Here is a 144179-nt window from a genome sequence, read left to right on the forward strand (position 1 = left end):
GGCATGTTTATCTTGTACATGGAGCATTTTCAGACTAACACAAACAACACTCAGGTGCAACATATGATACATGCAGTAGTATATAATACAGCACAGGTAAAACTCTTATAACTTTCTGCCATAGTCAGAAGTTTCTGTTGTGTCCTGGTGAAGTTATAGCTGTTATCAGCTATAGGCTCCACTGCCCCTGTGGTTTCTGATAGTATTGCTCACTGTCACAAAACTGACACAGAATGGAGGCTTTAGACCTCAGACAAGGTCGATGTTGGGTGTTTTCGTACCCCGAGCCAACAGGGGGCCAAAACTCTAAGACCTGGTATACTTGTATACAATAAATGATCTGTTTGGTTATATTTTGTGAAGACTACCTGCTAGTTCTAAGTTGGGCTCAGTGACAGCTTTGCCCATACTGAAGGAACAAAGTACTAAATCAAACATGCAGAATTGAGGCTATCAAGGACTTACTTTGATAATGTGGCTCTGCCCTAATTTCTGAATTCACTTCAAAATTTTAAATGCGTTTCTACTGTCAATCAGTATTTTCACAGTTGTGACAAAGATGGGAGGTGAAATATATATATAAAAAAAAAAAACCCACACACAAGGTTTTCCTACAAGTGAACTGTCTAAGTATGTTGTACAGTTGGTATCCATTTTAAGATGTAAAGTTGTTTGGCAGTGAAATGACAATTCCAGGCAGTCAAGGTTAAAAATTTTTATTTATCCAAATTCCAGACGAAGCAACATTCCCAAAAGTCTATTCTATAACTCAGGAAGATTAAACTGATGTATAAAAGAGCTAGGCATGTACGCGACATAAAAACACGATTGTCTCTGGTTGTAAAAGCTCAAAGTATTTAAAATGTAAATCCAATCATCCCATCAGTGATACATTTTAAAAGTTGAAGTTGTGCGACATCAAAGCTTTGAAAAACAGCTGCACAACGAATTCCAAAAAAAGACAAAACCCTAAAATATTTTCTAAGTGTAACAAACATTTAAACTGATTACATTGTTGAATGATAACAAAACACACTAAGAATAACACCACCTTTCTGTTTATTTCATTTTATCTTATATCGTCACATGCACACTCTCACTGAAAGTGGCGGCGTATGTCATCTGAGCGCCGGAGTCGAGGTTGTGTCAGACAAATCAAACTTTACAGCTCAGATAACTGGCTTTATGTTTTATTTTTTGGAAACTTACATGTCAATGACAATAATAATAATAATAAAGTTCCGATCTGGAACTACATGCCACTGCTTGAAGTCATTACAAACCCAAAACTTTTTTGTTTGTTTTGGTCCCCATTTAAAAACTAACTGTACAGTAGACGTTTTGGAATGTGAACAGAGCACTTTGATACGTGCGCAGCCCAAGTGACATTTCAGTTGGCAGATAATATCAGCTGAGATGAGCCTTTCACCAAAATATCAGTATTGGCATTATTTTTGCCAGTGTGAAAACTTATTTTACAGGCTACGCAACACAGAAATACTATGGCTGTTGGAAAAGGTGTCATTACATAGTTTGTCCAGCAGAGGGCACCTTGCCAGCATAGTTTTCATTTTCAAATCAGAGTGGTTTCTTTTTACAGCCATAACAGCCAAGTGGTCACCAAGTAGTAAGCTATACCGGCAGCTAAGTGGGGCCAAAATAGACAAGGTCTATTTTATGCAAAAGCTAAATAATGCAACTGCTACTCCAAGTAAAGACAGTAAGACCACAGTGAGACAACAGTGGTTGCTGGTGATTATTTATAATTAAGTTTGTGTTTAAACTGTAAAACGAATTTGCGTAAAATCAAATGTGTTATGTCCAAACAGTTCTTGCAACAACGAACAGCTTTCGTTCCTGCCCATTACAGAATACATGGCTTTTTCAAAATAAAAAAAAAATAAATTCCTTGCAGATGTAAAACAACCCCGGTTACTGATAATCACTAAAAATGATAACAGTCACAGGGGTCATTGTGCTCCATTACTGAGCAGCTTTGATGGTTTTTATTTTGTACTTTAGGTCTGTGAGGCAGTAAAGCTAAAATGAGCTGTTTTTATTACTTTTAAACATTATGACAGCTGAAAGATGAGATTTAAGCATTTTCATGTTGATGTACACGGACGACGTCTTCACAAAACATGCAGATTTGGTTATGTGCACGTGATTTAAGAGCCTTGACCTGTTCACTTCAACATTCAGAAATCTGAACTACAAGGCACTTTAAAATATGTGATTTCCCACAATGCACAGAGACACGCACATGTACACGCATAATAAAATCAAAGATAATCAGTGATTAAAGTCAACTGCAGCAGGATTCATCTGTCAGAGCTGAGGCCAGCAACGCAGAGCTAATGTCATGGCCGGAGATGGCGCTCTTCTCCATGTTGTCACCATCTCTTGGTAAAAGTTTAGATTAGGACAAAAGGAGACGGCGACCGTAACGTTTCAAACGATATGTAAGCAACAGCACCGTTGGCGCTGACTGACTTCTTCCAGACTTGCCAATCAAATCTATGACTCGGATGTGGGGTGACATTTACGTAAGATGAGCAAAAAAATAAAAATGCAGAGTGAAGAGATAAAATGAAATATCAGGTTTTACGTAATCAGTCATTTTGTTCAGGGCAAGAACAAAGTTTCTAAGAGTGTTTGCGTCAAATCTAGCAGATACAATTTTTTACATTGTTGCAGAGATGAGCTGTTACTGAGGCAACAAGCATCGTCAGCTCACTATGGTGACACATCACAAACTGTCACATGAGGTGCTGGGCCCTACAGCTCTGTGTCTGTGTATTTGTGGGGGTCGTAGTAGTTCCGTTTGGTCTGGTCAGCCAGCTGTTTGCGGTACTCTGCCTCATCGTTGTCGTCGTCGTGACCTCTTGGCTCGCCGTGTGGAGGCCTGGAGGAAGCCTGGGGCTCAGCACTGGAACTTGAACTGGTCAGAAGACACAGGTGCAGGGTTTATTTCCAGGCAGCAGCTTTTTGTAAGGGGAAGAATAAAATAAATCCCGTCACGTTAGTGTAACAGGTCATGCTCTCACCCTATTGGTTGAGGTCGATTGATATTGGGCTTTGGCAGTTTCACGGGGACGGCATAGATGTCCGGGTGCTTCTGGGCGATTTCCAGCTGAAGAGACCCAGTTATGCCAGAACAGATACATAAGAAAAAAAAGTGTTACTCCAAGCTCATTTATTTGCACAGCGTGCCTAATAAACCACAACAAAGAAATTCTGTATCCATAACAACAGTTCAAACAGCAGGATCATGCAAAAACTACTAAACCAATTTTCTTGAAAGCTGATCATAGCTAATATAAGAAAACACTTATTTTCTAATGTTCTTGAATAGCTTTAATATCAACAGATAAACTGCTGCACAAACTAGGAGCCTGACAGCCAAAAGGCTCCAGAGGAAATCTGCATCCTGCAACAGCAGAGAAGGAGAAGGCACATAAGGCTAAAGATGTTCAGCACAAGGGGCAGGTGCAGGACCATTTACAGCCTTGTACAGTAGTGTTCAGAATAATAGTAGTGCTATGTGACTAAAAAGATTAATCCAGGTTTTGAGTATATTTCTTATTGTTACATGGGAAACAAGCTACCAGTAGATTTAGTAGATTCTCACAAATCCAACAAGACCAAGCATTCATGATATGCACACTCTTAAGACTATGAAATTGGGCTATTAGTAAAAAAAGTAGAAAAGGGGGTGTTCACAATAACGGCAGCATCTGCTGTTGACGCTACAAACTCAAAACTATTATGTTCAAACTGCTTTTTTAGCAATCCTGTGAATCACTAAACTAGTATTTAGTTGTATAACCACAGTTTTTCATGATTTCTTCACATCTGCGAGGTATTAATTTTGTTGGTTTGGAACCAAGATTTTGCTGGTTTACTAGTGTGCTTGGGGTCATTGTCTTGTTGAAACACCCATTTCAAGGGCGTGTCCTCTTCAGCATAAGACAACATGACCTCTTCAAGTATTTTGACATATCCAAACTGATCCATGATACCTGGTATGCGATATATAGGCCCAACACCATAGTAGGAGAAACATGCCCATATCATGATGCTTGCACCACCATGCTTCACTGTCTTCACTGTGAACTGTGGCTTGAATTCAGAGTTTGGGGGTCGTCTCACAAACTCTCTGCGGCCCTTGGACCCAAAAAGAACAATTTTACTCTCATCAGTCCACAAACTATTCCTCCATTTCTCTTTAGGCCAGTTGATGTGTTCTTTGGCAAATTGTAACCTCTTCTGCACGTCTTTTATTTAACAGAGGGACTTTGCGGGGGATTCTTGCAAATAAATTAGCTTCACACAGGCGTCTTCTAACTGTCACAGCACTTACAAGTAACTCCAGACTGTCTTTGATCATCCTGGAGTTGATCAATGGGTGAGCCTTTGCCATTCTGGTTATTCTTCTATCCATTTTGATGGTTGTTTTCCATTTTCTTCCACACGTCTGTTTTTTTTTGTCCATTTTAAAGCATTGGAGATCATTGTAGATGAACAGCCTATACTTTTTTGCACCTGCATATAAGTTTTCCCCTCTCCAATCAACTTTTTAATCAAACTACGCTGTTCTTCTGAACAATGTCTTGAATGTCCCATTTTCCTCAGGCTTTCAAAGAGAAAAGCATGTTCAACAGGTGCTGGCTTCATCCTTAAATAGGGGACACCTACTATTATTGTGAACACCCCCTTTTCTACTTTTTTTTTTTTACTTTACTAATAGCCCAACTTCATAGCCTTAAGAGTGTGCATATCATGAATGCTTGGTCTTGTTGGATTTGTGAGAATCTACTGTAACTACTGGTACCTTGTTTCCCATGTAACAATAAGAAATATACTCAAACCCTGGATTAATCTTTTTAGTCACATAGCACTACTATTATTCTGAACACTACTGTACATCGGCCGCAAAACCTAGAAATCAGCTCCTCCAGTCACAGGGAGCCAGAACAGGTCTCATGTGATCGCAACTGAGCCTTACACAGCACTTTGAGCCAAAAATAACAGGCGCTTACTCGAGCTTTCTCTGCCTCCTGCAGCTCCAGAATCCTCTGAGCTTTGGCCAAGTGTTCCATCTTTTCAAAGGCTTTAATCTGAACAATATGGAAAATAAAAATTATAAAACATAATAACTCTTCATGGCATGACTTTAGAAATCATGTAAAGACATCGCACAGGGAAGATCTGTTTTATGGAAAAGCCCATTTAAGTCATGTAATGTTGCTTTTTATTCAAATCAAGCTGTCAAATGGCACAAAGTGAGTGTGAGAATGAAATAATGGAAGGAGAACGGCACTCTGATGGGTGACTATGGATCCAAATACAGATAAATTCAGATATTTCTGTTACCTGATCACTCAAAATCTATTTCATATCAGAAGCAAAACAAGTACAAAGGAAGAAAAAATAAAAATGAAATACTTTGAGTTGTACCAGAAAATGTGGATTCCTGAATGTTTCTTTAAAAGACAAAACGTTCATAAAAATACTTTGCTGTGAAATAAGTGTTTAGTTGTGACCTTTCCGATGAAGGAGCGACTGGCTGGGTCTTCCTCCTCCTTGGCAGGAGGCTCCGACGAAGAACTCGGGCGCACAGTGGGCTTTACAGCCACAGGGGGTGGAGCCGGTTTGGGCACCGCTGCCACATCACTGCTGATGGTGCTGCTGGAGTGCGAGTCAAAGCTCCGCGCCGAGTCGGTCCTAGCTTGAATCCGCAACTGTCGCAGCAACAAATGACAGAGGATGTTTTGTTTTTTTTTATTTGAAATCTTTGAAATATTAACATCACATTTTTATAACCCAAATCATAATAAACATGGTTAGCCATCAATTATCCACATTACTCTCCCCGTTGATAATGGCCTCAGAGTTCTAGAAAGACTAACCCTTAGAGCTTCAAACTATTCGTACGTGCTCGTATTATAGAATGACACTGTTGGTGACACTTCTGAAGGCATCGGTCATTGCTGCAGCGTTCAAAATCATTAGCTGTTAGCACACAAGTGAACCTGACATGATCAGATTTGCCTGCAATGTTGGAGAAGGAGGAGATGAAGAATTATCATCTCACCTTGGGAGGTTCAGGGACAAATGAAGGAGGAGGGCTGGGCTCTCTGTTCAGCATCTCTCTGCTGCCCGACTTCTTCATACGAGTGCGAGGTTCAGGGTGTGACTTCTGCACATGCACACACAAACAAGCTCAGAAAAGCAACACGGAAAGTTTTTTGTTGGTAAAAGCATCACCCAAAACATTTCTGCCCCCTAGTGGCTGTAAGTTGATGGATTAAAAAAATTGATCATTGCTTTTTGAGAATTCAATCAGGTACTTTAAAATAAAAAAATCATTTTTAGCCGTTTCTCGTGAGGCCTGACATTAAATCAGCCTCTCTAGGAGTAACGCTCAAACGGCAATATATATGTTCTAATAACCTCGTCTGGCAGCACGGGCTCTGAAGATCGACTGATGGCTGACACGGATTGTGGCTCATCCAACGGCTCGTCCAGTTCATTGTCGGTATAAGCTCCACCCTCATCTGCCGTATCATCGTAGTCGCTGGCCAACCTGCTGTCCATGCTCAGGTAGTCAGCGCTCATCGCAGACAGGTACGACATGCGGTCGTCATGGAGATCCAGGTCTTCCTCCGAACCGTCCAACTGAAGAGAAATGAAATGAGTCAAAGTAAGCAAAGTGTCAGAAAAAAAGAGAATGACAAGTTTTGCCGCAGATGAATGAGGCGTACCTTGCCCTCAGACACCCAGACGGCTCTGTCCTGCTGATCCCGGATTGAATCTTTCACGCTGCCGTACCATGCGTCGTTAGCCGAGTTCAGGTCAATCGTAGCTAAACACACACGCAGAAACATTAACACTCTGTCACTTCAAATACGCAATGTCTGTGTTATTCACACAGATCATCAACAGCGGTCCTGCCTCGCTCCGTTTCACAGTGTGGTGGCGACAGCAGCGGGCTGTCAGTCAGTGCTGCCACCTGGTGCTCATTTAAACATTTAACTCTCCGCTCCAATTATGCAACAAATCTGTTTGACAGATGAGTTTATCACATGAGCTTTCTTTATGACTGATCAGGTAGAACCTTCCACATAAACAATCTTCTCACGTCATCGTGCCAGTTTTCCTCCTGCCAACAGAGACAGTAGAAGGACGTACCCAGAGGATCGAGGGGGGTGGACCCCCACTCAGGGTAAAGGCCCACTTTTGAAAGCATTTGAGAATAATAATCACAAATACAAAAATAAGTAATAATATCAAAAACAATGAACTTATTTTCACAACTAAAAATCCGTTCAGTCAATATTACTCTGCAATGTCCTAATTTTACTACAATGCTGCACTAACTGGAATTGATGAGTCATAATGTATATGTTTAAAATAAATGAAAAACATTATAGAGCCAACGGATTGGAGCTGTTTCTTTCCCGGAATGTATGACAGAGTTGATATACTATCAAGCATTTATATTAGCTTGACTTTTAGCAGATATTCAAACATCCCTAATCAATACACAGTGCCAAACTTGACATTCTGGAAACAAAAATAAGAATACCAAGCTTATGAATTTTTAAAGTCAACGCTTGCTGATTTTTGGATTGCCAAATTTAAATTTTCTAAAAACTTTGTGGGTGAAAAAATGTTTTCATTTTATTCCCTAAAGCACCTTATGACTGTCGTGTATAAACAGGGGTGCACATAAGTGGTACTCATGGTGCTCGTGTGTGCGAAACAGCATTGATGCACAGCAGAGGGAAACACTTTTCCTACAACCTTGGCAAAAATTATGGAATCACCGGCCTCGGAGGATGTTCATTCAGTTGTTTAACTTTGTAGAAAAAAAGCAGATCACAGACATGACACAAAACTAGTCATTTCAAATGGCAACTTTCTGGCTTTAAGAAACACTATAAGAAATCAGGAAAAAAAATTGTGGCAGTCAGTAACGGTTACTTTTTTAGAGCAAGCAGAGGGGAAAAAATATGGACTCACTCAATTCTGAGGAAAAAATTATGGAATCATGAAAAACAAAAGAACGCTCCAACACATTAGTATTTTGTTGCACCACCTCTGGCTTTTATAACATCTTGCAGTCTCTGAGGCATGGACTTAATGAGTGACAAACAGTACTCTTCATCAATCTGGCTCCAACTTTCTCTGATTGCTGTTGCCAGATCAGCTTTGCAGGTTGGAGCCTTGTCATGGACCATTTTCTTCAACTTCCACCAAAGATTTTCAATTGGATTAAGATCTGGACTATTTGCAGGCCATGCCATTGACCCTATGTGTCTTTTTGCAAGGAATGTTTTCACAGTTTTTGCTCTATGGCAAGATGCATTATCATCTTGAAAAATGATATCATCCCCAAACATCCTTTCAATTGATGGGATAAGAAAAGTGTCCAAAATATCAACGTAAACTTGTGCATTTTACTGATGATGTAATGACAGCCATCTCCCCAGTGCCTTTACTTGACATGCAGCCCCATATCATCAATGACTGTGGAAATTTACGTTCTCTTCAGGCAGTCATCTTTATAAATCTCATTGGAACGGCACCATACAAAGTTCCAGCATCATCACCTTGCCCAACCCTTACCAAAAAGTAGTATATGCAAGTATGTTTCAAGTATACTTCTAGTTTACTTTTTATATACTTATCAGTACTATTTTTTGGTAAGGGAATGCAGATTCGAGATTCATCACTGAATATGACTTTCATCCAGTCATCCACAGTCCACGATTGCTTTTCCTTAGCCCATTGTAACCTTGTTTTTCTCCATTTAGGTGTTAATGATGACTTTCGTTTAGCTTTTCTGTATGTAAATCCCATTTCCTTTAGGCGGTTTCTTACAGTTCGGTCACAGACATTGACTCCAGTTTCCTCCCATTTGTTCCTCATTTGTTTTGTTGTGCATTTTCGATTTTTGAGACATATTGCTTTAAGTTTTCTGTCTTGATGCTTTGATGTCTTCCTTGGTCTACCAGTATGTTTGCCTTTAACAACCTTCCCATGTTGTTTGTATTTGGTCCAGAGTTTAGACACAGCTGACTGTGAACAACCAACACCTTTTGCAACATTGCGTGATGATTTACCCTCTTTTAAGAGTTTGATAATCCTCTCCTTTGTTTCAACTGACATCTCTCGTGTTGGAGCCATGATTCATGTCAGTCCACTTGGTGCAACCGCTCTCTAAGGTGTGATCACTCCTTTTTAGATGCAGAGTAATGAGCAGATCTGATTTGATGCAGGTGTTAGTTTTGGGGATGAAAATTTACAGGGTGATTCCATAATTTAGTCCTCAGAATTGAGTGAGTCCATATTTTTTTCCCTCTGCTTGGTCTAAAAAAGTAACCGTTACTGACTGCCACAATTTTTTTTTCTTGATTTCTTATAGTGTTTCTTAAAGCCAGAAAGTTGCCATTTGAAATGACTTTAGTTTTGTGTCATGTCTGTGATCTGCTTTTTTTCTACAAAATTAAACAACTGAATGAACATCCTCCGAGGCCGGTGATTCCATAATTATTGCCAGGGGTTGTACAATCAGTTGTTGCTTTCCTCTTATGAAGTGCTTCCCTTGTGTTTTCTGGTGTGCATCATTTATTATTAGCATGCACAAGCACCATGATTACCAGTTATGTGCATGCCTGTGTATAAATCATGAGTAGAACACTTATTGTTTCCTTTATATATGTACCGGTGAAAAGGTGTGCACAGGTCTTCCTCAGCCTGACTGCCTGCTCATACAGTTTGCGAGCACTGCGGCTGGATCCGGGCATCAGACGGTTCCTCATGGTCTTGACCCCTTGCTTGCTGTCTGGGTTCAGGAAAATAACGATGGGATACCACTGGGTGTAGTTTAACGTGTCCACAGCTTTTGGCGTGACATCCAACAGAGCATGTTGATCCTGAGGACATAACATGAATTTTAACACCTACATCAACAACACAAATTTACAGACAAGAATGTCGTATGTCAGTTTTATTCCAAATGTGTAAGAACTGATTTTATAACCGGGTCATAAACATTAATAAGTGCAAATAAATTGTAACAGACAAGTTTTTCAACAGTAAAAAATGAAAAAAAATATGCAGAAAATTTTTTTTCCCAAAATATAATGAATAAAGACTAATCTGACATTCTTATATCACAAACTTAATTAGAGAAATACTGTATTGGCCTGAATATAGAAGCGTGTTTTTCTCCTGACAATAAAAAGTAATTCCCTTTGGCTGCTCCCTTGTTTTCACTCATGTTTGTCACAGCAGATCCTAGGTGGATCTGTGTGTTGATTTGACACATTTTATACCAGATGCCCTTCTTGACGCAACTCCACATTACATGGAGAAATGTGGCAGGGGTGGGGTTTGAACAGGGAATTTTCTGCACAAAAACCAAGCGCACTAACCACTTGGCCACCTCTGCTTGGGAATACACCTGACAAATATAATTGTGGAGTAGACATTTACATTTTATATGCATTCACAACAGCAAGTGGTGATGAAAACCCTCAAAAAGAGTGTCTCCATCTTGCACTACTTTTTATTCGCAACCATCCACAAACACCAAGAACAAGTGAAAGTCATGGTGCTGAATGTTGCTTTTTCTACATTGTAATACCACAAATCCCTATCTACACAACTTTAACAACAGCACCACAAGAACCAGCATACAATAGTCACAAATAAGAATAAATCATAATTATTTGCATTTCTCCCAGAAGCTCTTGCAATTGTTTCCAAATCAGAAAAGAGGGGAAAAAAATCCAAACACTTGCTTGAGTGCTGTTGGTCACACAAATTAGTTGCCAAACTGCAAATTTAGTTCAACATGCAACCCATATTACTTTCACTACTTCAACTGCACAAGGAGAGAGTCAGCAGAATCACATCACGTTGTGTGCTGTGTACTTCAGCCTTTATCACCCTAAGAATTCTACAGCAGCCCCTCCTTATCAATAACAACATGTTAGGGTCCACCCACTCAGCAAGAGTGCAGAAAGCTTTTTTAAGAAAAGCATTTTCTTAAAAAAACTACTTGTGGGTGCTAGTAAACATTTTTTCCAAAAACGTGCCTTAAAAAGGGTTGTGGTGGGGGAGGTGGGTGTCTTAAAAACAGGGCAGTCTTATATTTAGGTCAATATCGTGAATAACCACATGAAACCAACAAACGTATGATTGGCTGTGACACAATAAAGATGCTTATTGGGTGCACTATGCATTATTTTATAGCACAACAGAAGAAGAATATCAGTGTGTAGACCAACACCTGGGGGAGGGGCATCAAAGTGATACAAATCCCCACTTCCCGACCAGAACCTTAAGAATAAAAATCAGGGCAAAAAAAGGGATACCGAGATGGGGAAATTTGGATTTTAACCTCAAGTTGAAGAGATAAGGTTTGAATCCAGGCAACCCTGTGCACAACCTATCATGTGACCAGCTTTTGGCCAGATAGTCCAAACCTGCCGAGTGTCGTACCTGCTCAATGATGTGTCGAATGGTGTTGAGTCTGACCACCCCTGAGGATTTCTCACTTCCTGCGTCCTTGGGCTCAGTTTCTGAAGACAAATTATTCACACTTCAGAAGACAACTGTGCACAAAACACCTTTTATTGGTATTGATTCAGAAACATTTTCTGGACCAATACTTGCACAGTGACCCACCTAGACCACCAAGATCTGACTGTAAAACACTGAACAGTAAGTACAGTTTGTAGTTTGTTTGTTTTTTTTTAAGACTAAAGGCTGATGATACTTGCAAGCACTTACTGGCAATGACAAACTCATTTGGCATGTCGCTGGCCAGTTTTTCATTGATGGCATCAGAAATGGGTCCAAATATCACCACAGGTCTCTTAAAACCAGCTGAAAATAAATACAAATTTAGTCACAAATATACAAGCGCTCTGAGCGTCTGATGCAGATGGAAAAGTGCTATAAAAATGCAGTCCATTGACAACAAAGACAAGATGGAATCTATTATTCAACTAAAAAAAAAAAAAGCTACTAACTAAAACTTCCTACACCAGGGATGGGCAACTTTAATGACAGAGACGGCCACATTTTTTTTCCCCAACTATACCGGGGGCCACACTATATCTCTGAATTTTCATCATACGCTGCTTCATATAAACATATTTTTATTATTACAAAAACAAAGTAACACATATATTGTAGCAATTAATAATGTTTGTTGTACTTGTTTTCACAATTTTTAACATTCAAAATGCATGTATTTTTATTTTTAAAAAAGTGCAATAACAATTAAGTGCAGAACTCTATCACAAAGTGCAACAACTATCATTTCTGTTTGCTATGGCTTTGAACTATTTTTTACACAGCCCTCCTACTCCACATGAAGTTTCAAGTAAGGTCCTGAAAAGACACTGCCTCACCTGCACCTGGCTCAGCAACATTTGTCGTAATGAGATACCTGTTGCCTCCCCTGCTGCTGCACAATATACTGAATGTCAATGTCAATTTCTGTGCTTCCAATTTGCATGAGCTGGAACAGAGTTTCATCTGTCAGCCTGTTTCTCTCTTTTGATTTAATGTGCTTCATTGTTGAAAAGCTGCTCTCGCAGATGTAGGTGCTCCCAAACATGCTGGCCATGGAAAGTGAAAAATCTCGAAGCAACGGGAAACGGGACTCGGGTAACAGTCTCCAGAATGAAATCCCCTTCTCATTTTTCTGTGACTGAAAGAAAGGGTCCGACTGTAGTTTGCACAGTTCCAGCTGCAACTCCATGGGTTGCTCACTGACAGCAACAGAGGGGGGCCATGAATAGCGCAACTCGTGGCTGCACGGCGTGGAAGTCTTGGAAACGCTCACTGAACTGCTGCAGCAGAGTTTCTATGTCGGCTCTGTACTTTGGGAATATTTTCTCACATTCAGGGACATCTCTGCACATCTCTTCGCAGGACGGAAAGTGTGACAGATTTGGAGACGCGGATGAGAAACAGTCTCTGAACAGTTCCAGTTTGCGCAGAAAGGCGCTCATGTGTGCGTACAGGTCCGACACAGTTTGGCATCTGCCCTGCAGCTGTATGTTAAGATGATTTAAATGTGAGGTGATATCACAAAGAAAAGACATGTCGCACAGAAAAGCTGTATCCCGGAGTCTGCAGCAATATGCACTCGTATCACAGCGAAGACAGTCCTCCAAAAACACGGAGTTCAGTGCGCAGGGCAAAAAACCTTTCCAAACACTTTCCGCAGCTCATCCATCTGATGTCAGTGTGCATCTGTAAATCCCCATAGGCAGCATTCACCTCTTCCAAAAAAAGCAACAAATTTTCTGTGATTGAGAGCCCTGTTACCCCCTCGAATAAGATTAGTAACTTTGGTCACTAAATCCACGACATGGCTGAAGTTAATTGTCTTTGCGCAGAGGGCCTCCTGTAAATTAAAAATAAATAATATTAAGTCTATGAAAATAGTCTTAATTAATTATAAATTCATTAAATAGAATTGAATCAATCATTGCCTACCTGATGTATGATACAGTGCAGTACGGGGCAGTCAACTCCGCTCTGATGGAGGAGCCCTGCAAATCTGGTGCGTCTTCCATGCATGGACGGTGTGCCGTCGGTCACATTGGCTGAAAGCTTGCTGAAGCCCCCATGCTCATTTACTACAGTTTTTACTGCGTTGAATATATCTGTGCCCTTTGTGGTATCATGCAAAGACACCAGTTTCAGTAATTCCTCATGCACTTCAAATGAACTGTCAATGGTTCTTGTGAAAACAAGGAGCTGGCTCACATCTGTCACATCTGTACTCTCATCCAGTGCCAGGGAGAAATATCTGCAGTCCTTAATGACGTCATTTAGCTTTTCCTCAACATGTCTTTGAATATCGAAAATTCGTCGTGTCACTGTGCGACGAGACAGAGACACTGTTTCAAAGTTTTTAGCCATGTTGTCATCTCCGAAAGATTTAGCCATCTCTCTTGCACAACACTTCACCATCTCGCCGTCGGATGCTTTAGCGAGCTCAAGGGTAACAGCATAAGACGCCTTGAGAGCTGACTCCTGTACAGTGGTAGTTCTGGTGAAAAGGCTCTGCTGTCGGTGAATTTTCCCTTTGAGGTCAGCAACCATAGCGGCTCTAGCAGCTCCGGTGTATTTTTCGCATTTGTCTTTGTGCGTGGTGTTGTAGTGGCGACTTAAATCGAAATCGAAATCCATTATGGAGCTGGTGGAAGAAGTGAAGGCTCTCCGGATCCAGAATGCCGAGAAAGACCGGCGTCTGGTGTACCTGGAGAACCGTGTTGCGGAGTTGGAACAGTACACAAGGATGAACGACGTTATTATTACAGGAATTCATATTAAACCTCGATCCTACGCACGGGCGGTGTCAGAAGACAGCGGAGGGGAGGCCAACGAGCAGGAGGCCAGCTCAGTGGAACAACAGGTGGCTGACTTCCTGCAATCTAAAGGTATTCAAATGGACTGTAATAACATTGAAGCATGCCACCCCCTGCCCAGGAGAGAGGATGGAGACAAGCGAGCAGTTATAATGAGGTTTGTCAACAGAAAACATAAAATGGCATTGTTAAAACAGGGACGGAAACTCAAAGGAACAAACGTATTCATCAATGAACATCTGACCAAAAGAAACGCAGACATCGCCAGGAAAGCTCGTTTCTTAAAAAAGCAGGGAAAAATTCAACAGACATGGACATCCAACTGCAAAACATTTATCAAATTGAATGGAACACCAGAACAAGCGAAGGTTATGGTAATCAGGAACATCGAGGATCTGGACAAATATGACCAATAAGGTATGAGGACACAAACACATCACAACACCATGACACAGACCAGAGGAACCTATTCATCTACTACCTATTCATCTACATCTGGAGACAAGAAGAATATAACTCAAAGGATTGCTGATCATGGAAAAGTAGAACTGAGAACATTTAAATACACAGACCACAATGTACTGGACTTGGAGCACGATATAGACCCGGACAATAATTTCTTCTCAAATATCAATGACAGTTGTTGCTATTATACAGATGAACAGTTTAATCAGATCATTAGAACGGATAACAAATTATCAATAATCCATTTCAACAGCAGAAGTCTATATGCAAACTTTAACAACATTAAAGAATATTTAAGTCAGTTTAAAAAAATATTTAACATAATTGCTATATCAGAAACATGGATCAATGAAGATAAAGGAATGGATTTTGAACTGGATGGATATGAATTTAATTGTGTAAACAGAAAGAATAAGAGTGGAGGAGGAGTGGCTGTGTATGTGGATAAGAACATGGATAATAAAATAGTAGACAATATGACAACTGTGATTGATAACTTATTAGAATGTATAACTATTGAAATATGTGAAGAAAAAAGCAAAAATGTATATGTAAATGTCAGCTGTATATATAGAGCACCAGGATCTTGTATTGAAACATTCACTGACTGTATGGGAAAAATGTTCTCAAAAACTAATCAAAAAACTGTGTTCATTTGTGGTGATTTAAATATTGATCTGCTCAATCCAAATAAGCATAAAATAACAGATGAATTTATCAGTATAATGTACAGTATGAGTTTATATCCAAAAATCACCAGGCCAAGCAGAATTACATCCCATAGTGCTACCTTAATTGATAATATATTCAGCAATGATATTGAGAATAACACTGTGAGTGGATTATTAATCAATGACATTAGTGATCATCTACCAGTTTTCATCGTTTATAATAGAAACCATCGGCGGAATCAGCCAGAGGAGAAAATAAAATACAGGCGAGTGCGGACAGAGGAAAACATGAACACACTAAAGAAGGATTTACAGGAGCAAAACTGGGAAAAGGTATACAGTGAAAGTGATGTTGATAGTGCATATGAAACTTTTTTACAAATATTTACATCATTATATGATAAAAATTGTCCAATTAAACAAGACTACAGAAAACAAAAAATCCAAGCTCGACCATGGATGACGAAAGGGTTACGAAATGCATGTAATAAGAAAAATACACTGTATAGAGAATTCATAAAACTAAAGACTAAAGAGGCAGAAAATAGATATAACAAATACAAAAATAGATTAACTAATATTATACGGGTATGTAGGAAGGAATATTACAGTAACATATTATATAATAACAAAAACAATATTAAAGGAATATGGGATATATTAAATAGCATTATCAAAAATGGTAATAAAAAACAGAGTTACCCTCAGTATTTCATTGATAATAATGTCAAGAAGGAAAATAAGGATGAGGTAGTCAACAGTTTTAATAATTTTTTTGTAAATATTGGACCAAGCTTGGCAGAAAAAATTCCCGATTCCCAACCTGAGGATTGGGATAATAATCTCATAGAAAGAAATCCCTGTTCAATGTTCCTCACAGCAGTGGATGGAAAAGAAATTATAGACATTGTGAATAATTGTAAATATAAAACATCTACTGATTTAAATGAAATTGATATGGTGGTGGTAAAACAGGTCATTGAATGGATTGTAGAACCATTAACATACATCTGTAACTTATCATTTCAAACCGGTAAATTTCCCAATCAAATGAAAATAGCTAAGGTTGTGCCGCTGTATAAGACTGGGGATAGACACCACTTCACAAATTATAGACCTGTTTCTTTGTTTCCACAATTTTCCAAATTATTAGAAAAGTTATTCAATAATAGATTAGACAAATTCATAAATAAACATAAATTACTTACTGATAGTCAATATGGATTCAGAGCACATAGTTCAATATCACTTGCATTAATAGAATCAGTTGAGGAGATTACAAACGCCATAGACCACAAATTACATTCAGTTGGAATATTTATAGACCTTAAAAAGGCTTTTGATACAATCAATCATGACATATTAATCAATAAACTTGAACAGTATGGGATTAGGGGGTTGGTGTTGCACTGGGTGAGAAGCTACTTAAGTAACAGAAAACAGTTTGTGAAGTTGGGGGAATATACATCATCATGCTTGGACAATGCTTGTGGCATCCCACAGGGGTCAGTATTGGGTCCAAAACTGTTTCTAATTTATATAAATGATATTGTCAATGTTTCCAAAATATTAAAATTAGTATTATTTGCAGATGACGCAAGCATTTTTTGTTCAGGGGGGGATTTGCAGGAGTTACTGAGGAGGATCAGTATAGAAATGGGAAAATTGAAAATATGGTTTGACAGAAACAAATTATCATTAAACTTAAGTAAAACAAAATACATGTTATTTGGCTATTGTAATACAGACATACAGGTTCAGTTACAAGTCGAGGGGGTAGATATTGAAAGGGTACATGAAAATAAGTTTCTGGGGGTGATAATAGATGATAAGATAAACTGGAAGACTCATAAAACATATACAAAGTAAACTGTGAAGAAGCATTTCAGTTCTAAACAAAGCGAAACATATTCTGGACCACAACTCACTCCGCATTCTTTACTGCTCACTGGATTTACCATATTTACAGTACTGTGCAGAGGTATGGGGTAATACTTATAAAGGTACAACACAATCACTATCAGTAATGCAGAAAAGAGCTATAAGAATTATTCATAATACTGGCTATAGAGATCATACAAATCCACAATTTTTACAATCCAAATTCTTAAAATTCACAGACTTGGTTCATTTTCAAACAGTACAAATTGTGTATAAAGCAATAAACAATTTACTTCCAGCAAATATTAAAAATATGTTTTTTAACAGATCAGGGGATTACAGTCTGAGGGGGAAATTTAATTTAAAGCATCAGTGGGCACGAACATTAAAAGGTTTCTGTATTTCTGTCTGTGGGGTGAGGATGTGGAACAGATTGGGAGTGGGGCTCAAGCAATGTCCAAGCATGAACCAGTTCAAACAGCGGTACAAAAATATGTTTTTTTCTAGGTATAGGGAGGAGGAAGGGTAATGAGGGTTAGGGTGTTTTTGTTTTTTGCTTCGGCTTGTAAATATATAGTATTTTGTATGTAAGTAGGTATGTGTAGGTGTATATTTATGTTTGTGTGTATATATATATATATATATATATATATATATATATATATTAATATCGGTTTAGGTGTGTAGGAATCTATGTGTATATGTGGCAAAGGGTATTACTGGTTGTGGGGAAGAAGGGGTAGGGATAAATAAGCTGATGCTTCACCCTACCCCTTTTCGGACATGTTGGGTACACAGTAGGAACTTTTTTGTTGTTGTCTTTACTGATCTATCTTGTAATTGTTGTTGTATCAAATGTTCGAAATAAACAGTTTTCATTCATTCATTCATTCATTCAAATCTTTCATGGCTGATTTTTTTCAAGACACACTAAACACACTGATTTGCCTTTGAACTCTGAAGAGGTAATCTGTTTCCCATCTTGCCTGAAAGATGCGGTTTTCCTGGTCAAGTTTTCGTTTTGGCGCAGACATCTCTGTTGCTCGAATGAATAGCTTAGCATTAGCTACTCCCTGTGTTCAATGAAGAAGAGAGCAGCTACTTGCTTAGATAAAGGTCTCTTGCACATCTAGCGGTTGGAGGCAAAATTACACCTGTGGTCAAAAGCAGTGAAGCCAGCGATTAAAAATTAGTTATTAATTAGAAATTAATTCGCGGGCTGCACCAAGTGATGCTGAGGGCTGCCAGTTGCCCATCCCTGTCCTACACCAAGTGTCATATAAAACATTAAGATGAAAAAGGAAATCAAAAATCAAATGTGTGGCTACCTTCACGTAAGACAACTCGCTCGTAGGCGGGGAATCGCGTGACAACTGGAGCAGCACTCAAGTCTTCACGGCTCTTGCGGATATCCTTCTTCTTCGCTGCCCTTTGACCCCTCAGCCTCCAGAAGTCCCCTCTGTCATTCCCTGACGCGGCCCGAGCAGCATTCTGGACATTGGCCATTTGCTCTGCTCTGTTAGGCATTAAAGAATAAACAATCAAACAAAAAAAGCAGATGAAACACTCCGACACCTCCCTGGACAGGACACCGGTCTGTCACAGGCTACTTCCCCAGCCAAAGTCAGTCCCCATTTTCAGCTGGGTAGACTCAGATGATGCTTTTTTTTTTTTTTTTTTTTTTTTACAGACACGTGATCATTCAGTTAAGCAGAATAACTCCAAAAAAGGAATGTTCCTATCATTGTTCCTATATCAAAGGCATTTCATGTGATTGGTAAATACTTATAACTGAGATAAATTCTAGTAAAACCACAGTCAACTGCAATTCCAGAACTTCAGTGTGTCCAAAGTATAATCTGAGGAGCCATTGACATTTATTATAAGTAGTAAAGCTATTTTTGTGACTGAAATACGAGTTCACAGTCAGACTGGGAGCGTGATCGATCTCTACACATCAAATTATTTCAACAGATTAATCTCAGTGTAGAATTAAAAAGAGCGGACATAATTTAAATCTAGTGACTGATAAAATTTTACGGCCTAATCAGCAGTCAGAGGCTTGTGCCACCCGACTGCAGCTTAATCAGATGATTAACTGTGTGCTAAAGCGAGAACACAACAGCTAAATGTTACTACATATATTCTAAGAATCACAAAAACAAGTCTTTGCTCTGGAATTTATTTATTTATTGCCATGCAGTTTTTTTTTCCCCCCATGCATCTATAAGTCAGTGCAAACATCATCTTTTAGAAATGCTTGGTGTAACAAAGACCGCCACAGACCTGCTCTTGTTGGGGATGATTCCTTTCTCCAGCAGCTGGTTATCTTTGTCGGTACGAACCGCCAGCCAGTGGCCCAGTTTGCCGTCATAAAGTGTGTCTGTCACTTTGAAGATCTGCCCTCTGATGAAAGGAAGGCTCTGAGGAGCCTCCTTCTCATACTCAAAATGGGTCCTGATGAAGAACGAATCTCCTCTACCAGATACTAAAATGTCTTTGTATACTGAAAGAGGAAGATAGTGAGGGAAAAAAAAAAACAAGAACAATAGTCTGATTTTATCTACATACTGATAATGAAAAAGAAAACACCTACACTAACAGTACTTTATAATGTATTTGTGTACTTGAAGATTCAATTCTGGGCCATCTACTTTTTTTTTTTTAATTAAATCACCCCGAAATTGCTGTCATTAAGGCAAATTGCTACAAAATCCTTATACGCATTACCTAAATTTAGACTGCCATTGCAAAAACAATTTTTTTTAACCACCAATTCATTCAGCTTTTTCTTCAGAACAATTTTTCTTCTAAAAAAAAAAAAAAAAAAAAAAAAAAAAATTACACACTGTATTCACAGTAAAGTACAATACCATCAGGTTTGCTCTGAACAAGAATGGTGACATCCTCCCCTTTAGGAATCTCCAAGAGGTACAGGACAGCATCCTCACGGACTATTCCTCTAAAATCCATATTGTTCACCTGACATGAAACAAAAGTGCCATAAATCAGAATGAGGACTCAAAGTCATAAAGCCTGCAGCATCAGCAAGTAGAAGGAAAGACAGGAGTAAGAAAGGAATGTGAGTAGTATTTAGACTAAACCAGTGATGAGATGTTTGTGTGAAACAGATGTGGTGGTGGGGTCGTGAGCCAACTGTGGGCTGGGCCGAGACAGAGTCAGAGCATGAAGTGCCAGACTGCCCCGGTGGAGGTACAAGGCTGCTCGCAAAGTACAGATATCAAGAAGAGTTTGTCTGCCTGGAGTGATGAGGATCACAAGCTGAGCACGGGTTAGGCCAAATGAGGAGTCTGAGCTAATTCTGATTAGGGAAAAGAGCTTTCCTGAGACTTGCCTGCTCTGAACAAAAACAGACAAGAGCTGCTTGGGGAAAAAAACAGCTGAGGTGCACAGTTATTCAGCCGATTAAGGTAAATTAGTAAAACCCAAGCCAAGCAAATAAATAAAAACGTAATTATTATTTCATGTGAGAAGACATTTTAAAAGGTATGCAGAAATACAAAGTATTGTCCCCCATTCATCTGTGATGTTTTAGTGTAGACATTGTGATATGCAAATTAAGTAAACATTGCCCAGTGCTAACAGAAGACCAACTTTATTGCTCAAACACTGAGAAACTGAAGCTTGACAACACAATTAGAAACATTAAGATAAAGGAAGCCTCACCTTCATGATCTGATCGCCTACAACGAGACCCTCCTGCTCAGCGGCGCTGTCCTCCTGAACGCCAGCAATGAAAATGCCAACATCATTGCCTCCTGCCAACCGCAGACCGACGCTGTCGCCTTTCTGGAAGCGCACCATCACCGTGTTTGGTCTGGATGACGGAGTGAAGAAGCATTGCATCAAAATGCAAAGAAGGAAGAGTGTGATGTGTGTTTAAACAAAGATCTGGTTAAAAAAAAAAAAAAAATCTGTTTGCCAGGCAGACTTTGATTATGTGTAATAAATATACTAACCCATATACTTCCAGGTCCTCAAAGCTCGGCTTCAGTGGCACTTTAGGAGGAGCACAAACCTTTGGAGGTGCTGCAACTACAGGAACTAAAAAGACCAAAAAACCAAACAAAACAAAAACACATATTAACCTGTTAATCTTGGGGACTCATGTCCAGTTTTCCCTCCATTTCTTGTGAAGAATAAATGTGACTTATTAAACCAAAAGTAGAAAATTTGAATTCCTCCGTAAATCCAATAATTTTTTTTTTAAATGTTACAGCTTTCATAATTTCTTGCGAGACCAAAAATCTAAGACAGAATAACCTCTGTGCTCCAGTCACCTATTTATTTAATCAGTTCTTAATAGTGATGCCATAAATCATGTACTTTAGTTTTTTTGGGTTTTTTTTGCACATTTCATGCTACAATTTCCACTACCCGTCCAGTTCTGCTCTGTATTACTTTTTAAATACTCAGCACAAAGTTAGCTTTCATTTAAAATTTAACATTTTCTTCTGAATTTTTCCACATCTTTTTTTAATCGAGCAATTTTCAACACAGCATTTCTAAAGATACCAGTTTTATTTTGGATGCTTATGTGATTTTACTTTGCACACAGAAAAAAATATTTCCCTTTAAGAACAGACCTTCATGGTGAACCACAGCACAAACCACAAGCTTTAATCTTGTGATGCTCATAGCTTGTAAAAAATCAAGTTCAAACTGAGGGTTATTTTCAAACTTCAGTCAGGGTTGGAGCTATCACAAAGAAAACAAAAGAAATCAGCTTACACGTGAGAAAAAGAATTGCTGATGCTCACAATGTAGTGGGAGGAGTTATCACAGTGTTTCCAAATGTCAAGAACTGGAGTGGGAAGAATTATCAAGAAATTCAGAGAGCCACATAGAACAGAACAATCTGGCAGAGCTAAGAAGCAAAAGATTTCAAAAACTCTGGAAAGAAAACTAATGAGACATGTACCTAAAGACCCCACAACAACTGCTGAGATGCTAGTGAATGACCTGGCCAAGTCTGGATTTGTAGTCTCAAAGAAGACAATCACTAGAAACCTGGACAGGAATGGACTATGGGGTTTTAAACCCCCTAAAAAAGACTCTGTACTAAATTTCTGTAGAAGAAACACCTTCAAGTCAGATTGAAGTATGACGAGGACAACCTGGAAAAAGATTATGCATACTGGAAGCAAGTCATTTGGTCAGATGAGATGAAATTAGAACTCTTTGGCCATAGAGATGTTTCTTCTGTTCAGAGAAAGAAGGAAGAAGTATATAAACCAACGAACACTATCCCCACAGTGAAACACGCCAGTGGAAGTATTATGCTATGAATCATGAAGCAAGAACACGTGAAGACGCCAAAAGATAACCTCAAGCAGTCAGCAGTAAATCTGTCTTCCAACACTAGAACAACCCAAACATACAGTGAAGAACTACCGCCAGAAAACCAAAGTGAACATTATCGATAGTCCCGCACAAAGCTCTGACTTGAATCCCATTGAAAAGCTGCGAAGTGAGCTGAAGACCAAAAACTTGAACTTGCTGTACATACCTGGTGGCGTTTCTGGTCGGCGCTCCTCCCTGTCTGGTCGGCGCTCCTCCCTCTCTGCCTGTAATGGTGGCATATCTTCCACAACTCGATCTGCGCCTCTGAATGGTGTGGGCATTGCGCCCATTTTTGCCAGTCTGCTGGGAGGGTCCTCTCTAGTCACATGCAAGTGTCAAAATTTAGAATTTGACAAAACCTTATGAATCCTTATGAAGATTACAGCACAACCATAAAATTGCCAGAGTTGGATTCTTCAAACGAGGGGGGAAAATCTGCAAATATAATAATAATAATTCCACCTCAGATGATCAATTATCAGTTTGGGGCAACAGTCTGTTGAAATTAAATATCAATTAGAATCAGCAGACGGAGCTTCACTGTGCTCTGACTTTGTGGAAACGTTTGCCGGCTGATGTTAGGAATGTGACTTCTGCGGAACCTTTTTGGTAAAACAACAACAACAAAAAAAAATGAGTTTTCACTTTTACACTGCTTTAAATTAATTTCTTGGTTTATATTTGTATGATGAGTATGCTTTTGGTTTTCTCTTTTTAAATCTGTTCTTCTGGATTGTTGTTTTATTTCCTTTTAACATGTACAGCACTTTGTAATTTCTCAGCCGAAAGCTCTTTATAAATAGATTATAATTAAATGAGTGCCTTATAGCCACTGATCATCTTCCATAAAGTCTTTCAACTTTTCCATTGGCTGCTGACTTTTCTCCAGCCCAAATAATCTCTGTGCATTACATTAAAATAACAGCATTAATCCTTTTATTCCCCTTACATTCCATCGCGATATGTAGGCTGACTAATCCTCCATTATCCTGAATTTTTTTTTTTTTTTTTTTTTAAACAGAAACCTATTTCATAATTAAATCACTAGGGAATGACTCCTGGTTAATTTCCTGTGACTATCATTGTCTAAAGGTGGCGACGATGGCTTGAATAATGGTTTCCTGCAGCTGGAGAGTGAGTGACGGCTGACCTTGGATTCTCTCTGAGCCTCTCATTGGAGGAGTGGGAGGAGAGGTCTGAGTGATTACAGCGCCTGTCATCCTGTGGCGAGAAGGAGCGGTACGACTCAATCTCAGAGATATCTGCAATGCACAAATACAGACCGATGTGTTTTTAACATTTAATGTCATAATTCAATAGTCCACACACATTTCACATTTCCAGCAAATGGCATCATAGTTTATAAAGAGAAAATGTTAATCACAGAACCACCACAAAAACCCGACAATGTGAAGATACTTCTAGCTGAGAATGGGGCTGCTATTTTAAACATGTTCATGCTTATGGGACCTGAGACCACGATAGTTTAGGATTAGTTAAGATAAGGATCTCTAGACAAAAACTCATTATAGCAAGACATTAAAACAACAACAAAAAAAACAGTGATCACACATTTGGGAAGAACCTTAAAAAACAACCTCTACAAACACCAGGATGGAAGGACTCAATCTGCAATTAATGATTATGGTAATTTGGTTTTTATTTTAGTTTTTTTTTTTCATTATGCAAAAAATATGGTGTGCAAAAATGCAAATGTTGTAGTTATTTTGTTTGTATGACACAAAAAATAGCCAAAATTATGAATTATAGAAGGTACAGAATAACCTCTGTGCTCCAGTTGATAATAATTGATTAATTTACTGGTCAATTACAGAAAAAACAAACCAACAGATCAATAGTAATTTTTTCAATGTGGTCACTGTGTAAATCATTTATCAAGACAAAATTAAAAAACTGTTCAACTTTCTCAAATGTGGCGAATTTTCCCCACTGTATATTAAGATAAATTCATTTTGACTGTTTAACCATTTTAAACCAACAACAGAATGATATAAACTGCTTTTAAAAGTGTTAAATCTTGCTCATTTTAAACAGCTTTAAAAAAAACATGTCTTAAAAGGGATTAAACCTCGTTATTGAGCAATAATCTGGTGTTAAAGGGTGATATACATTTGTTTTGAACTGTTTTTAATTGAAAGTAGAAATTCAACTGACTATCTGAATTTAGGGCCATTTGATCAATTACTTCATTACTGACTTATTTAACTGATTTTGATGTTACTTGACAAATTGAATACAGAGATAATACACTGGTAACCAATATACTGTAGATGCACTGTAGGATTTTTACTACACTGAGGAGGACATAGTTGGTAGGAGGAGTGAACCGGGTGGAGTCTAGACTTCACCACAAAGCACTGGTGAAAACTGTGGCAGTTGGACGTGCAGGTTTTTTGAACATTCCAATTCCAATTCCACTGAACTCTGTAAATGCAAAACAAAGCATTCAAGTATTTAGCCTAGTAAACAAATATGTAAGTGATAATATGAAAATTTCTTCAGTAAGCGATCTACATGTATCTCGTTTACTGAAGAAATTTACACTTAATCTCAACCTCGCACATCTGTCCAGAATGTGGTGGAGAGTCCAGCAGGCAGTGTTGGCGGGGGAGTAAAGGGGAGAAGTCAGTGCTTTTAAGTGCTGCGTGTCCACGACAGGGAGGGGAACAGGTGAAAGTGCGCCCACGCATAAGAGACGAGAAACTCCAAGCCACCTTGTTGACCCCCAGCGGGATACCTGGCCTCGTGGACAGATGCGTAATCCAGTGCGTAAAGTCTCCAAAATTAATTCTTATAAAGAACAGGATTGCAGGTCTGTCCTCATGCAGACAGCAGGAGGAGTCAGATTTAGTCCCCGCGGGGCAGGAACAGGGCAGCGCTGGTGGAGGTGAGCTTGCTGCACTGGCTGATGCAGTGGTGGGCACTGTTCAGCTAATCCAATAGCCGATAATTATCGAAGCTAACGTTTTTGTTAGCGGATTAGCTTTTCAGATAAGTTTTAAAACCATCATCGGACCACTTATCTTTTATCTTAATTTTTAGACCACTAACGTAGACATTTTTTTTTCATTCCCAGGTAAGACACCTCGCTTTCTGATTGGCTGCATGTCACATTTAGCTGCTCGCGTCCTTCTGAGCAGATCAGAGTGCTCTTAACACACCACACATGGCAGGAATATCTGATAAGATTGTATTTAGCGTCATCACGACTGTTGGGCATCCTTTGGAAGGGGAAGATTGGGTCCGATGTCGGCCTAATTATCTTGTCATGTGAACCAGGCTTGATGTTATGACGCCTCACGGAGCGACTGATTGAGCCGTTATGACACCGCACCAAGCCGCTAACCGATCAGATGTTATGACGCCTCACGGAGCGACTGATTGATCAATTATGACACCGCACCAAGCCGCTAACCGATCAGATGTTATGACGCCTCACGGAGCGACTGATTGATCAATTATGACACCGCACCAAGCCGCTAACTGATCGGATGTCATGATGCCTCACGGAGCAACTGATTGAGCCGTTATGACACCGCACCGTGCCGCTAACTGATCGGATGTCATGATGCCTCACGGAGCAACTGATTGAGCCGTTATGACACCGCACCGAGTCGCTAACTGATTGGATGTCATGATGCCTCACGGAGAAACTGAGGGAGCCGTTATGACACCGCACCGAGCCGCTAACCGATCGGGTGTCATGACGCCTCTTGGAGCGACTGATTGATCCGTTATGACACCGCACCATGCCACTAACTGAATGGATGTTATGACGCCTCACGGAGCGACTGATTGATCCGCTGTGACACTGCACCAAGCCGCTAACCGATCGGATGTTATGACACCGCACAGAGCGACTGATTGATGCGTTATTATTACACCGCACCGCAAAGTTCACGATCAAAATACCAACATTCTGGGCATAATGAACATGTTTTCACTATCATTTGATTTCTTTGTGCAACTGACATCATTATTCAAGCATTCAAAAGGCGATCCCTATCGCTACACAACTCCAACCACACATGAGAAAGTTTTTTGACAGTTCTTGTTATTGAAGGAAACCTTGTCTCCCTAACCGGATAGAGTTGTGATGCTCTGTAAATTGGCTTGTTAGTAGCTGACTGAGTATGGGAGGCAAAGTTGAAAGTTATCGTTTATTGGTTAACTGTAGCTTCCAATACGTTTTTAGGCAGTTTATCGGTTTAGCGTTAAAAAAGATAACTTTTCAGTTAGCTGATTACCAATTATCGAAGCTAACTTTTTGGTTAGCTGTGCCCACTACTGGGCTGATGGAAGAAACTGCGAGCTGGAGATGGGGGCGCAGGCGCAGCGCAATGCAAGGACACGTGTTAAGAAAGGCAAGGATGGGGGGGTGATGATGAGAAGAGCTGTGACTTGCTGACGATCTCAGCCACCCGCGACATCCGCACTTTGCACCTGATTTTCCAGACTTCCCTGCGATCCTCAGCTGCTGGTTACTGCATGGCTGCTGCAGTTCTCCATGCGCCCTCCTGAGTCCCAACATATTACCAGCCAAAACACAGTGCGATGGCATCACCTCCAAAATGTTTGAAGGGGGAAAAATGCAATCCGATCTTCGAACATTTTGGAGGTTTCCCTTAACGCGGGGAAGTAAGCCTGAGGTAACAGAGGCGCAGAGATTACCATTTTGTGAAGAATAAAAGTTAAACAGGCGCACTGGAAAATGCGTTTACCCCAAATCACGTCTGCTGCTTCTTGGTTTCATTCACAGGAGAGAACGGAGACAGGCGTGTATTTTTATTCACTTCTCTGATTATGCCGATCAAGGAGCTTGATTTTTTTGGTGCCCCCACGGGCAACTGGTGCCCTGCGTGCAGTGTGTGATGAGTGTATGGAGAACAATGGCACTGAAAACTGTTGTGGCACAAAGCGCCAGCATTCTCTGGCTGAGGCTGAGAAATGCACTGGGAGCAGGGCGCTTTATGTGGATAACTTTTCGTCAGGTTGTGATGATGAGTCTGACTGAAAGGACGTCAGATTAAGACTTTATATTTACTCCCTGTGTGAATGGTTTTAATATTTGAAACAGTCTGAACTGTTTGCCTGAGGACTGCTGCCTTCAATTTTACTGCAGAGCCAATCAATGCACAGCAGCAGGTTAGCGTCTCCATTTTGTAACTGGGCCAAAATTTTGGAACCCTATCTGAAGGGTGCAGGAAAAAAAAAAAAAAAAAAGGTACAGTACTGGTCAGTTATTTTGGTGCCCCTTCATGAATCTGGATGTGAAAACACACAAAATAGCGTGCCGTACTGACCAGGACTGCTAAATGGAAATGGGCTTTTGACTCAGAAATACCTTGAGGAGGTGACGGTCTAGTGGTTAAGCACTGGGCTTCAAACCAAAGGATCCTCAAAAACCCAGCCAGATTGGAAAATCACTAAGGGCCCTCGGGCAAGGTCTTTAATCCCCTAGCTGCCCCCAATGTGTAGTGAGGGCCTTGCATAGCAGCACCCTGACACCTGGGTGTGAGTGTGTCTGTGTGAATGTGAGGCATCATTGTAAAGTGCTTTGAGCTTCTGATGCACGATGGAAAAAATGTTATATGAATGCAGTCCATTTACCATTTGGAGATTTTGGGGACACTGATTTGTTCAAACAAGAAAAATATGAGCAAGTTTTTAGCAAATATTCAGCCAGAATTTGTCGCCAGTGAAAACTCTTGTTTTCCCCATCAGCTAAAGACTAATTTTAACTGAATCCGAGGTGAAAATCCTCTCAGAGTCAAACTCTGCTGTTCTGCAGAGGCATCGGGAATGCAGGAAGCATTACTGAATATTATCTCTTCTATTCTATAGCAGGATTATGACAGTGGATTAGTTCACCGAGCCAAAGGCGGTCCAACACACTCCTTTAAAAAAAAAGAAAAAAATTTCAAACAAAGTGGGTCATGAGTCTTCAGGCCATTTCCCATCACCCCACATTGCAGATGCTCTGGTCAGCAGACAAATCTACTTGCACTTTTCTGGATGGGCCTCAACCAATTACAGCCTGGCACCTGGTCATGCGAAATTAAAGACAGGAGGGAGTAAAAAAGAAAATTCATTAAGGTGGGATGAATAACAAAGATTACTTCATGCTGCACACAGCAATGTTGGAAATCATGTTCCTATTTGCCAAAATGTAACTTTGCAAGATCCTCTGCATTATAAAAATAAATATATAGTATGACCAAAACCTTTATTCTACATATGGAATGACAGCTTTAGCTTCACTATAAATAAAATCTTTTTTCTTTGTTTGTTCCACTGCTCCTCCAAGGTGCTTGGACCAATTTTCCACTATAGTTGCTGTGTACAACTATGACAAAGTTAATTTAATGTATTTAGTTTATATAGCATCAAATCACAACAATGCTGCCTCAAGGTGCTTCACACAAATAAGGTCTAACCTTACCAACCCCTGGAGCAAGCACACAGGTAACAGTGGTAAGGAAAAAGTCCCTCTGATGATACTGAGAAGAAATCTCAAGCAGTCCAGACTAAAAGGGGTGAGTCAATGGGGAGAGTCCATGCATGCGTCCACTACACCGTCAGGAGGGGAGGGGGTTTGGGGTCACCGAGCCACTCGTTAATTGGGGTCAAAGGTTAAAAAAATTAAAAACCCTCAATGAGTTTTCACTTCAATGCCCATGTTCAACACAGACATGTAGTTGAGTTCTGGAATTACCCAGGCAATATAACATTTGACAATAATCAATCATTGGTGTCAAAGGTCAAAATATTTTTTTTCCAATTTGCTCGAAACCTGGAACACAGGTGGAGATGGGTTCCAGAAGTGTCCAGCAAGGTCAAATTTGTCAAAGGTTAATCACTGTGGATAAGGTTGTGTCTACCCATCTGTTTTATTTATGTCTTTGTTGTACAGCACTTTGGTCAACCTTGTTGTTTTTAAATGTGCTCTACAAATAGACTAGATTGGATTGGTTTGCTGACCTACTCCTCACGGATGATTTTGCGGATTTCTACTAAACACTGTACATGAGTGAAGGACATTGGGGTCAAACGTCAGACTATCATAGCCCTTATAGTCTTTGTGCCCACAGGTACTATTGACTAGAAGTACAATGTGAGGTGTACCAACAAACAATGCCACAGCTGATTTCTGAGATGTGTATATACGAACATAATGATAATTCCCTTTTACACAGAATAGGACCTGATGCCCTTCAGTCTGAAGCGTCGCTCACCGTCCAGCTCCGAGTCGCTGTCCACCATCGGGGGAACGCGGATCAACACCTGACGTCTGTCTCTCTGCACCACCAGCTGCAGCTTCCCTCGAGATTTTTCAATCAGTTTCCCTGCATCGCTCAGAGACAGGTTTTCTGTCACTGTGCCATTGATCTGAAAAAGAGGAGCAGAAGTTTATTTTCTGGCTGGAACCACCTGTGGAGGAGCACAGACTCACACCAGTATGCAGAGTGTTAACATGTCAGTAAGAACCTAAATAAAACCACAGCCATTAAAAAAAAACCAAAAACAAAACAATAATCTTATGAGGACAGTCAGAAAAATGAATGATTCCATTATACCTTCAGAATAATGTCTCCTTCTTGGAGGTTTCCATCTCTACTGCCGAGTCCTGTGCTGGTCATCTCTTTGATAAAGAGCTGGCTGCCCAAGCGAAGGCCGTATTCTGCAAGACGAGATTAAAATAATCAGCAAAATACAAAACTCAGATAAAATTACTTTTGTCAAATTCTACTTTAAAACGTCTTTTGCACAGTTGGAACCAACTCCCTGCTACGTCACTCAGGTTGTTGTGCTGTTAGAAGTCCCTAGTCAGCTGGAGGGTCATGACTTGGGACCTTAAGTTACTTTCAGCCTTAAAGTGTAAAATCCAGCAGAAAAGTATAATGAATTAGCACAGGTTGGTTAATACGTGTTGTTTGTTTCTCACCTTCGTTAGGCCGGTTTTTCAGCAGCACCACATTTACTGGCTTCTCCAGCGGATCCAGGTCCCGGATAGGGCGGGGTACAGGAATGGGCATGTTGACAGGTGATGGTGAGCGGTCGAGGCGGTCCCTGGACCCGCTCTTTTTCATGGGCTCATCAAACTTCCGTGGGTCTCGGTCACTTGGGATTCGATCACGTTCAAAGCTACGGTTGCGCCCCTGGCTGCGTACTGGGCTCTGGCTGCCACGTCTGTAGCGCAGGTCAGGGCTACGCTCGAAAGCTCTATCACCACGGGAGCGCTGGTCAGGACTGTAGTCTCGGTCGAGGGTTCGGTCGCTGCGATAGCGTCGGCCAGGACTATGGTCTCTGTACCGTCTCTCTGGGCTATAGTCACGGTCAAGAGTATGCTCACTCCTATAGCGGCGATCTGGACTACGTTCTCTCTCTAGTGTCCGACCTTTGCTGCCGTCTCTCCTGTAATTCCAGTCTGGGCTAAGATCTCTCTCCATGGTCCTGCCTCTTTCCTGTCGGTCATAGTCCCTGTTGTAGTCACGCTCACGTGTATGGTAGCCTGAGTCCATGTAGCCCCCGCCACCTCTTTCCCTCTCAAGGCTGTGGTCCCGCCCACCTCCACTTGGACCGCTGTACATGCTATGGCGGTCTGGATCATAGTTGTAATTGTCGTTGTTGAAGACTCTGTCATCAGGTGATGGGGGGCGGTTTAGCACGTTGACTGGAACCTTCCTGGGCCTCTTTACTGTCTGTTAAAGGCAGCATAGTCCAGTAAAAAGATCACAGATGAATAAATAAGTATTATATGCTAAATGCGCTTTATTGATTATAACAACTCATTTTATTAAAAGCAGGCTAGAAACTCATGATACCAGGTTGACATGGTATCCACCATTAAGAGCCACCTGATACAAATCAGGAACCCATTAAAAAAAAAAAAAATATATATATATATATATATTTTTTTTTTTTAATGGGTTCCTGATTTGTATCAGGTGGCTCTTAATGGTGGATACCATGTCAACCTGGTATCATGAGTTTCTAGCCTGCTTTAACCAGCCTGCTTTTTCCAGCCCTAGTCCTCTGCATCAGCTGCCAGATTTGCATATCACAGCCTTTTCCTTTCGAATGCCTCATCAACAGCTTCCTCCCCTGGGACTGTCAACTCCACGATGAAGACACGTCGAGAGGATTTAGACCAAAGGACCAGGTCTGGCCGCAGGGTAGTTGGTGCGATTTACATGCATACACACCAAACAACGAAAAACAAACAAACAAAAAACAGAACAAAAACATTACACCACAGGTGCTTTACTTACAATTTTTGCGACTTTTCCACACTTTCTGAGGGTCTGTACAGCAAAGGAGTGAATGACTCCATCCATGGGGATGGCATTCACCTGCACCACTCGGTCATTCTCACTTGAAGAAAAAAAACAAACAAAAAATTTAACAACAGAATTAATTTTATTTTCTAGATACAATTCAACAAACAAGAGTAGCGAAACAGAATATTGTTTTGAACAAATTACTGACACTGATCATGGGCGGGCTGTTCAGACAGAGTGAGAGAGACAGACAGACAGAAAGAGAGAGTCCCACCACAGAGGCCCTCGCTAAAACTGGGCTTACACTGTGCGAGTTTTGGTCCTTTTTCAGCCGATTTTTCACTCGTGCAAGAATTTTTTGGATTGCGCCGAGTTTCAGCTTAATTACACGTCCTGCATCGTGTAGTATACATGGAGTAATGAGCTGCATTTAACCTCTCATGACCACCTACCGATCGGCAATCGTATGGTCGGATGAAAATCAAACCTGGTTCATATTCTGGTCGGCCATCGTGAGGGTTCTGCACTGCTGAAGCAGCGCTACAAGCGTCTCTCGCACTGCGCATGTGCAAACACCGGAGAGAGCATCTCTGGGAGAGCAGCTTCTGTTTCTTTTTTCCCCATTATTCATTTAAAGTCTTGTATTTTTTTTTAAACTTTGATGTCTGCCATCGAGACTTTTTGTAAAAATAAGAAATGTAAATCAAGTTTGAAAAAAAGAAAAAGAAAAAAAAAAAGCTTCTGTTTACATTTTGCTTCTGGAAACATGAGTCTGACGTGTGATTTTTGAACATACAATGTGAGTACTCAGATCGCATCAGAGCATTGGGCCGTATAGTGTGAGAACATAAATCGTGCGCTCTGCGGTTTTGTCGCACAGTTTGAGCTGGAGCCAAGTACAACGACTGAAAATATCGTACAGTGTCTGCCCAGCTTTAACGGACCTGATTTGAGTTGCATTAGCTGCGTATCTAATAATGGAGGAATGTCTGTGTCAGTTGTGCGCAGCAGGTGGTGAGAAGCTTGAGGAAGTGAGAGTGCCGAGGAGCTGCAGGCAGACTGTGTGCGTTCTAATTTCTCTTCTAGTTTAGAGGTCAGACAAGTGGAGATGGAACATGAACTCATCACACTTCAATTTGGGCAGACAACAGCACACCCCCCACACCCCCGCCCCCACCCAAATTCAGTGACAACGAGTGGGAGAGAGCCCCCTCTGTTTTCTGGGCTGTGGTAAAAACACTTCAAGACAACTAGGCGATATTAAAGCAGGAGAAGAGCCAACTCTGGGCTGAGGTGAAAAGACTCAGCTCCTCGTTATGCCTGAAGCCCCTTTCATACTGGCGCAAACGTAGAGCTGCGTATTGTGGTGTACCGTCTACGCCACTGCTTCTCAATTATTTTCTGTTACACGCCCCCTCCCCCCACAAAATGAAATTGTTATAAGTACACCTCTGCATAACATTGTATCCTTATTAACATTAATAAAACAAAAGAAAGAATTTTAGATCAACTTACAGCAAAGAATAACTTAACACTGTTTTTAGCCTGTAACAGAAAAAATTTTGCATCACTTTGCTTGAAATTAAAAAAAATGAATCCTTAAACTATAAACATTTTTGACCAACTGCCATTTGATGATGAAAAACAAAATTAAATAAAATCAATAAATAATAATAAATTCAAACTGATCAGAACATTTAATCAGGAGCACAAACACCAACAGACAAAACAAAAATGAATACAACAATTTGTGCTATTTTTATTTTTTTTTTGCAGCACTTGCATCATCCAGCATGACAGAGACCGTGTCTACTGCTGCTCAGCTCCTCTGCTAAGGTACTATGATGCTAATGGTGTTCGCTCGTGCTGGCAATATTCTGCACGTTTTCGCTGAAAAGGCTCAAGTGGCTTATCTGCGTGACTGGCGTTGAAAGTCTAAGTGACATCTTAATTTATTTGGCTTCATGCTGTCCGCTGCCAACATTTTAAGACACAGCTGTCTTTCCTCGTCTGCCACCATAGTGCGAAAAAAAACCCCCTACATAGAGCTACGTTCCATTATGCTAGAGTTCTCAATACTCTCTGCGCAAACTCTGACAATGACAGTGCCACTGCCACCCACTGTAGTGGATGTGCACTGAATAAGCGCAGTGACTCTTTAAAATAAAAGCGCCGTCACTGCATGTCAGTGCAGTCATCAGAGGACCTGATCGATCAGGTCGGATCAAACCTGAATAAGCGCTGTGACGCTTTAAAAGTGCCGTCGCTGCATGTCGGTATGATCATCAGTCGACCTGAACAAACAGGTCTGATCAAATCAGCTGACCTGATCAGAGCAACCTGAGCTTTAAAAGTTTAAAGAGTCACAGCGCTTCATTCACAGCAGCCTTTCCCACAGCCAGACTCAGCAGCTTCTGTACACAATGAAAATAATGCACCAAGACAAAAATAAAATAAATATATAAAATGTTAAATTAATCTGTTTCTTAACAGGAGTGAACTGAAAAAGAGTTGAATTGGTTTTAATAGCGGCAAGGGCTACACGCAACTGTGCACACACATTAAAACGCAAACACACACAGCTGCAAGCAAATCTATGAATGCAACAAACACGGAAAAAGGCTGAGTACACGCGCATTTCGGGCGTACTTGCAGAAAAAGAGGCAGCTTGAAGAAGAGCTGCTAAAGCCGCACAACAAGGTGAGAACGCAGACAAGCAAACAACCAACGAGAGCACTGCCTACCCCCTCCCACAGAAGACTGCAGAACAACTATCCCAGCACAATTAGCAGAGGTGGTAAGCATAAACACAAGAGAACCCTCCTCCAACAACACTACTACCACACCTACAGCAACAAACCCAACACAAAATCCACAAATTGTTCTCATGGGCTCAAATGGGACATATGTGGAAGACAATTGCCCCTAACCACATAGTTGAAAAGCTCAAGTGCTGCACTACAGTGCATGATGCCAAGGATCAGGTCCCCCAGCCAGGGGTGCCAAAAAACAAAAAGAAAAAGCTTAGACAGGAGGAGAAAGAAGTGAAGGGTTGCCAGATTATCACCCAGTTTTTTCATAGGTGAGGTAGGTCTGTAATGGAAAGTTCTGGAATGTTAGCCTGTTGTCTGTTCCTAAGTTTGTCCATAAACTAGTTGACTTTTCTCCCATGTTAGCTCATGTTTCTGAAGAAAACTCTGGATTTATGCATTTCACTGTTGTTTTAGTTAAATAATCAGAGCAGGCAAACATTTAGCAAGACTAAAGGTGCCCTGACACTTGCACAAATTTGATGCATGCACTTGCACGCACGTCGTCGTGACGATCCCACCCACTGTGTTACCAGCTGGACTCAGTGCTTTGCTCCACCGGCTGCCACGCGCTCTGCGCTGGATGCTGTATATATAAAATAATTATTTTGTGGCAGATTAATCATTTTCTCTGCAAGTTGCCTGCTGAAAACAGGTCTAATCGTTTCCTGAATCACAGAGGACTGCTCCAGCAGGAGCCATTCGCACACGCGCACTGAATGAGCTGGAGAAAGCATTTGGAGCCATCTAAAAAGATAATTATTTGTCATGTTTATATTGTCGAGGCTTGGTAAAACAGTTGCATGTTCTTTCCTTCTTGTGTGCAACTGTAAAAGTATGTTTATGATAGATTTAACATCTCATAATTGTTCAGATGAGCTGCGCTCTTATGCGGTGCACTGACACAATCACTCGCACTGTTCACTTCTTTACTCGACTTGACAAGTTGCACATAGTGTTGGCAAGCAGATCGCACCATGTTGCATGATATTTATGCATGAAAGATTTTTTTTAACATTTCAAAATTCTCTTTGCGCAATTGCATGCACACGTTAAAGATGAGTTTACGCTCCTGCATGACACAGGTCATGCAAGTGCATGCAAGTGTCAGCGCACCTTAATGTTCTGCACAGTCCCCCCCCCCGCCCCACCTCACCTGAACAAGCCCAGGAACCCCTGAGGTGAGCAGGTGTGTGTTGAATTAATCAATTATGGAGGAAAAAAAAAAAAACCCTTAAAATAAAAAAATAGTTCTGAAATAAAACAAAAAGCTCCGCTAGTGTGTATTTATTTCAGAATAATTTTAATGGTTTAAAAACCATCAGCTATCACTGAAATATAATGTTATAGTTTGGGACTCTCATCCCCCTGCTTTGCAGTAGGAACAGAACATTTGCAGTGCGTGCAGACTGAGTGAATGCTCTCAACCCAATCAGAGAAATGTTTACACTTTCTAGAAATCAGAAGATTAAATGGCACCAACCAGCCTGATATGTATTTTTTTTTCCAGTTATTGGACAATAAATGGCTTCACACAGCCAGTAACCATGAGTGGAAAAAAATGTTTTTGTGTTAGCATTCATATTCTCTGAGAAAAAAAAAAAATCTGCCAGGGTATATAAACCTTTGAGCATAATTCTGTGTGCATGTTAGAATATATATATATATATATATATATTTATTTATTTTTTTCCCTAACGTGCAAGTGTAAGAAGCAGAATCTCGCAACCATTGTCTCACAAGGATTAAATTGTGTTGAAGTTTCCTTTGGGGGGACAAAAGCGGAAAAAAGAAAGAAAATCATTTGCAGAATAACTGAATTTCCTGTAAATGAAATGTTGACAGACTGCTTTTGTGGAAATTACTGGCTAACATAGTTCATGATTTTTCTGTTTTATACACATACAGTTAATATTAAGTTCTGTTGTACCTTACTAAGTTATCAGCATGGCTGGTTAAACCTAAGGGCCCTGTCCCACTGGCGTTTAGGAGGATTTGCGCATGAAATGAGGAGACAAAAGCTGAGCATCCGCAACAAAGGTGGGCGGAAATGACAAATGTCCTGGGGTGGATCAGCGAATACAACCCCTGGCAAAAATTATGGAATCACCGGCCTCGGAGGATGTTCATTCAGTTGTTTAATTTTGTAGAAAAAAAAAAAGCAGATCACAGACATGACACAAAACTAAAGTCATTTCAAACGGCAACTTTCTGGCTTTAAGAAACACTATAAGAAATCAGGAAAAAAAATTGTGGCAGTCAGTAACGGTTACTTTTTTAGACCAAGCAGAGGGGAAAAAAATATGGAATTACTCAATTCTGAGGAATAAATTATGGAATCATGAAAAACAAAAGAACGCTCCAACACATCACTAGTATTTTGTTGCACCACCTCTGACTTTTATAACAGCTTGCAGTCTCTGAGGCATGGCTTAATGAGTGACAAACAGTACTCTTCATCAATCTGGCTCCAACTTTCTCTGATTGCTGTTGCCAGATCAGCTTTGCAGGTTGGAGTCTTGTCAGCATCATCACCTTGCCCAATGCAGATTTGAGATTCATCACTGAATATGACTTTCATCCAGTCATCCACAGTCCACGATTGCTTTTCCTTAGCCCATTGTAACCTTGTTTTTTTATGTTTAGGTGTTAATGATGGCTTTCATTTAGCTTTTCTGTATGTAAATGCCATTTCCTTTAGGCGGTTTCTTACAGTTCTGTCACAGATGTTGACTCCAGTTTCCTCCCATTCGTTCCTCATTTGTTTTGTTGTGCATTTTCGATTTTTGAGACATATTGCTTTAAGTTTTCTGTCTTGACGCTTTGATGTCTTCCTTGGTCTACCAGTATGTTTGCCTTTAACAACCTTCCCATGTTTGTATTTGGTCCAGAGTTTAGACACAGCTGACTGTGAACAACCAACATCTTTTGCAACATTGCGTGATGATTTACACTCTTAAGAGTTTGATAATCCTCTCCTTTGTTTCAATTGACATCTCTCGTGTTGGAGCCATGATTCATGTCAGTCCACTTGGTGCAACAGCTCTCCAAGGTGTGATCACTCCTTTTTAGATGCAGACTAACAAGCAGATCTGATTTGATGCAGGTCTTAGTTTTGGGGATGAAAATTTACAGGGTGATTCCATAATTTTATCCTCAGAATTGAGTGAGTCCATATTTTTTTCCCCTCTGCTTGGTCTAAAAAAGTAACCATTACTGACTGCCACAATTTTTTTTCCTGATTTCTTATAGTGTTTCTTAAAGCCAGAAAGTTGCCATTTGAAATGACTTTAGTTTTGTGTCATGTCTGTGATCTGCTTTTTTTCTACAAAATTAAACAACTGAATGAACATCCTCCGAGGCCGGTGATTCCATAATTTTTGCCAGGGGTTGTACATGAGGAAGAAAAGCAGATATAACAGGGAACAGAAGTGAAGGCGACCATGGAGGCGCCCCCATGAGGGGCACAGTGGCCGTGATGCACTCGCTCCATCCGTGCCCACTCTGTCTGCATGCGCGACATACCATTTGTGACCGTGATGTGGCCGTGCTGGGCACGCGTCATATCTGTTTTGCACGCTGTCCCGGTCCGCCGCCAAGCCGCGCCAACCCGTCAGTTGCGTATACCAGCAGATGACAGGGGATATGCTGCACGTTGGTTGTGTATGTCCTGCGTATGTCTTCAGTATGTGTTCAGGCAGTGATGCGGATCTCATCCGCAGCAGGATTTTTGAGCCGCTCAAAAATCCTGGCTGCAGACATGCGTGCCTCTGCGGATGATCACAGACGTGTTCGGATGGCGGCCGACTCATACAGGAATGTTACACGGTTAATGCGGTTGTTTGGCGGATGTGGGCCACTTTTGTGCGCATTCCATCTGCAAATCTAAACGCCAGTGGGACAGGGCCCTAATTTTTCCTCTCTCCAGCTCACTTTTCTGTTATTATTTTTTCCAATATTTACTGTCAGACAAAATACAAGCATAACACTGAGAAAAACAAGGAAAAAAAAAAAAACACAGCTAATCAGGCACTTTAGTGTACAATTTGCACTGTTTGGCCCATATCTGGATTTTATCTGGGTGCTTCTTTCCTCCTATGGACAAAGACAGAATGTTACTGAGTTACAAGACAAGAAAACCATCCAAACGTGTTGTTGGTCACATTCCACAGTGATGTTGCAGCACAGAAAGCTTTATCAAAAACTTGCTTTGTGACATTTAAGTAAAGGGAAATGTTATGATTCACTGATTAGAGGCAGAGGTTTGCTGTGGAAAAGTTATTCTTAGTAAGAACTTTGAATGGTCTCTCTAAATACCACAAAGTGAGTCACAACGGGTGGCGTTAAATCCTCTATGGAGGATGTGACGCTACATGTGATTTGTGTCCAGACAAAATAATTTAAAACAGGAAAATGCAGTAAGGTCAGCTAACTTTGGACAAGATAAAAATCAGGCACAGCTAATATATTTATTGTGCAGGTTTTGACTGATGACATTAAAGCGCTCTCCAGTGCTGACATTTTCTGTGTGTGCAGTGTACCAGAATACAAACTGTACTCACAACAACAGGCCATCGCCAGGTCCTCCTTGAAGGACGTCAGACACCATGATGGATGTCTCCCCGGTGTCCTCATTCGGATTGTCTCGCCCCCCTGACACAGCAATGCCAAAGCCCATCTTAGAATCCTATAAGGAGGAGGGCAAGCCAAACAAAAAAGATAAATGTATTTGTGTCATCATTTTTGATTGTGTGTGATCCTGTAACGCAGAAAGTGTGAGCGACTCCACAGACGTTCACGTCACATGGTTGTTAATTTGATTTTGCAAAGTGGAGCATCTGCATACTTCAATGCATGAATCTGTGCACGATTAACTCTGAAGCTAAGCCTCAACTTGATAATGACCACAACTGTGTGTGCACGTGCATGTCTCTGTGTTAGCCTGCACAATTTCCAAAGTATGAAGAATGCATATTTTACAAGATGCTTAATTTTCTGGAAATGCATATAAATACAAACTCTTTTTCCACTTTTGCCTAAGTGAGTTGAGGTCAGAGATTTCACGACCTTGTGCCTTTATCTCCTCCCTTCCATCTGTAGTTTAAAAAGAAAATGTCATCTGTCTCTGTGACAACCAGATGGCTGTGGATGAAGAGGAGAGACACAGTGCAAGCACAGAGAGGAGAGAAGCAACAACAAAAGATGAAACAAAATTATTTCCTTTTTTTGTTAAATTACAGGGAGTCTGATATACTCAAAACAGCTGTGCTTAAAGATACGAGGTCTGTCCAAAAAGTATCGGACCTTTTTATTTAAAAAAATAAATAAAAAGGTCCGATACTTTTTGGACAGACCTCGTATTTTGTCCGGGTTTTACCTTCGACCCGGACAGTTACACCAGGTGCGTTCAGCCAATCAAAAGCTGGTTGAACATTAGAACCCAGCTAATGTGGGCCATTACAAGTGGGTAAAGCAAAGCGAGATGGAAAAATAGCATTTCAAGTGGTTCTGATGTGTAGAAGCGTGGCAGGCCGCAGGTCAATTTACTGTTTGGACATAAAGGGTCACGTTGGTGTCAACTGCCAGAGTGCTGGTCAATGAGTTTATAATGACGAGCTGCGGAGAGGAGTGAGGATTTCATCATGAGGATGATGATGATGATAAAAGGAGGAAAGAAAGAAAGAGAGAAAAATAAGACTAGAGAAAAGAAAGAAAAAGAGAAAAATAAGAAATAAGAATAGAGAAAAGAAGACTATCGAAAATAATAATTTGAAGCTTTGCTATAAAAAACAGAACTAAAACATAATACTGAAATGAATTTAAGATTAACAGAGGGAAAATCTAGATGCTAAAATTAATGTTCTAAACATGTATGGAGGCTAATGAAATTATCATGACTGAGAAGAATTTAAAATGGATATTTTGAGAGTGACAGCTGGTTGTTATGGGACTGCAGTCAAAGGTCACATGCTGGCAGCAGCATGTGACTGTGACCCCCCCCCCCCCCCAAAAAAAAAAAACACACACACACACACACACACACACACACACACACACACACACACACACACACACACACACACACACACACACAGAGAGAGAGAGAATCTGCATTTCTGGCTTCAGTGAACAGCAGCACGAGACAATGATGAACTCATAATGACGATTACCAGAGATCTAGTCTGCGCTCACACAGCAAAAATCTTCTACTATAGTTGGTTCATCAGAAAGTCCAATGAGTAAACTAAACAATCAGTGTGTGGAATTACACGACAGCAGTCAGAATTCCACACAAAAAAAAACAACAACAAAAAAAAACACTTTGCCCACAGTACAAATACAGTTTCACACCTAGTGGATTTTTGTGCATATAAGTCAGCCAAAGTAAAAGCAACCCATTTATAAAAGTGCTATAACACAAAAACTTCATGCACTGCATCAGCATAAGTTAGATGTGTTTTTCTGGCTTTCTGTTGTTGCAAATGTTAAGAGTGCTTTCTTTTATAGATTTAAATGCATGCTTCGACTGGAGTGTGTGAGAACACAGATTTACATCTAATGTGTAAATTATGTAAATGAGTGTGTTGTGTTTGCATGCTGTAGGACTCACCCTGTGCAGGGTTACGGTGTACTGTTCCCACACAGTCTCCTCCATCACCGGGTTCTGCCAAAAGAAAGGAACGATTACTGTGAAGGGGGCAGTAATTTCACTGAACAGATTAATAATGCAATATGTGATGTAACGACAAAGCCAGTTCATTTGACTGCACTGTCATACAACGGCGAGTACCACAGGAACAGTGACGAGTCTCTGCTGCTGCGCTGCTTGGAACAACTGAGAAACTTCTGGCACACTGATTAAATATTGATAAGAATGCTTTGAAATGAACTAGTCTTCAGTGAAAGACAGTAAGTGCAGTAAGGGGACACTATCTGAACTGAGAGACAACACATCCAACAGGCCAGAACCACAAAGCTCAGTCATAAGACACTGAATGGACAAAGCCAAGGACTGACTGCACCTACGGGTGGAAATTGAGAACAAGTTCATTTGGAATTTTATGCCTCAGACACAATCAATTCCTCCTATCAATACCGGTGTCGCAGACCGAATGGTCCCCCCCTAAAAACTGGTTCGTCCTGCCTTCACTGCACATGCGTCATTTAGGACCACAGCAGCACGTCTGAGGCCTACTCTCTGCACCCAAAGCGATCATCAAAGGGAATAATGTAATTATTAACCATCAGATGACAAAGTAAAACCTCTTAAATCATTTTAAGGTCAGTTTTAAGCAGAAAAAAGGCGATAATCGGTGAGTCATTACTGATGCTCTGAAACGACGTAGGTGCCACAGCACGTCAGACTCAAAGGTGCTGCTGTGGCGCTCTGATCGCTTCCCCCGTCTTTTATTATGAATTAATGCTGAATTTATGTGGAAATGATTGTTGTACAAAAGCTTCAGATTATCTGTTGCTGAGATAGATGATGACTAGAGAGCATTTTTAGGCAGAAGTGAGGTGAATCGCTGGTGACGCTCAGAAATGATACTGCTGAGCTCCGAAATGACGCATACACAGTGAAGACTGGGCGGACCGATTTTTAGGGGGGACCATTCGGTCGGTGACACCGGCATGTTATTCTGACACTGCACTGCAAAAATGTGTCATGACATCTAACATCTGCATTTAGCAACCAAAACAGCTGCACTGACATTGAAAATCTGTGTAGACCTACATTTTTTTACCTAACCCACAAAGGAAATTGATGATAAATCAAGAAAGGTTCAGAATACTGATAACGAGAGATAAGAACTTAATCAATTCCAATTCCTAACTGGACCACATTATGATTTTTCTGGCCATCTTCCCCAAGTCAAATTTAGAAATAATCTATAATGAAATTACAAAATTGGTGAGCTAAGAATAATGTTCACCGGTGAATATTCCCAGGAATCTACAACCCCTGGCAAAAATTATGGAATCACCAGCCTCGGAGGATGTTCATTCAGTTGTTTAATTTTATAGAAAAAAAGCAAATCACAGACATGAAACAAAACTAAAGTCATTTCAAATGGCAACTTTCTGGCTTTAAGAAACACTATAAGAAATCAGGAAAAAAAAAATTGTGGCAGTCAGTAACGGTTACTTTTTTAGATCAAGCAGAGGGAAAAAAAATTATGGAATCACTCAATTCTGAGGAAAAAATTATGGAATCATGAAAAACAAAAGAAAGCTCCAACACATCACTAGTATTTTGTTGCACCACCTCTGGCTTTTATAACAGCTTGCCGTCTCTGAGGCATGGACTTAATGAGTGACAAACAGTACTCTTCATCAACCTGGCTCCAACTTTCTCTGATTGCTGTTGCCAGATCAGCTTTGCAGGTTGGAGCCTTGTCATGGACCATTTTCTTCAACTTCCACCAAAGATTTTCAATTGGATTAAGATCCGGACTATTTGCAGGCCATGACATTGACCCTATGTGTCTTTTTGCAAGGAATGTTTTCACAGTTTTTGCTCTATGGCAAGATGCATTATCATCTTGAAAAATGATTTCATCATCCCCAAACATCCTTTCAATTGATGAGATAAGAAAAGTGTCCAAAATATCAACGTAAACTTGTGCATTTATTGATGATGTAATGACAGCCATCTCCCCAGTGCCTTTACCTGACATGCAGCCCCATATCATCAATGACTGTGGAAATTTACATGTTCTCTTCAGGCAGTCATCTTTATAAATCTCATTGGAACGGCACCAAACAAAAGTTCCAGCATTATCACCTTGCCCAATGCAGATTCGAGATTCATCACTGAATATGACTTTCATCCAGTCATCCACAGTCCACGATTGCGTTTCCTTAGCCCATTGTAACCTTGTTTTTTTTCCTGTGTAGGTGCTAATGATGGCTTTCGTTTAGCTTTTCTGTATGTAAATGCCATTTCCTTTAGGCGGTTTCTTACAGTTCGGTCACAGACGTTGACTCCAGTTTCCTCTCATTCGTTCCTCATTTGTTTTGTTGTGCATTTTCGATTTTTGAGACATATTGCTTTAAGTTTTCTGTCTTGACGCTTTGATGTCTTCCTTGGTCTACCAGTATGTTTGCCTTTAACAACCTTCCCATGTTTGTATTTGGTCCAGAGTTTAGACACAGCTGACTGTGAACAACCAACATCTTTTGCAACATTGCGTGATGATTTACCCTCTTAAGAGTTTGATAATCCTCTCCTTTGTTTCAATTGACATCTCTCGTGTTAAAGCCATGATTCATGTCAGTACACTTGGTGCAACAGCTCTCCAAGGTGTGATCACTCCTTTTTAGATGCAGACTAATGAGCAGATCTGATTTGATGCAGGTGTTCCATAATTTATTCCTCAGAATTGAGTGAGTCCATATTTTTTTTTCCCTCTGCTTGGTCTAAAAAAGTAACCGTTACTGACTGCCACAATTATTTTTCCTGATTTCTTATAGTGTTTCTTAAAGCCAGAAAGTTGCCATTTGAAATGACTTTAGTTTTGTGTCATGTCTGTGATCTGCTTTTTTCTACAAAATTAAACAACTGAATGAACATCCTCCGAGGCCGGTGATTCCATAATTATTGCCAGGGGCTGTATAACAAAAATCACTTATTTGTATTTTTGTAAAAAAAAAAAAAAAAATCTGTCAGTTCCAGCATATATACTAATGACCTACCACCAATAACATCAACATGTATTCAAACATACAATAAAAGTATGAAAAGTATCAAATAGTAATATTTAAGAAGCATTATGTAGCTTGTTTGATGACTGTACGCTACACACAATTACCATTTTTCATTCATTTTCTATTTATTCATGGATCAATTATCCAAGATCATTCAGTCATTTTCATCCAAATAAACATGTCAAACCAAATTAATTGAGCTGCAATGGTTAATCAATTACTAAATGAATTGCTAACTATTTTGATAAATCAACCAATTGGTTTTGAACTTAAGAAACATATACAAATTCACGGATTTATTCACCAGTTTCCTTCTGGCAGTAAACTGAGAATTTTTGGGCTGTAGACAAAACAAGGTATTTTAAGGTATTATCTTAGACTCTGGAAAACAATCGATAGTTTTCAACATTTTATGGACCTAACAACCAAATAACCGCTTCATCAATCCCGCGTTTCCAAATCCTTGGAACTCATTTGACATTTCTCTCTGCCCTTTTTGCACATGACGAGGAAAATAGCCACCTGTTGATTGGCAGAACACACCTGACTGGTCTGAGTACATCAGGAACAAATGGAAACTCTGCAGTACTTGAGTACCGAGAACAGGAGTGGGAAACACAAGATTAACCAATTATCAAAATAGCTGTTAGCTACAGTCCTACAAATTAAAAAAAAAAATAAAAATGAGTTGATATGTGAAATATTAAAAACTACATCATACCATAGCAAGTTATTATCTATGCTTTAAGTGCGTCAAGCTACTTTCAAAATAATATCAAGTCATTTTTGAGAGTATACATCACTTTTTTTATTCCAACACACCTCAGATTAAACCACAGAGCCCTTAAGATCATCTATTCCTCTCATGCAGAGACTTATAGATATACTGAAGAAAACGTAGATCTGATGTCTGCATGAACCACTTGCCAATGTGGCCACAGAACCACAGATAAAGCTAAAGAAATTATGAAGTCCAACCACACTCACGAGTCCCTGCAGGATGCGGATGGTCTTGACAACATGGGCCCACTTTCTGTGCAGGCTGAGGACAGTCTTCATCCCAGACATTCTCACTCTCCTGTCTATGTCTGTCCCTGCTCACCGCCAGCAGTGCTCTGCTAGCCTGATGTGCGCCACGGCTGCATCCATGGCCACAGCTGCAGAACCACCAGCCGCTCTCTCCCTGCATCTGTCTGCCTGCCTTTGACGTAAGAAGGATTCTGCTGGCCTACATTCAGTATAAATCCCGCCATCTGCGCACAGTGTAAACACCAAATCCTGTAGAGGTGCACGGTGTGTCCATGCACACAACATATGATAAAACACAATTGGGCTTGACATCTATGTCTTAGAAGAAAATTACACCACATTTACAGATGACTGACATCTATAATGACCCTACAACAAACTCAAATGCCAAACCTGAATGTGTGCAAGTCAGTGACAACAGGCATATCTGGATCTTAAATATTATATGCTACCCAAGGTTTTCAGCTCACCAATCACCACATCATTCATACACCCCCACTTTTAGTTCTGCTGGCCTGTGGAGGCAAACTGGTTGTCCGGACAAGCGAGCGCCACAGGCACGAGCCGCGTGAAGCATGCCAAAGGCATGCGATACATACACCAATGGCGCGTGTCACCTAGGGATGTCTGTGGGCATGCTACTGTGGAAGTACTGAAATTATACTTTTTCATAAATTGCTTCTCTCCTGTGTGGGTGGTAAAATTGAATTTCCAAAAAATAAATTTTATCACATAATGCATGTATAGCCTCTAGCCTTTTAATCTGTTAACCAAGACATAGCTCATAATGTTTCTCTCCTGCGATTGTTCATAATTGGGGAAAAAAATTAAAATAACTGGTAAATGCCAATATGCCAATTCTCTCCTGTGTGTTTTCTGAATTCATCACTGTTCAATGCATGGTCATTTGCCAGTATTTATTTTATAAAGCAAATCAAATGATTTTATTTCATCATTTAAAAATGCCTTACTGGTCCGCAATTGAAGGAAAACCCCGACAGACATGGCAGTATATTGTGTTGTCCTCTTCCTTGTGCCCCAGTCACAGATAATCCTGTGTCCAGCTACTCACAAACTTCATCTCTCTTCCTTTCTCTTCATACCTCTTCTTTGAAGCGTCTACACTTTCAGGGGTTGATGCTTTGCGTTTGACTGGCGCGTTCCCTGGTATCTGGCCCGGTTTCGGAGGTTTTAGAAAAGACATTCTGTTCAATATATTCTTCAAAAGGCGTGTTAATCGATGCAATGTTCGTTATCTAATGTTTCCCATCACAGCATCTTGCAAGAAGATGCTACGAACGCACACTCCATACAGTGGTCTCGCGCACACGATACAGGGTTGTCCCCAGCAATTTTTAGTATGGCGTGCTGTTGGCAATTATCACCCTAGGCGGTGCGTGTTTGCGAGTCATTTTGACTGGTTTTAGATGCATTTAAAGCAAGAATAATAGACAAAAAAAAATTACACTTATGTTGTAATATCAAAGTTCTTTTTTGTATTTTTCTGTCTGTTAAGAAAGTAAATGACATTGAAAAGTTTAAAAACCATTAATATTTGATGGACATAACATTTGCTCTCTTCTTTAAAAATGACACACTGTACCTTTAGTCCAGTAAAAGTCCAGGTAGAGTTTTTCTGTCATGTTGACAGTTTAGCTTTTTTTCCCCTCATATATATATATAAAACCCCTAATTGTCTTGTTTGAACAAGAGCTAAATATAGACTGATTTGATTGTCAAATCAGAATCAAATTTATTGCCAAGTAAGTTCTCACATACAAGTAATTTGATCTGGTGTCATTGGTGCATAAAAAACAATAATAAAAATAAATGAAAAAAATTATTCTGGAAGAAGTAAAGGAGTAAAGATGAATCCTGGATGAAAAAAAAAAAAAAAATTTCTGAATCGGTTTTTCACACTTTACTGTTTCACCGAGGCTGTGTGGTGAAGAAGATTGTTTATTAAAATTGTTTTGCTGCTTTTTTACATCTAATAACACTTTTTCCTCCTCCTTCCCTCTCTCTCTGTCTCCTCTCTCTCTCTCTTCTCTCTCTCCTCTCTCTCGCTCTTCTCTCTCTGTCTCTCGCCACTGTTCTACTGTCTGGGGAGAACTCGGTGTTATCATTTTTTCCAATTGTCCGCTGCATGGAGAGTGGCAGGAAAAAACGAAGATGCTTTCTCGCGAGGTGCGAGAAGAATTTGAACGTTTTAAACCAAAAAAAAAAAAGCCACTTGTCCGGTCACATTTTACACTTGTCCCGGACAATCGGACAAGTGTTAATGTCGATGGTAGTATACACACACACACACACACACACACACACACACAGTATGAGGTCATTCATGTTTGCACTCCTTTCTGAAGAAAAGCCCATCTATGCTCTCAAACCTCGTAACTACAGAGAGTTTGCTCTATCAAATCTTACAAATGACATGAAGGATAAAGTGCATGTACACATGCAGAAAAATCAAAGTTCATGCTACGAACATAGCATGAATGGAAGTTTGAAACTCAGAATTTCAACCTAGGGAAAAAAAAAAGTTTTATAAAGGTATGATAAAACTTTAGTCTCCCAGGTGGCTATGTTTTTACTTGGCAAACCAAGTAAAAACGTAGCTCTAAGTAGTTTTGGTTTTGACAGACGACAGTTAACCTGTGTGATTGTGGTCATGTCTGTCCAGCAGATATCCAGCAAAATGACTGAAAAGGAATATGTTCAGTATGTCCCATGTTCTTCTCAATGAAATCTATGGTTTGCCTATGTTTAATGTGGCTCCATTTTCAATCACTTTTTGGCACGTTCAGTCACAACTGAAGGTCTACTAAGCTTCTTCAGCTCCACCATGCTACATACAGAATAACTGTCATTCGAGGGCCGGATCCCCATCTTCCATGATACATCACGTGGCAACAAAACAAACTTTCCATTAAAATCTAATTTTGATCATGTTGTATTTTGAATGCTTTATTTGAATAGTAAAAAACAAAATTCTCAATCATAACTATGCCCCCCCACCCCACCAAAAAAGCAAGAACTACTCTTTTAAACAATAAGTCCTATTTTTTTTCTTGAACCATTTATTTTGCCATCAATTGGTTCCAAATTGAGTACACAACAACTCACACCCATTATTAAAATAATTCTCAAGGTTATGAAAATCTGAGTTTTGAGGGTGAAAGAAGCGGGAGGATAGAACTATCCAAACAACTATTTTCATTTGACAAAATAGTAATAAACACTTTAATTTTACACAGACCTATTAAAAGCCTGTTTATTATTTTATCTATAATAACATAACTTGGGGGAAACAATGTAGCACATTTCAAATCAGTTGGCACTGTGTCATTTATTTGACTAATTCTGTTTATGACAAATTAAAACAGCAGTGAACTACAAACAATGACTGGTCATGTATGTTGCTTTTTATTGCTACCAAAAATTGCAAAAATCAGGTGGCTAGGTCTAATCAAGAAGACATGACACACCAGGAGCTTCATTCTCGGTGGAGAGAAGCAGCTTCTGAACACTCTGTGGGTTTCTGCCGTTTATCAGCCTCTGTGTGGTGTGATACGACTGCAGTGTTTGCCCCCTGGGAGGCCTGCTGAATAAAAGTCACAGTCTCCTGAGTGTGGACCATTATGTAACACACAAACACATCCACAGTGACAAGGAGGGAGGCACAAAGACTGGCTCACCTTCACAGGGCACAGCTTTGACAAATTAATGATTCACAGGAGTTGAACCTTACAGCAGGATGTAAAGAAAGCGTGGGTGTTTGTTTGAAAAAAAAATTTCCATCTCCTGAAGTGTTTCAGTCAATAATAAGTTTATTCATTTTGAATGGATGGTGAAGCAACACAGAACTCTGAGCTGGAGTGGATTAATTCTTCAACATTTCATTTGGAGGGCTTTGTTACTCGAAGCAAGGAAAAAAGCACAGCAACTTGAGCAAATCAGAAAAAAAAAAAAAAAAAAAAGCTGGATTGTGAATTGGTGTTATTTCAGGATTTGAACAGTAAAAATGTAGGTGAGCGGGCAGATTAGACCATCTCAGATCAGCTTTGTCCAACTCAAAAACACCACATTCCCTCATCATGCGACTCACTCAATTAAAAAGATCACATAATGGGGATGAAGTGATTAGACAGTGGATAATATTAATGCACAAGATTAAAAAAAAAAAAAAGTTTTGTCTATAATATACAGCAGGTATAATAAGTATTCAACATGTCACCATTTTTGTCAGTAAATATATTTCTGAAGGTGCTATCGACATGAAATTTTCACCAGATGTTGGTAACAACCCAAGTAATCCACACATGCAAAGAAATAAGTACAGAAATTAAGTTATGTGTAATAAAATGGAATGACACAGGGAAAAGTATTAAACATGTTTACTGAAATTTATTTAATACTTCATACAAAAGCCTTTGTTGGTAATGAAGCTTCCTGTACGGAGGAATTACTTTCATGCATTTATCAGCTGTGATTTTGGTCCATTCTTCCACAACAACAGTGTTCAGATCTTGAAGGCTCCCCGGACCTCTTCGATAAACACTGATTTTTAGTTCTTTCCATAGATTTTCTATTGGATTCAGGTCAGGTGATTGACTGGAACATTCTAGCAGCTTTGTTTTCGTTCTCTGAAAGCAGTTGAGAGTTTCCTTGGCTGTTTGTTTGGATCACTGTCTTGCTGAAATGTTCACCCTCGTTTCATCATCCTGGTAGGTGGCAGCAGATTTTTTTTTAATCAAGAATGTCTCTGTACATTTTTCCATTCATCCTCCCTTCAGATATATGAAGTCTGTCAGAGCCATCTGCTGAAAAACATCCACACACCATGATGTTCCACCTCCAAACTTCACTGTTGGTGTGGTGTTTTTGGGGTGATGTGCAGTGACATTTATGTTGTGTATTTTGGCATCCAAAGAGTTCAGTTTTGGTCTCATCTGTCCAGACTATATTCTCCTAGTATTTCACAGGTTTGTCTAAATGTTGTGCATAAAACTTTAAATGAGCTTCAACATGCTTTTTCTTCAGTAATGGAGTCGTGTGTGGTGAACATGCATACAGGACATGGTGACTGAGTTCATTACTTGTTTTTTTCTTTAAAACAATTGTACCTGCTAATTTCAAGTATTTCTGAAGCTCTCCACAAGTGGTCCTTAGCTCTTGGACAACTCTGATAATTCTTTTCACTTCCATCAGAAATGTTGTGAGAGTACCTGGTCATGGCTGGTTTATGGTGAAATGACGTTCTTTCTACTTCCAAATTATGCCCCCACAGTGCTCAGTGGAACATTCAGAAGTTTAGAAATCCTTCCTTAACCAATGACATCAGTATGTTTTTGCAACAATAAGGTTGTGAAGATCTTGAGAGAGCTCTTTGTATTTACCCTATTATGAGATGTTTCTTGTGTGACACCTTGGTAATGAGACACCTTTTTACAGGCCATTAGTTGAGACCAAACTAGCTGATATTAATTTGCACTGACAAGGGACAGGATTTCTTTCTAATTACTGACAGGTTTCATCTGGTGCCTTGGCTTTCCATGTCTTTTTGCACCTCCCTTTCTTCAGGTGTTCAATACCTTTGCCCTGTGTCATTTCACATTATTACACAACTTAGTTTATGGACATCTATGGTTTGATTTCTTTGTATATGTGGATTACATGGGTTGTTACAGATATCTTGTGAAAATGACCACGTTTACATGCCGTTAATATTCGGGTTAAGGTCAATATTCCGGTTTCTGAATCATTAGGAATAAGCCGTTTACCTGCTTAAGCAGACAGAGTTACTCCTGTATACATAGTCACTGGTATCATTTGGAATATCCCAATCTAAACAGCCACGCATGGACAACGTCCAGACGCACAGAGATCATGACACAAACATGCGTCATTTTCATTTCTTCTTCCTCTTTCTACCGTCAATAAAAGACATTATATTCATGTCTTTCACGATACTAATGAAGTATTCGGTTTCCTCCCCGCTCCAAAAGTGTGGTGCTGGGCTGCCGTGTCTGGATTTACCCATACTTGTTTACCTCTGCTTCTGTGGTGTCCCGTGGGTTGCGCGTGCCGCATACAAGTAGTTGCTGTACTCAAAAGACCAAGAGTTGTTGGTCTTTTGTAGTCCTGTAGTTTTCTCTGGGCCCCTCCCCAATCGGACCGGGAGTGACATGTTTAGCCGCATGTTCTCCTTGAATTGCTGGCTGTCTGAGTGGTGTCCAAAAAATGAGGTGGGCTTCATAGATAAATTGGCAAAGCTTCTGGGGAAAACCTGGTCTTGTTAGGAGAGACGGCATCCATCCCACTTTGGATGGAGCAGCTCTCATTTCTAGAAATCTGGCCAATTTTCTTAAATCCTCCAAACCGTGACTATCCAGGGTTGGGACCAGGAAGCAGAGTTGTAGTCTTACACACCTCTCTGCAGCTTCTCTCCCCCTGCCATCCCCTCATTACCCCATCCCCGTAGAGACGGTGCCTGCTCCCAGACCACCAATAACCAGTAAAAATCTATTTAAGCATAAAAATTCAAAAAGAAAAAATAATATAGCACCTTCAACTGCACCACAGACTAAAACAGTTAAATGTGGTCTATTAAACATTAGGTCTCTCTCTTCTAAGTCCCTGTTGGTAAATGATATAATAATTGATCAACATATTGATTTATTCTGCCTTACAGAAACCTGGTTACAGCAGGATGAATATGTTAGTTTAAATGAGTCAACACCCCCGAGTCACACTAACTGCCAGAATGCTCGTAGCACGGGCCGAGGCGGAGGATTAGCAGCAATCTTCCATTCCAGCTTATTAATCAAAAACCCAGACAGAGCTTTAATTCATTTGAAAGCTTGACTCTTAGTCTTGTCCATCCAAATTGGAAGTCCCAAAAACCTGTTTTATTTGTTATAATCTATCGTCCACCTGGTCGTTACTGTGAGTTTCTCTGTGAATTTTCAGACCTTTTGTCTGACTTAGTGCTTAGCTCAGATAAGATAATTATAGTGGGCGATTTTAACATCCACACAGATGCTGAGAATGACAGCCTCAACACTGCATTTAATCTACTTGTTAGACTCTATTGGCTTTGCTCAAAATGTAAATGAGTCCACCCACCACTTTAATCATATCTTAGATCTTGTTCTGACTTATGGTATGGAAATAGAAGACTTAACAGTATTCCCTGAAAACTCCCTTCTGTCTGATCATTTCTTAATAACATTTACTCTGATGGACTACCCAGCAGTGGGGAATAAGTTTCATTACACTAGAAGTCTTTCAGAAAGCGCTGTAACTAGGTTTAAGGATATGATTCCTTCTTTATGTTCTCTAATGCCATATACCAACACAGTGCAGAGTAGCTACCTAAACTCTGTGAGATAGAGTATCTCGTCAATAGTTTTACATCCTCACTGAAGACAACTTTGGATGCTGTAGCTCCTCTGAAAAAGAGAGCTTTAAATCAGAAGTGCCTGACTCCGTGGTATAACTCACAAACTCGCAGCTTAAAGCAGATAACCCGTAAGTTGGAGAGGAAATGGCGTCTCACTAATTTAGAAGATCTTCATTTAGCCTGGAAAAAGAGTCTGTTGCTCTATAAAAAAAAAGCCCTCCGTAAAGCTAGGACATCTTTCTACTCATCACTAATTGAAGAAAATAAGAACAACCCCAGGTTTCTTTTCAGCACTGTAGCCAGGCTGACAAAGAGTCAGAGCTCTATTGAGCTGAGTATTCCATTAACTTTAACTAGTAATGACTTCATGACTTTCTTTGCTAACAAAATTTTAACTATTAGAGAAAAAATTACTCATAAGTATCCCAAAGATGTATCGTTACCTTTGGCTGCTTTCAGTGATGCCGGTATTTGGTTAGACTCTTTCTCTCAGATTGTTCTGAGTTATTTTCATTAGTTACTTCATCCAAATCATCAACATGTCTATTAGACCCCATTCCTACCAGGCTGCTCAAGGAAGCCCTACCATTATTTAATGCTTCTATCTTAAATATGATCAATCTATCTTTGTTAGTTGGCTATGTACCACAGGCTTTTAAGGTGGCAGTAATTAAACCATTACTTAAGAAGCCATCACTTGACTCAGCTATCTTAGCTAATTATAGGCCAATCTCCAACCTTCCTTTTCTCTCAAAAATTCTTGAAAGGGTAGTTGTAAAACAGCTAACTGATCATCTGCAGAGGAATGGTCTATTTGAAGAATTTCAGTCAGGTTTTAGAATTCATCATAGTACAGAAACAGCATTAGTGAAGGTTACAAATGATGTTCTTATGGCCTCAGACAGTGGACTCATCGAAGTGCTTGTTCTGACCGACCTCAATGCTGCTTTTGATACTGTTGACCATAAAGTTTTATTACAGAGATTAGAGCATGCCATAGGTATTAAAGGCACTGCGCTGCGGTGGTTTGAATCATATTTGTCTAATAGATTACAGTTTGTTCATGTAAATGGGGAATCTTCTTCACAGACTAAGGTTAATTATGGAGTTCCACAAGGTTCTGTGCTAGGACCAATTTTATTCACTTTATACATGCTTCCCTTAGGCAGTATTATTAGACAGCATTGCTTAAATTTTCATTGTTACGCAGATGATACCCAGCTTTATCTATCCATGAAGCCAGAGGACACACACCAATTAGCTAAACTGCAGGATTGTCTTACAGACATAAAGACATGGATGACCTCTAATTTCCTGCTTTTAAACACAGATAAAACTGAAGTTATTGTACTTGGCCCCACAAATCTTAGAAACATGGTGTCTAACCAGATCCTTACTCTGGATGGCATTACCCTGACCTCTAGTAATACTGTGAGAAATCTTGGAGTCATTTTTGATCAGGATATGTCATTCAAAGCGCATATTAAACAAATATGTAGGACTGCTTTTTTGCATTTACGCAATATCTCTAAAATTAGAAAGGTCTTGTCTCAGAGTGATGCTGAAAAACTAATTCATGCATTTATTTCCTCTAGGCTGGACTATTGTAATTCATTATTATCAGGTTGTCCTAAAAGTTCCCTGAAAAGCCTTCAGTTAATTCAAAATGCTGCAGCTAGAGTACTAATGGGGACTACAAGGAGAGAGCATATCTCACCCATATTGGCCTCTCTTCATTGGCTTCCTGTTAATTCTAGAATAGAATTTAAAATTCTTCTTCTTACTTATAAGGTTTTGAATAATCAGGTCCCATCTTATCTTAGGGACCTCGTAGTACCATATCACCCCAATAGAGCGCTTCGCTCTCAGACTGCAGGCTTACTTGTAGTTCCTAGGGTTTGTAAGAGTAGAATGGGAGGCAGAGCCTTCAGCTTTCAGGCTCCTCTCCTGTGGAACCAGCTCCCAATTCGGATCAGGGAGACAGACACCCTCTCTACTTTTAAGATTAGGCTTAAAACTTTCCTTTTTGCTAAAGCTTATAGTTAGGGCTGGATCAGGTGACCCTGAACCATCCCTTAGTTATGCTGCTATAGACGTAGACTGCTGGGGGGTTCCCATGATGCACTGTTTCTTTCTCTTTTTTCTCTGTATGCACCACTCTGCATTTAATCATTAGTGATCGATCTCTGCTCCCCTCCACAGCGTGTCTTTTTCCTGGTTCTCTCCCTCAGCCCCAACCAGTCCCAGCAGAAGACTGCCCCTCCCTGAGCCTGGTTCTGCTGGAGGTTTCTTCCTGTTAAAAGGGAGTTTTTCCTTCCCACTGTAGCCAAGTGCTTGCTCACAGGGGGTCGTTTTGACCGTTGGGGTTTTACGTAATTATTGTATGGCTTTGCCTTACAATATAAAGCGCCGTGGGGCAACTGTTTGTTGTGATTTGGCGCTATATAAAAAATTGATTGAAGATTCCTTGCGGATAGGACATGCGCAGAACACAAAACAATGTTCCTTTCTGTGAGGACATCCCGATGCGCATTTATATGACCTGATATTCGGGTTAGAAAAGGAATAACCTAGCGGTCATATTCGGATTTTTGCGGGTGTTTACATGGCCTTGCGCAACCAGGTTATTGCTAATATTCCGGTTATGAAAGGGTTATTGGCTGCATGTAATCGTAGTCAATGTAATATGAATAGTACCTTTAAAAATATAATTACTGAGAAAATGGAAACATGTTCAATACTTATTTTACCTGCTGTATCATGAATGTGATAGCAAATTCAGCACAGGGCATCCATTTAAAACTATGAAGTTCCTAAAATCACAAAGTTTGTTTCACTGAAAATTGTGATGCACTCAGAAACACAAAAGCCAAAGTGAAGTGATGTGCTCACTATTTATGTAATCCTGCCACAGTCCTGCAAAGCTTCATCACTGGAGGTATTTAAAAAAAAAAGAAAAAAAAAAAAAGAAAAAAACCCAGATCACCCTGCTAAAGTATATCCACACTAAAGGAGACTGGACCAAATGTGGCCTGTGAGGTGCCAGTTAGTAAACCTCATTCACGCACTGCATGATGGCAGACCTGCTGTCCCACTAACCATCACTCAAACCACGTTAAGAAGCACAAAGTTTGAAACGTTTCTTTGAACGATATTTACTGCAGCACATACGTCTTGGTGTGAATCAGGAGTAATTGTGGCATATTATTAGGTTGTTGATTCTGTTGTTCTGTAATCTTACCCTAACCCTTTTAAACCATTAACCCATGCTGTCATCATATATAGTGCCTTGAAAAAGCATTCAGCCACTTGGTATTTCACACAATTTAAGTTATTGATGCCATTTGAAATACAAAAAGTAAATCAGGCTTCTCAATATAAAAATTTCTAAAATTATCTACCTTAAACTCAAACTCAAAGCAAATCTCTACAACTTGATATAAATTAATTAAAAATTTAAAAGCCAAGATGATGGGTTGCATAAGTAATGGGCCCCTATGGTATAATACCTGTAAATAAATCAGTTTTATTGCCAGTATTCTTCAGATAAGTCAGGGGATGGATACATGAATATTTCTAAGTCACTGAATATGACTCGGACTTTACCAAATATTTTTGCAAGGCACTGTATGATAGTAACATCAGTATTGGTACCATCACCACCAGCCTGTCTTCTTTTGCACCTTATCCATTTATCTTTAATTTTTGTTTTTACCTGTGTATTTCATCTCTGTGTTTTTACTGCATTTTGTTTTATCGAATGTACCTGGTTGCCAAGACAATTTATCTCCGGGGATTAATAAAGGCATCTATCCATTACTACTGCAGAAAACAAAAGTTGTGCAAGTCCTCCCCCTGCTGGCCAAGGGCCAGTATTACACTGTAGGAAGAAAAGCTCAGTGGAGCAGAAACGTTTGGCTTTTGAAAGTTTAACTTTAAACAGGGAACAACGTAAGTTTTTAAAATAACTACGTGGTAGAAAAAACTCAGTTATTCCGTTAAATAATAGTTGGATAATTTCCATTTAAAAGGCAACGTTTGGACCATCGCAGGCCAAAGTGGATGCTCCACCCGCAACCAGACTCAACAAGCATAATAAAAAGAAGCTACACGGAGTAAAATAATAAGCAGAACAAGTTCTTATCAATTTAGAATAACTTCAAGTTAAAAATTACAAGTTGACTGAAACATTGCTGATAGCAGGTGGACGTAACAAGCAGAAAGCTCAAATAAATAAGCGCTTTACTCACACAGCTGCTGTGACAAGACAGTATCATTATATTTAGCCATTTTTTGCCGTTATTTGACGCTGAAGTCAGTGTTTAAACGTACTTACAGTTAAACGGTGAGTTGTATGTCTGACCACAGACAGCATGCCCCCAACGTGAACTGGCATCACGCACTTTAAACTACTCAAAATTCAAACTAGAATTAAAAAAAAAAGATAATCTAAGGATTATACAGCAGACAGTTTTAGGTAAACTCTGGTTAAAAAATAGTAAAAAGCTAAACAATACCGCATTTTCTCATTAAAATGTAACACTTATTAAAAAAAAAAAAAAACACTTGTTAGCGCTGAGCACCACTAGCTTGGGTCGGATGATACCAAACGGCGGCGGAGGGGACACTAAATACAACACTAAATACGTTAAATACCATCACAATGAAACAATGTGTTATACTATAACCGAGACAGACAGTATCAAAGCTAAATGCTATATTAAAAAAAAAAAAAAACACATCAGCAAATAAAATTGCAGAATAACATTTTAAAGAAACACCTATGGGTAAGCCTCCCCCTGCAATCCTACCGAGATGGAAGAGTCGCAGGTTCGCATTGATTTTATGAGGCCTGCTGGGAGCAGATACAAAACAGCTGAACGATTATCTCGGTTAACAAGTAATTATTTTTAGTCACTTATCCGGGATAATGACATATTTGACGTTACGGGAATTTTTCATTTTTTTCCCCCCTCGATCAGAAACACTGTAAAATGTTTTTTTTTTTTTTTTTTTTTTTTTTGAGGAGATAACCAGAAATTAATTGAAATAGTTTAATATAATATTTCTTGCCAAAAAAGACTACATTTTTTAAGGACTAGATAATTAGATGAACAAATAAATGCCAATTTACAATGACATTGTTATTTGCATAGAATATGTATTCTATTCAAATGTGCGCGCAAACACACATTATTACAAATCAACTAATGTAAAATACATTCGAACCTTTTGCATACATTTGAGGCAGTTTGATTATAATGTCAGTTGCCTTCGGGAGGAAAATAGCCTTTTCGCAAGTTTTACATATTTTGAGAAGAGGAACAATATAGTCTCTTTGGACATGCAAAACACATTTTTGAAGCTTTTCCCTGCAACAGTGTAGAGCTTGAACAGCAAAAATGGCAGTAAGTGGCTGAGTCAGTCTATCTAAATCAGCTTGCGCCAGCAATCACTCAAAAACAATAAATGTCATCATGTTATCACTCAGCACATTAAAGAAGCACATAATGAGGATTACGTGAGTAGATGATGGCTAACATTGACGAACCAGAGCAATAATAAAAGCAACTTTGTTTTACTTATGTACATATGTGCAACTGTCTGCCTCCTGATGAACACTCCCACCTGCTGGATGGTTCAAGAATGTGAATCCATATCAAATTATGAAGTTTCATACTGAAAGGCTGCAGTGTCTGTAGTCTGTTCATTCAAAGTCATACCAGCCAGTCATCACCCCCCCCCGCCCCTTTAAAAAGGGCCACATTAGCTCTCAGAAAGGAACACTGTGGTATCAGGTGCTGTTAATCCCTGACACACCAAAAACACACAAATCATTCTTGATGTGAATTATTTCACTTATGCACAAAATATATTCCAGACAGATTAACGACTGACTTCATTTTACATGCATAACATGAATTTGCATTTCTGTGATCATTAACAGAGTTATAATAATGTTGTCGTGAAAGCTAGTCATTTCTGTAATTTGCAGGATATAGATTTTCTACAATATATTATTGATAATGTTTATGCAGAATCTAGTCGGAGGAAAACACTTCCGATGACTGTTTTGTAGCCGAACAGTCCTGAATAGGATGTTAATGCAGCTTTGATCTTTACATATATTTTATTGCCTTTTATATGATCTTACTTTTGTATTTCTTCATTTGAAGGCAACAAAATTCAATTTTAAATTCTGTATATTGTAACAGGCTAGAATATTCTGCTCTGAGCCCACATGATTTGTAGAAATCGTTAATCATGATTGGTGAAAGTTGACCTTAAAAAACAAGCAAAACAGACGACCTGCATGTGCAGCGATTTGACAAAGTATTATTATTATCCTCTGTGTGTGCCAGCATGCGTTTTTATCTGCATAATATTGACTTAAGCCATGGCCATTATCTGGTATTTTATCAAAATGATACAAATCAGAGATCCAGCTGACCGCGAAAAAGTTCTGAAAGCCCTTACTGCCACATCAAATGTAATCATTCCCTTTCAAATTTCAACATTTTAAACACAAGGTATGACCTTTACTGCTGCAGAGGGGAAAATAAAGGGTACAACCTGACTACAAATCTGTACTTTCAGAGCAATACAGACCATTCAGACAGAACCTCCTGTCTGAAGGTCAGGATATGTTGGAATTTAAGCTTAAATAATTCTAAATCACATTTCATAGGCTTAACACAAAACCACACAGAGCTCAAAATAGGCCGTTCTCATGCAAATCAGCTTCACTGGCCTGAATAATCTGGACGACCAATTTGTAAAAACAATGAAGCTTTTGGGACACAGCGTGTCTCTCGGGTTAGTCATCCAGGGTGCAGGAAGCAGTGCCTGAAAGCGGATAGTATCCACAAATAAGCAACGCAGATGGCATCATGGGAGAAGGCACCAACAAACTCTCATGATCTCCAAACCAGCAGGAGGAAATGCAGCCATGTTTGCAGCTCGCAAACATTTTTTTTGTTTGGGATAAACCCAAACATGCTGCATGTCAGTTTATCCAGTGATAGGATTATGGAAGAATTTTGCAGAATCAAAATTCATGATATGTGGACAGCAGAGAAACACACAAATCAAGTGACATTAAAGCACCGGGGTGGGGGGGGTTTCCACAAAACCGGTAAAAACCAGTTTCTAACTAACATCACTAAAAGTCAAAACAGGATTCAAAAAAAAAAAAAACTAAGATACAGCATGAGATTACAGTCTTGCCAATGTTTAGTCTTCTTCAAATCGTCACCATACAGACACATTTCATATACAGTTAATTATTCATATATCACTTCTGCTGCAAAACTGGCAGACTGTATTAATCACAAGTCAGAACTCTCATTAAGCCAATTATTTATCTTATTTGGGGGAAAGGCTAATCCAAAATGAAGACAATTTGAAATTCTATGAAGAAAAAAAAACAACAACAACAACAACCGATTAATTACATTTCGGCTTTATATGTTGCAGTTTCCTACACTGTGTAGAAAATAACCCTAAAACACTGAATGCTATCAACTTGTATTTCACTGAATTATAAGTGCACAAAAGGAGGATAAACTGATTAGTTTGTGGTGAACTCAGATAAACCAAATCAATAAAAAAAGCAACTTTTTGGATGATTAAATACCTGCACGGGAAAAAGAGAACTGCTAAAACAACGTAAAATTACTTCACTTGGTTAACACTTAGATGAACTACATTGCTCCCTGTTAAACTTAAGCACTACTTAGGTCAACCTGTTAATGTAATTTAGACTCATTTAATTCAGGTGAGTGTTGCCAATTTCTTCCAGCTTCCTCCTTTTTTAGTTCAAATTACAAGTACTCTGTTTGCTACCTACTGAACATATTTATGTGGTCATCAGTGCACTGTGCCCACGATGCCAACTTTTCTGTTTTATGTAACTGCAGGGAGAAATGTAACACCTGCAATATGTGCGCACGCGCGCACGCACACACACACCAGATTTATGAATGGATAGAACGTTTGGCTGGGGATGACACTCAAACATTCCATCAGCACTGCAAATTAGTCACGGTCAACACCAAACACTATTCCGTAATGTTTCGAAGTCTGTATCAGGCAGAAAAAGTGCCAAATACTGTCACCTACAGGAAGGATAAGGAATGTGCATCCATAAAACAAAAAAAAAAAAATTATGAATTTCATGTTTTAGGCTACAGTCAGTGCACGGTTTGTATGTGCACTTGCATGTACATGGCTTATTATCCAGTTGGTTTATTAAAAATATATGAGATCATTTGAATTTGTCATGTATGTAGTTTCTACTGCGATACTGCTTCCAGGATTTGTTCACAATCTACTTTTTAGCTCTTCTATATATGTTATGTCTGTGCCTTGGTTTGTTTGAGGGGCAGCTGGATTATGTTCGTTAGAAATTAGTTGGTGGAAATACAGGTTATTACTATAACTTTTATATTTTAAAGAGAGGAAAAATGTAAAAGTTACTTGTGAAATGTCATGCATTTACCATTTATCAAAAAAAAATATTTGGAGAGCAGGTTTAGATAAAGATGTATTTTCAAACTTTACATTATTTATTTAGTGTTAATACATCACCGTGCTTCAGTGGTACTTTGTGACATCATGATGATGCTGCTACAGTTTGTCATAAGTTTGTAAAAAAAAAACAAAAAAAACAACAACTGTTAGGTTCCTTGGATTGCTGGTCAATGATCAATATTAAACACACACACACTGCATAAAACGTACCATCGTAATAGCTGAGAAGCTGCGTGAAGAGAGACGGCGGAGATAAAAGTACTGAGCCTCCCTGGTCCAGCAGAACCTGGAGCGACTGGACTTGAGTTCAGTGCCAGGCTGGTCCCTGTCACCACACACACACACACACACACACTATTACTCCATGCTTTGCAGCAAAAGAAAAATGCAAGAGACAAATATTTTTATGTTGTGAAGCACTGTTTGCTTGTTTGTTTTTAGCAAAAATGGTAATAATAAGTAAGTAAGTAATGAACTGTGACAAAAGCGGTCTTTAAAAATAAAGTCTAGTCTTAAATCATCTGATGCAACACTTAAGCCTGTGTTAAATATTGAACACTAGCACTAGAAAACTTAAAAATTGTAGTACGTTTAAATATTCCCCAAAACTGACTAATGTAATTTGTGTTGTAATTACTATAAGCGTACCTTTATTTCTTTAGCATACTGTAAAATGACATAATTTTATGGCTGGTGAAGTATTTATTTCGGGGTTTTCCATCCATGAGCACTTGCAGATGTCATAAAAGAGGAAGTGCATGTGGAAGTTGTAAAGTTCATGCTGCATTTGATGGAAAGCAAACTGTGCTCACCTCCATTTCTGATTCAACTGTACTTTTTTTTTGGGGGGGGGGGGGGGGTGGCAGCTTTCATTCATAATTGAAGATCTGCCACGTTTCTTTGGCTCCATAAAGTAGGAGTGCTGTTTGACTCTTAAATGGCAAAAAAAATAAATAAATAAGAATCCAATAGGTCACTCCAGTAGTGTGTCAGTGTGCTGTTGCTCACATGGATAAAAATCCTAAAATGTTTTCACACAAAGCAAATTGACATATTTTGTGATCATAACACACTAAAAAAAAGAAAATTATAGTGGTGATGAAGAGGGGGAAAAAAGCCCATTTTCTGAAATAGTTTAAAAAAAAAAAAAAAACCTGAAAGGGACTACACCTTTAAAAAAAAATTTTCAGTTATTAAAAAAAAAAAAAAAACAACAGTTCACTAATAGCAAATACAGTTCAAAATTTCAATTTTAATGATTATGGATATTGCAGTAATTTATTTTCCAATCAGATACCAGTGATAAGAAATTCTGAACAGATGTAGCTGAAATTTTTTTGTTGTTGAACAACTACTCGTATGAAACTAATTTTCAGCCTCTCTGACATGTTACAACATGTGACACTGTCAAAGTCATGCAGGTAAGATTTTTTTTTTTTTCCCCCCCTGACACGAATCCCTGGTGGCGTCAGAAACGAGGTTTCAGATGCATTAGTTTGGGGGGGGGGGAGACGGGACACACATGACTGTGAGTGAAGAAAGCAAGTTCTCTGTACATGATTAAACATGCTGACTGTCATATATTCACTGATAACGCAGTTTAAATAACGACAGAAAGGAAAAAGGACATTTTAGATGAAAAACCTTTGTTCATTCTGCCCTGAAGTTGACTCCGTTAACTTGATTGATGCTTATCTTTTGTCACACTGACTGTCAATATGAGCTTCTGGAACACAGACTCTGCAAAGTAGGTAAAAAAAAAAACAAAAAAAAAAAAACAAGTGGCCAACTAGTGAGGGAAGCTACCAAAACACAGTAGCTCTGAAGGAATTAACCCTCCGTGACTTGTTGAAGAAAATGTGCTTCACCAGTCACAGCTACACAGTAGATTTGACACGGGGAACGCCATCGTGCTCAGACAATCTAGGCTCAAGTTTGCCAAAAATCACGACTTAATGAGTGTTCACATCTAACCAGCTTTCTAAAAGGTAGCAAAAACTCGCACAGTCAACACACATGGTTCCACATATCACACAGACTATAGTTTTACACAAGTGAGCTTTTTCCCCCTCAAAGGTGTCACCGTCGACAATAACTCACCCAGACGGACGCCACAGCTTCCTGCCGGGTGGCAGAAGCTCACGTTTGTTAAGGGGCACGATCCCCATGGCGGCCTGCATGATGGTGATAAACTTCTTAAATTTCATCTTCTAATTCTCCTCCGACGCCAGCGCCATCACACAGCGCACGCCGCTCTAACTGCAGCTGCGCCACAGTCACCCACCTCCAGCATTTTAACTAAATGGACAATAAGCGGACTCATCATCCTGACTTGGCAGCTCAACATCAAAGCTCTCCATGACAACCAGCCAAAGCTCTGACGGTCCCAGTGATGCAGTGACAAGTCCTGCCCCCCACCAAACTGCTGAATCCCCCAAATGGATTTTTACAGAGTGACGACTGGTGGAAGCAAAACAAACAGCCACATGAGTGGCAGGAGGTGGACCGACTGAGGGGAGGTAATGGCACGTCACTCTTACATAATTTTGGAGCTCCTCTGGACATTACACTAATGACAGCACAGCCACCGCTGCTGCTGGAATAATTGTGGCACTAAACCCTGACGGATCACGCAGCCCCCCCCCCCACATAATCCCCCATTCGGGCTTAGTCTACCCGTTGCTTCCACACAAACCCACCCCATCACATGCAGACACTCCTCCACCCAAACAAACATGTCTTGAGGTGTTCTTCCAGCAACTTCTACAAGGACAATCTGCCTTATTTTTCTTCAAAACGTCACCATTAGTGGAACAGGTTGTGTGCAGTTTTAAGTACTATAAATACATATAAACTATTTTAAGCAGTAAATCTGTCTGTACTGGAGTGCACATGAGGACAAACCTCAGCGCTAAACCCATTTATTCAGAGAATTATCCTGATTTTCAGTGTGTCGCGTTTTGAAATCTGCTCCATTTTTTTGCAGCTGCTTTGGTATATTCTCCTCCGAGTGCCACAGATTATGACCAGCTGGGTGCAGCAAACTATTTATTACATGATAACTGCATGCAAAATATAAATGATGGTTAATATGTCTTTTACAATTTAATATATGGCTCAATAACCAGGACAAAATCAAGTCGGATGAACTAACGTGTAGCTTTTGAAATATCTAAAAAAAAAAGAGATTGAGACGACTTCGAATTAATTCATATTCTTATCAACTTTTTAATGACTGAATTCAGGTGTGACATCTAAACTGATAACTTGCCTTTAATGGTCAATATGATAAATATACAGTTGGTTTTAATGGGCATCATATAAGCATGATAAATACAATATAAAACAGATTAATACGTACATATATTGGCTAAATTTAATAGTTTTTAGCCTTGTGAGTAAATTCCTAAACTTTGGAAGAGCCTAGACATGTACTCTGTATAATGCAGTGAGTGACTATTTCCTGCTGTTTAACATAACTCAAAAAATAAAAAGGTCATATCATGAGAATAAACTGACAAGACACTAGTTAACTTTGATAAACCAGATCACCTGCTACAGTGTTTTTTTTAAAACCACTGATGACTTCTATGTGACTTCATTATGAAATCACTAATACCAACCACAAATATTTTGCTGACCAATATGCCTTCAATTATCCATACAGGGCTTCTTAGCTGAGACATAAAAAAAATTTTGTTGGATTTATCTTGACCAAGCTAGTCCAGAATTGCTTCCACCTTTCAGTATCTTTCTAAGTAATATTCCCACAATGTTTGATGGAAATCCTTCCAACTAATTTTGATTTTCTTGTCCACAGACATGCCAGTGAAAACAATACTCCGTTCAATGGTTTGCCAATTCACAGGGTAAATGCAGCACTTTCAGAACTTCACTGTGTCAGTTAATTTCCTTCCCACTGGACATTCACACCCTGTAAGCACAGAAATGGCCATTTATGAAATGTAGCAGGTTTCCTCCGTTCAGTGTCAGAGGTACTGATGGAATCCACTTACAAATTATTGGCAGAAGATGAAGATGATGCAGACAGAAAAAGGTACCACAGCATAAATGTTTTCCTCATTAGTATCACATACATTATAATATAAAGTGGGGCAAAAAAGTATTTAGTTAGTCCTTGATTGTGCAAGTTCTCCTATTTAGAAAGATGAGAGAGGTCTGTAATTTTCATCATAGGTACACTTCAACTATGAGAGACAAAATGACAAGAAAAAAAAAATATCCAGGAAATCACATTGCAGGATTTTTAAAGAATTTATTTGTAAATTATGGTGGAAAATAAGTATTTGGTCAATAATAAAAGTTCAACTCAACACTTTGTAACATAATCTTTGTTGGCAATGACAGACGTCCAATGTTTCCTGTAAGTCTTCAGCAGGTTTGCACACACTGTAGCTGGTATTTTGGCCCATTCTTCCATGCAGATCTCCTCTAGAGCAGTGATGTTTTGGTGCCGTCACTGGGCAACACAGACTTTCAACTCCCTCAACAAATTTTCTATGGGGTTGAGGTCTGGAGACTGGCTAGGCCACTCCAGGACCTTGAAATGCTTTATACGTAGCCACTCCTTTGTTGCCTGAGCAGCGTGTTTGGGTTCATTGTCATGCCATGTCAGGCCAATATGGGTGAGATATGCTCTCTCCTTCTAGTCCCCGTCAGTACTCTAGCTGCAGCATTTTGAATTAACTGAAGGCTTTTTAGGGAACTTTTAGGACAACCTGATAATAATGAATTACAATAGTCCAGCCTAGAGGAAATAAATGCATGAATTAGTTTTTCAGCATCACTCTGAGACAAGACCTTTCTGATTTTAGAGATATTGCGTAAATGCAAAAAAGCAGTCCTACATATTTGTTTAATATGCGCTTTGAATGACATATCCTGATCAAAAATGACTCCAAGATTTCTCACAGTATTACTAGAGGTCAGGGTAATGCCATCCACAGTAAGGATCTGGTTAGACACCATGTTTCTAAGATTTGTGGGGCCAAGTACAATAACTTCAGTTTTATCTGAGTTTAAAAGCAGGAAATTAGAGGTCATCCATGTCTTTATGTCTGTAAGACAATCCTGCAGTTTAGCTAATTGGTGTGTGTCCTCTGGCTTCATGGATAGATAAAGCTGGGTATCATCTGCGTAACAATGAAAATTTAAGCAATACCGTCTAATAATACTGCCTAAGGGAAGCATGTATAAAGTGAATAAAATTGGTCCTAGCACAGAACCTTGTGGAACTCCATAATTAACTTTAGTCTGTGAAGAAGATTCCCCATTTACATGAACAAATTGTAATCTATTAGACAAATATGATTCAAACCACCGCAGCGCAGTGCCTTTAATACCTATGGCATGCTCTAATCTCTGTAATAAAATGTTATGGTCAACAGTATCAAAAGCAGCACTGAGGTCTAACAGAACAAGCACAGAGATGAGTCCACTGTCCGAGGCCATAAGAAGATCATTTGTAACCTTCACTAATGCTGTTTCTGTACTATGATGAATTCTAAAACCTGACTGAAACTCTTCAAATAGACCATTCCTCTGCAGATGATCAGTTAGGGTAGTTGTAAAACAGCTTTCAAGAATTTTTGAGAGAAAAGGAAGGTTGGAGATTGGCCTATAATTAGCTAAGATAGCTGGGTCAAGTGATGGCTTTTTAAGTAATGGTTTAATTACTGCCACCTTAAAAGCCTGTGGTACATAGCCAACTAACAAAGACAGATTGATCATATTTAAGATCGAAGCATTAAATAATGGTAGGGCTTCCTTGAGCAGCCTGGTAGGAATGGGGTCTAATAAACATGTTGATGGTTTGGATGAAGTAACTAATGAAAATAACTCAGACAGAACAATCGGAGAGAAAGAGTCTAACCAAATACCGGCATCACTGAAAGCAGCCAAAGATAACGATACGTCTTTGGGATGGTTATGAGTAATTTTTTCTCTAATAGTTAAAATTTTGTTAGCAAAGAAAGTCATGAAGTCATTACTAGTTAAAGTTAATGGAATACTCAGCTCAATAGAGCTCTGACTCTTTGTCAGCCTGGCTACAGTGCTGAAAAGAAACCTGGGGTTGTTCTTATTTTCTTCAATTAGTGATGGGTAGAAAGATGTCCTAGCTTTACGGAGGGCTTTTTTATAGAGCAACAGACTCTTTTCCAGGCTAAGTGAAGATCTTCTAAATTAGTGAGACGCCATTTCCTCTCCAACTTACGGGTTATCTGCTTTAAGCTATGAGTTTGTGAGTTATACCACGGAGTCAGGCACTTCTGATTTAAAGCTCTCTTTTTTAGAGGAGCTACAGCATCCAAAGTTGTCTTCAATGAGGATGTAAAACTATTGACGAGATACTCTATCTCACAGAGTTTAGGTAGCTACTCTGCACTGTGTTGGTATATGGCATTAGAGAACATAAAGAAGGAATCATATCCTTAAAGTTAGTTTTGTGTCATGTCTGTGATCTGCTTTTTTTCTACAAAATTAAACAACTGAATGAACATCCTCTGAGGCCGGTGATTCCATAATTTTTGCCAGGGGTTGTATTTTGGTTTCATCTGACCACATGATATTCTCCCAATCCTCTTCTGGATCATCCATATGCTCTCGGCAAACTTCAGGCGGGCCTGGACACGTACTGGTACTGCAGGATTTGAGTCACTCTCTGTATAGTGTGTATCCTTTGTTACTTTGGTCCCAGCTCTCTGCTGGTCATTCATCAGGTCCCTCCATGTAGTTCTGGGATTTTTGTTCACTGTTTTCATGATCATTTTGACCCCACGGGATGACATCTTGCATGGAGCCCCAGATCAAGGGAGATTATCAATGGTCTTGTATGTCTTCCATTTTCTTACAATTGCTCCCACAGTTGATTTATTCACACCAACCTGCTTGACTATTGTAGATTCACTCTTCCCAGCCTGGTGCACATCTACAATTTTCTTATTGGTGTCCTTCAACAGCTCTTTGGTCTTGGCCATGGTTGAGTTTGGAGTCTGACTGTTTGAGGCTGTGGACAGGTGTCTTTTATACAGATAATGAGTTCCAACAGGTGCCATTAATACAGGTAACAGGTGGAGGACAGAAGAACTTCTTAAAGAAGAAGTTACAGGTCTGTGAGAGCCAGAAATCTTGCTTGTTTGTAGGTGACCAAATACTTATTTTCCACCATGGTTTACAATTAAATTCTTTAAAAATCCTACAATGTGATTTTCTGGATTTTTTTTTTTTTCCTCATTCTGTCTCTCATAGTTGAAGTGTACCTATGTTGAAAATTACAGACCTCTCTCATCTTTCTAAGTAGGAGAACTTGCACAATCAGGGGCTGACTAAATACTTTTTTAACCCACTGTATGTGTGGGTGTGTGTGTTCCAGGTAAAATGGGCAGAAACAGGCCTCTTATTTCAAAGGTAAGACTTATGTGTGTTCATTCTTAAGCAACCAATCACAGTCTTGAAAAGAATGTGTCAGACGTAGCAATGTGACCAGCCCACCTCCTCGCTAAGATAAGGGTTTTGTCATTTCCTCGCTCAAAGTTGTTCTGCACTGGTCCTGAAGACTCCTGCGTAGACATTTTTAAGCTAATTCAGGCGTTTCTTAAGGGGCTCTTCGGATCTTTATGAAAATGGGCTCAGATCTAATTCATTCAGATGGTCTTCCATCCTGCATGAGATGGATCTTTACTTTTTAAAGAGTGCTGCAGCAGTTTAAATTATTAACAGAGATGAAATGAGACTCTTGCAGTTGTAGCCAGTTCCTCTGTCACTGCAAGTTTGCATCATTTAATTAGCTTTGAGAAAACGTCCCACATTTTTCCTCTCCACACTGAACAAACTGAACTGCAGTAATCTTCCTGCTTTGACACGAGTTCAGCAGATTCTTTCTTCTGTATGTTACGGCACCACTGTAATGCAGGTTTACGGTCACTCACAGGACACTGCATCTAGGTGCAAGCCAGATCTCAAAATTGAGCCGGTATCGGTCTCTCCAAACCCATTCCACTGTTCCGTACAATACAGGAATGTGGCCCAAACTGGAAGGTTCAGTGGCTCTGACACTGGCTGCCACTTCTGGAAGGGGCTGCAGATAGGGCAGTCACAATTTTACAATATTCGCCAATCGCGATTATTTTTCATATTCGCGATTACCGTGAATTCTTTATTTTATCCACAAAGCATAAAACGACTCAGAATCTGACGTCATTGTGCTGCAGCCTCGCTCACTCTGTTTCGCTCTCGTCTTAAGGCACGACAATAACATGGAGGCTGAGGAGCGATCCGTCCTGCCGTTTGGATAAGACGGCCGATTAAAACAGTGGCCATCTTCTTTAAAGCCATGTAAAATGCAGAGTTTACCAAAGGAGCTGTCGGTGTGCGTGTGTATGCACATGCGGAGTCAACAGGCTGCAGACTGTGAGGGAGGGGGTGGGTGAGGGAGATTCCTGAATGGAGGCGCAACATGCTGCTGAGAACCATCAGTGCACGTGAGACAGCGAGCGTGGAGCAGAGAGAGGATTTTAACCCGAGTGAACATGTAAAAAAAAAAAAAAAAAACGTGGAGCTGCTTTTACTTCTCTCCCGGTGTGATTCTGCTGTTACCGCCCTGTTCACACTATGTGCGCATTGTATGCTGAATTTATGAGATCATGAGATGAAATAAACGGTCAAATATCTTTAAAAACATATTTAAAAAACGAGAATATATGAATGAACATGGAGAAGCTGTGGTGATGTTCAGACGCACAGATCACAAAAAGCAGGTGAGAACTCTGAACTTTAACAGCTGTTATTTATGTTATTGTTATTTATGTTATTTATGGTGAGAACCTTGACTATAAACATACTTTAGTAATCCTATGCATTTGTGTGGACCCTGTAACTTGGTTATGCTTGCTATGACATCACTGGAAAGTTTTCAGGAAACACCAAGGTCAGAAAGTTAAACTACAGTTGTTTTTGCACATCACAAGTCTGATGCGCTGCATCAGTTGTGATCTCACATGCCATGTTTGTCACATGGTGGCCGAGTGGGGCGCCTTGGTCGTTACACGGGACGTCTTGGTGGCCGAGTGGGGTGCTTTGATTGTTACATGGAGTGAGTTGGTAGTCAAGTGGGGTAACAAGGATTTACATGTTGTGGGTGAGATGGTTAGTGGCATGAGATGGCAGCAACCCATCTTGCACTATAGCACCATTTGGATATGGTCCAGGTCCAACTCAGGAATAGCTGTGATTCACAAACTGCGCGGGAAAGTTATAAAGATGAATGGACGCCACTGCAGGTCCAGACTGACTGACACATCTTATAGTTTACAGATTTGGAGTGTGAGTCACTAAAAGGTAACAGTTAGTGCTGAAAAATTTTCAGTATTTCTCAATATACTGAATGTCTAATTGATTAACCATAAACTAAATAATAGAAACCAAGTTCTAAAACCTGTTGAGAAACTTTACACACATAATGAAGGAATGTGCAAAATAAATAAATAAATAAATAAACTTGATTTCAAACACAAAACTCTGGACACTACAGCACAAAGTGCGTCTACTTGAACCCAGAACAAAATAAATAAATAAAGCTCGTGCATTTATGCGCTTGAGAAGAAGAAATCATTATAAATATTATTATTATTTTTACAAGACGTAAAGGTTTCAAAAGCTTACAGACGTCTTTAAATCCAGACTGCAGCCGTTTGGAACATGGCAGGTGAAAACATGTCGACATAACAAACAAAACGGTCGCGACTCACCACCTGAAACTCTTTCTGCTTTAAAATCTCCACAGCAAGAACAACAAAATTCCCCCAAAACTCCAATGGACGCAAACGAAATGAAAGAAAAATACGAAACTCAACGGCACAGAGTTTAACTCGTAATATTTGCTCTTAAAGCCGAATAACGTGACTTCCTTGTTCGTGCAGGTATGTGGGCGTGGCTTCGAAACGGCAGGCGTGAGAAGGCCGAAGGATCTCGAGCTCGCGCGCGCGCACGGTGCGGCAGTTTCGTGTGTGCGAGTCATTTTCACTGAGTCATCCACCGTCCTGAAACCCGAAACATTATCACAAAGACTTAACATCAGACAGTAAAAACATAAAATACATTATTTAAAAAAAAAATTAAAAAGGTGTTTAATCATGGACGCTTTTTTTTTTTTTTTTTTTTTTTTTTTTTTTACATTTTCGTTTTTTTAATTATTTTTTATGGAAATGCATTCAGATATTTTATTGTTACAAACTTGACTGTTAAAAAACACATGGAACATTTTCTGTACACGTGATGTGAACGTGAGCACTTCTGATGATCAAATATTTTTATTTATAATCATGTCATACAGGTTTGTTTAAACACTGAATTTAAGGAGATTTAAAAATTAAAAAAATCTGATGCCATGAGAAAAAGATTAAAGCTACAGTGTGTAGGATTTAGTGGCATCTAGTGGTGAGGTTGCAGAATGCATTATGGCAATTTTGATTCTGTTCAAGTTTCCCCTGCTTTGGTGATAGTGGTTCATACTGCTTTACCTTTTCTTATAATAAACAAGATGAACAAGACTGCATTTCATAAAAAGAAGAAAAAATGTTTTTTTTAATGTGTTAGCCTACATGAGCAACCAGTAGACAGCATGTCAGGGAGCAATTGCTGTTTCTGCTTCTTATTTATTTATTTATTTATTTATTTATTTATTTACTTCAGTTTTCTGGTTGCACTCAAAGACTGTCTATATACTGGACAAAACCTGGGCAACGGCCCTCGTAGGTTTTCAATAGAGCACCCGTATCTAGGCATTACCATGTTGGCAGCGTTGACTTTGGCTACACCACGACAAACCCATAAATGGATAAAGAGGTGGAGCATGGGTAGTTCAGTGTGCAGTGACAGAAGCTTGAACACACCCCTCTCTTCGAGTCTGTACCAGCTAAGCTAATGCTAACCTCGGTTTGCATACTAATCACATTAGTAGCGGCTGCTAGCGGCTGTGTTTGGCCAATGTTAATCAAAATAACATACATAACTTTATGACTTCAAACATCTTAAACTCAGAAGGTGGAAAAATACTTCATAGAGGAGGAAACTATCTACCGTTTTGCCTACTGGGCTGTAAACAGGTTTTATTTCTGCTTTAAGTTGGATATTTTAACATGGATTGAATAGGAATCTGCTCGCTTTTGGAGACAGCCTCAAGTGGCCAGTCAAGGAACTGCAACTTTTTCTTCTTCCGTGTGGAGCTTCTGCTTGGTTACATTACAAAATGTGGAAAACAGGGTAAGAATGTCTACTTTGAGCAACTTTATCAACACTAATAAAACTTTGCAGGGTGTAGGATCATTTATGATTTTGTCAATATAGTTTTAAAACAATCTTATTTGTGATTTAAATTCTGCATTTGACTCATTTGACTCAGATATAAGGACCAACCTATAGGTCCTTATATCTGTAGAATGCTATCGGTCTCTATAGGCCAAGACCCCTGTAGGTCGCGTGGCTATAGGTGTTCTATAGAAAGCTATATGACCTCTATAGAATCCTATAGAAACCTATTGAACTTTTTCGTAAGGGCAGTGACGTCACTGTTATAATAATCCGATGTCAGTGACGTTTTGAACTTCAAAACTACCAGAAGTGAAGCCGAGGTTACCGCCTCGTCTGTTCATGCACGAGCGCGTTTATCGGAGGCGCGCCTGCGTGCGCGCGCTCTTTATTCTGCAGGTGCGCGCTCAGGTTACAGGTGAAGCGTCCGTCTGTTAACGTGAATAACGAACAGGAATAACTTTCTATGCTTAATTAGAACCAAACGGGCCGAACTTTTAACAACAGCAGTTACTATTATTATCATTTTGTGTGTGTGTGTGTGTGTGTGTGTGTGTGTGTGTGTTTTGTACGAACAATTCAAAATGTCTTTTTTTTTTCTTTTTTTTTTAAAACAGATGTGACCGCAGCAGTATTTAACATCCCAAATAGTTAATTGGTTTGTCTGCAGGAAAAAATGGGTGATTTGTCAGATAAAAATCGCATAGAGGATTTATTCAAAAAGGTAACACACAGCTCTCGATTGTGGTTTTTCTTTGCATTTTATCCCTGTTTTCCTCTTTGTTGTCGCAATAATATGTTTATGCAGGTGCAGGAGGTAAAAAGCCTGGTAGAGAGAATGTCCTGTATTACAGAAGACATGGAGAAAATCCACACTGTCATCCTGTCCACACCAAACCAAGAGAAGAGTAAGTTTAACAAAAAACAGGAAATTAACTTTTACTGATGTTTAGAGGCGTCAGTGAACACACCATTTAATGTTGTAGAATGTGATCCTCGTGTATCTCCTCCCTGCTTCAGGGCCAACAGCCTTATACAAAGAGATCTTTGTGTGCACTTGGGGGGAGATAACACAAAAAGTCCACAGTGGGCAGTCACCAGAAACACTGATGCTGCCTTCAAGTGCAGTCGGGAAGATGACACTTTCTGTATCCAGAACTATGAACTACTACCATTATGTTCAAGTGCTTTTGTTGTTGGAACAAAATGAAAAATGGCGGACATGCGGTTCATCATTACCCGCTGCTTCGGTTAAAGTGTTATTGAGTTGTTCATTTACACGCTACAGCAACAGGAAGATGCAGCAAGACGCCAAAATTACACGTTTGTACACAATCAGCAGCTCAACAGCGGCTGAACAATGAAGGAATTATCAAATCTGGTGTTGCAGACTGAACAGCCCCACTTCTGATCAGTCGCCCTGCTGTCACTGTGCATGCATCATTTCAGTGCATCAGCAGCGATTCGACGATTATTGCCTCATTTCATTTCAACTGCATTCCAGTCGTCATCTGTCTCAGCAACAGATATCTGAAGCTTTTGTACAACATTCAGCATGATTTCATAATAAAAGACAGTGGACCGATCAGAGCATGACACCAGCGTGTCTGAGTCTGACTCTCTGAGTCTGACTCTCTACAGATCAAAGGGAATAATGCGATTATTAACCGTCAGATGACAAAGTAAAACCTCTTAAGTCATTCTGTTAAAGTCTGTTTTAGGCAGAAAGGAGGCAATAATCTGTTAATCGCTGCTAACGCTCTGACATGACGCGTGCACAGTGAAGGGACAGATCAGACTGCGACACCGGGTTTGTGCATGCACAGACTAGTATAGGGGATTGCTCAACCTAGGGGAGTGCTGAGTCCCTGACACTGGCATTGCTCTCTACCATGTTGAAATGTCAAAGGTCATCTCAGCTCAGGAACTCGTGTATCAAAGCGATCTCCCAGTTCCCCAGTCAAAATCAGGACGTTGCGGGGCGTTCATGTGCATTTTGCACATCGGACACTCGTATTTATCATAATTCTGACAACACATGAGGCAGCATAATCATCAAAATTCTATGGAAATGGATTCATTAGGTGGGATGTCAGTGTCAACGCTTCTTTATAAACAACATGTTCTGGAGCAGCCAATTAAAAAAAAAAAAAAGACTTGAAGTGGCTTTGCCATAAATGCACGGTAATTTTCCCACAGTGTGCTATGATTTTTGTTGTGAAAATCAGGTAAGGACCAGACCAGTGGCTTCTTAAGTGATTCACCCAAACTAGCTGGTCTGAAAAGAAGGAAAGTGATTCTTCCAGGTCGTTTTTGTTCAGCTACTCATCTGGGAAGGATGAGGCGCTTGGGGTCAAGAGGTCATATGGCAGATTCCAAAGAACCACAAAGATAACAACACTTCTCCCAGCAAAGCGGAAACAGTCCCTCACGGATCTCTGATGAAATCACGCATCTCGAGAGCTGGCGATATTTTGATGAATGAGTCCAGCGTCGCTTTTCTAAATTCAAACCAACAACTTTGTCTCTTCTTGAGATTTTAGTAACAGAAGGTCAACACCTGAGGGCATGGGTGTACGTATATGCAACTAACTGAAGTTAACTAACTTAAGTTACCCAACTTAAATAATTAGTTAACTTATGAATCATATTAAAGGATTATTAACCAAGCAAGCAAGATTAATAATCTGCTTATTATATGGCTATTATATATATATAAACACACAAACTTATGTTATCGCGCCAATATGAAAGCTGGTTAAGGTGTTGGGCTTGTAGTCAGACTCGTTTGTTTTCTTCACCTCCATGAAGAACTTGCTAACAGATGGTCCGGTCGTTTGCTGGTAAGCTTTCAATCTGTGTGTTTTTTCCGATGCTGTTTAGATATTTATGGAGTATGTTCATATCTGACTTGGTTTTTGTAGTCGTGTTTTTAGCTTCCTGGTTTGTAACAAAAGTCATACGCGTTTTGGACCGATTGTCATGGTAACGGTTTGATATGGGAAAATATCAGGCTGGAAATCAGCCAATCACAGCGCGTGTAGCGTCATAGCTTTATAATAAATACCACGATACTCTGACTGCCATCGTCACGATAATAAAATAGCTCATCGGTGGATTAATAAATGTCTGCACTAAATTCACAGTAACAGATAATAACAATAATAAGAGATCACTAAGAACACGTCAGACTTTGCTGATCAAAACCAACTTTTGACTTCATGCTGTCATGAATGTTTTGTTAAATTTTCAAATTTATTATTGTTTTAGTTTTGTTCTGTAATTATTTTTAACTGTGACATTCTTTTTTCAGTATTGCTTACTGTGTTGTTATAAAACATTTGGTTGGAAGATGTTATAGATGTTTGGAAACTACAAGATAGTTGTGAACTGCAGGAAATGCAAAGAAACTGCTTTTTTTATGTTACTCCACATTGTGCCTGTTTAACAATTCTTAGGAAACAATGAGCTGGAGACGCTGGACAGCGAAGCAAAAAAGACTGCAAATGTGATCAGAGACAAACTAGAAGGTACGTGAAGATGTTGGTCCTGAGGAGTAAATAGATACGAGGTCTGTGAGAAAAGTATCCGACCTTATTATTTTTTTCAAAAACCATATGGATTTGAATCACGTGTGATTACATCAGACATGCTTGAACCCTTGTGGGCATGCGAGAGTTTTTTCACGCCTGTCGGTTACGTCATTCGTCTGTGGGCAGTCTTTGAGTGAGGAGTCGCCCACCCTCTCGTCGATTTTTTTCATTGTTTAGGAATGGCTCAGAGACTGCTGCTTTGTTTGATCAAAATTTTTTCAAAACCTGTAAGGCACAACTGAGTGGACACCATTCGATAAATTCAGCTGGTTTTCGGTGAAAATTTTAACGGCTGATGAGAGATTTTGGAGTTTTACTGTCGCTGTAAGGACGGCCCACAGCGCCTGATGGCGATCTGCGCTCCGAGGCGGCGTCGTCTCGCCGTTTCAAGCTGAAAACTTTCTAATTTCAGGCTCTGTGGACCCAAGACGTCGTGAGATAACAGAGAACTTTCAGAAGAATTCGGGATCAGGAGTTTATCCAGACATTCCACTGTTAAAGGAGATTTTGTAATGAAAGAACGTGCGGGCAGATTCACATGTCGGGCCGGACCCGACCGCGGGGGGTCGCCACAGGAAAAACACCTCCGTTGGAAACCTTAACGGGCAAGTTGGAACATGCCCAGCTGTTAAACAATTTCTCAGATACTCACTTGTTGAAAGCCATCAAAAGCCGCCTGAATTTTACAAATGGTTTTCAACACGGAGGTGTTTTTCATGTCGCGGTGCAGACGGATTTGTCACGTCGTCACGACTTGGCAAATTCGTCTGCACGTTCTTTCATTACAAAATCTCCTTTAACAGTGGAATGTCCGGGTAAACTCCTGATGCTGGCTTCTTCTGAAACTTCTCTGTTCTCTGACGACGTCCTGGGTGAACAGAGCTTTAAATTAGGATGTTTTCAGCTCGAAACAGCCAGACGGACGCCACCTCCGACCGCGCCACACCGATCCGCTTTCTGGGCTGTGCTTAAAGCGAAAGAAACTCCACAACCTCTCAACAGCCGTTAAACTTTACACCGAAAACCAGCTGAATTTCTCGAATAGTGTCCACGGGGATATCCCTCACCGGTCCTGAAAAAATTTGATAAAGCAACGTGTGCCGTCTCCCTGCAGCTTCTCAAACAAAGAGATTCCGACGGGAGCGGGAGTCCACACCTCACTCAAAGCCTGCCCACAGGCGAATGACGTCACCGACAGGCATGACAAAACTCACGCATGCACACGAGGGTTCAAGCTTGTCTGATATAAAAACATATGAATCAAATCCATTTATTTTTTGAAAAAAAATAATAAAAAGGACCGTTTTTTTAATCACAGACCTCGTATGTTTTTATCGAGGGAATGAGAAAGTCCACTGGTTTGAATCCATTGAGTGGATCTACAGACATTCTTCTGCTGTTTATTCTTTTAGTTTCAGACAGTGAAGAGGAAATGTGGAGCCTCCTTCACGTCCTGTTTCTGGGACTTCAGTGTTCATGAAACAGGATTTGACTTGAAAGTGGAAATAAACAGGAAGCTTATTGACACTTATAATTCTGATAAATGTGCTGTTACAAAAAAAGCTGTGTTCCCAGTCCTGCTGTAATTACTGGTTAAATAACAAATCAAATAATTGTTATTGTTTTTTTTTTTTTAAATAATAGACAAACCGTTCAGTCATTTCGACAAATCACAAATTAGAATGTTATGTATATATTTATTTATGAGTATTTATGCCTTTCTGATGTACACATTTAAATTAAACATTGTATATGAAATAATCTGGATTTGCCCTATATTTAAATGGAGTTTTTGTTTTTTCTAAAAATTTGAACAAAACTGTTTTTTTCAACGCTTTAAAGTGCATTTTAAAAATGACATGCATTTTATATTGATTTAAAGCTGCTCTGATTGAATGGTAAAACAATTATATGTAATCTGGCTAAATTACTGATGGTTACTTTTAAATGGTTTAAAATCAAAATTATGTGCTTTTAAAACACTTAAAATATTTGAAACTAGTTCACAGAAGATTTTTTTCATAAATCTCAAATAAAATTTGAAACTGCTTTGAACAGGATTTAAATAGGCTAAATTTGAGGATCTGTTTTTGACTTCCCATAAACTAATGGATTTTATTTTTTTTTTTAATTTGGACAAAAATAAAGCCACGGTTCTTAGTTTAAACTTTTTTAATACACAAAACCAGTTATTGATTTATCTTGTAAGGATCATATAGCTGCCAGGCCAATCTACGAATAAAGAAAATTTAAATTTCTCTGCACGTAACAGTTTTCTTGCTGATGTGCGTGAAGGACATTATGTGTTTGTTGCTGTATTCCTGTTTATTATGATTACTCAGACTGATTTTAATTAAACGTGTTGACAGATTTTCATATTTTGGTTCGAGGTCATATCCAGAAGTTAATTTATTGTTTTTCTTTAACATACAGATGCAGCGTATAATGTTCTTTGTTCTGACAGACATGCAGAAGAGTTTTCCAGCGGACGAGGACAGCAGCAGTGTTTCAGTGATCCATCGTATTCAGAAGAACCAGGTCTGAGTCCATTAATGTGTTCATGGGTGATTCTTAGACTACGGGCACTTTTATGTCCCTTGATCATATTTTATGAAAAAAAAGAAAAAAGGGGAAATTTCACACTTTTATAGTTATCTTTACAATGAAAGTGTTTTAAGAAATTTGTCCTAGTAGTCTATGATGACTTTTTCACCTTTTTTCAGCATCATTATATGCAAATATTGCTGTTTTGTGCTTGTCCCACACCCAGACTTATGATCTTCAATGATAAAAATGAATAGTAAACAAACGTTTTTTTCTAATGTTTTAAAATATCTCTGAATAAAATATCAGTAAAATAATCAAAACATAATTGGGGTATTCAATGTCATACAACTGTTGTGATTTTTTTTAAACAAAATGTAGTTGTCCCACACTATTGCCGTAATTTCCACCACAACAATAATGTCCCTTTAAAAAGTTTGTATGAAAGGTTGCGTGGGTAGTTTCTATGGAGATAAACAGTAACATCAGAGCACATGTATATAGCGTCAAATCACAACAAACAGTTGCCCCAAGGCGCTTTATATTGTAAGGCAATGGTGTGGTGGAAATTACATTTACAAGGCCAATAGTGCCCGTAGTTAAAGAATCACCCTCATATGCTTAAAAATGGTCAGTTTGTGCTTCAGTAGTCGAAATGGTTGGATTCAACTCCTCTTCTTCACCAGCACTCACACCTGACTCGGTGGTTTGGAGAAGTTATGAAGTGCTACCATAACAGTCAAATCTCCTTCAGAGAGAAATGCAAAGCACAAATTCAGAAGCAGTTGGAGATCGGTGAGTTTCAAGGGAAAAAGAACCAGAACATCTACACGACTAAATCATTACTCCCCCCCCCGTGACGTTTTATTCAGAGATTTAAATGCGCCATCTTGTGGTGAATGGTAAGAAATGCATTATTGTTGAAGTTTTTTTCTAACTTTTTTTTTTTTTTTTTTTTGTCTGCTGTTCAGTAAATCAAAAGCCAACAGATGAAGAATTGGAAGAAATGCTGCACTGTGACAATCCTGCCATCTTCACATCTGATGTTGGTTGGAATTCTCTTTATTTCTGCACCTTAAAACCACAGCAGGACAATAATCAGCATCATTTACTGATGATTGCTCACTCAGATATGGAGTTATAATACCAGGATATTTAGATAACTGTACAAAAATGGCACCTTTCCTCACACAGATCTGCCCAAACAGTCGGATTACAGAGGCAGCTCTGAGTCAGATTGAATCTCGTCACCAGGACATCATTCGCCTCGAGTCCACCATCAAGGAGCTGCACGAGCTCTTTGTCGACATGGCTATGGTGCTGGAGCTTCAGGTAATAACGGATTTTAAACTGATACACACTGATTGCAGATTGCATTATGCTGCCACATGTATAATTCTCCATTTTATAAAAATAAATGTACCCAGGAACTTGTTAACCTGCACTAATTCCTTTTTCCTTCGGTTTTGTGCAACATGGCAGCTTGCATGAAAGGCCCCGCTCCCATGTGGATATGTAGAGGTCATTGTAAGGTCAAGTCATCAGTCATTAATTATGCATTGAACAACAGGTGGTTATGAATGCTATATTCAATTTCTGCTTAAAAAAACAAAAACAAACAAAAATACAAAAAAAACAAAAACAAACAAACAATAAGAGCAATCAGAGATTTCTGATGTCCGCGAACCCGGATCACCTCAAAAATTCAGTGGGGTCTTTCATGCCTCTGTAGTTTTCTCTGGGCCCCTCCCCAATCAGACCGGGAGTGACATGTTTAGCCGCATGTTCTCCTTGAATTGCTGGCTGTCTGATTGGTGTCCAAAAAATGAGGTGGGCTTCATAGATAATTGGCAAAGCTTCTGGGGAAAACCTGGTCTTGTTAGGAGAGACGGCATCCATCCCACTTTGGATGGAGCAGCTCTCATTTCTAGAAATCTGGCCAATTTTCTTAAATCCTCCAAACCGTGACTATCCAGGGTTGGGACCAGGAAGCAGAGTTGTAGTCTTACACACCTCTCTGCAGCTTCTCTCCCCCTGCCATCCCCTCATTACCCCATCCCCGTAGAGACGGTGCCTGCTCCCAGACTACCAATAACCAGCAAAAATCTATTTAAGCATAAAAATTCAAAAAGAAAAAATAATATAGCACCTTCAACTGCACCACAGACTAAAACAGTTAAATGTGGTCTATTAAACATTAGGTCTCTCTCTTCTAAGTCCCTGTTGGTAAATGATATAATAATTGATCAACATATTGATTTATTCTGCCTTACAGAAACCTGGTTACAGCAGGATGAATATGTTAGTTTAAATGAGTCAACACCCCCGAGTCACACTAACTGTCAGAATGCTCGTAGCACGGGCCGGGGCGGAGGATTAGCAGCAATCTTCCATTCCAGCTTATTAATTAATCAAAAACCCAGACAGAGCTTTAATTCATTTGAAAGCTTGACTCTTAGTCTTGTCCATCCAAATTGGAAGTCCCAAAAACCAGTTTTATTTGTTATTATCTATCGTCCACCTGGTCGTTACTGTGAGTTTCTCTGTGAATTTTCAGACCTTTTGTCTGACTTAGTGCTTAGCTCAGATAAGATAATTATAGTGGGCGATTTTAACATCCACACAGATGCTGAGAATGACAGCCTCAATACTGCATTTAATCTATTATTAGACTCTATTGGCTTTGCTCAAAATGTAAATGAGTCCACCCACCACTTTAATCATATCTTAGATCTTGTTCTGACTTATGGTATGGAAATAGAAGACTTAACAGTATTCCCTGAAAACTCCCTTCTGTCTGATCATTTCTTAATAACATTTACATTTACTCTGATGACTACCCAGCAGTGGGGAATAAGTTTCATTACACTAGAAGTCTTTCAGAAAGCGCTGTAACTAGGTTTAAGGATATGATTCCTTCTTTATGTTCTCTAATGCCATATACCAACACAGTGCAGAGTAGCTACCTAAACTCTGTAAGTGAGATAGAGTATCTCGTCAATAGTTTTACATCCTCATTGAAGACAACTTTGGATGCTGTAGCTCCTCTAAAAAAGAGAGCTTTAAATCAGAAGTGCCTGACTCCGTGGTATAACTCACAAACTCGTAGCTTAAAGCAGATAACCCATAAGTTGGAGAGGAAATGGCGTCTCACTAATTTAGAAGATCTTCACTTAGCCTGGAAAAAGAGTCTGTTGCTCTATAAAGCTAGGACATCTTTCTACTCATCACTAATTGAAGAAAATAAGAACAACCCCAGGTTTCTTTTCAGCACTGTAGCCAGGCTGACAAAGAGTCAGAGCTCTATTGAGCTGAGTATTCCATTAACTTTAACTAGTAATGACTTCATGACTTTCTTTGCTAACAAAATTTTAACTATTAGAGAAAAAATTACTCATAACCATCCCAAAGACGTATCGTTATCTTTGGCTGCTTTCAGTGATGCCGGTATTTGGTTAGACTCTTTCTCTCCGATTGTTCTGTCTGAGTTATTTTCATTAGTTACTTCATCCAAACCATCAACATGTTTATTAGACCCCATTCCTACCAGGCTGCTCAAGGAAGCCCTACCATTATTTAATGCTTCGATCTTAAATATGATCAATCTATCTTTGTTAGTTGGCTATGTACCACAAGCTTTTAAGGTGGCAGTAATTAAACCATTACTTAAAAAGCCATCACTTGACCCAGCTATCTTAGCTAATTATAGGCCAATCTCCAACCTTCCTTTTCTTGGGGACAATTCTAACTATGCAAAAGGCGCACCTCTCAGCAAACGCTGGGAAAAGATGTGTTCCCTCTCTAGTAGCTCAATGGACACTAGTCACCTTGGTTTCATCCACATTTAGCTCAGTGTCCTCAAGGCAATGTGGAAAATGTGGTGCACACACTCCATCATCAATTCCTTATATTTCAGTGATGCTTTCAAAGTTGTTCAGAACAAACAGAACAACTATGGTCCCTTATACAACAACATCAAAGTCATCAAGGTTCAGGTTCAGGTTCAGGTGACTTTATTTGCACCCGCAGATAGATTTGTCTTGCAGCAAACAGAAAAGGGTGTCCATGTTAGTCAGGCACAACAATAACAATAAAAATACTAAAAACACTAACAAGAACATATTGCTGTGTTTACACATAACGATGACAAGTCACGAATGCCACGAAGTACACATTCTTGGCCACTGATCACGAATGTGATTATTCGAGGCAGAGGCGTCAGGTGTCCTCAGGAACTGCTGCAACCTGTTACCACACGTTACGATTAATGGCAAGTGTTGCTGGAGAATTATCAGGAACCATTATGCACGGTCAAGAATAGTGTTCCGCATTGTTGCGCGCTATTGCGCGTAACAGAGTATTGTTAAGTTCTGTCACATTGTGAACGAGGTGAACTGTCTCCACACACACACTCATATTCATCCAACCGAATTCAGACCGCTCCAGTTTTTCAGAAGAACTTTGTGACTGCGTGCATAGTTGGGCTCTGTGCCATGTAGTGGCGCAGAGAGGAGGAGGACAGAGGCAGATGTGTGGCTTCATGCGGCTCTCGTCTTGCGCATTTTCCCCAAACATCAGGAACATGCAGCAGGTGGAACACCTACAGGAGCGCGCTGAAGAGCACTAAAATGAGACTTTTAGCCGACTTTGTGTCAGCAATCAAACTGAATGCGGTGCAGCAGGGTTTAATTGTGCGCGCGCTTCTTCCTCTGCCAAACTGGAGGAGGTGCAGAGATGTCTGGCTGCACGTGAGTCTCCTCTCGCTCCTCCACTGTGGAACGACATTTGGAGCCGAGTTTAATTGTGCGCACGTGACAGAAAACTGATTCGTCGTGGCGCGCAGTGAAATGTGACGCCGCGTTACAAGTCGTGTCAAAACTTGACAGTTTCCGTGTCACTTCGTAATAACGCGTGACAATTTGGGCTCCAAGAACCATCACAGGAACTACTACGAACGTTGTCACGTTCTACTAAGGATCACTACTCATCAAGACGGATCAATACGCTCAGTTGCGACCTCCACGACGTGAGACGAAATGAGGGTGGTGTGTGACATTCGTGGAAGATTTTTTGACAGGCAAAAACATGCTCCACGAATATCAAGAATATCACGCACCAACACGCACTAAGAAACCTATTCAGATGCGTTAAGTCACATTAAGAATGTAAGGAATGTGTCACGAATGACAGAAAAATGACATTTGTAACGCGTCTTGGTTATATGTAAACGCACCTTATGCAAAACAAAAGCATGATATAGACACAAGCGGGCACTCACAAGCATGCTAAAGGACTAAAAACATCAAGAAACCACTAAAATACCGCCAGCATACAATCGATGTGCAAAATGGAAATAAATAAATGAATAAATATGTGCAAACCCTGCAAAAAAGCCCTCCGTAAAAGTAGGACATCTTTCTACTCATCACTAATTGCAGAAAATAAGAACAACCCCAGGTTTCTTTTCAGCACTGTAGCCAGGCTGACAAAGAGTCAGAGCTCTATTGAGCTGAGTATTCCATTAACTTTAACTAGTAATGACTTCATGACTTTCTTTGCTAACAAAATTTTAACTATTAGAGAAAAAATTACTCATAACCATCCCAAAGACGTATCGTTATCTTTGGCTGCTTTCAGTGATGCCGGTATTTGGTTAGACTCTTTCTCTCCGATTGTTCTGTCTGAGTTATTTTCATTAGTTACTTCATCCAAACCATCAAAATGTTTATTAGACCCCATTCCTACCAGGCTGCTCAAGGAAGCCCTACCATTATTTAATGCTTCGATCTTAAATATGATCAATCTATCTTTGTTAGTTGGCTATGTACCACAGGCTTTTAAGGTGGCAGTAATTAAACCATTACTTAAAAAGCCATCACTTGACCCAGCTATCTTAGCTAATTATAGGCCAATCTTCAACCTTCCTTTTCTCTCAAAAATTCTTGAAAGGGTAGTTGTAAAACAGCTAACTGATCATCTGCAGAGGAATGGTCTATTTGAAGAGTTTCAGTCAGGTTTTAGAATTCATCATAGTACAGAAACAGCATTAGTGAAGGTTACAAATGATCTTCTTATGGCCTCGGACAGTGGACTCATCTCTGTGCTTGTTCTGTTAGACCTCAGTGCTGCTTTTGATACTGTTGACCATAAAATTTTATTACAGAGATTAGAGCATGCCATAGGTATTAAAGGCACTGCGCTGCGGTGGTTTGAATCATATTTGTCTAATAGATTACAATTTGTTCATGTAAATGGGGAATCTTCGTCACAGACTAAAGTTAATTATGGAGTTCCACAAGGTTCTGTGCTAGGACCAATTTTATTCACTTTATACATGCTTCCCTTAGGCAGTATTATTAGACGGTATTGCTTAAATTTTCATTGTTACGCAGATGATACCCAGCTTTATCTATCCATGAAGCCAGAGGACACACACCAATTAGCTAAACTGCAGGATTGTCTTACAGCCATAAAGACATGGATGACCTCTAATTTCCTGCTTTTAAACTCAGATAAAACTGAAGTTATTGTACTTGGCCCCACAAATCTTAGAAACATGGTGTCTAACCAGATCCTTACTCTGGATGGCATTACCCTGACCTCTAGTAATACTGTGAGAAATCTTGGAGTCATTTTTGATCAGGATATGTCATTCAAAGCGCATATTAAACAAATATGTAGGACTGCTTTTTTGCATTTACGCAATATCTCTAAAATCAGAAAGGTCTTGTCTCAGAGTGATGCTGAAAAACTAATTCATGCATTTATTTCCTCTAGGCTGGACTATTGTAATTCATTATTATCAGGTTGTCCTAAAAGTTCCCTAAAAAGCCTTCAGTTAATTCAAAATGCTGCAGCTAGAGTACTGACGGGGACTAGAAGGAGAGAGCATATCTCACCCATATTGGCCTCTCTCCATTGGCTTCCTGTTAATTCTAGAATAGAATTTAAAATTCTTCTTCTTACTTATAAGGTTTTGAATAATCAGGTCCCATCTTATCTTAGGGACCTCGTAGTACCATATCACCCCAATAGAGCGCTTCGCTCTCAGACTGCAGGCTTACTTGTAGTTCCTAGGGTTTGTAAGAGTAGAATGGGAGGCAGAGCCTTCAGCTTTCAGGCTCCTCTCCTGTGGAACCAGCTCCCAATTCAGATCAGGGAGACAGACACCCTCTCTACTTTTAAGATTAGGCTTAAAACTTTCCTTTTTGCTAAAGCTTATAGTTAGGGCTGGATCAGGTGACCCTGAACCATCCCTTAGTTATGCTGCTATAGACGTAGACTGCTGGGGGGTTCCCATGATGCACTGTTTCTTTCTCTTTTTGCTCTGTATGCACCACTCTGCATTTAATCATTAGTGATCGATCTCTGCTCCCCTCCACAGCATGTCTTTTTCCTGGTTCTCTCCCTCAGCCCCAACCAGTCCCAGCAGAAGACTGCCCCTCCCTGAGCCTGGTTCTGCTGGAGGTTTCTTCCTGTTAAAAGGGAGTTTTTCCTTCCCACTGTAGCCAAGTGCTTGCTCACAGGGGGTCGTTTTGACCGTTGGGGTTTTACATAATTATTGTATGGCCTTGCCTTACAATATAAAGCGCCTTGGGGCAACTGTTTGTTGTGATTTGGCGCTATATAAAAAAATTGATTGATTGATTAATATCTATCTGTGGTGCAAATTTGGTGATAAGTTTTGACATAATCCTTCAAAGCTTATATAAAGTGAATCTTGATCCAGAATCCCGATTTAGATCCAGATCCGAATCACCTCCAAAATTTAATGGAGTCTTCTATGGCCTAATATGGATCCATGGTGAAAATTTGGTGAGAATCCGCGAGGTAGTTTTGACGTAATCTTTCAAAGCTTATATAAAGTGAATCTTGATCCAGATCCAGATCACCTCCAAAATTCAGTGGAGTCCTCCATGATCTAATATCTATCTGTGGTGCAAATTTGGTAGTAGTTTTGACGTAATCCTTTAAAGCCTATATAAAGTGAAACTTGATCCAGAATCTGGATATGGATCACCTCTGAAATTTAATGGATTCTTCCATGGCCTAATATGTATCTGTGGTGAAAATTTTGTCAAAATCCATGCAGTAGTTTTCGTGTAATCTTGCTAACAGACAGACAAATAAATAAATAAACGCAGATGATTTTATTACATCCTTGGCGGATCTACTAAAGCTTCAAATCAGACACTGTAGCTTTAAATATATATATATTCAAGTCATATGGGGCCTTGTGGCTGCTTTACTGCCTCTGGTCCTGGACTGTTAGATGTATCAAAGTACTGACATCAGAAGATTACTGAGGCATTTCAGAGAGAAATGTGCAGGCTGAGGTTAAGGTTAGATCTGGCCTACCCTGCCAGAGCAGCTCTGGAATCTGCCTAAGCATGTGCCACATTTGATCCAAATCAGGCTGGAAGTCAAATTCCTTGAATTATTTAAATGCAATTTCTCGGTCAACCTACACTGACATATAAAGTTTGGTGGAAATTAGCAAAAGACATGGAAAAATCAGATGACAGGCAGACATGACCTTTACCACAGAGACTGACTTTTGAGAAAGTTGACCTCGCTGGGGCAATTCCAGAATCCACCTCCATATGTGTGCCAGGTTTGGTGCATATTGGCGTGAACCCCAGTGACCCCAATGATTGACCACTGGCGGCAAATTTGACCTCATCTGTACAATTTTAGAACTCACTTGCATCTGTTAAGTTTGGTGCAAATCATACTGGGGGGGATACAATGTTCATCCTTGATGCCAATCATTGACCTTTGGCAATTTCGATTCCATCTTGACAGTTCTATCAACTGACCTACATGTGTGTGCCATGTTTGTTGGGTGTCAGTATGAAAAATGAAAATTTTGAACTTTAACCCCCAAATTTGACTTCTCCTGGGCAATTTCAGAGTTTACCTCCATATGTACATCAAAGTTGCTACACGTGTGGGGGAAAAAAATGTATAATGCAATGCTAAAATACCCTCGGCCGTATGGGCATAAAAATAGTTAAGAGTGTGACCTTTAGCCATCTTTGAACTTGTCCAAGGTCTGTGTCCCAAGAATGCTCCCTGTGAATTTTAAGATCCTGGCAGTAATAGGACTGGAGTTATGATGAGCACAGACAGACGGACACAAAGTTTGCAATACCCAATGGCCATATTTTGGCCTTGGGTAAAAATCACAAATTTGACATTTGACCACAATGACTTTTAAAAACAAGCACTTTTCGGGCAATTCACGGGTTGACTGCGTGTCCACATGTCGAGTTTGGTGGAATTCAGCCAAAGGACTCTGGAACGCTACAGGAGCAAACTGATAAACCAAAGTTTTAATGACTATACTGACTGACCTCTGATAAAAGAAACCCCTCCAGGGCAGTTCTAGGGTCAACCTACATGTACACAGACGGAAACTGGCCAAACAGCTTGGAGGAGCAGACGGACAAACGATCAACTCTTAGTAGGATTTGAGAAAGTGTTCTGAATGTTGTCCTTGGAAATCAGGAAATAATTTCGACTGGGACGGCATATGAGGAAATATTACATTATTTAGTAGTGGTTGCTGTTGTCATACAGCAAATAACTTGTCTTATGGATTTTTAACAGGGGGAGCTGATGAACAACATTGAAAAGAACGTGAGCAGCGCTGCAGAATTTGTGGACGAGTCCAAAGACGAAACCGAAAAAGCGATTCTGTACAAGAAACAGCGGTACAGGATAGCAACTTTGCCAAAATTCTTCAAACCGCTCAGGAGGCGCAGCTCCGCTAAAGAAGCATCCGATCGAAACCACTCAGATTTCTATCATGATTAATGATCCCTCCTTTAGACTGTTGAGCAAAAATATTAATAATGGATTGAAACATTTATTTTTTACAGATTTCAGACATAACTTCTGTAACTGCATTACAATAATTACATTTTTATTAATTTATTTATTTTTATGTTAAAAGCAATTTCCTCTGATTGGTCTATTAATCCACTCGTACTGTTAAACTGTTAATGACCACTAGGTGGCGCGAAAACGCCACATAACGTTTGTTCATGTTTTGTTGCTTTGTGCTCATTAAAAAGTCTGAAATCATTTATGAATGTGATATTAAACACTTTGTTAAAACCAAACTGAAATAAAACAGGTGAATGTTGTGATCACTTAATGTAGTTTTATTGTTGACGTCTGAATTATAGTGAACAAATATGGCGGTTTTGATGACTCAGCTGTAATTAATATCTTATAACAGATAATTACAGCTTGTTGTGTGGTTAATTGCACTAACAGAGTATTTGACCAGTTATTGCTCCAGTATACAGTTGACTGAAATTTCAGTATAATTTAATTTGTATGTTAGTGCTGTTAGCTAGCGGGTATTGATAGCTTAGTGGCATTACATTGATCATGGTAATTGAGATAATATGTCATAGTTAATAATAGTCACACCTGAACTACCCGTTTAGTAACAGCACAGTCTGAAAAAATACGTGTTGATTAAACACCTGAACCCATGTTACTTAGCCCGTTAGCCTTAGCTGACTTGGTAACTTTGAGATAGGCGGGCGATTGTTGACCTTTAAACCCGAACTTGAATCTTTGATCTAGGTGACCTTTGATCCTGATCACTGAGCTTCATTCTGAACTTTAATCTGGACCACAGAGCTTGATTCTGAACTTTGATCCTTGTCACTGAGGTTGATTCTGAACTTTAATCTGGACCACAGAGCTTGGTTCTGAATTTTGATCCTTGTCACTGAGCTTGATTATGAACTTTAATCCGGACCACTGAGCTTGATTATGAACTTTCATCCTTGTCATGGAGATTGATTCTTAACTTTGATCCTGGTCACTGAGTTTAATTCTGAACTTTTATCCTTGTCAGTTTTATTTTTAACTTTGATCCCGATCACTGAGCTTGATTCTGAACTTTGATCCAAATCACAGAACTTGATTCTGAACTTTTAGCCTGACAACAAAGCTCAAAGTTGAGTGCTGCTGTAGTTTTGAAGAGTGACGCCACTGCACAAAATCTCGCCTGCAGGATGATAACATTAAAGCACATCATTCATTCATTGTTAGAAACATGACAAAGGGACCTGATTGTCTTCAGACCCGTTTGGACTGTTTAAGGCGTGTCTCAGATGAGCGTTTATCTGCATGATGGGAAAGCTGCCAGGATGAACCCGTTGGTCTCCCCCCTCCATGCCCCCGCCCCTCTCGGGATAAGATTTCACAGCACCGTACATTTTGCTGAAACTATCGACTTCAACATGTGGAACTGGAGAACAATCATTGTAAGAAAGGATGACTGTGTAATGTGATGAAAGGAAAAACAGACTCAGACATAAAAACATGGTGTGTTTATTGGTTGTGCCAGCGTGGCGACGCCCTCACAGTCAGGATTAAAGCCACAGTGTGTCGGATGTAGGAGAGGCGTGTCTCAGCAGAAATTGAATATAGAATTCATATCCGTCTGTTCATTACTGTTTAATTAGCTGCAAAAACTAATCAGTTTCAATCGATGTCATGAGTTTAGCGTGTGAGCCCTTCATATCCACATGGAAGTGCGCCCCCTCATGGAAGCCGCCATGTTGCACCACCATGTTGATACAGTAGCCCAAAAGGGACAATTTAAAAGGGCTGAGCTACTTCATAGTGATGTGTACATGAGGCCAGTGACCCATCCATCATGTGTGTATTACAGTGCAGCAAAAAAATAATAATTCCAGTTGGAATGGATTTCTGGAGGATGGAACGAAAGTTTGAAGGTAGACGGGGAACAGTTTCTTTTCTGCTTCCTTCCTTCCTCACAGAACTGCCTCGGGTGCAGGCTTACTTTTTCACTTTGCCCTGAGCGGCCACAGCCTCCATGGCCTTCTTTACGGTTTCCTCATCTCCTAGGAAGGACATGGGCTTAACGGGCTTCAGATTGGCGTCCAGCTCGTAAACGATTGGGATTCCTGTCGGCAGGTTCAGCTCCATGATGGCTGCATCGCTCATATCTGGAATAGTAACAGACATTTAGGTCAATATATATAAAAAAAACAACAAAAAATAGAGGGACTGCAGCCATGTGGCGGGGGGGGGGGGGGGGCTATACAGTAATTATTTAAAGTTGCACACACAGACAATACACACCAGACACCATGATCATTTCAGCTACACGCAACTTCAACCGCACCTACACTGAATACATATAGTCCCACTGAGTACAGTGTTTAATTAACTCTTACACACTTGATTTAACACTAATAAATTTGATTTAGTTACATTTTGAATGGGAGCAGGTGCACTGGCTGGAGGGTTAGTTTATCACTGATCACTGAATGATAATGGTGTTAAAGTGTGTTTCTCTCATGTTTTTGCAGATGTCAGCAGGGTGTAAGTTATACGTATGCATATAACATGTAGTAGTTATATATACGTAGTAAAAGTAAAAACACCTTAACTTGATGATGAGTGGTCCCCCAATGCTCTGATAACTCATAATGTAAACATATCTCAGTGAGTAAAGGCTGCATCAGCCCTCTAAGGCTTTTCATTAAAGCTACAGTGTGCAGGATTTAGTGGCATCTAGTGGTAAGGTTGCAGATTGCATCATGCCATCGTTTACATTTTTTTTTGTCGTTTTTACCCAAGACCATCAAATATGGCCACTGGGTATTGAGAAGGCTTTGCGTCCGCCCATCTGTCTGTCTGTGCTCAGCATAACTCCAGTCTTATTCCTGCCAGGGTCTTCAAATTCACAGGGAGCATTCTTGGGAGACTGACCTTGGACAAGTTCAAAGATGGCTAACTGTGACCTATTTCAAAAGGTCAAAAGGTCACATTCTGTTTCCTATTTTTATGTTCATACAGCCGAGGGTATTTTAGCATTGTATTATACATTATTTCCCACACAGATGTGCAGCAACTTTGGCGCACATATGGAAGTGGATATTTTAAGAGGTTAAAAACTCACATCCTGTTTCATTTTGTTCCATTTTGTTTTTGAGTGGCGGGGGTGACAGCCAATCAGGGCAGAGCTACACCATGACGTCAGTGGCTGGTCTCTCCGAAACTGCTTTGTTTGTGTGTTTATATACATGTCTCTCATAAATTTTGTAAAAGCTAGTGAGAACTGAAAACGCAGTTTTTGGAACCTAATAACACCTCTCATCTTATTTACAAGACATTTCGTGAACGTTAGCTTGGTGATGTTACAGGCTGGTAGCTAGCTGCAAAACTCATTTCTGTGTAACCATACCCTCTTAGTCATAGATTATGTAAAAGTTAGCCAGAAAAAAAAAAAGCACTTCTAAAACAGAAAATGCTGTTTTTGTAACTTGATAGCACCGTTGGAATAACAAGACATTTTACAGCATTAGTGTGCATACTAACTTCCGCTAACTCAAAGCTAACTTCCTATGGAGTTAAATTTGTCTCATTCATACCTGTAAATGCACAGAGCGCGATCTACAAATAGTCCTTGATTTGCAACATCAACAAATGATGAACATGTAAGGATCTTAATAATTAAATAACTGCAAAATATAAAGAACACAATGCTCATACAGCCGATGGTATTTTATCACTGCGTTATATTTACTGATCATCCATTTCAAGTGTCAAAGGTGGAGTGAGTTTATACCTTTTGGTTTGCTGTATCAACATGGTGGCCTCCATGAGGGGGCGCACTCCCATGTCGATGTGAAGCACTTGTTCTAAGCTCATGAAAACACCGATCTGTTGTTCCAAATAATTTATGATCCTTTGAACAGATGGTTATGAGTGCAAATATTGCATTTCCACAAGTAAACGCCCCAAAAATCCTACATACTGTAGCTTTAAATTAGGTTTTAATGTCATAAAAGAATGAAACATATTAAAGCCCGAATGTGTGTACTTTTTTATACGAACCATCTTCTTACCCGTGTCCTGCTGCTCCTTGAAAAAGGTACAACCTTTCGACATAAAGGTCGTGACTGTAACCGAAGCTATGACTATTTTTACACACACACTGACTGTACGTGTGGATGCCCGAGTGTAATTATGTCTTGGCGTTGTGTTCAAATCCACTAAAACTTCAGGATTTTTGCCTGATTTAATAGATGATTGTTGAAGTTTTGGTATTTGTTTGCATTCTTTTGTCCAGCTGCTTACCCTCTAAGTGCTTGACGATGCCACGGAGGCTGTTCCCGTGAGCGGCAATGAGGACGTTTTTCCCTGCTTTGATTTGAGGAACGATGACTTCATTCCAGAAGGGCAGGGCCCGGGCGATGGTGTCCTTCAGGGACTCACATGTGGGCAGTTCACCAGGTTTCAGGTCTTTGTAGCGTCTGGACTGGAGGTCGGTAGGACATTGCAGATTGGTAACTCACTGACAGCTTCATTCATTCGATGTTTTGTCGTTACCCAGAATGCAACATATGCAACAATGCATCAGCGTGACATAGATGAAGCTGATTCACATTTTAAGTATTTGAAGAATATGCACCGTTGCACAGTAATATCAAGGGTGCACCTAGCTTCATTTGGGGGAGGGGGTTGCTGGAGACACGCCCACAGAAAATTTTTTAAGCCTTTTTCCTACATTCTAAAGCAATCTGTAAAACAGAAATTTTATTTCAAGCACCAGAAATTTTCTGAGGAAAGTGACTTCAGTTCAAATTTCCCATATTTGATCACATCTGTAATCAGTAGCTCAAAGCTGTGGGGGTTGTGACCCCTCAAACCCCACCTCTAGGTCCACCAGTGGATATGTTGCATTGTGGGTACTGACTAAAGACTGAATGTGCGTGTTCTTCCCAATTTTTATTTTTCTCACCTCACTGATGTTTTTGTAGTAAGGGTGGGCGCTGTCCATGGGCGGGGGTGGGATGTCAAAGGACCGACGCCAGATCTTCACCTGTTCCTCACCGTGTTTTTCAGCTGTCTCGGCCTTGTTGAGACCAATCAGGCCTCCGTAGTGGCGCTCATTCAGGCGCCATGTGCGAATAACGGGCAGCCACATCTGGTCTGTGCCTTCCAGGATGGTCCACAGGGTTTTGATGGCACGTTTAAGCACGGAGGTGTAGCACACATCAAACTTCATGCCAGCCTCTTTGATGGCCTTAGCGCCACACTTGGCCTCATTCAAGCCCTTCTCGCTAAGGTCGGCGTCGAACCAGCCACAGAAGCGGTTCTCTTGGTTCCAGGTACTCTCGCCATGGCGAACGATAACCAAGCGATGCACTCCAGCCATGATTACAGAATTTTCCTGATGAACTTCACCAAACACAGGAGGCTCAGCCCTTCTGAGGGAGACACACACGCTGCCAGAATGCCACACGAGCTTTTTATAACAGCAGACCAGCCTCCTAAAGGCGGCCACCCTCTGACGGACAAGTAGTCCTGACCAATGAAGCTGCACCTCTGCTCAGCCTGCGCACTGTGGCGGTAGCCGGGAAGGCCAGAGGTCAAGTGTGAAGCCAGAATAGCAGCATGACCTTTAAACTGAGATCTGTGGAACAAAGTGTAAAGATCAGAGTTACTGTGTGCACAGCAGTGTTGTATAAAGTACCGGAAAATCACACTTAAGTAAAAGTACAGATACTCATTTAAAAAAATGACGTTGGTAGAAGTTCAAGTCACCGATTGAAATGCTACTGAAGTAAAAGTCTTAAAGTATCTAGTATTATTGTACTAAGTATGACACGTAATGTACAACTACAAGTACAAGTAAATGTTAATAATCAAAAACGGACTGATTTTTTTTTGTTGTATTAAAGTTTATCTAGGCTTGTAAATGACTGGTAGTATTAGTCAAAAATACCTGAAAATTGTGCACATCACACAAAAACACTTCAGAAACAAGGTTTCAAAAACTAAACGAGAGTAGGCTACTCACTAGGTGTTCACAGGAAACATTATTTCTATATGTATTTATTTTCATGTTACATGGTTTTATCTTTTCTGTTTGTGTTTTGTTTCATTAGGTTCTTTTTGTCTCTTTCTCTAAAATTGTATTGTAACATGATTAGTCTATTATTATTGGACTATTATTGTCTATTGTGTTGACTATTATTGTTGTTGCTATAATATATAAATAAATAAAATGTAAAAAATTACAATTTGACTCTTTTACGAAACGACACAAATCAACAAAACGTGCTGATGCGAACAGCTTAAAGCTACCTTTAACATTGAAAACGCCATAGAGACATGCTAACGCGTTAGCATCGGACACGTTTTTAAAGTTATAAAATACATCAACTGTTTCCGAAGACCATAACAGGTCGGTTTTTAACATAAAAATTAAATATCTCACAGACATATGCTCTTCGGAGTTTTAGCAGGACAAAATTAGGATAAAGCCTAAATAAACGAACCCACGAATCGTAGCACTCTTCGAAGCACTGCTTCGACCTGCGAATCACTGCTTTGATTGGTTGAAGTTTCAAAGCAAAGCCGCGCTGCCAGAAAAGTTGATTACAGACCTGGGGGCCTGTACTACGAAGCGGGGTTAACTTACTCAGATGTAAACCAGGATCACACCTCTTAAACCGGGGTTGACAAAACCTGGTTTCCCTAAGTGGTGTTAATCGGTTACTACGACGCTGAATAAGATGTTGATTTGTTGACCTGTGTTAACCTAAGTGGAGTTTGTGCGCGTTCACATGAAAGGGGCGGGTTGCAGCACACGTCACCATTTTTCAATGATGGCGCGGTCACCTTACTTTACCGAAGAAGATATGCACCGATTATTATGTGGAGCTACGAGGAATTTAAATTAATGTTAAGGGGGAAATCGAACACATCGTCTGCCAATTAAAGCAAGACAGGCTTGTTGGCAAATGCGTACGTACAATTCAATTGTTCCCCAAATCTGTTACAGATGATTAACCTGTGGAATGTCTAATATGTGTAAAAAAAAAAATGACCCTCCTTTCATTAATTACGCCCAGATGCAACACGATTCAGAGGTGGGTATAGGCCTACTAATAAATTTAGGTTCATTAATGCAGGGGTGGGCAATCATGTGCCATAAAGGGCCGAGACCACTGCAGGTTTTTCCATGCAACCAGTCACCTCAGCAGGTGATTTCATTAATGATCAGGTGTCTCAGCAGGTGATTTCATTGACAACCAGGTGTTTATGTTCAGAGGAGAAGCTCATCAGCAACCCACCTGCTGAGGTGAATGGTTGCATGGAAAACCTGCAGTGTCTCGGCCCTCGATGCCCACCCCTGATTTAATGTTTCCTAAATAGGCTACCTTGACTGTATGATTGCTATTCTTAATCCTGTCAATATTTCAGATGCAATAGCAGTGACAAACGCACCTGGCAGCAGGTGAAGATGAAATATAAAAACATCCTTCAGAACGGTAGGTTTATATTCATAGCTTGATAAGCCCCACTTCGCCTAATTAATGGACATGCATTAGACCTATTTTGATATTACTAATTACCCACGATTGCATAAAACCCTTCTTTGATTTGCATTGCTGATAAAATGGCCAGGGAAAACGACAAATGCATGCAACAGTTTAGATAGAGCAAGTACTACCTTGCAAATCATACGACATACAGTATTCTTGCTCAGATGTTCAGCATCACGATGGAACACATAAATTGTCCATGGCAGAATAGGCACAAGGCACATTATCTGCTCGATCGTCGGGCATTGCTACACTGTAAAAAATTACTTGTTTTTACAGGAAAACGCTGGCAGCTGTGGTTATCAGGGAATTCCTGTAAAACATACAGCAGCACAGTAGATAACATTACAGACATAATATGTATATGGATTTACAGTGAATGAACCACGGCTGACTCACATTAAAAGAACTGTTAAATCTACAAACAAGAGCTCTCTTTTTTGTACATTTAACTGCTGTATTTTTTACAGGAATTCCCTGGTAACCACAGCTGCCAGTGTTTTTCCTGTAAAACAACAGTCTTTTTTTACAGTGTAAGATGGGTGATGTTACAGACTTCTGGCCCGATCAGCTGACAAAGATAACGATTCCCTCGACTGAGAATCTATATCTTTCATAGAGAATAACGTCCAGGTATGTCAGCGGATTCTGGCGGTCTTTTAAAAACCCTCGCCCTGCAAAGAGAGCCCCTCACAATTTGTGCCCCAATATCAAACGGATCAGCCAGGTAGGCCGGCATTGTCTTCGGAGTGGATTGAAGGTGGATGGACGATACTTAATAAGGGAGTGGTTAAGCAAAAACCTCAAGCTAACCTAGAACATAACCTGCTCGGAGCAGGTTTGGCACACAGCATAAATGCCATGGCAGCATACCTCGATCAAAACCTATCTACCTTTCGTAGTACGGGTTAACTGGGAAGTTACTCCACACATCATTAACTTACTCCCGAGTTACCCTGATAAGCCAGTAACCCCGCTTCGTAGTACAGGCCCCACTGCAGGTCTGTAATCAATGTAGAGAAATTATCATTTCCTGACAAACACCCCACAAGTGCACAACTGCAAAAAAGCTACCGGACATGCCTCATGACAATCGGCCTGAACTTCATTGCAGTCACTAATAATCAGTGGTGTCTCTGGGTGAAAAACACAACTTTTTTGTGTGTGTGTGTGTGTTGTTTGTTTTTTTTTTCTTTTTTTTTGTAACGAGTAACGGCATAGTGCATAGAAATGTATCGGATAGTAAGTGGTGTTGTGTTGGGGGGTTGGCTGGATGTTTTTTGTTGTGTTTCTTTTCTTCTGCTCTCCAGGTGGTATGGCAAACTGGTTTTTGTCTGTGGAGAAGGTGCTGGCAAGAAGAGTCCTTCACCCTCATCAGCATTATTAGCTGCACCTGTGGAGGATGTTCACATGCAGGCCCTACTGACTCGCAGCACCTGTGGATGATGCTCACGTGAAACTTAAAGACTTTCAGCTGAAGCAGATAAGATGATGGCATTCTGCATTTAAGCCATGAGTGGTTCAAGCAGAATTGCCGGGAACTCGACCTTGTGACGTTCGTTTGTGAGACGCTGAGGACCCGCGACATGGGTTTGACACATCGTGCCTGTGAAGGAGGACGGGTGAGGGGACACATGCTGTCAGCACACATCAGAGGTGATTATTATCTGAATGATCGTTAATAGTAATTTGGCATTCTGTTACGCAGTATATTTGAACATTGATGAGAATTGTGCAGTAAGCTGCTCATTTACATAAAGCTTAAATTCAGACCTGAATGTGTTGCTGATAGTGTGTGCCTCTGAAGGATATTTGCTGTAGCTCTGTTGACTTACCTACACCCTTTTCCATCCTTCACAGAGTCAGTTTGTTGTGTCCACCTGGGGGTGTTTTGGCGTGAATCTGAGTCCAGAAGTGCCGAGGCTTCGATTCTTTTGGGCGCTGGAGATGCGCGCGTCCTTCACTCCGCCAGACATAACCTAAATATTTATGTTGTACATAATTATTGCACTGGAGGGGAAATAAAAATCGTTTTGTTTGTGGAACCGCTTTCTGGTTATTTAGCGCTGGTTCGGTCAGACTTTGGTCCGCTCCTCACCTGCGTCATGCACATAACAGTAGTTCCGGCCATTCCAAAATGGACCCAGTGGCAGAAGCGGTTCCATTTGCTGAAGAGTTCAAGAACACTTGGAGAAAATATGGGAGCAATTACAGCATCTCGCAAACCAAATTAAACAAACAGATGCGCCCGCGTTCCAGAGCTTGCAGCGCAAGCCGTTCCGCTTCCTGCTGCTCCAGCTGCGGCACCATTGATACCGGTGCAGATAACTCCGTCAACCCAGAGATTGCGCTTCCGAACCATCATTTATCAATCCGGAGCCTTATGCGGGAAACGTTGAAGCCTTGCTCCGTTTTTGATGCAATGTTCTCTGGTTTTTGGCTCAGCGACCGGCTTCCTCTCTTCTGATGGTAGCCGTGTCCTCATATGTGACAATTTGCTCCGAGGTGACGCCTTAGCTTGGGTCACTGCGTTGTGGAGGAATAACTCCCCATTGTAGGATCCTTTAAGGATTTCTCCTGGGAGTTCCGCTTGGTTTTTTGACCATCCGGTGAAAACAAATACCATTGCCCAACAGTTGCTGAATCTCGGCAGGGGTAGGCGGAGTGCGGCAGATTATTCCGTGGATTTCCGAATTTTTTCTGCTACAGTCCGGTTGGAATGCCGCAGACTTTAAGAGGAGTGTTTGTGGATGGTTTTTGAACGGATTCATTAAAAGACGAGCTAGCAGTCCGTGACGAACCAAAAGATTAGATGAACTAATATCTTTAGTTTATTCGTCTTAGATGATCGGATAAAGGACGTGGACTCGAGAGAGAGCGGACATCAGAGCGGGTTTTTTTCGTCTCGTGCTTTCCCCGACACAGATCTGGGCTGCCTCTTCTTTGCCCGCACTGAGACTCCTCCGACGGGACCTCTGGCTCCACTTGTGGATGAGCCCATGCAGCTCGGACGAGCTGAAGCCGCCATATTGCCCCGGTCACATAAGCGTCAAGAAGATAGTGATGGACTATCTCCAGGTGATCTGGGAGCAGGCATAATATGGACACACACACACACAAAAAAAACCTTTGGTTGTTTAGTTATTTGGGCCTATTTTTGTTTTTTTTTTGTAAGGGGTTCTAAATTGTTTGGGGATTTAGAGGCAGTTCTGGTGGAGTGAACGACTGGCAGTTCAGAGCTCGGCTGGACTCAGGTAATCAGTTTGTGTTCATATTTGGACTTAGGTATTTCTGTTGAGGATTGGGTCGTTTTGTTTTGTTGTTTTTTATTTCCCTGCTTTCCCTAACCCTAACCTCACATTGCTCTGAGACCGTTTGTCTTTTGGGTTGTGGGGTGGTGCAGGCTTGGTCACGCTGAGCATTTCTCAGAAGACCTCTGCACTGGGGGGGGGGGGGGGGGGGGGGTTGTCAGGGGCGTTTTTTTGGGTTTGGTTAGGGCCCGGTTACCTCTCCAGCACCTGGTGGGCCATTTGACCGTTCGTCATTGGTGTTACCGGGGTTGTGGTGTTGCAGCGGAAACATACCTTCACGTCGGAGTGGTCTGGGGCCGAATTCTGGGTAGTTTTTCTGTTTCCTTCCCAACTTTAGTAGGTCTTTGTTTGCCGTTCGGCCCCCCCAAATGAGCTAACGATAGGCTATGGGAGTGATACTGGGGTCTTTCGGCTGTGGCTGGGGGGGGGTAACAGGGTTTGACAGTTGTTTATTTTGCCCAAGTGGTGTTTTTAATGAAGGTCCGCGCGGGGTGGGTTGCGATTTTTGTGTTATGTTTCCTTCCAGGTTCCACCTCCAGGGTTGATGGGACGGTCCTCTGGGGGGAATTGATTGTGGGGCCGATTACCAGTGTGGCCGGTTCTGGGGTTCCTGGGTTGTGGGGAGGGTGCCTCCTGGGGTTGATGGTACGGTCCTCTGGGGGGCGCTGTTCCTCCGTGTAAACCTGGGGACCTCTGTAAGATTCCAGTTTTGGTTGTCTTTCCTGGAACTGGCGGTAAAGGTCTTCTGGGTGGCTCTGCATATCGTTCTGGGGGGGGGTTGTTTGTTATTTTTCTTTGTGAATTATGTTTGTATTATGTTGTTGGGGTTGTGTTGGGTTATTGCATTTGGGAGTTTTTCTTTCTTCCCGGGGTTGGATGGGACGGTCCCCTGGGAGGGTTTGGGTGGGTTTTTGTGTTTTTCTTCTATGTTGGGTTGTATATGGGACTTTTTTGGGGTTTTGTTGATGCCAGCCGGCCTTCCAGCCGTGGTGCCCTGTCCTGCCGTTTGCTTTCTGTCATGGACCCCGGAGGGAGGTGTTGCTCTTGGGCCTGGTCTGTTCGGTCGCCGGGAGGCTTCCCGTTGATTGGGGGGTACTGTTGTGTGTTGGAAACTTAGACTTTCAGCTGAAGCAGATAATGAGATGGCGTTCTGCATTTAAGCCATGAGTGTTCAAGCAGAATTGCCGGGAACTCGACCTTGTGATGTTCGTTTGTGAGATGCTGAGGACCAGCGCCAGGGTTTAACACATCGTGCCTGTGAAGGAGGACGGGTGGGGACACATGCTGGTCCGCACACATCAGAGGTGATTATTGTCTGAATGATCGTTAATAGTAATTTGGCATTCTGTTACGCGTATATTTGAACATTGATGAGACTTGTGCAGTTTGCGTCTCACTGCCGTGGCGTACGGACTGATGATCCTCCACCGTTGTGAGAAGCTGCTCATTTACATAAAGCTGAAATTCAGACCTGAATGTGTTGCTGATAGTGTGTGCCTCTGAAGGATATTTGCTGTAGCTCTGTTGACTTACCTCACCTTTCCATCCTTCACAGAGTCAGTTTGTCGTGTCCACCTGGGGGGTGTTTGGCGGTGAATCTGAGTCCAAGAAGCGCAGAGGCTTCGATCCTTTTGGGCGCTGGAGAGCGCGCCGTTCCTTCACTCCGCCAGACAACCAAATATTTATGTTGTACACTAATTATTGCACTGGAGGGGAAATAAATTGTTTTGTTTGTGGAACCGCTTTCTGGTTATTTAGTGCTGGGTTCGGTCAGACGTTGGTCCGCTCCTCAACCTGCGTCTGCACATAACAAGAAGTATGCAATTAGGTCGGAAATGTAGTGAAGTAAAAGTGAAAGTAAGCTGAATTAAAAAACTCAAGTAAAGTACAAAGTCTCCCAAACCGTACTTAAGTACAGTAGTGAAGTATTTTTACTTTGTAACTATACAACACTGGTGCACAGAGCAGAAATTCAAAATCATTTTCATGGTACGACTCTTTTCTGAACATCAACGTGTTTGAGATTAAATATCAGCAAACAGTGCAGCTCTGCGTCACACGCTGCATCTCAGTGTCATTTTAATCACACTGTTAGTCACCAGCCCAGACTGAAACATTCACAACGCTTCAGTTGACATTTATTACTTTTTTCTTGATCATTCCACAAAATTGGCAAAATGCCCCTGTAACTGGCAATGATAAATAAGATACATACATACATCTTCAACCGCTTATCCGGAATTGGGTCACGGGGGCAACAGCTCAAGCAGGGGACCCCAGACTTCCCTTTCCAGGGCCACATTGACCACCTCTGACTGTGGGATCCTGAGGCATTCCCAGGCCAGTCTGGAGATATAATCTCTCCACCTAGTCCTGGGTCTTCCCCGGGGTCTCCTTCCAGATGGACGTTCCTGGAACACCTCCCGAGGGAGGCGTCCAGGGGGCAACCTTACCAGATGCCCAAACCACTTCATTTGGCTCCTCTCAACGTGAAAGAGTAGCGGCTCTACTCCGAGCTCCTCACGGATGACCAAGCTTCTCACCCTATGTCTAACGGAGACACCAGCCACACTCCTTAGGAAGACCATTTTGGCTGCTTGTACCTGCGATCTAGTTCTTTTGGTCATGACCCTAACCCATGACCATAGATGAGAGTAGGAACGAAGATTGACCAGTAGATCGAGATCTTCGCCTTTTGGCTCAGCTCCCTTTTTGTCACATCAGTACAGTAGAGTGAATGCAATACCGCCCCTGCTGCATCGTTTCTCCGGCCAATCTCACGCTCCATTGTCCACTCACTCCTGAACAAGACCCCGAGGTACTTGAACTCCTTCACTTCACTTCACTAAATAAGATAATCTGTTATCCAATTTGAATCCAGATTTGGAGTTCTTCCTTGGACCTTCATGTGTGAATGAATGAATGAATGAATGAAAACTGTTTATTTCGAACATTTGATACAACAACAATTACAAGATAGATCAGTAAAGACAACAACAAAAAAGTTCCTACTGTGTACCCAACATGTCCGAAAAGGGGTAGGGTGAAGCATCAGCTTATTTATCCCTACCCCTTCTTCCCCACAACCAGTAATACCCTTTGCCACATATACACATAAATTCCTACACACCTAAACCGATATCAATATATATATACATATATATACACACACATACATATACACATCAACATACACATATATACACATATACATATATACACATATATACACAAACATAAATATACACCTACACATACCTACTTACATACAAAATACTATATATTTACAAGCCGAAGCAAACAACAAAAACACCCTAACCCTCATTACCCTTCCTCCTCCCTATACCCAGAAAAAACCATATTTTTGTACCGCTGTTTGAACTGGTTCATGCTTGGACATTGCTTGAGCCCCACTCCCAATCTGTTCCACATCCTCACCCCACAGACAGAAATACAGAAACCTTTTAATGTTGTTCGTGCCCACTGATGCTTTAAATTAAATTTCCCCCTCAGACTGTAATCCCCTGATCTGTTAAAAAACATATTTTTAATATTTGCTGGAAGTAAATTGTTTATTGCTTTATACACAATTTGTACTGTTTGAAAATGAACCAAGTCTGTGAATTTTAAGAATTTGGATTGTAAAAATAGTGGATTTGTATGATCTCTATAGCCAGTATTATGAATAATTCTTATAGCTCTTTTCTGCATTACTGACAGTGATTGTGTTGTACCTTTAGTATTACCCCATACCTCTGCACAGTACTGTAAATATGGTAAAACCAGTGAGCAGTAAAGAATGCGGAGTGAGTTGTGGTCCAGAATATGTTTCGCTTTGTTTAGAACTGAAATGCTTCTTGACAGTTTACTTTGTATATGTTTTATATGAGTCTTCCAGTTTATCTTATCATCTATTATCACCCCCAGAAACTTATTTTCATGTACCCTTTCAATATCTACCCCCTCGACTTGTAACTGAACCTGTATATCTGTATTACAATAGCCAAATAACATGTATTTTGTTTTACTTAAGTTTAATGATAATTTATTTCTGTCAAACCATATTTTCAATTTTCCCATTTCCATACTGATCCTCCTCAGTAACTCCTGCAAATCCCCCCTGAACAAAAAAGCTTGTGTCATCTGCAAATAATACTAATTTTAATATTTTGGAAACATTGACAATATCATTTATATAAATTAGAAACAGTTTTGGACCCAATACTGACCCCTGTGGGACGCCACAAGCATTGTCCAAGCATGATGATGTATATTCCCCCAACTTCACAAACTGTTTTCTGTTACTTAAGTAGCTTCTCACCCAGTGCAACACCAACCCCCTAATCCCATACTGTTCAAGTTTATTGATTAATATGTCATGATTAATTGTATCAAAAGCCTTTTTAAGATCTATAAATATTCCAACTGAATGTAATTTGTGGTCTATGGCGTTTGTAATCTCCTCAACTGATTCTATTAATGCAAGTGATGTTGAACTATGTGCTCTGAATCCATATTGACTATCAGTAAGTAATTTATGTTTATTTATGAATTTGTCTAATCTATTATTGAATAACTTTTCTAATAATTTGGAAAATTGTGGAAGCAAAGAAACAGGTCTATAATTTGTGAAGTGGTGTCTATCCCCAGTCTTATACAGCGGCACAACCTTAGCTATTTTCATTTGATTGGGAAATTTACCGGTTTGAAATGATAAGTTACAGATGTATGTTAATGGTTCTACAATCCATTCAATGACCTGTTTTACCACCACCATATCAATTTCATTTAAATCGGTAGATGTTTTATATTTACAATTATTCACAATGTCTATAATTTCATTTCCATCCACTGCTGTGAGGAACATTGAACAGGGATTTCTTTCTATGAGATTATTATCCCAATCCTCAGGTTGGGAATCGGGAATTTTTTCTGCCAAGCTTGGTCCAATATTTACAAAAAAATTATTAAAACCGTTGACTACCTCATCCTTATTTCCTTCTTGACATTATTATCAATGAAATACTGAGGGTAACTCTGTTTTTTATTACCATTTTTGATAATGCTATTTAATATATCCCATATTCCTTTAATATTGTTTTTGTTATTATATAATATGTTACTATAATATTCCTTCCTACATACCCGTATAATATTAGTTAATCTATTTTTGTATTTCTTATATCTATTTTCTGCCTCTTTAGTCTTTAGTTTTATGAATTCTCTATACAGTGTATTTTTCTTTTTACATGCATTTCGTAACCCTTTCGTCATCCATGGTCGAGCTTGGATTTTTTGTTTTCTGTAGTCTTGTTTAATTGGACAATTTTTCATATAATGATGTAAATATTTGTAAAAAAGTTTCATATGCACTATCAACATCACTTTCACTGTATACCTTTTCCCAGTTTTGCTCCTGTAAATCCTTCTTTAGTGTGTTCATGTTTTCCTCTGTCCGCACTCGCCTGTATTTTATTTTCTCCTCTGGCTGATTCCGCCGATGGTTTCTATTATAAACGATGAAAACTGGTAGATGATCACTAATGTCATTGATTAATAATCCACTCACAGTGTTATTCTCAATATCATTGCTGAATATATTATCAATTAAGGTAGCACTATGGGATGTAATTCTGCTTGGCCTGGTTTTTGGATATAAACTCATACTGTACATTATACTGATAAATTCATCTGTTATTTTATGCTTATTTGGATTGAGCAGATCAATATTTAAGTCACCACAAATGAACACAGTTTTTTGATTAGTTTTTGAGAACATTTTTCCCATACAGTCAGTGAATGTTTCAATACTAGATCCTGGTGCTCTATATATACAGCTGACTAATACATTTTTGCTTTTTTCTTCACATATTTCAATAGTTATACATTCTAATAAGTTATCAATCACAGTTGTCATATTGTCTACTATTTTATAATCCATGTTCTTATCCACATACACAGCCACTCCTCCTCCACTCTTATTCTTTCTGTTTACACAATTAAATTCATATCCATCCAGTTCAAAATCCATTCCTTTATCTTCATTGATCCATGTTTCTGATATAGCAATTATGTTAAATATTTTTTTAAACTGACTTAAATATTCTTTAATGTTGTTAAAGTTTGCATATAGACTTCTGCTGTTGAAATGGATTATTGATAATTTGTTATCCGTTTTAATGATCCGATTAAACTGTTCATCTGTATAATAGCAACAACTGTCATTGATATTTGAGAAGAAATTATTGTCTGGGTCTATATGTGCTCCAAGTCCAGTACATTGTGGTCTGTGTATTTAAATGTTCTCAGTTCTACTTTTCCATGATCAGCAATCCTTTGAGTTATATCCTTCTTGTCTCCAGATGTAGATGAATAGGTTCCTCTGGTCTGTGTCATGGTGTTGTGATGTGTTTGTGTCCTCATACCTTATTGGTCATATCTGTCCAGATCCTCGCTTTAAGAAACACTATTGTTCATATTTGTCCAGCTCCTCGATGTTCCTTATTGCCATGACTTTTGCTTGTTCTGGTGATCCGTTCAGTTTGATGAATATTTTACAGTTTGAAGTCCATGTGTGCTGGATTTTTCCCTGTTTCTTCAAGAAGCGTGCTTTCCTGGCGATGTCAGCATTCCGTTTGGTGAGATGTTCATTGATGAATACGTTTGTCCCTTTCAGTTTTCTTCCTTGTTTTAACAGTGCTGTTTTGTGTTTTCTGTTGATGAATCTCATGATGACGGTTCGTTTATCACCGTCATTTCTCCGGGGCAGAGGGTGGCACGCTTCAATGTTATTTAAATCCATTTCTATACCTTTAGATAGGAGGAAATCAGCAACCTGTTTTTCCACAGAGCTGACCACCTGTTCACTGGGCTCCCCTCCGCTCTCATCTGTTACCGCCCGTGCGTAGGACCGTGGTTTGATGTGAAGACCTGTGATGATGACGTCGTTGATTCTGGTGTACTGCTCCAATTCAGCCACTCTATTTTCCAGCTGCACCAGATGCCGGTCTTTCTCGGCATTCTGGAGCCGTAATGCCTTCACCTCCTCCACCAGATCCATGATTGATTTCTGTTGCTGCTTCACAACAGAAATCTCCTCTGATAAAAAGTCCAGAGATTTTTTAATATCGTCACCTTCCTCCGCTGTCAGAACCTTCTTAGGCCCCATGGTCGGTTTATGAGCAGCTTGTCGATCGCCGATGTTAACAGCCTGCGTTGTTTATCACCGGGATGGATCTGCACTGCGCTGGTGCCGCGCGGCCTCGGTGTTTCCGCGCTGATGGATCCGCGGTGGCTGCACGAGGCCTCGGGGAAGCGGCACTCGTGACGCAGCGCGCGGCCTCAGTGAATTCACCACGTTGAGCGGGCCTCGGACGTTGTTGCTGTCCAGTCGCGGGGCTAAGTTGCCGGTTGAGGTGGTATTCCCACTGTCCGGGTTGGCAAACACCGGCGTGGCAGATGGCAACTACAAACACCACCTCTGAAAACTCAGGTACAAACTTTTTGCAGCTCGCTCTGACGACACGCAGCACGCATGTGTGCTTCTATAGCGGATTTGTTCTGCATTGTGCTGTGTTTCTGACTCCTCCACTCACTCCCCTTGGGACACAAACTCACGATCTTTGACATAAGAGGCAGATGCTCTAACCAGAAGGCTAAAACCCAGGCTTCTAGCCTTGTGGCCAGAGAGTCCTTTTAGCTGTTGGGGAGTGAGGTTTACTGACTGTCTGTTGCACAGCGCCTCCTGCTGGCCTCCGTCACACTTGTACAAAGTATAATGAAATTTGGTTTAGCAATTTTAAAGAAATTCCCTGGTATGAGATTAACTGAGTGAGCAGGTGTGTGAGTGAGTCTGCTAAAATTTCTATAATTAACGCTATAAAAGTTACCACGTGTTGATCTCATAGATTGGGTTCTGATGGATCCAGACGGGAATCAGCAAACCTCCATTTTGGACCTTTTAATGTGCAAAATGACCAGAACAAAAGGCAAAGATAATTCTATCACGTGAAGGCATGTAACTAACTGCAGCTGCAAAGGCAACTTTTCTGCCTTATTTTCTCCAGTCAGCTCCAAAATGGATTGGATTAATTTTTGGGACATGCCATGCCCTTTCAACAAATTTCATCTACTCAGCAGTTTTTAGGAAATTTATAAAAATGTCTAAAATCTTGCAGTTTTGATGAGAGAGAAGAGTAATTCCAAGATCTGCCAAATTTAATGCGAGTTTTCTTGGATCACAATTTGTCTCTCCACCTAGTTCAATTTAAATTGATTGTGTTTTTTTTATATATTGACCCAGATCTTGGGGTGGATTCTCTGCACCCACTCTTCCAGTAAATTTCATGAAAATTAGTATGGTATGTGAGAAATTCTGCTACAAGGGTGAAAAACATCTTTAAAATGTCCTGGCTCACTTGTTTTGGCAAATCCTTCAAGAAGTGTTAATAAAACACACACAGATATGCAGTGTCATTGTCTTTGTTGCAGTATACCAAAAAAAACCCACCACCTTTTCATCACAAGTAAACCTTAATAGAATCAAATCTATTATTGGAATAAATAAATAACAAAAGAAACTTCAAAAGAAACTTCAATCCAATGAAAAGATTGTTGGTAAAACTGTTAGCAAATATGGGAATAGGGTATTTTTGAAAAGAATTTAAAAAATTTGTGAGTGTGTATTTTTTATATGTGTTGATGTCTGATACAGATGATGCAACAACGGATTCAAAGTTCATAGAATTAAAGTATTACATTCTAAAACATGTTGAAAGACACAAGAAAAGAAATGCAGCACAGCGTAATTTCTACCAGAAACCAGAAAGGGTTAACTGACATCAGCTTTAAAACAAGTGTTTCCTATTCTCCATCAGCAGTCAACCAATGGGAACAGTTTACATTCCTTAAAATGATCTCACGCACCTCTCGCTGTTTACTGATCACAGACAAGATGTCCCCTCTTCCACCCCACTGCCAGGGCTCCATTCCTGCCATTTCCGTTGCCAGGCTTTGTGATTAAATCAACTACTGTCTCCCATGATGGAGACCAGTGTTAAATCGACTACACCACAGACTAAACTTCCTGTACATTGTATCATTGCATTAAAATGATCAACTTTAACTTGCCTCCTGAGTCTTTCAGGTAGAAATAAGAGAAGTTGCAAATACGTGTCACAACATAGCAGATATCAACAAATCCCACAAACACGAACATGCTGTGTGTTGGGAGCTTGTTGCTGAGTTTTAATTAAATCATTGACTCCACAGAGCATAATTCCCTTGCTAACGGGATGCTGACAAAGCCACAGTGTGGCCGATGTCTCTGCAGCCCTGAAGAATATACAGTAAAACTTGGCCAAACCAACATTGTATAAATCGGATATTCACACTCACTGGACAAAAGCAAAAGTCCCAATGCTTTTGTATGTTTCTCCATGTAATGAACATCGTATATAACAGATTTTTTATATTACAATGAGAATACATGCTACAGACACAATTTACAGAACAATTCACAAAACGAATATACAATAAATGCTGTTGGTGCACAGGACAGGGAGTTTCCAGCACAAATACCACACCCATCTCTGGATGGAGCCACACCTTAAACAGAGAGAAAAAACAGAATCAGGCATCAGAAAGACAAATATAGTATAATTTGCCAGCATTAAACAACAAGAAAAACAGGATACGAAGGTGATCGTCGGCCACTAGCTCTAAGCTTCATTTAAAGACCCAGAATTTAGGTAAAGTTGAGGCCGTGGTACACTCCATTTCCCAATAAAATGAATTAACAGAGTAAAAAGCACAGAACTATACTATGCCAGTATGCTAGACATACGAAAGAGAAAATAAGTGCGTCTTAAGTCTGGACTTGAAAGTGTCCATAGAATCTGTTTTATTAACGCTGGGAGATCATTCCACAGAACAGAGACAGAAAGAGAACAGATAAGAGAAAGCTCTATGACCTGAAACTTCTTATTCACCCTTGGGACACAAAGTAGTCCTGCACCCTGAGAACGCAAAGCCCGGGCCGTATGTAAGGTTTAATTAGGTCAGCTAAGTAGGGAGGTGCCAGTCTGTGAACAATTTTATAGAACAGGAACAGGAAGCCAGTGAAGGGTGTAATGTGCCAAAATGGGTGTAATGTGGTTGAACTTTCTGCTTCGTGTCAAAAGTCTGGCTGCAGCATTTGAACCAGTTGGAGAGCCCTAATGCTGGACTGTGGTAAACCAGAAAAAAAAATTGCAGTAATCCAATCTAGAAGAGATAAACGCATGGATCAGGGTCTCAGCATCAGCCATAGACAGGATGGGACGAATCTTCGCTATATTTCGCAGGTGGAAGAAAGCAGTCCTCGTAATATTTCTAATGTGGAGGTCAAAGGACAATGTAGGATCAAAAATTACCCCAAGGTTCCTCACTTTGTCAGTGTGATGTATGACACACGAGCCGAGGCTGAGTGTTAACTGGTCAAATTGATGCAGATGTCTCAGTGGACCAAGAACCATCATTTCAGCCTTATCAGAATTTAAAAGTCGGAAGTTTCTCGACATCCAACTTCTCACTGATGCAAGGCAATCTTCTAAGGATTTTATGTGAATGAGATTACCAGCAGTTATCGGCATGTATAAAGTATCATCAGCATAGCAGTGAAAGTTAATCCCAAAATGCTGCAATGTGTGCCCAAGGGTACTATATGGGTGATTTTTAGACTACGGGCACTTATTATGTCCTTTGATCATATTGTATGAAAAACAGAAAAAAGGGGAAATTTCACACTTTTATAGTTATCTTTACAATGAAAGTGTTAAGAAATTTATTCTAGTAGTCTATGATGACTTTTTCACCTTTTTTCAGCATCATTATATGCAAATATTGCCGTTTTGTGTTGTCCCACACCCAGACTTTTGATCTTCAATGATAAAAATGAATGGTAAAGAAATGTTTTTTCTAATGTTTTAAAATATCTCTGAATAAAATATCAGTAAAATAATCAAAATAATTGGGGTATTCAATGTCATACAACTGTTATGATTTTTTTTAAACAAATGTAGTTGTCCCACACTATTGCCGTAATTTCCACCACAACACTGTAATGTCCCTTTAAACAGTTTGTATGAAAGATTGTTTGGGTAGTTTCTATGGAGATAAACAGTGACATCAGAGCACATGTATATAGTGCCAAATCACAACAAACAGTTGCCCCAAGGCACTTTATATTGTAAGGCAATGGTGTGGAAATTACATTTACAAGGCCAATAGTGCCCGTAGTTAAAGAATCACCCATATAAAGGGAGAAAAGCAGGGGGCCTAAGACAGACCCCTGTGGAACCTAAAATTTCATGTCACTAAGGTTAGAGGTAGTGTTATTGTAAAAAAGACAGTGAGAACAACTGGTCAAGTATGACGTCAGCCATGCAAGGGCACTCCCAGTAATCCCAAAGTGATTTTCCAGCCCATCAAGTAGAATATGATGATCCACTGTATCAAATGCAGCACTGAGATCTAACAGCACCAGAACCATAGTGGTGTCCGAATCCATGGTAAGCAGAAGATCATTCACCACTTTAGTGAGAGCTGCCTCTGTTTTTCTAAAAGCAGACTGCAGTTGCTCAAAGAGATTATTCTCAGTAAGATAGTCCTCAAGCTGCCGTGACACCACTTTTTCCAGAATTTTAGAGCAAAATAATAGATTTGATATCGGCCGATAGTTTTTCAATACACTAGGGTCAAGATTAGGTTTCTTAAGTAATGGTTTAATCACTGCAGATTTGAAACTTTAGGAACAGATCCAGAAGTTAATGAGAGATTAATAATTTCCAGCACAATCGGTCCAAGAGTGGGCCACAGGTCCTTAAACAGTTTTGTTGGTATAGGATCAAATAAACAGGTTGTGCTTTTTGTTGACATTACGAGTTTTGTCAGCATGCCTAGTGAGATACTATCAAATTCTGTAAATCTCGGTAATACCACCGTAATGGTGCCAACCTCAATAGCAGGGTGTAGTGGCTGGGTTAAGGCATGCTGGGATATGTTTAACCTGATGTCTTGTATTTCTTCTCAAAGTAATCCAGGAAATCTTGTGCTGTAAAAGGATAGCGAACTACAGGTGGTTGTCCATGAATAAGTGTTGCCACCGTGTCGAACAAGAACTTTGAGTTATGTTTGTTTTTGTTGATCAAATCACAGTAGTAGGTCCGCTTTGTAGCCAGTAATGCATGCTTATAGTTGAAGATAGCATCATGCCACGCAAAGTGGAATATTTCTAATTTTGAACGATGCCATTTCCGTTCTAGACCTCTTGCCTTATATTTGAGGTCACGCAGGTAATCATTGAACCAAGGTGACTGTTTTTTGGGGGCATGATTTTAACACAGGTGGCGCAATCATGTCGAGTGTAGTTTGAGCACTGAGTTTAAACTATCCACAAGACTGTCTACTGATTGGGTATTTGCCAAATGTGAGGCTAAGACATCAAGCAGTCTAGCTTCAAATTCAGTCTTAGTTGAGGAGTTGATGCATCACCGTAGTGATATATAAGGTTGTTGTTCCACTAAACACGGCAGCGAAACTGTAAACTTCATAAGTGAGTGATCAGAGACCACTGATGTAAGAGGCATGATGTCAATATTCAAGACAGCAATACCACGTGCGAGAACCAAATCCAGGGTATTTCCAGTAATGTGCGTCGAGTCCCGAATGCATTGCCAAAATCCTAATGCATCCACAATTTCTATAAATGATTTACAGAGGGGATCAGAAGGCTTATTTATATGAACGTTAAAGTCACCAATGATCAGAATGTTATCTGCACTAGTTGACAAGTTAGGGATGAATGCATCAAATTCATCTAAGAATTCAGATATGAGCCAGGAGGCCTATATACAGTGACAAAGTAATATGGCTGATTTTTATTCTTCTGACTTTGGCAATGCATAATATCCTGAGCAGAGCGGAGAATCAGATGCTCAAACAAGTTATATTTGTGACCCCCAATAGCTAATAAGCTAAACCTAGATTGATAAATAAGAGCAACACCCCCGCCTTGCTTCAAGCTAAATAAACGAACCCACGAATCGTAGCACTCTTCGAAGCACTGCTTCGACCTGCGAATCACTGCTTTGATTGGTTGAAGTTTCAAAGCAAAGCCGCGCTGCAGAAAAGTTGATTACAGACCTGGGGCCTGTACTACGAAGCGGGGTTAACTTACTCAGATGTAAACCAGGATCAACCTCTTAAACCGGGGTTGACAAAACCTGGTTTCCTCAAGTGGTGTTAATCGGTACTACGACGCTGAATAAGATGTTGATTTGTTGAACCTGTGTTAACCTAAGTGGAGTTTGTGCGCGTTCACATGAAAGGGGCGGGTTGCAGCACACGTCACCATTTTTCAATGATGGCGCGGTCACCTTACTTTACCGAAGAAGAATGCACGATTATTATGTGGAGCTACGAGGAATTTAAATTAATGTTAAGGGGGAAATCGAACACATCGTCTGCCAATAAAGCAAGACAGGCTTGTTGGCAAATGCGTACGTACAATTCAATTGTTCCCCAAATCTGTTACAGATGATTAACCTGTGGAATGTCTAATATGTGTAAAAAAAAAAAATGACCTCCTTTCATTAATTACGCCCAGATGCAACACGATTCAGAGGTGGGTATAGGCCTACTAATAAATGTTAGGTTCATTTAATGCAGGGGTGGGCAATCATGTGCCATAAAGGGCCGAGACACTGCAGGTTTTCCATGCAACCAGTCACCTCAGCAGGTGATTTCATTAATGATCAGGTGTCTCAGCAGGTGATTTCATTGACAACCAGGTGTTTATGTTCAGAGGAGAAGCTCATCAGCAACCCACCTGCTGAGGTGAATGGTTGCATGGAAAACCTGCAGTGTCTCGGCCCTCGATGCCCACCCCTGATTTAATGTTTCCTAAATAGGCTACCTTGACTGTATGATTGCTATTCTTAATCCTGTCAATATTTCAGATGCAATAGCAGTGACAAACGCACCTGGCAGCAGGTGAAGATGAAATATAAAAACATCCTTCAGAACGGTAGGTTTATATTCATAGCTTGATAAGCCCCACTTCGCCTAATTAATGGACATGCATTAGACCTATTTTGATATTACTAATTACCCACGATTGCATAAAACCCTTCTTTGATTTGCATTGCTGATAAATGGCCAGGGAAAACGACAAATGCATGCAACAGTTTAGATAGAGCAAGTACTACCTTGCAAATCATACGACATACAGTATTCTTGCTCAGATGTTCAGCATCACCGATGGAACACATAAATTGTCCACTGGCAGAATAGGCACAAGGCACATTATCTGCTCGATCGTCGGGGCATTGCTACACTGTAAAAAATTACTTGTTTTTACAGGAAAACGCTGGCAGCTGTGGTTATCAGGGAATTCCTGTAAAACATACAGCAGCACAGTAGATAACATTACAGACATAATATGTATATGGATTTACAGTGAATGAACCACGGCTGACTCACATTAAAAGAACTGTTAAATCTACAAACAAGAGCTCTCTTTTTTGTACATTTAACTGCTGTATTTTTTACAGGAATTCCCTGGTAACCACAGCTGCCAGTGTTTTCCTGTAAAAACAACAGTCTTTTTTTACAGTGTAAGATGGGTGATGTTACAGACTTCTGGCCCGATCAGCTGACAAAGATAACGAATTCCCTCGACTGAGAATCTATATCTTTCATAGAGAATAACGTCCAGGTATGTCAGCGGATTCTGGCGGTCTTTAAAAACCCTCGCCCTGCAAAGAGAGCCCCTCACAATTTGTGCCCCAATATCAAACGGATCAGCCAGGTAGGCCGGCATTGTCTTCGGAGTGATTGAAGGTGGATGGACGATACTTAATAAGGGAGTGGTTAAGCAAAAACCTCAAGCTAACCTAGAACATAACCTGCTCGGAGCAGGTTTGGCACACAGCATAAATTGCCATGGCAGCATACCTCGATCAAAACCTATCTACCTTTCGTAGTACGGGTTAACTGGGAAGTTACTCCACACATCATTAACTTACTCCCGAAGTTACCCTGATAAGCCAGTAACCCCGCTTCGTAGTACAGGCCCCCACTGCAGGTCTGTAATCAATGTAGAGAAATTATCATTTTCCTGACAAACACCCCACAAGTGCACAACTGCAAAAAAGCCTACCGGACATGCCTGACAAATCGGCCTGACTTCATTGCAGTCACTAATAATCAGTGGTGTCTCTGGGTGAAAACACAACTTTTTTGTGTGTGTGTGTGTGTGTTTGTTTGTTTTTTCTTTTTTTTGTAACGAGTAACGGCATAGTGCATAGAAAATGTATCGGAGTAGAAGTGTTGTGTGTTGGGGGGTTTGGCTGGATGTTTTTGTTGTGTTTTCTTTTCTTTGCTCTCCAGGTGGTATGCAAACTGGTTTTTGTCTGTGGAGAAGGTGCTGGCAGAAGAGTCCTTCACCCTCATCAGCATTATTAGCTGCACCTGTGGAGGATGTTCACATGCAGGCCTACTGACTCGCAGCACCTGTGGATGATGCTCACGTGAAAACTTAAAGACTTTCAGCTGAAGCAGATAGAGATGGCATTCTGCATTTAAGCCATGAGTGGTTCAAGCAGAATTGCCGGGAACTCGACCTTGTGACGTTCGTTTGTGAGACGCTGAGGACCGCGCCAGGGTTTGACACATCGTGCCTGTGAAGGAGGACGGGTGAGGGACACATGCTGTCAGCACACATCAGAGGTGATTATTATCTGAATGATCGTTAATAGTAATTTGGCATTCTGTTACGCAGTATATTTGAACATTGATGAGAATTGTGCAGTAAGCTGCTCATTTACATAAAGCTTAAATTCAGACCTGAATGTGTTGCTGATAGTGTGTGCCTCTGAAGGATATTTGCTGTAGCTCTGTTGACTTACCTCACCTTTTCCATCCTTCACAGAGTCAGTTTGTTGTGTCCACCTGGGGGGTGTTTGGCGGTGAATCTGAGTCCAGAAGTGCCGAGGCTTCGATTCTTTTGGGCGCTGGAGAGCGCGCCGTCCTTCACTCCGCCAGACAAACCAAATATTTATGTTGTACACTAATTATTGCACTGGAGGGGAAATAAAATCGTTTTGTTTGTGGAACCGCTTTCTGGTTATTTAGCGCTGGGTTCGGTCAGACTTTGGTCCGCTCCTCAACCTGCGTCTGCACATAACAGTAGTTCCCGGCCATTCCAAAATGGACCCAGTGGCAGAAGCGGTTCCATTTGCTGAAAGAGTTCAAGAACACTTGGAGAAAATATGGGAGCAATTACAGCATCTCGCAAACCAAATTAAACAAACAGATGCCCGCGTTACAGAGCTTGCAGCGCAAGCCGTTCCGCTTCCTGCTGCTCCAGCTGCGGCACCATTGATACCGGTGCAGATAACTCCGTCACCCAGAGATTCGGCTTCCGAACCAATCATTTATCATCCGGAGCCTTATGCGGGAAACGTTGAAGCCTGTGCTCCGTTTTTGATGCAATGTTCTCTGGTTTTTGCTCAGCGACCGGCTTCCTTCTCTTCTGATGGTAGCCGTGTCTCATATGTGACAAATTTGCTCCGAGGTGACGCCTTAGCTTGGGTCACTGCGTTGTGGAGTAATAACTCCCCATTGTTAGGATCCTTTAAGGATTTCTCCTGGGAGTTCCGCTTGGTTTTTGACCATCCGGTGAAAACAAATACCATTGCCCAACAGTTGCTGAATCTCAGGCAGGGGAGGCGGAGTGCGGCAGATTATTCCGTGGATTTCCGAATTTTTTCTGCTCAGTCCGGTTGGAATGCCGCAGCTTTAAGAGGAGTGTTTGTGGATGGTTTGAACGATTCATTAAAAGACGAGCTAGCAGTCCGTGACGAACCAAAAGATTTAGATGAACTAATATCTTTAGTTATTCGTCTAGATGATCGGATAAAGGAGCGTGGACGCGAGAGAGAGCGGACATCAGAGCGGGTTTTTTCGTCTCGGGGCTTTCCCCGACACAGATCTGGGCTGCCTCTTCTTTGCCCCACTGAGACTCCTCCGACGGGACCTCTGGCTCCACTTGTGGATGAGCCCATGCAGCTCGGACGAGCTGAAGCCGCCATATTGCCCCGGTCACATAAGCGTCAAGAAAGATAGTGATGACGTATCTCCAGGTGATCTGGGACAGGCATAATAATGGACACACACACACACAAAAAAAACCTTTGGTTGTTTAGTTATTTGGGCTATTTTTGTTTTTTTTTGTAAGGGGTTATAAATTGTTTGGGGATTTAGAGGCAGTTCTGGTGGAGTGAACGACTGGCAGTTCAGAGCTCGGCTGGACTCAGGTAATCGTTTGTTTTCATTATTTGGACTTAGGTATTTTCTGTTTGAGGATTGGGTCGTTTTGTTTTGTTGTTTTTTATTTCCCTGCTTCCCTAACCCTAACCTCACATTGCTCTGAGACCGTTTGTCTTTTGGGTTGTGGGGTGGTGCAGGTTGGTCACGCTGAGCATTTCTCAGAAGACCTCTGCACCTGGGGGGGGGGGGGGGGGGGGGTTGTCAGGGGCGTTTTTTTGGGGTTTGGTTAGGGCCCGGTTCCTCTCCAGCCCTGGTGGGCCTTTGACCGTTCGTCATTGGTGTTACCGGGGTGTGGTGCAGCGGAAACATACCTCAGTCGGAGTGGTGGGCCGATCTGGGTTAGTTTTTCCTGTTTCCTTCCCCAACTTAGTAGTTTTGTGCCGTTCGCCAAAATTGAGCTAACGATAGGCTCTGGGAGTGATCTGGGGTCTTTCGGGGTGCTGGGGGGGGGTAACAGGGTTTGACAGTTGTTTTATTTTGCCCCCGGGGTGTTTTAATGAAGTCCGCCGGGGGTTGGATTTTTGTGTTATGTTTCCTTCCAGGTTCCACCTCCAGGGTTGATGGGACGGTCCTCTGGGGGGGAATTGATTGTGGGGCCGATTAACCAAGTGTGGCCGGTTCTGGGGTTCCTGGGTTGTGGGGAGGGTGCCTCCTGGGGTTGATGGTACGGTCCTCTGGGGGGCGCTGTTCCTCCGTGTAAACCTGGGGACCTCTGTAAGATTCCAGTTTTGGTTGTCTTTCCTGGAACTGGCGGTAAAGGTCTTCTGGGTGGGCTCTGCATATCGTTCTGGGGGGGGGTTGTTTGTTATTTTTCTTTGTGAATTTATGTTTGTATTATGTTGTTGGGGTTGTGTTGGGTTATTGCATTTGGGAGTTTTTCTTTTCTTCCCGGGGTTGGATGGGACGGTCCCCTGGGGAGGGTTTGGGTGGGTTTTGTGTTTTTCTTCTATGTTGGGTTGTATATGGGACTTTTTTGGGGTTTTTGTTGATGCCAGCCGGCCTTCCAGCCGTGGTGCCCTGTCCTGCCGTTTGCTTTCTGTCATGGACCCCGGAGGGAGGTGTTGCTCTTGGGCCTGGTCTGTTCGGTCGCCGGGAGGCTTCCCGTTGATGGGGGGGTACTGTTGTGTGTTGGAAACTTAGACTTTCAGCTGAAGCAGATAATGAGATGGCGTTCTGCATTTAAGCCATGAGTGGTTCAAGCAGAATTGCCGGGAACTCGACCTTGTGATGTTCGTTTGTGAGATGCTGAGGACCGCGCCAGGGTTTAACACATCGTGCCTGTGAAGGAGGACGGGTGAGGGACACATGCTGTCAGCACACATCAGAGGTGATTATTGTCTGAATGATCGTTAATAGTAATTTGGCATTCTGTTACCAGTATATTTGAACATTGATGAGACTTGTGCAGTTTGCGTCTCACTGCCGTGGCGTACGGACTGATGATCCTCCACCTGTTGTGAGAAGCTGCTCATTTACATAAAGCTGAAATTCAGACCTGAATGTGTTGCTGATAGTGTGTGCCTCTGAAGGATATTTGCTGTAGCTCTGTTGACTTACCTCACCTTTTCCATCCTTCACAGAGTCAGTTTGTCGTGTCCACCTGGGGGGTGTTTGGCGGTGAATCTGAGTCCAGAAGCGCAGAGGCTTCGATCCTTTTGGGCGCTGGAGAGCGCGCCGTCCTTCACTCCGCCAGACAAACCAAATATTTATGTTGTACACTAATTATTGCAACTGGAGGGGAAATAACATTGTTTTGTTTGTGGAAACCGCTTTCTGGTTATTTAGTGCTGGGTTCGGTCAGACGTTGGTCCGCCTCCTCAACCTGCGTCTGCACATAACAAGAAGTATGCAATAAGGTCGGAAATGTAGTGAAGTAAAAGTGAAAGTAAGCTGAATTAAAAAAACTCAAGTAAAGTACAAAGTCTCCCAAACCGTACTTAAGTACAGTAGTGAAGTATTTTTACTTTGTAACTATACAACACTGGTGCACAGAGCAGAAATTCAAAAATCATTTTCATGGTACGACTCTTTCTGAACATCAAACGTTGTTTGAGATTAAATATCAGCAAACAGTGCAGCTCTGCGTCACCACGCTGCATCTCAGTGTCATTTTAATCACACTGTTAGTCACCAGCCCAGACTGAAACATTCACAACGCTTCAGTTGACATTTATTACTTTTTTCTTGATCATTCCACAAAATTGGCAAAATGCCCTGTAACTGGCAATGATAAATAAGATACATACATACATCTTCAACCGCTTATCCGGAATTGGGTCACGGGGGCAACAGCTCAAGCAGGGACCCCAGACTTCCCCTTTCCAGGGCCACATTGACCACCTCTGACTGTGGGATCCTGAGGCATTCCCAGGCCAGTCTGGAGATATAATCTCTCCACCTAGTCCTGGGTCTTCCCCGGGGTCTCCTTCCAGATGGACGTTCCTGGAACACCTCCCGAGGGAGGCGTCCAGGGGGCAACCTTACCAGATGCCCAAACCACTTCATTTGGCTCCTCTCAACGTGAAAGAGTAGCGGCTCTACTCCGAGCTCCTCACGGATGACCAAGCTTCTCACCCTATGTCTAACGGAGACACCAGCCACACTCCTTAGGAAGACCATTTTGGCTGCTTGTACCTGCGATCTAGTTCTCTTTGGTCATGACCCTAACCCATGACATAGATGAGAGTAGGAACGAAGATTGACCAGTAGATCGAGATCTTCGCCTTTTGGCTCAGCTCCCTTTTGTCACATCAGTACAGTAGAGTGAATGCAATACCGCCCCTGCTGCATCGTTTCCTTCCGGTCTTCTTCTTCTCGGCCAATCTCACGCTCCATTGTCCACTCACCTCCTGAACAAGACCCGAGGTACTTGAACTCCTTCACTTCCACTTCACTAATAAGATAATCTGTTATCCAATTTGAATCCAGATTTGGAGTTCTTCCTTGGACCTTCATGTGTGAATGAATGGAATGAATGAATGAAAACTGTTTATGTCGAACATTTGATACAACAACAATTACAAGATAGATCAGTAAAGACAACAACAAAAAAGTTCCTACTGTGTACCCAACATGTCCGAAAAGGGGTAGGGTGAAGCATCAGCTTATTTATCCCTACCCCTCTCTTCCCCACACCAGTAATACCCTTTGCCACATATACACATAAATTCCTACACACCTAAACCGATATCAATATATATATATATACATATATACACACACATAACATATACACATCAACATACACATATATACACATATACATATATACACATATATACACAAACATAAATATACACCTACACATACCTACTTACATACAAAATACTATATATTTACAAGCCGAAGCAAACAACAAAAACACCCTAACCCTCATTACCCTTCCTCCTCCCTATACCCGAAAAAACCATATTTTTGTACCGCTGTTTGAACTGGTTCATGCTTGGACATTGCTTGAGCCCACTCCCAATCTGTTCCACATCCTCACCCCACAGACAGAAATACAGAAACCTTTTAATGTTGTTCGTGCCCACTGATGCTTTAAATTAATTTCCCCCTCAGACTGTAATCCCCTGATCTGTTAAAAAACATATTTTTAATATTTGCTGGAAGTAATTGTTTATTGCTTTATACACAATTTGTACTGTTTGAAAATGAACCAAGTCTGTGAATTTTAAGAATTTGGATTGTAAAAATAGTGGATTTGTATGATCTCTATAGCCAGTATTATGAATAATTCTTATAGCTCTTTTCTGCATTACTGACAGTGATTGTGTTGTACCTTTATAAGTATTACCCCATACCTCTGCACAGTACTGTAATATGGTAAAACCAGTGAGCAGTAAAGAATGCGGAGTGAGTTGTGGTCCAGAATATGTTTCGCTTTGTTTAGAACTGAAATGCTTCTTGACAGTTTACTTTGTATATGTTTTATATGAGTCTTCCAGTTTATCTTATCATCTATTATCACCCCCAGAAACTTATTTTCATGTACCCTTTCAATATCTACCCCCTCGACTTGTAACTGAACCTGTATATCTGTATTACAATAGCCAAATAACATGTATTTTGTTTTACTTAAGTTTAATGATAATTTATTTCTGTCAAACCATATTTTCAATTTTCCCATTTCCATACTGATCCTCCTCAGTAACTCCTGCAAATCCCCCCCTGAACAAAAAATGCTTGTGTCATCTGCAAATAATACTAATTTTAATATTTTGGAACATTGACAATATCATTTATATAAATTAGAAACAGTTTTTGGACCCAATACTGACCCCTGTGGGACGCCACAAGCATTGTCCAAGCATGATGATGTATATTCCCCCAACTTCACAAACTGTTTTCTGTTACTTAAGTAGCTTCTCACCCAGTGCAACACCAACCCCCTAATCCCATACTGTTCAAGTTTATTGATTAATATGTCATGATTAATTGTATCAAAAGCCTTTTTAAGATCTATAAATATTCCAACTGAATGTAATTTGTGGTCTATGGCGTTTGTAATCTCCTCAACTGATTCTATTAATGCAAGTGATGTTGAACTATGTGCTCTGAATCCATATTGACTATCAGTAAGTAATTTATGTTTATTTATGAATTTGTCTAATCTATTATTGAATAACTTTTCTAATAATTTGGAAAATTGTGGAAGCAAAGAAACAGGTCTATAATTTGTGAAGTGGTGTCTATCCCCAGTCTTATACAGCGGCACAACCTTAGCTATTTTCATTTGATTGGGAAATTTACCGGTTTGAAATGATAAGTTACAGATGTATGTTAATGGTTCTACAATCCATTCAATGACCTGTTTTACCACCACCATATCAATTTCATTAAATCGGTAGATGTTTTATATTTACAATTATTCACAATGTCTATAATTTCATTTCCATCCACTGCTGTGAGGAACATTGAACAGGGATTTCTTTCTATGAGATTATTATCCCAATCCTCAGGTTGGGAATCGGGAATTTTTTCTGCCAAGCTTGGTCCAATATTTACAAAAAAATTATTAAAACCGTTGACTACCTCATCCTTATTTCCTTCTTGACATTATTATCAATGAAATACTGAGGGTAACTCTGTTTTTTTATTACCATTTTGATAATGCTATTTAATATATCCCATATCCTTTAATATTGTTTTTGTTATTATATAATATGTTACTATAATATTCCTTCCTACATACCCGTATAATATTAGTTAATCTATTTTTGTATTTCTTATATCTATTTTCTGCCTCTTTAGTCTTTAGTTTTATGAATTCTCTATACAGTGTATTTTTCTTATTACATGCATTTCGTAACCCTTTCGTCATCCATGGTCGAGCTTGGATTTTTTGTTTTCTGTAGTCTTGTTTAATTGGACAATTTTTATCATATAATGATGTAAATATTTGTAAAAAGTTTCATATGCACTATCAACATCACTTTCACTGTATACCTTTTCCCAGTTTTGCTCCTGTAAATCCTTCTTTAGTGTGTTCATGTTTTCCTCTGTCCGCACTCGCCTGTATTTTATTTTCTCCTCTGGCTGATTCCGCCGATGGTTTCTATTATAAACGATGAAAACTGGTAGATGATCACTAATGTCATTGATTAATAATCCACTCACAGTGTTATTCTCAATATCATTGCTGAATATATTATCAATTAAGGTAGCACTATGGGATGTAATTCTGCTTGGCCTGGTGATTTTTGGATAGAAACTCATACTGTACATTATACTGATAAATTCATCTGTTATTTTATGCTTATTTGGATTGAGCAGATCAATATTTAAGTCACCACAAATGAACACAGTTTTTGATTAGTTTTTGAGAACATTTTCCCATACAGTCAGTGAATGTTTCAATACTAGATCCTGGTGCTCTATATATACAGCTGACTAATACATTTTTGCTTTTTTCTTCACATATTTCAATAGTTATACATTCTAATAAGTTATCAATCACAGTTGTCATATTGTCTACTATTTTATAATCCATGTTCTTATCCACATACACAGCCACTCCTCCTCCACTCTTATTCTTTCTGTTTACACAATTAAATTCATATCCATCCAGTTCAAAATCCATTCCTTTATCTTCATTGATCCATGTTTCTGATATAGCAATTATGTTAAATATTTTTTAAAACTGACTTAAATATTCTTTAATGTTGTTAAAGTTTGCATATAGACTTCTGCTGTTGAAATGGATTATTGATAATTTGTTATCCGTTTTAATGATCCGATTAAACTGTTCATCTGTATAATAGCAACAACTGTCATTGATATTTGAGAAGAAATTATTGTCTGGGTCTATATCGTGCTCCAAGTCCAGTACATTGTGGTCTGTGTATTTAATGTTCTCAGTTCTACTTTTCCATGATCAGCAATCCTTTGAGTTATATCCTTCTTGTCTCCAGATGTAGATGAATAGGTTCCTCTGGTCTGTGTCATGGTGTTGTGATGTGTTTGTGTCCTCATACCTTATTGGTCATATCTGTCCAGATCCTCGCTTTAAGAAACACTATTGTTCATATTTGTCCAGCTCCTCGATGTTCCTTATTGCCATGACTTTTGCTTGTTCTGGTGATCCGTTCAGTTTGATGAATATTTACAGTTTGAAGTCCATGTGTGCTGGATTTTTCCCTGTTTCTTCAAGAAGCGTGCTTTCCTGGCGATGTCAGCATTCCGTTTGGTGAGATGTTCATTGATGAATACGTTTGTCCCTTTCAGTTTTCTTCCTTGTTTTAACAGTGCTGTTTTGTGTTTTCTGTTGATGAATCTCATGATGACGGTTCGTTTATCACCGTCATTTCTCCGGGGCAGAGGGTGGCACGCTTCAATGTTATTTAAATCCATTTCTATACCTTTAGATAGGAGGAAATCAGCAACCTGTTTTTCCACAGAGCTGACCACCTGTTCACTGGGCTCCCCTCCGCTCTCATCTGTTACCGCCCGTGCGTAGGACCGTGGTTTGATGTGAAGACCTGTGATGATGACGTCGTTGATTCTGGTGTACTGCTCCAATTCAGCCACTCTATTTTCCAGCTGCACCAGATGCCGGTCTTTCTCGGCATTCTGGAGCCGTAATGCCTTCACCTCCTCCACCAGATCCATGATTGATTTCTGTTGCTGCTGCACAACAGAAATCTCCTCTGATAAAAAGTCCAGAGATTTTTTAATATCGTCACCTTCCTCCGCTGTCAGAACCTTCTTAGGCCCCATGGTCGGTTTATGAGCAGCTTGTCGATCGCCGATGTTAACAGCCTGCGTTGTTTATCACCGGGATGGATCTGCACTGCGCTGGTGCCGCGCGGCCTCGGTGTTTCCCCGCGCTGATGGATCCGCGGTGGCTGCACGAGGCCTCGGGGAAGCGGCACTCGTGACGCAGCGCGCGGCCTCAGTGAATTCACCACGTTGAGCGGGCCTCGGACGTTGTTGCTGTCCAGTCGCGGGGCTAAGTTGCCGGTTGAGGTGGTATTCCCACTGTCCGGGTTGGCAAACACCGGCGTGGCAGATGGCAACTACAAACACCACCTCTGAAAACTCAGGTACAAAACTTTTTGCAGCTCGCTCTGACGACACGCAGCACGCATGTGTGCTTCTATAGCGGATTTGTTCTGCATTGTGCTGTGTTTCTGACTCCTCCACTCACTCCCCTTGGGACACAAACTCACGATCTTTGACATAAGAGGCAGATGCTCTAACCAGAAGGCTAAAACCCAGGCTTCTAGCCTTGTGGCCAGAGAGTCCTTTTAGCTGTTGGGGAGTGAGGTTTACTGACTGTCTGTTGCACAGCGCCTCCTGCTGGCCTCCGTCACACTTGTACAAAGTATAATGAAATTTGGTTTAGCAATTTTAAAGAAATTCCCTGGTATGAGATTAACTGAGTGAGCAGGTGTGTGAGTGAGTCTGCTAAAATTTCTATAATTAACGCTATAAAAGTTACCACGTGTTGATCTCATAGATTGGGTTCTGATGGATCCAGACGGGAATCAGCAAACCTCCATTTTGGACCTTTTAATGTGCAAAATGACCAGAACAAAAGGCAAAGATAATTCTATCACGTGAAGGCATGTAACTAACTGCAGCTGCAAAGGCAACTTTTCTGCCTTATTTTCTCCAGTCAGCTCCAAAATGGATTGGATTAATTTTTGGGACATGCCATGCCCTTTCAACAAATTTCATCTACTCAGCAGTTTTTAGGAAATTTATAAAAATGTCTAAAATCTTGCAGTTTTGATGAGAGAGAAGAGTAATTCCAAGATCTGCCAAATTTAATGCGAGTTTCTTGGATCACAATTTGTCTCTCCACCTAGTTCAATTTAAATTGATTGTGTTTTTTTATATATTGACCCAGATCTTGGGGTGGATTCTCTGCACCCACTCTTCCAGTAAATTTCATGAAAATTAGTACGGTATGTGAGAAATTCTGCTACAAGGGTGAAAAAACATCTTTAAAATGTCCTGGCTCACTTGTTTTGGCAAATCCTTCAAGAAGTGTTAATAAAACACACACAGATATGCAGTGTCATTGTCTTTGTTGCAGTATACCAAAAAAAAACCCACCACCTTTTCATCACAAGTAAACCTTATAGAATCAAATCTATTATTGGAATAAATAAATAACAAAAGAAACTTCAAAAGAAACTTCAATCCAATGAAAAGATTGTTGGTAAAACTGTTAGCAAATATGGGAATAGGGTATTTTTGAAAAGAATTTAAAAAATTTGTGAGTGTGTATTTTTATATGTGTTGATGTCTGATACAGATGATGCAACAACGGATTCAAAGTTCATAGAATTAAAGTATTACATTCTAAAACATGTTGAAAGACACAAGAAAAGAAATGCAGCACAGCGTAATTTCTACCAGAAACCAGAAAGGGTTAACTGACATCAGCTTTAAAACAAGTGTTTCCTATTCTCCATCAGCAGTCAACCAATGGGAACAGTTTACATTCCTTAAAATGATCTCACGCACCTCTCGCTGTTTACTGATCACAGACAAGATGTCCCCTCTTCCACCCCACTGCCAGGGCTCCATTCCTGCCATTTCCGTTGCCAGGCTTTGTGATTAAATCAACTACTGTCTCCCATGATGGAGACCAGTGTTAAATCGACTACACCACAGACTAAAACTTCCTGTACATTGTATCATTGCATTAAAATGATCAACTTTAACTTGCCTCCTGAGTCTTTCAGGTAGAAATAAGAGAAGTTGCAAATACGTGTCACAACATAGCAGATATCAACAAATCCCACAAACACACGAACATGCTGTGTGTTGGGAGCTTGTTGCTGAGTTTTAATTAAATCATTGACTCCACAGAGCATAATTCCCTTGCTAACGGGATGCTGACAAAGCCACAGTGTGGCCGATGTCTCTGCAGCCCTGAAGAATATACAGTAAAACTTGGCCAAACCAACATTGTATAAATCGGATATTCACACTCACTGGACAAAAGCAAAAGTCCCAATGCTTTTGTATGTTTCTCCATGTAATGAACATCGTATATAACAGATTTTGTTATATTACAATGAGAATACATGCTACAGACACAATTTACAGAACAATTCACAAAACGAATATACAATAAATGCTGTTGGTGCACAGGACAGGGAGGTTTCCAGCACAAATACCACACCCATCTCTGGATGGAGCCACACCTTAAACAGAGAGAAAAAACAGAATCAGGCATCAGAAAGACAAATATAGTATAATTTGCCAGCATTAAACAACAAGAAAAACAGGATACGAAGGTGATCGTCGGCCACTAGCTCTAAGCTTCATTTAAAGACCCAGAATTTAGGTAAAGTTGAGGCCGTGGTACACTCCATTTCCCAATAAAATGAATTAACAGAGTAAAAAGCACAGAACTATACTATGCCAGTATGCTAGACATACGAAAGAGAAAATAAGTGCGTCTTAAGTCTGGACTTGAAAGTGTCCATAGAATCTGTTTTATTAACGCTGGGAGATCATTCCACAGAACAGAGACAGAAAGAGAACAGATAAGAGAAAGCTCTATGACCTGAAACTTCTTATTCACCCTTGGGACACAAAGTAGTCCTGCACCCTGAGAACGCAAAGCCCGGGCCGTATGTAAGGTTTAATTAGGTCAGCTAAGTAGGGAGGTGCCAGTCTGTGAACAATTTTATAGAACAGGAACAGGAAGCCAGTGAAGGGTGTAATGTGCCAAAATGGGTGTAATGTGGTTGAACTTTCTGCTTCGTGTCAAAAGTCTGGCTGCAGCATTTTGAACCAGTTGGAGAGCCCTAATGCTGGACTGTGGTAAACCAGAAAAAAAAATTGCAGTAATCCAATCTAGAAGAGATAAACGCATGGATCAGGGTCTCAGCATCAGCCATAGACAGGATGGGACGAATCTTCGCTATATTTCGCAGGTGGAAGAAAGCAGTCCTCGTAATATTTCTAATGTGGAGGTCAAAGGACAATGTAGGATCAAAAATTACCCCAAGGTTCCTCACTTTGTCAGTGTGATGTATGACACACGAGCCGAGGCTGAGTGTTAACTGGTCAAATTGATGCAGATGTCTCAGTGGACCAAGAACCATCATTTCAGCCTTATCAGAATTTAAAAGTCGGAAGTTTCTCGACATCCAACTTCTCACTGATGCAAGGCAATCTTCTAAGGATTTTATGTGAATGAGATTACCAGCAGTTATCGGCATGTATAAATGAGTATCATCAGCATAGCAGTGAAAGTTAATCCCAAAATGCTGCAATGTGTGCCCAAGGGTACTATATGGGTGATTTTTAGACTACGGGCACTTATTATGTCCTTTGATCATATTGTATGAAAAACAGAAAAAAGGGGAAATTTCACACTTTTATAGTTATCTTTACAATGAAAGTGTGTTAAGAAATTTATTCTAGTAGTCTATGATGACTTTTTCACCTTTTTTCAGCATCATTATATGCAAATATTGCCGTTTTGTGTTTGTCCCACACCCAGACTTTTGATCTTCAATGATAAAAATGAATGGTAAAGAAATGTTTTTTCTAATGTTTTAAAATATCTCTGAATAAAATATCAGTAAAATAATCAAAACATAATTGGGGTATTCAATGTCATACAACTGTTATGATTTTTTTTAAACAAAATGTAGTTGTCCCACACTATTGCCGTAATTTCCACCACAACACTGTAATGTCCCTTTAAACAGTTTGTATGAAAGATTGTTTGGGTAGTTTCTATGGAGATAAACAGTGACATCAGAGCACATGTATATAGTGCCAAATCACAACAAACAGTTGCCCCAAGGCACTTTATATTGTAAGGCAATGGTGTGGTGGAAATTACATTTACAAGGCCAATAGTGCCCGTAGTTAAAGAATCACCCATATAAAGGGAGAAAAGCAGGGGGCCTAAGACAGACCCCTGTGGAACCTAAAATTTCATGTCACTAAGGTTAGAGGTAGTGTTATTGTAAAAAAGACAGTGAGAACAACTGGTCAAGTATGACGTCAGCCATGCAAGGGCACTCCCAGTAATCCCAAAGTGATTTTCCAGCCCATCAAGTAGAATATGATGATCCACTGTATCAAATGCAGCACTGAGATCTAACAGCACCAGAACCATAGTGGTGTCCGAATCCATGGTAAGCAGAAGATCATTCACCACTTTAGTGAGAGCTGCCTCTGTTTTTCTAAAAGCAGACTGCAGTTGCTCAAAGAGATTATTCTCAGTAAGATAGTCCTCAAGCTGCCGTGACACCACTTTTTCCAGAATTTTAGAGCAAAATAATAGATTTGATATCGGCCGATAGTTTTTCAATACACTAGGGTCAAGATTAGGTTTCTTAAGTAATGGTTTAATCACTGCAGATTTGAAACATTTAGGAACAGATCCAGAAGTTAATGAGAGATTAATAATTTCCAGCACAATCGGTCCAAGAGTGGGCCACAGGTCCTTAAACAGTTTTGTTGGTATAGGATCAAATAAACAGGTTGTGCTTTTTGTTGACATTACGAGTTTTGTCAGCATGCCTAGTGAGATACTATCAAATTCTGTAAATCTCGGTAATACCACCGTAATGGTGCCAACCTCAATAGCAGGGTGTAGTGGCTGGGTTAAGGCATGCTGGGATATGTTTAACCTGATGTCTTGTATTTTCTTCTCAAAGTAATCCAGGAAATCTTGTGCTGTAAAAGGATAGCGAACTACAGGTGGTTGTCCATGAATAAGTGTTGCCACCGTGTCGAACAAGAACTTTGAGTTATGTTTGTTTTTGTTGATCAAATCACAGTAGTAGGTCTGCTTTGTAGCCAGTAATGCATGCTTATAGTTGAAGATAGCATCATGCCACGCAAAGTGGAATATTTCTAATTTTGAACGATGCCATTTCCGTTCTAGACCTCTTGCCTTATATTTGAGGTCACGCAGGTAATCATTGAACCAAGGTGACTGTTTTTTGGGGGAGCATGATTTTAACACAGGTGGCGCAATCATGTCGAGTGTAGTTTTGAGCACTGAGTTTAAACTATCCACAAGACTGTCTACTGATTGGATATTTGCCAAATGTGAGGCTAAGACATCAAGCAGTCTAGCTTCAAATTCAGTCTTAGTTGAGGAGTTGATGCATCACCGTAGTGATATATAAGGTTGTTGTTCCACTAAACACGGCAGCGAAACTGTAAACTTCATAAGTGAGTGATCAGAGACCACTGATGTAAGAGGCATGATGTCAATATTCAAGACAGCAATACCACGTGCGAGAACCAAATCCAGGGTATTTCCAGTAATGTGCGTCGAGTCCCGAATGCATTGCCAAAATCCTAATGCATCCACAATTTCTATAAATGATTTACAGAGGGGATCAGAAGGCTTATTTATATGAACGTTAAAGTCACCAATGATCAGAATGTTATCTGCACTAGTTGACAAGTTAGGGATGAATGCATCAAATTCATCTAAGAATTCAGAATATGAGCCAGGAGGCCTATATACAGTGACAAAGTAATATGGCTGATTTTTATTCTTCTGACTTTGGCAATGCATAATATCCTGAGCAGAGCGGAGAATCAGATGCTCAAACAAGTTATATTTGTGACCCCCAATAGCTAATAAGCTAAACCTAGATTGATAAATAAGAGCAACACCCCCGCCTTGCTTCGCATCACAAGGGACATGATTAAATGTATATGCTGGTGGGCAGGCCTCATTTAAGGGGAGGACAGCTGTAGGCTTAAGACAGGTTTCACATAACCCAATCATATCTAAGTGATGATCAATAATTAGATTAATAATCAACAATGATTTTGAGGATAGTGATCTTATCTTAATGAGACCCAGACTAAGGACCTAAGTGGGGTTGACAGTTGAACTGTTTGGGTTTAGGGGTGGTTCCAGAGTAGCATATATAAGATGCCTAGAAGTAGGTTTTAGGTTTGAGACATTCCATGCGCATTGTAGGTAGCAGTCACGAAATCTTTGATATTGCTGGAACAACCATTGGGCCAGTAATTAACTCACTCGATGCCATTGACTCTAAAACGCGTCTTTTTCGATAGTAACGCCCCACGCCAAAGACGCGTCATCGAGCCAATTTCTTTTCTTCTCTTTTCTTTTCTTGTGGTATGTTTGTTGTTGACATGGACATAGAACTCAATTTTCTATGGGTCTTGAAAAAACACTCAAATGCTGAAGAAATCCTGGCACTGGGATGTTCTGAACTTTGAAAATGGCTGGCACTCAATGAGTTAAATGAGGCAGGTCCCTATTCGAGGTCAGACATTTAATCAAGAAAATACGTAAGCCTAATTGGTGCTGGGGATTCCCCGTAGATCGTTCGGTGCCTCTTGGCTGTAACTAATCCGATACATATCTATAACGAATTTTGTTGATTTTATACATCTAATGGATTCTGATTAGAAAGGACAAAATTCACTGGCCCACCTGAATCCATTACATGTGTGTTTTACTCTATTCAATCACACTGGTTGTTCTTTAGTGATGTCTAATATGCTATTGATTTCCGACGGAACGCTGAAACAAAATATCACTGATCACATTTAGTGTTTGCATGCAGTGATGCACAGAACCTCACAGGACAGAGATGAAACTTATGATCAGACAAGAAAAGTGAGCTGTGGTGCCATTATGAGCCGAATATATTGAAAACAGAAATACAACACCTAAAAATAAATAAAACAAGCTAATGGGCCTCTGGGCGGAACGCCAGGTCCCCTCACCTCTTCATCACAAGGTTTATCAGAATGATGCTGCAGAGAAAACCCTGCATCTACATTTGTTAGCTGATCAACTTCATCTATGCAAAAACCTGATCTTATTTCATCAATAAAACCCACAAAAACTGAGCGATCCTCATATTGTGGACCATAATATTGTAACTGGATGAACCACCAGAAAACCTGGGGCTAGAATTTCACATGCCGTCTTTTTAACCAGGTCTTTCTTTATCCTGCTTGAAGCTGTAATTAATCAAGGAAAGGACAAAAGTTGCTCAGTGCCCAGTTTCAACTTTAGAAGGCAAGTTGAAATGGATAATTTTAATGCAACAACATAATGTACAGAAAGCTATAGAGGATCACAAATCATACCAATGGAAACAGTAGAGGTGCAGTCTGCCCCAGGCAGAGAACAGGGACCAACTGGCGGCAGTGGAGTGGAGGAGGGAGCGTCTTGTCGGTGATCATTAAACAGCAAGAGGTGATTGAGAACACTGATGCTTTAAGGAATGTGCGTGGTTCCTATTGGCTGACAGCTGATGACTAATAGGAAACACCTGCTTAATTTACATATTAAAGCTGATGTTAATTAACCAAATCTGAGTGACTACTTTAAGATCTGAGTCCTGCAGTCAGCCTTCCTTGTGTAAGCCTGATCCTGTCAGATAATCAGAAGCTAACCAGAGTGGGTCCTGGTTAGTACTTGGATTGGGGGGGGGGCTCTTCGGAAGACCAGGAGCTCTGTGTGTTTCTCCATGTAAAACTGGAGTTGCGTCAAGAAGGGCATCTGGCATAAAACAAAATCTGTGCTGGATTCACTGTGGCAACCCTGAGCAACTGGGAGCAGCCACAACAAATTAAAGATCTGAGTCCTCTGGTAGAACTTGTGCTATGCTGCAGTTCTCCAATCACATCCACAGAGTTGTCACTGGGTTCTTCAAAGCTTCCCTCACCAGATACTATCACTCTGTTTTTGAAGTGAGCCTACTATAAACAAAACTATCACACACAAAACACGGTACATATTTTCTCCAATATTTCTGCAACTAAGAGGAGTCAAGATTTGGTTTTATTGATCAGCAAAATATTTGTGATTTGTTGGTGTCATGAACTATGAAATACGGATGCTGAATACCCCAGTGTGGAGAGCATGTGGGGTTCAGCCCTCTGATACCTTTCATTACTAACTGATTTAAACAAAAACCAAGAGATATTTATTAACGTGGAAATGTTGTCCTTGTATCCACACCGTGACATTTCTAAATAAATAAATGAATATGTGTTAGAGAGGGTATGCCTCGGTGTGCTGACCACTCTGATATAACTTTTCTAACTTTTGTGTGTCCATGTTTGCATATTTGCATGTGTACATGTGCACGTGTGCATATGTGCACAGGTTCATGTGCACATGTGTATGTATGTGCACAGCAGTGCTGTGCAAAATTCAGAATTGAATTGAAAATGACTTTTGAATTTCAATTAGATTCTTGAAATTCAGTTGACTTTTGAACTGAGATAGCACACAGGATGCAGAATTACAGGTGTAAATTTTGGAATTTTTCACAAACCAGGTGCACACATGCACGTGTGCATGTGTGTACATATACACACATGTGCATGTGACAGTGTTGTTTATTGCCTCCATGACTTCTGCAACCCAACAAAACTAGAAACTTTAAACTGGCACAATGATCTTGAGATCTTGAATTTATGTGTGTGTGTGTGTGTGTGTGTGTGTGGCTGCTGGTGGAGTGAGAAAAGCGTCACACGGGGAGTTTGCCTGATCACAACTGTTTCGATGACTCAGCCTGCAGCAAACTGAAGTCCCTCACATCCCACTGGCTATTTGGGCACAGTGATGTCTATAAGTACTGGACACCTCTGCTGCGTAAGCAAATTACTGCAGTGTGTACACAGTTCTGTGCACATGCACACACAAGCACATAAAGTTAGTGATGCAAAGTCCTGCATTGTGCTTTTTCTTAATGTGCCGAATTGAAAGAATCATTCTAGAGCTGGATTGCACGCTCCAACATAAACTGTGAGTTACTGTCGAGCTGCTGCACAATCGCAAAAGACTCACACTCACCACAGGGAAAAAACACACACATCAGCAGCCAAGTGTAACTGACCTGTCAGTGTGTGTGTGTGTGTGTGTGTGTGTGTGTGTGTGTGTGTGTGTGTGTGTGTGTGTGTGTGTGTGTGTGTGTGTGTGCTGCAGATTGCACGTTGTCTTTCAGACACCCTGACAGACAGAAATCTCAAAGTCTTAAAATACAAACTGGTAAAAGGTTGATAATGAGCCCATTCATTTCGTGGAAAGGCCACTGGAGGGAGCTATTGCAACCATCATGTTTGTTTTGTCCTCACAGATAAACAGTTTATCTGTTAGCTTTCAGTTTGACCTTCAAATGTTGCAAAATTTGCCATTTTATCTTTGTTTTTCTGAGATACAACTTGAGTCTTAATAGATCTGGATTACAAAAATAAAAATAAAATAAAGTAAACATCCAGGAGTATGTCTCTAACAAATTTATAGAATTTCAAGGTCAGAGGTCATGGTCAAGATGTTAATAAAGAAAAAATAGGTGTAGATGGAGTTTAATTCAGGTTTTACTGTCTAACCTCAAAAAAATGCTCTCTCTCTCTCTCCCCCTCCCTGTCTCTGTCTCTCTCTCGCTTTCTCATTTGAACGGACACGTAACCTCACTCACACCTACAACTAATATTCATCACACATGTGACGATAGATTATTCCCTGCAGCAATCTCACACATGCCCATTAGGTGGCAGTAAAGCTACGCATAAAATCATCCATACCTGCTCCTAATTTCCATCATCTATCTTGCATCCACCAATCATCCAGCAGGTGGCAGACCCATACGCAAAACAAACTTGTTTTTTTCCACAACAAACCCAGTGAGCTAGACATCACTATGTGCGTGGAGTCAGTCAGTCAGTCAGTCAGACAATCAGTCAGTCAGTGAGTTAGACAGTCAGGCAATCAGTCAGTCAGCGGGTCAGACAGTCAGGCAATCAGTCAGTCAGTCAGACAATCAGTCAGTGAGTCAGACAGTCAGACAATCAGTCAGTCAGTCAGTCAGTCAGTCAGTCAGTCAGTCAGTCAGTGACATTTCCGTTGTGAGTGAGATTACTTTAGCTGTTCTGTCACCAGCTGTGGCACACAGTGACTCTAAGAATTGATTTTGGGCTCAAAAGGACAAAGGTCAAGGTCACTGGCATCTACTTTGTAAAACATTGTGAGCACAATAACAACTTTTTAAACTGTTTAATAGTGACCCAAAGAATCCTATTGATTTTGTAGTCAAACAGTCAAAGGTGAAGGTCACGGGTGCATACTTTGTCAAACCTTTGTGAGCACAATGACCTGTTGATGATGGTCAACAGGTGGTTGATGATGATGGATGGTGATGATGGATGGATGATGATGGATGATGGTCTAGTGGTTAAAGTGTTGGGCTTGAGAGCAGAGGATCCTCGGTTCAAATCCCAGCCTGACCGGAAAACCACTGAGAGCCCTTGGACAAGGTCCTTAATCCCCTAGTTGCTCTCGGTGTGTAGTGAGTACCTTGTATGGCAGCACCTTCACATCAGGGTGAATGTGAGGCATCATTGTAAAGAGCTTTGATCATCTGAGGCAGATGGAAAAGCACTATATAAATACAATCCATTTACACTTGTTTTCAATTTTAATTCTTTTTGGACTGAGCTGGTGCAACAAAGTTAACCAACGTCTAATCAGTTTATTATCATTATATACCATTTTAATTTGGTGAATTACAAGCTGATAGGATTTATTGTTTTTGAGTTATTGTAGTAAGAAATGTGAGGGGATGATTTTATGAATTCACGCACTGCATTTTATAGGGTACCCTCCTAGGCTTGGGAAAAGGCTTTGTGCAGCCACTGCACACACCATATAATAAAAATAAAGGGGTGCTGAGCTTAATTAGTGAAGTAACGGTCAGGAAAAAGATCATGTGATGTAATTACATTCTCAAATAATATCTGTGGAAACAGAAATATCTGAAACATTAATCCTTCATTTGATGCAGTTTGCTGTAGACGAGTGAAGCTCTCTTAAAAAAAATGTTTCATCTCAGGGTGTTACTTTGTGCTCAGATTTTATTCTTGATTCGTTATGAGGGAGTGTCCCTTTAAATTTCAAGAATAGCTGCATCACAGTGGGTGGAACAGAAAATGGCCCTGGAACTAATCCGTGGGGACCGCGATCTGTGCCACTGAACCTGGTTTGTTTTGGTTGTGACTGCAGGTCTTTTCAGGTCAGAGGTGTAGTTCTTCTTTGCACTAAAGGGAGCGATGCTGCATCAGTGTGGGATGACAACATCCCCTGATCAGCACCTCCTCACTCTGCACCTGCAGCTTTCAGCAGTCTGTAGCACTCCTAACATAATGTCTAATTTTGTGCTCCTTCTTCTTCCTTCCTGTCTTCTCTTTTTTGCACACTCATTCTCCTCCCACCTCCTCCTTTCCCTCCCTCACTCTCTTGATCTTGCATTGTCAGAGTTTGGAGTAAGGCGCGTGCGTCAGACCTCAGCGCCCTGCTATAAAAGCGCGGGCTGCAGCAGGAGCAGGCAGATGACTCTTAGAGCAGAGTTCTTTCTATTGCTCCGCACATTCAGAGGAGAGGGAGAGCAGCCTATGACCTCCACACTCAGCCATGAGTAGCATCGGATACGACCCCTACTACTCCGCCTCGCCGTACAGGCGCTGGTTTGTAGAAGCGACCCCTCGGGTGTCGGTGACCAGGGGGAGAACCCACTCCGTCTACTCCTCCCATGCATCCCCGCTGTCCTCATCCCGTCTGCGGTACTCCTCTCCCAGCAGGGTGCTGCTCTCCTCCTCCTCCTCCTCGCCGGCCTCTTCCCTGGAGCTGGAGCTCAGCCAGGCAGCTCAGATCAGCTCGGAATTCCGGGTGGTGCGCACCCAGGAGCGCACCCAGCTGCAGGACCTCAATGACCGCTTCGCTGGCTTCATTGAGAGAGTGCGTGAGCTGGAGCAGCAGAACCGAGCCCTGGAGGCGGAGCTGCTGCTGCTGAGGCAGAGGCACACAGAGCCGTCCCGCCTGCGAGCACTCTACGAGCAAGAAGCCCGCTCCCTGAGAGCTGCGGTGGACGAGGCCAGAGCAGAACAGCAGGTTCTCCTCAGCCAGAGGGACCGGCTGGAGCAAACCCTGAGTGCCCTGCAGGCCCGATATGAGGAGGAAGTCCTGGCTCGTGAAGAAGCTGAGGGCAGGCTGATGGAGGTCCGCCGTGAAGCTGACCAGGTCGCCTTAGCTAAAGCTGAGTTGGAGAAGAGCGTGGAAAGTCTGCTTGAAGAGCTCGCATTCCTCAAGAGGATCCATGAAAGTGAGCTCCTGGAGCTTCAAGCCCAAGTCCAGCTGGGCGTCCAGGTGGCTGTAGAGTCTCAAGCCGCCACACCGGATCTCTCCGGGGCTCTTCGGGACATCCGGTCCCAGTACGAGCGACTGGCAGCAAAGAACATGCAGGCTGCAGAGGAGTGGTTCCGAGGGAAGGTGGGCTCACTGACTGAAACGGTGGCTCAGCACACCGACGCAGTGAGGAGCTCCAAGGACGAAGCGGGAGAGTACCGCCGACAGCTGCAGGCGCGTCTCTTAGAGATCGACGCATGCAGAGGCATCAACGAGTCCCTGGAGAAACAGCTGCATGAGATAGAAGAGAAGCAGAGTGCTGAGATCGCCGCCATGCAGGTCAGCAGTGGTACTGCAGGTGCAGGAGTAAGTACTATGAGAGCTAAACCAGAGTCACTTTCCCTGTTTGTGCATGTGTGATTTGTAGGACGCCATTGCTGATTTGGAGAGCGAGCTGAGGGGCACGAAACAGGAGATGGCGCGATACCTGAAGGAGTACCAAGACCTGCTCAACGTCAAGATGGCGCTAGACATTGAGATTGCAGCGTACAGGTGAGAAAGCATCTGAAGCTGGAAAAACTGGAGATACTCACAGAGAGAGAGATTAGATGATCAAAGACAGGACAATATGTTAAATATCGCCATCTTTTTGTCTCTTAGTAACATGATGTGTGGATATTCAGTGAGTGATGGAGTAGAATGGTCCCAGTCTCCTTTGGGGGGAAAATTGTCTTTGAAGCACAATAAATGAAGTTTGTCTCTTAACGATGGTGTTCTTCTGAGATTAAAAACTGTTTATGTTGTAAACAAACAAATGACCTTTGAGCAACCTAAACAGCTACAACAAGCACTGAAAAGTATAAATCTGTTGTTTTACCAAAGCTGGCAGAAGCTTCCCCTCCTCACTGATGCAGCACCTCAAACATGTAACATCTGAGACGTAGAGAAGGTGCACAGAAAAAAAACACAAGAGCAATCAGAGATTTCTGGCATCAGCCGATCCAGATCTGGATCTGGTTCACTTCTAAAATTCAGTGGAGTCTTCAATACCTTAATACCTATCTGTGATGCAGATTTGGTGAGAATCCATGAAGTAGCTTTGATGTAATTCTTAAAAGCCTATAAAGTGAAACTTGATCCAGAATCTGGATCTGGATCACCTCCAAAATTTAATGGAGTTCATTCAGGCCAAAAATTTCGTCAAAATCTGTGCAGTAGTTTTGACATAATCCTGCTAACAGACAGAAAAATAAATAAATAAACGTGATGATTTTATTATGTCCTTGGCGGAGGTAAAATTCTTCTGGTGCATCTCCACTTTTTACACCCAAAGAGATCGTTTATATGACCAATGTCAGAGGTTCCCACCCTTTTTTTCCCCTTGGTGACCCCCTGTTTGTATGAAAGGCTGACACACACACACACACACACACACACACACACACACACACGCACGCACACGCACGCACGCACACACACACACACGCACACACACACACACACGCACGCACGCACGCACACACACACACACACACACGCACACACACGCACACACACACACACACACACACACACGCACGCACACAGACACACGCACGCACGCACACAGACACACGCACGCACACACACACACACACACACACACACACGCACGCATGCACGCACACACACACACACACACACACACACACACACACACACACACACACACCAAAATCAAATGATTTTAGCAAAAATGAACATTATCATATGACACTATGAACGGGTAGCACGGTGGCTTTGTGGTTAGCACTGTTGCCTTACAGCAAAAAGGTCTTGGGATTGATTCCAACCTTTCTGTGTGGAGTTTGCATGTTCTCTCTCAGTTTGTGTGAGTTCCCTCTGGGTGATCTGGCTTCCACCCACATCCAAAGACATGCAGGTGAGGTGGATTGGAAACTTTAAATTGTCTGTAGGTGTGAATGTGTTTGTTTATATGCGACAGACTGGAGTCCTGTCCAGGGTGCACTCCGCCTCAGACCCTATGACTGCGGGTATAGGCTCCAGCTAGCCCTATGACCCTTAATAGTAGAAATGACCCCTATGACTTTTCATAGTTTTTTCACCCTTTTCTTTTTGGGGTCATCCAAAAAGATCACTGATCTCTGAAATACTATTGATTATCCAGTGAGTTATTTTGACTAATACATATGTGCTCTTCCAGTGATTTTTGGAGTCCCCAGGTTAGGAACCAGGGTCCTGTGTCCCTTGTCCACCCTTAAACAGCTAAATGCTACACTGACCACATTATCAGGTTACTTTTCATATTCAGCTACTGAGATGCTACTTGTATTTTTTAAATTTTTTGAAATGTTGAGGATAACTGTTGCTTTTTCAGTCTTTCTGCACAGTAACGTTCCACTCACATATTAATGTCTGCACCAGCACATGGTACCTGGTACTGGAGGTACAGTGTTAACTAGGAAACATACCTCTGCCAACATCCTACAGTCCCCTTTCACTCAGGTTAGGTCCCTGTCCAAATTCTAATCCTTAGTCCACATTTGAGGCTCACTCGCTTTTGTCCATCATTTTCTGGATCTGAACCAGTGAACAGAAAATCAGGAGATCATGAAGACTCATTTAGTTCCTGATTAGGATCTTGATCCTGATTACTCAGGTTTGTTTGTGATTGCTGTCCTATGACCCTGAAACCGATCTTTTTTTTGTCATCATTTATCTTTGATCATGATCTTGATCTTTGAGGCAGATTGCTGAACTTGATTGATTGTTATTGCTAAATGTTGATCTGGTAGCAGATCTGGATCTTCTTTGGACCATGTTCCGTCCCTCCAGCACATTTCATTCAAACCGGTTTGTTAGTTTTCAACTCATCCTGAGATTTACTCACTGAATGCTATTTTGATGACATCACAGCTACAGGTCCTGCCTTATACAGGTTTAGGGGCATTTAAATTTTGTTATTATAATTTTTTTTTTAATGGTTAAAATACTGAGTTAAACATGCAGATGTGTTTCACCTGATGCAAACTTTAATCAACTGTAAATTTTCTGCATTTTGTCACCGACTGTGCACAGGAAACTACTGGAAGGGGAGGAGTCTCGTTTCAGTGTGGGAGGGGCCGGCGGAGTGTCTCCTCTGTACAGTCACAGTGTGCAGGCGTCCTCCTTCGCTCGGCCCGTCCTCTCCAGCATCAGCTCCGGCACCTCCTACTTCATGACATCACGTCTGCTGAGCTCCAGCATCAGCACCACGGACGGCATCATCTCTGTGAGCCACGCCCACAAAGCAGAGGCCAGGCTCCCCGGGGACGAGGAGGAGAAGGAGGAGAAGGAGGTGAAGGATGAGGAGGGAGGAGGAGAAGAGGAGGAGGAGGAAGAGAAGGGGGGTGAAGAGGGAGCAGAGGAAGAGGAAGATAAACATGAAGAGGGTTAGTGCAGGACCTTATTTTTGCGCCAGTTATTTGGGTCGTGGTGACATTTTAAGTTAACTTTATAGAAAAATTGCATTTTCATGCAGGTGGCGATGAGGAGGAGGAAAAGGAGGAAGTGACGGGTGGAGACGAGGAGGAGAAAAGTGACGAGGGCGAGGAGGAGGAGGTCAAAGAAGAAGCACAAGAGGAGGAAAAAGCCGAAGGAGCTGATGACACCAAAGGCGACAAGAAAGAGGAGAAGGAAGACGTGAAGGCGAGAGAAGAGAAGGACGATAAAGCCGAAGACGAAGGAGACAAATCCAAAGACAAAGAAGACAAATCTGCTCCAGGAGCAGATGACAAAGCTGATGGCAAAGAGGAGAAAGAGGAGGGGAACGCTGCCAAAGGAGCAGCAGAGTTAAAGAGCAAAGATGACGTGAAGAAGTGATCAATCAAGAACTCCACACAGACAAATATCCTCTTGTGCTTGTTAACACGGTGCTCAATAAAAACAGTGTGTTTGCAGAAACATCTCACAGTTAAAAGCTTGCCAATGTCCACAGCAGAAAATAAAAGTCTCGTTACTCGTGCGCGTGTGTGTGTGAGTATTTTCAGCTTTATTTTGCAAAAGAATAAACAATCAGCAGGTGGCACGGTGGCTTAGTGGTTCACACTGTTGCCTCACAGTGAGAAGTTACCCGTTAGATTCCGACCTGTGCGGACTTTGCGAGCCATGTGGGCTAGGTGAACCGGTGACTCTAAGATTGACTGTAGGTGTGAAACAAGCAGATTTAGAAGATGTATGGGTTAATAGTCAGGTTCATAAGTATTTGGACACAACAGCATTTGTCATTTTGCCTCTGTGCATCACTGCAATTGGGTCAACATGAAACAATCAAGATGTGCTTATTGTGTGTAGACTATCAGGTTTAATTCAGCAGGTTCAACAAAAAACATCACATATACACTTTTACACATTTTTAGAGGACATAAGTAATTGGACAAACTACATATCAAGATTATTACTAATGCACTTCATAAATTTTACATGCATATAGTATTTCCAAGTCACTGGATACATCTTGGACTTATTTTACATCAACCACAAAGAAATACAAACAGTATGGTACTGTGTGATTAATCTGTCTGGGGTGAGTGTGCAAGAAGACCAGTGAGGGAAGCCACCAAGACACCCATAATAACTGTGAAGGAGTTATAGGTGTCTTTGGGTGTGGTTGGAGAAACTCTGCACAAAGCACCATTTGTTTGTTGCATCACATTTCAGCTGCAGTTTGCCAGAAGGCACATGGGCAACTCAAGCCTAGACTTGAACTGTTTTGTTGTATGGAAATCATCATGTAACCTAAAAGAAAAATCATATATTTTGAAGGCACATTCCACCTCATTCAAATCCAAGACCATATGTGTTTCAGTCTCCAAGAGCCCTTGTTCCTAATATTATGGCTGTTACCAGCCTCAAGAAAGATGAGACATAAGCTTAAACAGGATCACATAGACATCCACAGCGGTCTTGATTCTATCACAGGAAATGAAATAGATGAAACAGTTTCAACATAACTGCCACCATAGAGGTATACGAGTATATGAGTTAATATTCAGTGCATCTGAAAAGTATTCACAGTCCTTCACTTTTCCACATTTCATTATGTTACAGCCTTATTCCAAAATGAATAAAATTCATTTCCCCCCTCAAAATTCTACTCACAACACCCCATAATGACAACATGAAAAAAGTTTTTTTTAATTTTTGCAAATTTATTATAAAATAAAAAAACTAAGAAATCACATGAAAATTCAGTAAGGTATGTCTTCTATAATACATTCCAATTCCAGGTATTCTTCTCATTCAAGAACTCTACTAGTGTATACTAAGGTATATCTAAATATCTAAAAAAAAAAAAAAAGAGTAGAGTAGAGCCACTTAGATGCTTGGTCTTGAGAACCAGGGATGGTAGGTTGAAAAGCTTTTTTATCCCATGGGAACTCTCCCTACCCACCTAAGCAGCTCAAGAAAATGGACATCATGTATATAATGATATTTACACAATCAGGGTAATAAACAACATATACAAGAAATATAAACATGTACATTAGAATACCTTTTCTCAATACTTTGTTGATGCACCTTTGGCAGCAATTACAGCCTCAGTTCTTCTTGAATATGATGCCACCAGCTTGGCGCACCTATCTTTGGGCAGTTTTATCCATTCCTCTTTGCAGCACCTCTCAAGCTCCATCAGGCTGGATGGGGAGCGTCACTGCACAGCCATTTTCAGATCTCTCCAGAGATGTTCCATCAGATTCAGGTCTGGGCTCTGGCTGGGCCACTCAAGGACATTCACAGAGTTGTCCTGAAGCCACTCCTTTGATATCTTGGCTGTGTGTTTAGGGTCATTGTCCTGTTGAAAGATGAACAGTGGTCTCATTCTGAGGTCAAATTAAATCCCCCCCCCCCCCCCCCCAAAAAAAAACAACAAAAAAAACAAAAACATTTTTCATGTTGTCATCATGGGGTATTGTGTGTTGAATGTTTTTTTTTTTTTTTTGGGGGGGGGGGGGGAATTTCACCCATTTTGGATTAAGGCTGCAATATAACAAAATGGAGAATAGTGAAGCGCTGTGAATACTTTCTTGATACACAGTATGCCTACAGAAACCACTTTTCATATATTTAGTTATTAATATGTCAAAAAGAAGACCATAAAGCAATTTTCATCCTTTTTCAAATTTAGAATAATGCATGAACTTAATTTTTATAAAATTCATATGATTTTTCTATATAAACTGGGGTTAAAACAGATGAGGTGTCTGTTGGGCTTTAGACGAGGTTGGCACTCATCTGCCTGCCCCTCTACTTTATTAATGTAGCAGCAGAAGAGCTGATTCATGGATCCTGTGCTTCCTTTCAGCAAGGTCAACCAATTTAAATGCAGCACCTGCTCAAAAATTAAACAGCAAACGTGATTAAATCCTGATGCATTATACCAACACTTGTTGAAATCACTGAGATTTACAGTGTTTAAGGTGTGTTCCATGATAAAAATTTAAGATGAAGATAAGGCATGCAGGGTATTTATTTCGAGCCCTGTGTATCTGTAATCAAACAAAATAACTTCAAGAATTTTGATCTGATTTGCAACAAACTTGGCAAACTGACTGATGGAAACTCAAATGGCAATGTGACTTCATTTTAAGGAACAATGGCTAAAAGTCAAGGTCACAGGACAAGATCAAAACTGGTGCCCAGTGCAGATGTATACAGGCAATATTTACGATGCATATTCTGGGGAACTGTTTAAAAATAAATCTGTGGCTAAACACTATTATGAAGTAATGTATCACCTTTGACCTTAGGTGACACTGAAAGATGAAACTCAAGGTCATCACTGCTTAATGCAAACACTATTAAACATGGTGAACATACAAAAGATTTTCCCTACAAGCTATTATGATATGAGATCTCATGGGATCTTGTGGGAATTGTGTGCCAAGTTGAGACTGAAACAGGAAGTGCCAAATTTTGAGTCCACAGTGAATCAGAAAATGTCAAATATGTGTAACTTTGGAAAGTTTATATATATATACTCAACAAAAATATAGACGCAACACTTTTGGTTTTGCTCCCATTTTGTATGAGATGAACTCAAAGATCTAAAACTTTTTCCACATACACAATATCACCATTTCCCTCAAATATTGTTCACAAACCAGTCTAAATCTGTGATAGTGAGCACTTCTCCTTTGCTGAGATAATCCATCCCACCTCACAGGTGTGCCATATCAAGATGCTGATTAGACACCATGATTAGTGCACAGGTGTGCCTTAGACTGTCCACAATAAAAGGCCACTCTGAAAGGTGCAGTTTTATCACACAACACAATGCCACAGATGTCGCAAGATTTGAGGGAGCGTGCAATTGGCATGCTGACAGCAGGAATGTCAACCAGAGCTGTTGCTCGTGTATTGAATGTTCATTTCTCTACCATAAGCCGTCTCCAAAGGCGTTTCA

At 40.5% G+C, this 144179-nt stretch overlaps 4 protein-coding genes across 10 annotated transcripts; 2 read left to right on the forward strand and 2 right to left on the reverse strand.

Moving 5' to 3' along the window:
- Positions 1-700: 700 nt before the first annotated feature.
- On the reverse strand, positions 701-71524 carry tjp2a (tight junction protein 2a (zona occludens 2)). Of its 6 annotated transcripts, none has more exons than XM_034191912.1 (25): positions 71343-71524; positions 61786-61900; positions 41512-41565; positions 39464-39588; positions 32083-32185; positions 30756-31512; positions 30388-30491; positions 30046-30199; positions 23940-24051; positions 22956-23107; positions 21406-21490; positions 21113-21263; positions 20299-20407; positions 19712-19931; positions 18754-18941; positions 11809-11904; positions 11518-11597; positions 9734-9944; positions 6768-6868; positions 6457-6681; positions 6098-6202; positions 5547-5744; positions 5043-5120; positions 3048-3133; positions 701-2941 (listed from the first exon to the last, which is right to left on the reverse strand). In XM_034191912.1, the coding sequence occupies exons 2-25, from the start codon at positions 61786-61788 to the stop codon at positions 2779-2781; spliced, it is 3660 nt and encodes a 1219-aa protein (XP_034047803.1). In that variant the 5' UTR covers positions 61789-61900; positions 71343-71524; the 3' UTR covers positions 701-2778. The 6 variants fall into 6 exon arrangements, with proteins under 6 accessions (XP_034047803.1, XP_034047804.1, XP_034047805.1 ...); XM_034191913.1 differs by having other exon boundaries at positions 71257-71524; XM_034191914.1 differs by lacking the exon at positions 61786-61900.
- A 1768-nt stretch (positions 71525-73292) lies between these two features.
- Positions 73293-89126, forward strand: LOC117529790 (syntaxin-2-like). Of its 2 annotated transcripts, XM_034192655.1 has the most exons (9): positions 73302-73318; positions 73518-73624; positions 73709-73808; positions 76359-76430; positions 78958-79031; positions 79724-79832; positions 80009-80082; positions 80232-80369; positions 88650-89126. In XM_034192655.1, the coding sequence occupies exons 2-9, from the start codon at positions 73577-73579 to the stop codon at positions 88854-88856; spliced, it is 822 nt and encodes a 273-aa protein (XP_034048546.1). In that variant the 5' UTR covers positions 73302-73318; positions 73518-73576; the 3' UTR covers positions 88857-89126. The 2 variants fall into 2 exon arrangements, with proteins under 2 accessions (XP_034048545.1, XP_034048546.1); XM_034192654.1 differs by having other exon boundaries at positions 73293-73624.
- Positions 89127-90805: 1679 nt separating this feature from the next.
- On the reverse strand, positions 90806-94353 carry pgam2 (phosphoglycerate mutase 2 (muscle)). The gene is made up of 3 exons (XM_034192656.1): positions 93841-94353; positions 93177-93357; positions 90806-91036 (listed from the first exon to the last, which is right to left on the reverse strand). Exons 1-3 carry the CDS (start codon positions 94255-94257, stop codon positions 90867-90869), a joined length of 768 nt encoding a protein of 255 aa, XP_034048547.1. The 5' UTR covers positions 94258-94353; the 3' UTR covers positions 90806-90866.
- Positions 94354-135926: 41573 nt separating this feature from the next.
- LOC117529783 (neurofilament light polypeptide-like) lies at positions 135927-140735 on the forward strand. Its single transcript, XM_034192646.1, has 5 exons — positions 135927-137074; positions 137163-137287; positions 139814-140057; positions 140127-140166; positions 140256-140735. Exons 1-5 carry the CDS (start codon positions 136025-136027, stop codon positions 140594-140596), a joined length of 1800 nt encoding a protein of 599 aa, XP_034048537.1. The 5' UTR covers positions 135927-136024; the 3' UTR covers positions 140597-140735.
- Positions 140736-144179: the final 3444 nt, after the last annotated feature.

The sequence above is a fragment of the Thalassophryne amazonica genome, chromosome 17 (genome assembly GCF_902500255.1).
Source record: "Thalassophryne amazonica chromosome 17, fThaAma1.1, whole genome shotgun sequence".
Classification (NCBI taxonomy): Eukaryota; Metazoa; Chordata; class Actinopteri; order Batrachoidiformes; family Batrachoididae; genus Thalassophryne; species Thalassophryne amazonica.

What these genes read in the sequence shown, in the direction of transcription:
- LOC117529790 (XM_034192654.1), top strand. Translation starts at nt 73,577, where the DNA reads ATGGGTGATTTGTCAGATAAAAATCGCATAGAGGATTTATTCAAAAAG. An exon ending in TCAGAAGCAGTTGGAGATCG is followed by an intron (nt 79,833 to 80,008) that starts GTGAGTTTCAAG and finishes TCTGCTGTTCAG; the next exon opens with TAAATCAAAAGCCAACAGAT. An exon ending in CTATGGTGCTGGAGCTTCAG is followed by an intron (nt 80,370 to 88,649) that starts GTAATAACGGAT and finishes GATTTTTAACAG; the next exon opens with GGGGAGCTGATGAACAACAT.
- pgam2 (XM_034192656.1), bottom strand. Translation starts at nt 94,257, where the DNA reads ATGGCTGGAGTGCATCGCTTGGTTATCGTTCGCCATGGCGAGAGTACC. An exon ending in ACTACAAAAACATCAGTGAG is followed by an intron (nt 93,358 to 93,840) that starts GTGAGAAAAATA and finishes ACCGACCTCCAG; the next exon opens with TCCAGACGCTACAAAGACCT. An exon ending in CATCGTCAAGCACTTAGAGG is followed by an intron (nt 91,037 to 93,176) that starts GTAAGCAGCTGG and finishes TTACTATTCCAG; the next exon opens with ATATGAGCGATGCAGCCATC.
- tjp2a (XM_034191911.1), bottom strand. Translation starts at nt 57,439, where the DNA reads ATGCCAGTTCACGTTGGGGGCATGCTGTCTGTGGTCAGACATACAACT. An exon ending in ACACCGTAACCCTGCACAGG is followed by an intron (nt 39,589 to 41,511) that starts GTGAGTCCTACA and finishes TCCTCCTTATAG; the next exon opens with GATTCTAAGATGGGCTTTGG. An exon ending in TTCGACACATCATTGAGCAG is followed by an intron (nt 9,945 to 11,517) that starts GTACGACACTCG and finishes TTATGTCCTCAG; the next exon opens with GATCAACATGCTCTGTTGGA.
- LOC117529783 (XM_034192646.1), top strand. Translation starts at nt 136,025, where the DNA reads ATGAGTAGCATCGGATACGACCCCTACTACTCCGCCTCGCCGTACAGG. An exon ending in ATTGAGATTGCAGCGTACAG is followed by an intron (nt 137,288 to 139,813) that starts GTGAGAAAGCAT and finishes GACTGTGCACAG; the next exon opens with GAAACTACTGGAAGGGGAGG. An exon ending in TCCCCGGGGACGAGGAGGAG is followed by an intron (nt 140,058 to 140,126) that starts AAGGAGGAGAAG and finishes GAGAAGGGGGGT; the next exon opens with GAAGAGGGAGCAGAGGAAGA.